At 38.1% G+C, this 124,242-nt stretch overlaps 5 protein-coding genes across 7 annotated transcripts in view; 4 read left to right on the top strand and 1 right to left on the bottom strand.

Moving 5' to 3' along the window:
* Nucleotides 1-13,587: 13,587 nt before the first annotated feature.
* LOC145781678 (ephrin type-B receptor 1-B-like) lies at nucleotides 13,588-33,121 on the top strand. The gene is made up of 20 exons (XM_082593353.1): nucleotides 13,588-13,597; nucleotides 13,996-14,096; nucleotides 14,418-14,547; nucleotides 19,287-19,471; nucleotides 20,370-20,627; nucleotides 21,418-21,608; nucleotides 22,437-22,666; nucleotides 22,904-22,999; nucleotides 23,357-23,652; nucleotides 23,840-24,007; nucleotides 24,796-24,964; nucleotides 25,158-25,291; nucleotides 25,625-25,769; nucleotides 27,553-27,705; nucleotides 28,137-28,210; nucleotides 28,465-28,715; nucleotides 29,037-29,226; nucleotides 29,406-29,537; nucleotides 29,989-30,140; nucleotides 30,309-33,121. Exons 1-20 carry the CDS (start codon nucleotides 13,588-13,590, stop codon nucleotides 30,724-30,726), a joined length of 3,483 nt encoding a protein of 1,160 aa, XP_082449479.1. The 3' UTR covers nucleotides 30,727-33,121.
* Nucleotides 33,122-36,715: 3,594 nt separating this feature from the next.
* Nucleotides 36,716-48,805, top strand: LOC145782022 (lisH domain-containing protein ARMC9-like). The gene is made up of 18 exons (XM_082593752.1): nucleotides 36,716-36,893; nucleotides 37,061-37,231; nucleotides 37,408-37,465; nucleotides 41,221-41,318; nucleotides 41,835-41,927; nucleotides 42,257-42,382; nucleotides 42,913-43,130; nucleotides 43,662-43,793; nucleotides 43,881-44,077; nucleotides 44,163-44,339; nucleotides 44,423-44,574; nucleotides 44,863-44,993; nucleotides 45,162-45,297; nucleotides 45,499-45,624; nucleotides 45,951-46,142; nucleotides 46,425-46,555; nucleotides 46,790-46,942; nucleotides 47,260-48,805. Exons 1-18 carry the CDS (start codon nucleotides 36,717-36,719, stop codon nucleotides 47,480-47,482), a joined length of 2,691 nt encoding a protein of 896 aa, XP_082449878.1. The 5' UTR covers nucleotide 36,716; the 3' UTR covers nucleotides 47,483-48,805.
* A 5,622-nt stretch (nucleotides 48,806-54,427) lies between these two features.
* LOC145781936 (U2 snRNP-associated SURP motif-containing protein-like) lies at nucleotides 54,428-68,558 on the top strand. Of its 2 annotated transcripts, XM_082593634.1 has the most exons (21): nucleotides 54,428-54,577; nucleotides 55,005-55,218; nucleotides 58,697-58,818; nucleotides 58,954-59,179; nucleotides 59,802-59,944; nucleotides 60,224-60,329; nucleotides 60,938-61,152; nucleotides 61,598-61,641; nucleotides 62,262-62,366; nucleotides 62,587-62,653; nucleotides 63,366-63,571; nucleotides 63,893-64,135; nucleotides 64,804-65,023; nucleotides 65,305-65,470; nucleotides 65,867-66,048; nucleotides 66,236-66,301; nucleotides 66,420-66,530; nucleotides 66,857-66,918; nucleotides 67,207-67,319; nucleotides 67,806-67,905; nucleotides 68,189-68,558. In XM_082593634.1, the coding sequence occupies exons 1-21, from the start codon at nucleotides 54,572-54,574 to the stop codon at nucleotides 68,322-68,324; spliced, it is 2,853 nt and encodes a 950-aa protein (XP_082449760.1). In that variant the 5' UTR covers nucleotides 54,428-54,571; the 3' UTR covers nucleotides 68,325-68,558. The 2 variants fall into 2 exon arrangements, with proteins under 2 accessions (XP_082449760.1, XP_082449761.1); XM_082593635.1 differs by lacking the exons at nucleotides 54,428-54,577; nucleotides 58,697-58,818 and having other exon boundaries at nucleotides 55,051-55,218; nucleotides 68,189-68,557.
* Nucleotides 68,559-83,804: 15,246 nt separating this feature from the next.
* Nucleotides 83,805-101,445, top strand: LOC145782585 (kinesin-like protein KIF2A). Of its 2 annotated transcripts, XM_082594398.1 has the most exons (20): nucleotides 83,805-83,910; nucleotides 85,025-85,119; nucleotides 85,295-85,393; nucleotides 85,841-85,891; nucleotides 87,236-87,500; nucleotides 87,680-87,836; nucleotides 88,259-88,409; nucleotides 89,665-89,862; nucleotides 90,385-90,451; nucleotides 90,632-90,723; nucleotides 91,043-91,185; nucleotides 91,682-91,806; nucleotides 92,350-92,438; nucleotides 92,711-92,889; nucleotides 93,599-93,885; nucleotides 94,060-94,185; nucleotides 94,924-95,075; nucleotides 95,329-95,433; nucleotides 95,941-96,085; nucleotides 98,801-101,445. In XM_082594398.1, exons 1-20 carry the CDS (start codon nucleotides 83,850-83,852, stop codon nucleotides 98,884-98,886), a joined length of 2,673 nt encoding a protein of 890 aa, XP_082450524.1. In that variant the 5' UTR covers nucleotides 83,805-83,849; the 3' UTR covers nucleotides 98,887-101,445. The 2 variants fall into 2 exon arrangements, with proteins under 2 accessions (XP_082450524.1, XP_082450525.1); XM_082594399.1 differs by lacking the exons at nucleotides 85,841-85,891; nucleotides 93,599-93,885; nucleotides 94,060-94,185 and having other exon boundaries at nucleotides 94,922-95,075.
* Nucleotides 101,446-121,270: 19,825 nt separating this feature from the next.
* LOC145782536 (uncharacterized) overlaps nucleotides 121,271-124,242 on the bottom strand; it is a 3,639-nt gene continuing 667 nt past the window's right edge. The window contains exons 2-3 of the mRNA XM_082594340.1: nucleotides 123,321-123,486; nucleotides 121,271-121,954 (exon numbers count right to left, since the gene is read on the bottom strand). Coding sequence (XP_082450466.1) covers nucleotides 121,813-121,954; nucleotides 123,321-123,486 — 308 coding nt within the window. The 3' untranslated portion in view covers nucleotides 121,271-121,812. The remainder of the gene's footprint in view (nucleotides 121,955-123,320; nucleotides 123,487-124,242) is intronic.

Below are 124,242 nucleotides of genomic sequence, written 5' to 3'. Positions count from 1 at the left end.
TGAGCTATTGAAATGAACTCTTGATCGTAATTTAAGAAAGGTTATATTAGACTTTCTGGAGTATTTGTTAACTATAATTCTATTCTATTTAGTCGTGATATAATGCTTAGGCGTATCACCTTGTAAATGCATTCTGGAAAAAGGGTTGTCAACAACCGGTAAATATGATTTTCATTTTATCCATAGTTTGTCTCATTTGTTAACCAGCTGTACATCTCTTATGAAATTTAACATACCAAACGTATGATGTCTATATTGTTGTAACTGTTTATTATTATTATACGTTTTCGTATTCGTAAAGTCACGGTTATTTTCCCCAGAGAAAAACCGCGACCTGACGAGGACAAATTGAGTGCTTCGAAGACAATTGCGCGTTTTTCCAACATAGAACAATCATCCCAGCTTGTTGGTGGTATGCGAGCAGACAAATTCGAGTGGAATCACCTCAGTGTAGATCGGGTGTTTTAACATCAGTCAACCCGCACTGCTATACGATCTTACAGCCTCTACAAGTAGCCTATGAGAAACTGCCAGAATTAAGCTCTGCAAGAAGCCTTCCCAGTCCGAGGATAAAGATTCAATCAATCCGAAAAAATGACCGAAAAAGAAACACTCTTCTGAAACGTCTATTCAAAAAGTGTATTTTTGTAAAATTAGCCCGCGGCTATCGAAAATAAGGTGCAACGCGATTGTTCCAGACAATTGTTCACCTAATCAAACGTCATATAAAAACCGTTCAAGTCTACTGAATATTACGTCATGGAAATTCCTAAAACATGAGCCAAAATTGCACCATCGTTCGTAAGACTTGTGTCAAACCGGTTTAAACCTGTTTCAGTTTGAAACCTGTTTAAACATGAAATATTGCGTCACGAACTGCTGACGTGCCTTTGAGTTATCACAAATTTTTCTGATTCATTCTCGAAGTTGTTTGTTGGAAGTCGGTCGCACATTTAACTGGTTTATTTGGTGCTTGCTACCTGGACAAATTCTCCGTCTTTTAACCAAGTAATCTGTATCGTAGTGACAGTTTTTAGAGGTGTAAGGCGTTGCATCTCGATTTCGATAGCCGCGGGCTAATTTTACAGGAATACACTTATTGAATAGACGTTTCAAGGAGTGTTTCTTTTTCGGTCACTACATGCAGACAAACGGATCCGGGAACTTTATGTTACAATTTTCCCACGAAGAGATTATGGTTTACCGCTGTGACCATAAAAAATAAAAGACGAGTTCTTGTTAGCTGGTAGGCCAAGAAGCACTAGAAGCACACAAAAAATAAAAGACGATTTTTGTTAGCTGGTAGGCCAAGAAGCACTTGAAGACATAAAAATAAACGACGTGTTTGTTGTCAGCTAGTGCAGAAGAACTACTTAGAAGTACAAGAAATAATAAAAGAAGATTTGTTGGTTGGTAGTCTACACTCTTACAGAAGCAAAGAAAAGTAAAGACATTTCTTCTCAGTTTGGTACTGAAGAAAAATAACTTTGACATTCATTGGCAAGAAAGAAGATTAAAAGACAATCCATCTGTGCTTGTAGATTCAAGTGGAAGAATCCAAGCAAGTTTTGTGGACTTTAGGACTTCATACCCGTACAGCTACGGTATCGTGCATTTAAATTCTTTTTTGTATTTTTTCGGTCTTTGCAGTTAAGTTTTTTATAACTACTGTAGCCTAATAATTTTGTGTGTTTGTGTAACTTAATTTTTTTAATTGTTAATTTAGCCCCAACATTTAATATGTCTACACTCGGTGGCGACAGGGACTCGACCGCCGTAGACTCGACTGAGTTTAAGCCTGATGATGTTCTTTGCGGTCGGGCAGGCCATTCTGGGGAGGGACCCAGTAACGATGAGGTTAAGTCAGTTCGAGAGGCCCGGCATCTTAAAAGGGATATTTTGACTGAAATTGGGGAACTTTCTGTAGCCCTAGGTTCTTTGAGTGATAAGCAGGAACTGTTAATTTTTAGATCTAAGTTATCTACTTTAGAAGAGGAATTACGGCATTTCCATGCTCTTTTGAGTAAAATTGTTAACTCTGCAATCTTGGCAGAACTTCGTGATAGGGTAGATCCCGAATTTAACTCGTTAAAAAATAACTTTGAACAAAAAGAAAGTGAGTTCTCAGATATGTTGGATGCTGACATACATCCTTAGGATAGCGCCTCAAATGTAAGCACTAGGATGTCTAGGACTTCGTCTCGGATAGTGGCACAAATTAACCTGCAGCTAAGACGAGAAGAGCTCCAGATACAAGCTGAGGCCGAAGCGAGAGCTGCTGAGGCTGCCGCGAGAGCTGAGGCCATACGAACTGAGGCTGCCGCGAGAGCTGAGGCCGAAGCGAGAGCTGCTGAGGCTGCCGCGAGAGCTGAGGCCATTCGAGCTGAGGCTGCCGCGAGAGCTGAGGCCGAAGCGAGAGCAGCTGAGGCCGCCGCGAGAGCTGCTGAGTTCGCACTCAAAGACGCTCAGTTGAGGGCTGAACAACGTAAAGAGGTAGTTTTAGCTGAATATCGATCAGAGGTGGGCTCTCGGCGTAGCTCTAAGAAGGGCTCTTCTAGGCATTCCAGAAATGAACATCAATCGCAGTTTAATTTACATAACCTTTTCCAAACGCCCGTTCAACCTGTGAGTGGACCAGGGCAATCCACACGTTTTCCAGCTGTTTCAGGAGGTCTCGGGGCCGCGGCTAAGGGTCTTCCGAATGCTGTAGAGCCAAGGTCTGCGAATTACAACCGAACTCCTCCCCCAAAGCGTACAGGTCACGGGGCCGCCATTAGTAGTAATGCTTTGCCCCCTTCACAGTTTTCTGCGCCGCTAGGTTTTGATCGCCGAGCTACACGTAATTTGGGTGGTTGTGAGAGGCGTATCGCGTCTCCTGATTTTAACGTGTGTGAGGATCGTGATCGGGCTGTGCACGTGACTGAGCCCACTCAGCCCCTTAAGGGATATAGTTTGTCTTCTCCCGCTAAATCGAGTTCTCAACAGCAGGATTGCTTTTTTGAATACCAAAATAGTAGGACGTTTTTCGATAAGGCGGCCTTGATTGGTTACGATGGTAATAATATGCCATTTATCTTCTTTAAAAATCGTGTTACGGCCTTAATGGCAGCTTCGCCCTTTAAGAGGACTTGTTTGACTTTGTTACAAGCAGCTTGTGTTAGAACAGCTGCGCAAACGATTGCTAATTTGGTTTCTGACACCCCTGGCTTGTCAGAGGAAGACAGGATAGAAATGTCGTTAGCTCGCTTGTCCCAGCGTTTTGGGGTTCGTGGAGGTCTTTTTGCAGAACCAGAAATTAGAAAGTATCGCTATGGTAGCAAATTGACTTCTATCTCTTCCAGTGATTTGAAAGAGTTTAAAGATGAATTGTCGCAGTGTTTGCTTTACGCGCAAGCTTATGGTCAGCGTGATAAATTAGAAGGACGTTTTGTTTTGGATTTGGATAAGCGACTCCCGTTTGACGCTAAGCAGCGTTATCTTGACTTTTTAGGTGATCAGTATGGTGGCACTGATGAGCCTACCTTTTAGAGTTTGTTTGAATTTGTAGTACTGGAGGAAACGCGCAAGTCGACTGATTTTAGCATTATGCTAATGGGCGATTCTGGTGAGTCGCAGCAATTTAAAAAGTTTGGCAAAGGAAAATTGCCTTCATGTCCGGTTAGGCAGACGTCCGTAAAACCCCATGATGATGTGATGTCAGGGAGTTCGCAGTACTCGACTGTTGTTGGCGCACCGCGCGGTGGTGAGGCTAGACGTAAAGACCTGCCGGCATGCATTTGTTGTTCGTCACGTGGTCAAGTTGAATATCATTTTTTGTCTAATTGTAAAGAATTTTTGCGCTTGACACCTAAAGATCGGAGAGATGTCATTGTGAAAGCTGGCAAATGCTTGAATTGTTTGCGCCAGCATATGGTTAGGGATTGCGTTCATGCAAATAACTGTCGTAAGTGTGGGCCTAACAACGATAGGAAACACTATTTTCTTCTGCATGATTTTTATGTGACGTCACGTGATTCTCTGGATTCTGTTGGGAAAGATGATGCTCGTGCCAGAGTTCCTGTGCGTAATGTTAAGATTGGAAATGTTAAAGCAGCTTTTAACCGCGTTACTGCTGCTCGTGTTTTGAATCCAATGACTGGCAAATCGAAGTTGGTGTATTGTCAGCATGATCCTGGTTCGCAGTTGACGTTTGTTTCGAGTGATTTGGTGTGTGAACTTGATCTTAAACCGTACGATAAAGCGTCGTTTAAAATGGATACCCTGGCTGGTCAGAAACCTACTTGTGCTGACCTTGTCAAACTCAACATCCAGTCGTTAGAGACAGATGAACTGTTTTGTGATATAACTTCGGTGGTTAACCCAGCTTGGGCTGACGATGTTAAAACTTTACCGCATAAACAGGATTTAAATGGTTTCCGTCATTTTCATGACGTGAATATGTTTCATTTGAATGATTGTAGTACTGTAGATGTACTGATTGGCAACGACAACGCTTATTTGATGTGTGCAAAAGAAGAGCGTGTTGGTGAACATCGTAGTGAACCGCATGCTTTACTCACTCCTCTCGGTTGGTTGGCTTGTGGTGGTAAGTCACCCTTGGATGAAAGCGTTGCTAACGTGTGCAGAGTGCAGACGTCTTCAGAGTCGGATGTCATCTCTGGCTTTCAGCGTAAAATTGAGTCTCGTGATATGGAAATAGCAGACCTGAATAAAGTCATTCAGGATTTGACCTTGCAAAATGAAACCTGTGAATTGTCTCGCAATGACATTTTGGCTAGAGAACTTGTTGAACCGAATATTGAGTTGAAAGATGGTCGATTTGAGATACCTGTTCCGTTGAAGGAAGATATTGATCTACCTAACAATTTTGTGTTGGCGTCAGATAGAGCTGCTGCTTTAAGGAAGAAGGCTTTAAAACAACCTGAACTTTGTGATTTCCTTACTGACACCATGAAAGATCTTAAATCTAATGGCTATATTGAGCGTGCTGGTGAAGCAGAAAATTTAAAAGGATTTCAGTGGCATTTACCATACTTTGTAACGTCACAATTAAAAAAGCTTATTGTTTACGATGGCAAGTCTGAATTTCGAGGAACTTGTGTTAATGATGTAGTGTTTTCGTGTCCTGACTTGTTAAACCCTCTGGTAGATGTCTTGGCTATATTTCGGCTTGGTAGATTTGGTCTCATGGCTGATGTGACTAAATGCTTCTTTCAAATAAAGTTACCCGAGTTGATAGAATCAGCTGAATTTCACAACGCCGTGAGACAGAGAGAGATAATCTGGGAATTTATATCTCCGTATGCTCCGGCGCAAGGTGGCGCCTGGGAGGCAATGGTTAAACAATTTAAAATTGCATTTTTTCACATTTTGGACTCTTCAATTCGTAAGCCCAATTTTATTGAATTGCTTACGTACACCAGCAGTGCTGTTCGGATCGTGAACGAACGCCCTTTGGTACCTTTGAGTGACGACCCTAGGGATTTTACTGTCATCACCCCTGCCTCACTTTTGACCCTATACTTAGACCCATACTGTGCTGTTGGGCAGCCACACGATCGTGACCAACTAAGGAGGGATTATCGGTTCAATTTGTCACTTTCTCAGCAGTTTTGGAGTAAATGGATCGATTTTTACTTGCCAGGGCTTCAGGGCCGGAAAAAATGGCTAAAATTGACCGAGAATTTGGAGCCTGGTCAACTTGTAGTGGTGGGTTCTCTCCAAGACATTAGTAAACATGGGAAGTATCAACTTGGGAGGGTGCATGAGGTGGTTCCACAAATTAGGAAAGGGAAGCCTGTGGTTCGTAGAGCCAAAGTTGCCGTCTGCAACTATGATGAGAGTACGGGGAAAGTGAAAGTAGACTATGTGTTGAGGGATATTTCGTGCCTCGCCCCCGTAAAGAACACCTAAGTGTTAAGGTTTGAGCCTGGTTTTGTCTGCGGTGGCCGACACTTGTCTGAGCCCAGAACAGTCGGTTATTATCGCAACCATTGTATATAGCGTCATTTTTTGCGTGTACCTACTACCTATGGTACCAATTTCATGTATCGTCGTGTTTATTCTTATTGCTGTTCACTCTTTGCATGCCCTTTGTATTTGCGTATTAACTTAAACGTGAGTGATTCAAACAATTTGTGTATCATGTGTTTTTATTCATTGGCTCACAATTGTCGTCAATTCTTTTTTAGTTATGCCATGTCAGACTGTCATAACTAGGGGCCGCTATGTTCCAGACAATTGTTCACCTAATCAAACGTCATATAAAAACCGTTCAAGTCTACTGAATATTACGTCATGGAAATTCCTAAAACATGAGCCAAAATTGCACCATCGTTCGTAAGACTTGTGTCAAACCGGTTTAAACCTGTTTCAGTTTGAAACCTGTTTAAACATGAAATATTGCGTCACGAACTGCTCTCGTGCCTTTGAGTTATCACAAATTTTTCTGATTCATTCTCGAAGTTGTTTGTTGGAAGTCGGTCGCACATTTAACTGGTTTATTTGGTGCTTGCTACCTGGACAAATTCTCCGTCTTTTAACCAAGTAATCTGTATCGTAGTGACAGTTTTTAGAGGTGTAAGGCGTTGCATCTCGATTTCGATAGCCGCGGGCTAATTTTACAGGAATACACTTATTGAATAGACGTTTCAAGGAGTGTTTCTTTTTCGGTCACTACATGCAGACAAACGGATCCGGGAACTTTATGTTACAATTTTCCCACGAAGAGATTATGGTTTACCGCTGTGACCAGCGATACACCACTAAAAACCTGTCACTACAATCCAAACTACTTAGATAAAGACGGAATTTTCGTCCAGCTGACAAGCACTAAGCAAACAGTTAAATATGCTACCAACTTTCAAACAACCATTTTACGAATGACCAGAATACATTGCAATATCTCAAACTCACGTACGCAGTTACTGTGACGTCATAGTGAAACGTTGTGAAGTAATTCTCAACAGGTGTGATATAACAAGTCTTACGAACGATGGTGCAATCTTGGCTCATTTTTAGGAAAAATTCCATGACGTAATACGCTAAGATTCAGTAGACCTGAATGGTTTTATATGACGTTTGATTTGGTGAACCATTGTCGGGAACACAATCAACAATCGGAAACTTCATTCTGTCAATCTCGGTAATCGGCCATACGTCAAAAGCCTCTACAACTACAAGTATGCGATACTACCAGGAATAACCTATCAAGGCTTTGTCAGTCTGAGGATAAAGATTCAAAACCAACTAATTAACTAATCGTAAAAATCTTTATGCAAAAGTTAAGTTAAGATCCTGGACATGACTTTTTGGCTATTGCACACTTGCACTGTTTTTAGTGGAAGAACAATTGAATGTTAATTTGTTAAAAATCTATTTTTATTTTAACCTTCTAGCTTCTCCACCTAACTATCATACCGGTACTGTATTAGCTGTGTTGTACATGTAACGGTGTGATTTTTTTACTTTGTTATGTAAATTTTGTTATTCTCAATACTTTTCTAACACTTCTGTATTTTTAGAAGAAATGGTGTAATTTGGAGGTTAACTGGCATCGTGAGTCGTGAGCAAACTGGCAACACTGATTTGAAGAATTGCTCTCCAATCTCCATTCACCATTAGCGGCAACTGGTAAACTCAACGAGATGGAATAAATCAGTTCAGTTTGTTTTTATTTCTTACCATCACAACGAAAAAACTAGAAGGTAGAAGCGACAAAAAGCGGACGTTATAACGTGCATGATCCCAGAGCAGGACAATTAGTTAAAAATATGGCACGGTCGCAACATAGGCGTAGCCAGGGGGGGGGGGCGAAAGAGGCCATGCCCCCCCCAAATTTTCAAAGTTTGGATTCCAAAGTTGAGCCCTTTGTTGAAAATATAATAAAATTTAAAGAAGTTTATAACGTTTTCCAAGACATCTGGCTGTTAACACCCCAAGGACTTGTTTTAGACACACAGAAAGACACCAATAAATTTTGCAAATTGTAAATCGCGCAAAATTTACTCGATTTACGTTTCTTTTAACTAATTTGTGGAAGCAATCTCAGAATGGCTTACTCTGTTGGGTTTTTGTGTAGCTGAGTTTTTGGTGTTCTCTAATTTTAGCCGCAGTTTTTGCCCGTTCGTGTGTAAGAGCTACCTTTAATAAGTTAATAGCCCTAGCTGTTTATCTGCTAATAAATTTCATACAAATATTACCCTAAAAGTGTTTCCAGAAAGCGCTATAATCCATTATTTAAGTGTACGTAATTTTGCAAAAATTTTCCGGAGGAGCATGCCTCCGGACCCCCTAGAATACGCGTGCCTTCGCCACGCTCTAACTCCCACCAGTTTCATTGCTTCCCCTTGCTCAAGCCACCAGGATACGCCATTGCACATCAGGTAGCGATGTCTTAAATCAAACACTTTGTCGTTCTCTTCAATTCAGCAAATATTTGGCCCCCCCCAAATTTTTTTCCTGGCTACGCCACTGGGTCGCAACATCTCAATTGTTCGGTAAGAACATTTCAACAATCAAAAACTTCACTCTTCCAATCTCGGTAACCGGTCCTGCGTCAAAAGCATCTTGAAGTATGCGAAACAACCAGGAATATCAAGGCTTTGTCAAGCGAGTATAAAGATTTTAAACTGACCAACCTAATTTAAAAAATCTGGCAACCTTGAGTGGAACTCCAGTCAATCCTTGTGAATGGGAATGGGTTGCTCAAGCCCTCACCCCTAAAGAAAAATATGCTGTTGTAATTAAGATACGTATTTGTTAACTTAATTTGCTTACTAATTTGCCAATCAGATTCTATAGTAAGGTAGTATGATAATTGATAAGGTACGTATCGTACTTACACAATGACATACAATTCACAATCCAAGAGAAAAGCATAAGTACATCAGTGTTAAACTGTTTAATGTGATTAGCCAAGAGAAGTGAAAGACCATTGGGTGATCCAGTCAGCTGCTTCCATTTTGAATTATATACTTATTTATACAGTCATCTGATATTACTGTACTTACAAGTAACCTACCAATAAGAATCCATGAATCATCTATTACTTTTAAGTTTGGTCAAATAATCCAAAAACTGGCCGAATTTTATATAAATCACAACATGGAAACATTTTTCAGAATCGTATCTTAACTACGGCAAATGGAGTAAGTTACCTAAGTCAATTGTTGCAGCACTTTGTTTAGACCAGGGCTTCCCAAACTTTTTTGCTCGCGACCCCTTTTAATCTCCTAGAACTTTTCGTGACCCTTCATGGTTAAAATGATAAATAGTGCGAAATATAGCCTATATTTGTGATACTGATGATAAGGTTTTCAAATGAAAACTTGAAACAAGCTAACGGTACTCACTGACTGTTACTTTACAGTTTACATGCAGCCTACTGGATACAAAACAAAGAACCAAACAGAACCAAAACAAAGAAACAAAACAAAGAACAAAGAACATTCAGATGGATATGAGTGTGATGGATGCGACCATTTTTTTGCTACAAAGCAAGTCCAGCCGTGGCTCAATTGGCTAATGCTGGTCCCAAGGCGGTTTGAATGTTGCTTAGTTTTGATGGTGTCTGTTCATCAACGTTACATACGCTGACAAATTGTTGTCATAGGCTTCAGCTTGTGTCTGAGCATTGGTTTTATTTCCAGTCGGATGTGGCTTTGGAGGCCTACTCTACAGTGGAAAGATTGACTTATTACTAGCAAGTTGTTCCCACTATTCTAGATCAATGTTTGCTGGGTAGAGGGAGACTTTACCTGATCTTTGTAAGTGCGTCATTGCCCATTGGTGAGACGATCCTGCCAACAAGTACCCAGCATTTGCCTCAGTTTCCTCTGCTGGAAATTTTCAAGACAAGTATGTCAAAACAAACGACAGGAGTGCGGTTAGGCCTACTGAGCTGAATCAGGTCAAGGTAGATATTCCGCTCTAACGTTAAGCCAAAAAGTGCGAAGGTTTTTTGCATAAAATTTATAAATTTCCACAAAATTCAAGTCAGAAGATAGATCAGTTATATCTTTCTGAGAGAAGTGCTCGGTAGGTTAGCTACTTTGTTTTTGCGTTGCAAATAGGTTTTGGATTCAGTATAATTTGGTATTGTCCAATTCTGGAAAAAAATACTTCTGAAACTGTCAAAAGATTTGACAAACGTTTATAACCAAAGTCTTAATAACATTTGATTTCACATCATTGTTAACCAAAAACTTTTCAGTAAATGAGAACATTTCAAATGAATCATTTTCAACTTCTTGTTTCCAGATGTTTAATGTGTTGAAGAATGCTTTAAGTTTAGATTTCAATGTAAAACAAATGTAAAAACATAGATGTTTTCTCTATGGAGGGACAAATTAAATTCATTCAGTTTTTTTAAGAAAATCTGATCAATAGCTTAATTTCAAGAACCAGATGTCGTTGCGAAAATGGTGGGCAAAGTCTGCATTTTTTTTGTTAAAAAAATCATGACTTCAGTTTTAAACACTAATAACCTTTTTAGCTTCAACTTTTAAAAGTCATCTTACTTCACATTGCAATAAAGGGGTTTTGAATTCCGATTCCGTTTTACCACACCAATTTGCGAAAATACGCGTACTGGGTGCGTTAGTCTCAACTTGTTTGATTACAGTTAATAACTTGCACAGAAGTGTTAATATGCAGTACTTTGAGTAAAATTGGCACACTCTGTGCGACCCCTGAAGTTTGTTACGCGACCCCCAGTTTGGGAAGCCCTGGTCTGGACTATTTCAAAGCAAGATTAAATTACCTTTAGAGAATAAATTGACCCACTTGGGTAGCCATAATATTTTGCAAATACTGGTCTCATCCGCTAAATTCAATATAAACTTAAATGTTAGTTACATCTTGTAGCATGTATTCATTATGAATTTTGTATAGTCTACCTATCTGTGCTATGAAGGTTGTGCTCTGTCCTATATGATGTGTTCCAGGTACTTTTTCTATGCTGTTTTCTTTGTTGCACTGATTGTGTAACTATAATTTATCTTGTGGTGTTCTACTCTGCTGTGTATGCATGGCTCCGGTTTTCTAATCTGTTTTCTTCATTGCATCATTGTGCAACTGCAGTGTATCTTGTGTTTCTTTTCTGTTTTTGTATGGTGGTATGCCTTGTGACATATTCTGTTATATTTTTGTTGTTGTTTTAATACAGTATTTTTTAATTGTATCATAAAAGGTAAAAAACATTACTGTGCTTGCAACACCACCAATATTATTAAGTCATATCAAATTACCTTGAGTCCAAACGAATTATTCTCTCAGGTTCTGTTAAGTTTGTAGCCCACCCACAGCAAGCCTACCTACTTTTAAATTGTGCTGTTTTTCAGCATATGATTTGGTTGCTTCTATGCAGAACTGTAGTAGGCCCAGTTTAAACTTCTTGTAAGTGTTCCAATTCATCCTAAATATTCTTTACTCTCCTATTTTATTTTTGACCTGCCCTGACTTCTAAATGATTTAATGTGACTGATAGGTTATTTAATCAGGTAACTGCAGACATAACTTACAGGATACTCCATGTAAGTTTTGGGTAATTTGTCATGATTTACCGGCGCTTAGACTTACTTATGGGTGATTGGGTAATTCATGAGACCACACCACCACACTTTAGTAATTTCAATCTTTTTTGCTCCCTAGCTCATTTCCCACTATTTTGAACAGCATTGTCCCTTTTACTTTTTCTTATATAATATATGTTGAGTTACATTATAAGGTGTTTGTTTTGTTTGTCGTATCCAGGCTTACACCCGGTGGTTGAAGATTTAGATTAAGTAGACGGGAAGGCAAGGAAGCCAATCTTCGTGTCCACCTTCAGGCATGCCTTTTAGTGTCCTGCCACAGACACAACCGCATGCTCTAGAGCGGTGTCGAACCGGCACCCTTTCGATTGCCGTTCCAGTGTTCTCATCACTAGGCTATGCAGCTGACTTATAAGGTGTTGAATACTTGTATCAATTGTTGTGTTACAAAAATAGATAATTCCCAAATTTAATGTCATAACCAGGTGTATTCTTTACACTTTTTACAATATATTTCATCATGCATGTACACTTGTACAGTATGTCATTACTCAGTATCTTTTGAAATCAGCAAAATCTTGTCTGTGATATATATTTCAAATATGCTTCATAACTTCTTAATATCACAATAAAGGTTCAAAATGTTATGATTGTGTAGTTAGTTGCAAACCTTCTTGATCCAAAAAAAAATTATGACATCTTGTATCCGTGAAGTAATAAAACGTATTTTTATATATCATATCAGCAGTTTAACATTATAGCAAGATCTGACTTAGAATGGACATCACGTTTTTTATATCATTGACCTGGAACCAATATGGATTTAAATTTTTTATTTACACTTAAAATTGTGCTATGTTTTGGTTGTACTGCTGTATTTGGATATGAAGGTAAGCAGAGTTGTCGATATAGACTTGTCATATGATTTGCTCGATTTTATTTCATGATATCAATTACTGTTAGAGAATACCTATACCAATATTTCTGCCAACATCACTATTTGGTCGATACATAAATTTTTACTGATACCTAAGTGTTGCAAAAGTATGGTACCGCACGTTTTTGCTATTACATCATAGCAGCAACAATAAAGAATCAGACAAATCATTATGAATTTGGCAAAAGGTTTAAGTAAATCACTCCAGAACAATGAGTCTCAAAGATTGCTAGTGTAGAATGCATTGTTAATAACACAGCAACAGTTCACCTGCTTAATTTTTATTATTAGAGATTGATTTCACGATACTGTTAGCAGTCTAATGACGTTGAATTTCAGGGTTTGCTTTGCAAAAAAAAGGATTTGTGCCATTCAAAATTTATACCACGTCTGCAAATGTTGAATCAATGTAAAAAAGAATGACTTTTTTAGCTGGACTACTTTTTCATATCACCCTAATGCTACATGAACAGGACATCTTGTCGCAGCCGACCTGTTGCTGGACAACTAACCACGACCGACCTGTCGCAAGGACATCGCACCACTAGATGACGTGACACGAATTCCGTACTAATCCGATTAACGCTTATCATAACATGCTCATGGCTTGTTTGGCTCGAACCTTGGACATCTCTTTTAGAAAACAGCCACAGAGTAATCTTTAAATTTCTAACTCCAATACAGGTTGATTGCTGATGTTTTTTATATTGCATTATTGATAAAAAATATTGAACAAACATATATGCCTCCTCTGAATCTAAATGCACCAATGATGAGAAATAAAAAGTTTGGTGAGAAATAAAAAGTTTACAGGACACAGCTTGCAATTGAGTAAATATTCAACCGCTGCTTTTATCAGTCAATTGAATCCTTACCTTTGTGGAATGAAAACAACTAAACTAACTGTCGCCAAGGATATGCACAGTTTATGAGCATGCTATGATAAGGAAGCGCTAATCAGCTTAGTAAGGAATTCACGTCAAGTTGTCTAATGGTGAGATGTGGTGATATGTCCTTGTAACAGGTCAGCCATAGTCACTTGTCCAGTGACAGGTCGATCATGACGTCTTGTACTCGATGTTATTACTTAAAAATGAACAAATTTGTGTAAAAAATATGGGTGCTGGTATACAAGTCCTCCTCCCCCCTTGGGACTCATGACAAAGAGGAATTGACCAAAACATGTGGATTGAAGTGTGTGAACAGTAAAGCAAAGGTAAAGTAGTTTCACCCTATATGTTTGGTCGAGTCCTATCTCTGTCATGAGTTACCAAGGGGGGAGGGGCAGGGCTTGTATACCAGCTCCAAAATATGCAATGGTAGATGGAAGTTTTAGCAAATTTCTTTTGCTAAACCTTTTCAGTATTGACAAATTAGTGATATTATCAGCCAAATTTTGTCATACTGATACTCCAAAATCAAATTGTGGTACAAATGATTCATTTTGCGTAGTGTTTGGAACAGGTAGTAGTAATAAAACAGTACTTTTGTTGTCTGTAAACTATAACTTTATTTTATTTTCAGTCAATCTATTGAACACTGCCACAGCAACCTCTAATCTTAAAGGGTGGCTAGTCAAAACTTACATCAATGGAGCTGCTTCTGGGAATTCTTCAAACTATGGAGTATGTTATCTGATCTAAATAAATAAATTTCATTTTTTTTCTACCAATATGTAATCTCTGGAAGTAAGAAGTCACTACGTAACTCAGGCCTGCACAACATAAGGCCCACTGGCCCGATGCGACCCGCAAATGCATTTTGCAACCCAGAAAAGCATTTCAAACTCAATCAACAACTGGAGTCTGTCTGTCCTCTACATACATATATTTTGTGTGCAGAGTATGTACGATAGAATGCACCAATCATGAATTATTATGATTAAAGTCTAGTCACCAATCCGTTACTTAAACAACACTTTTTAAAATCAGGATATTGAGTTTCAGTGGGAAGAATTGAGTTTAAACATTCGGATGAACAAAATAGCTCGTGGATTCCAAGTATGTCCTAAAGAGCGACAAAGTTCACAATCTACTGTACAAAGCTGGTTGCGTACCCCACTGTTGAATGTGGCAGGTTGGTTGTGGATACAGAAGTTCTGAATCAACTATATAATCAACCTAAAAATGAAATTGACAAAAACTATTTTTCATGACTTAATTTTGTATGAAAGTTTCAACCCATCATAGTTTATTTTGTGTGCAAATGCAAAATCACTCTTTTTACAAGTTGTAGGCTACCAGTCAGTGTGTGCCTTAAGTTTGACTCCAAACCTTAGCCTAATTATTCGCTATGTGCCACTTCAACAGAGACTCCATCAACTCCCAATACAAATTTTTATGAAAGTAAGCCAAGTCTGTGTTTTGGATTTTTTTTTAATACATCTTTACGTTGTCTATAAATCTATAAAGTCAGCATATCAGGTCCTTTTTTATTTCAGTAATACTGAGCAATAGTATATATATCATTTGTGTACTTAATGATTTAACTTATATATTTTTTTATATATGTAGATTGTAGTATGTACACTTGTACAGTCATAGGCGCCGACTTTTCAAAAAATCTTGGGGGGCGAGAAAGGTGATGACGTCATAACCGTAACGCTATTTTCCCAATTAAAATATTCTTTGATTAAGCTTACTGTTTTGTTTATATTCACCTAGGTCGCAAACCGAATTTATTAGAACCGCTGCTTGAAACGATTAGTTTTACGCAACGCATGCAGTAGTCAGTACGCCTAGTCGTAAAAATTTTGATATCGTTAGCTCATAATTGGAACAGTTGGAAAACAAGCCGATTCATTTCCTTTTCGTGTGAGTGAATAACAACGATCAAGACATTAAAGTTATTGAAATAAAACGCAAAAAAATCATCATCTCAAGCAGATTGGAAACCCGCTATCAGTTTTATTAACCTCGTTTTGCAAATTAAGCCTACTCAAAGCGTTAACAACGGCGAAGTGTTTTCTCTTCTGTTTTTTATCGAAAGTCTTTACAGTCTTTTATTGAATACCGGTAGTGCAGGAGTGTATATAGATGCATAGGCGCCGACTTTTGAAAAAACCTTGGGGGGCGAAAAAGGTGATGACGTCATAACCATAACGCTTTTTTCTTAATTAAAATAGTCTTTTGATTAAGCTTACTGTCTTGTTTATACTAACACCTAGGTCGGAAGCGAATTTATTAGAACCACTGCTTGAAACGATTAGTTTTACGCATGCAGTAGCTTGCGCCTAGTAAAAAATTTTGATACTGTTAGCTCATAATTGGAACAGTTGGAAAACAAGCCGATTCATTTCAAGCGGAGTGGGAACCCGCTATCGGTTTTATTGACTTCGTTTTGCTAATTACTTACCTTCAAAGCGTTAACAACGACGAAGTGTTTTCTCTTCTGTTTTTTATCGAATACCTTATATACTCGAGTATAAGTCGACATGTTCACAAGTGATTTTCACCTCAAAATAACAGGGTCAACTTATACATGGGACAAGCTGATGTCTCCAGCTCGGCAGTTTTCAAAATGAACGCATTTTTACTGCGGCAAAATCATTGCCGACGTAGATTACAGAGTTTAAAATGGCGTCGGCGAAGTAAAAGTTTTGAATACGTTTATTTGCAGTGATTCAAACTTAATTTTCAAATTTAATGATTTTTTGTCAATTCTGAACTTTATGCACTTGTTGAGCAATATGCAAAGCTCACGAGACAAAACAGCGGAAGGAGCTCTTTTAAGAGATCGATTGTTTTATTTTTGCATGTAGGATATAATCGTTCTTATTACGCAACATTCCATGATCGTTGAAGTCGATGTCAAAGCTTAGCGGCCGCATAAAACAATGATTTCAGGTTAGCTAGGTCATAATAGCGGTAAGAGACGTCGTTAATGCAAGCAATATCTGCGACCAAGACCATTAAACACTTTTTCTTTTATCGGTTTTCGATTTAATTCTCACACATTGCGAACAAAACAATGCTTTCGGTTCTGTTGAATCATGATTGATCTCACAGCGGGAAGACCTTATTGAAAATAGCGCGTCTAATTTAGCTGGTTTACTTAATATTGCAGTGAGTAGTTACGTGACTATTCCAGCAGCGTAAGTTACTCTACCATCTACTTTGAAATTTCCTTACCTTATTATGAGAAAGTCATGCGATCAGCTGCTGTTTTGCGGGCAAGAGCAACGTAGGCTATTTTTCTCTTTCGGCATTCTTTAAGTCCATTTAAATGATCTAACTCTCTTTCGCGAAGTGGTTTATCTTTGAAACACCACTTGTAATAACCATTTTTGTTGCCCCTTAACCATAAGTTTACGGGGGGCGCCGCCCCCCGGCCCCCCCGGAAGTCGGCACGTATGTATAGATGAGTGTATATTGATGAGTGCATGAGATGTAGCCTATATATTTTCACAATATATATACAGGGTGGTCCACAAAAATGTGACATATTTTGTTTATCTGTCATTTCCATCAAAATTAATTCTACCTCTTGATTTTCTGGTTAGTTATAGAGTACAGCTATAAGTTTTATGTGTAGCAGTATGGAGCCGGGATATCAATTTTCAGTGGCTGAGCGGACAATAATCATTGAACATTACTTTTCGACAAAATCTGTAATCTTGACCCAGAGACATTTTCGTCATGACTTTCCTGGAAGGAAAACACCGTCTCGGAATACTATCAAACGCTTGTTGGAGAAGTTGAGAGACACTGGCAGTGTGACTAACAACAATAAGAACCATAGTGGTCCACCTTCCACCGCAAGAACCCCCGAAAAAGTTCACGATGTTCGAACTCGTGTGGAGAAGTCTCCACGGAAATCCACCAGAAGACTTTCTCAGGAAGTGGGGATTTCAAGATCTTCTGTCAATAGAATTATTCATGCTGACTTGCAACTTTTCCCATACAAAATTCAGCTTCTTCAGACTCAAAGTCAAGCCAACAAGGATGAACGATTTGAATTTGGTCAGCAAATCAGTGAACGGATTGAAAACAATCCCGGTCTTTTGGATGTGCTTCTCTTTAGCGACGAGGCCCACTTCCATTTGAGTGGCCATGTGAACAAACAAAATATGAGATTTTGGGCAGAAGCACAGCCTCATGCGCATGTGCAAGCACCCTTGAGTGTAACAAAAGTCACAGTTTAGTGTGCAATAGGACGTAATGGCATTTTTGGTCCCTACTTTTTTGAGGACGACGAGGGATGCCAGGTGACTGTTAACACTGAACGTTACATCAAATTGCTCAGACGACAATTCATTCCAGCAGTAAGGAGGAGAAGGGGGGCCGACTTGAATACAGCTGTATGCCAGCAAGACGGTGCCCCACCGCATTGTTCCAATCGTACCCTTGAGTATCTGCATCAATACTTTCCTGGGGATCGATTGATTTCAAGGAGGACCAACAACCCCTGGCCGTCATATTCACCTGATCTTAACCCTCCTGACTACTTCCTCTGGGGATATCTGAAGGATAGAGTCTACCAGGACAATCCTGATACCATTGACAGACTGAAGGAAAACATTAGAAGAGAAATTAGAAGAATTCCAATGGACATGTTAGGGAGAGTAATGGACAATTTCAATGTGAGAGTGGCAGTGATGATTCAGCAGCGAGGAGCTTGGATCAAACATATTATCAAATATTGAAATAACTCAGAAACCGGTTCGTTTTTTCAAAAGTGCTTTTGAGGGCAAAAACTTACAGCTATGACCCATCTCCTGCTGAAAGGATTTTGAAAAATCTTCAGATTTGTAGAAATTATGAACAAACGAAATGTGTCACATTTTTGTGGACCACCTTGTATATCCATCAATACAGTGCTTATTGAAGCAAAACACGGATGACAGATTTGAAAAGTTTTCTTTAAGCTGTATTCACGTAATTGTTCGTTGTGTCTTAGTTTCAACTCGATAAAATTTGCTAAAATCGATTTCATGTTTGAAGTCACTAAAAATCTAACGGACGTTTGGATAACTCGTGAAATGAGAATAAACATTCAACCTCGTATTCGCTTTTGCGCTACCACGCGTTTTGACTTTGAAGTTGCTCCTCACGCGCGGGAAGATCAGCAGTGTGTGACTGTGAGCGTGCGTGCCGTGCTTATCTCAGTAGTAATTCATGTTCCAGAGAAGGCCATGCGATCAACTGCTGCTTTGCAGGCAAGGGCAACGTAGGCTGTTTTTCGCTTTTGGCATTCTTTAAGTCCATTTAAATGATCTAAATCTCTTTCGCGAAGTATTTTATCTATGAAACACCACTTGTAATAACCATTTTTGTTGCCACTCAACCATAAATTTACGGGGGGAGCCGCCCCCCTCCCCCCGAAAGTCGGCGCGTATGTGTACAGTTGTACACTGTGTACAGTACATTACGGTACTAAGTATTAGCACTGAAGGAATTTGACATTAGAATTTCAAGTCTGGTGACTGGTATGTCACATTTAAATTGTTTTTTTTCTTCTTATACACAACTCAACTGACATAAATAATGGCAAGAGTTGCCTAAAATAGATATTGTTCTGAAGTTTTCATTGCCATTTATTGGTTAAAACGGTTAAAACAAATTCTCCTACGAACAAATTTCGCTCCACGTTTTAGTTGTGAATATTATTTATTCTTTTTCTCTTAGTTTATCTTTTTAACTCTTTCAGGGTCATTGTAGCAACTTTTAATCGTTGCAGACACAGCCTTGCCACAGTATACAATAACTGTCAAAATCTAAACTTTTTTGAAAAAACGTTTTCTGTAAACGTTTTCTGACATTGTCTTAAGGCTTAAGCAATGAATTTTTCTTTTATACTTTGTTTTGTATTTTTAGGTGTATCACGAATGTATATCGAGTTTCAATTTTGGATGAGAGAATGTTCTGATTTAAAAGACACATTCTGCAGAGAAACATTTAAAGTGTATTATCGGCTCATAAACAGAAGAACAAGTTCACGTGCAGATGGCCAACTGTTGAATGAAACATTCTACTCAACCATTGATACTGTGGCAGCAGAGGTATTTGATGTTTAGTTTCATGTGTTAATCATTTGAATGCTATTTTAACACGCCATTTGCCAGTTGTGATTGCCTTGGCAGCAAATCAGTCCTTTTTGCATTGTTTCAACGTTTTCAGTCATTTGTAGACTTTTAAGTCAATGTGAAAAAGCATTGGTTTGCTGGCTTAAGAGTTATCAGCAAGGCTGGGTATTCTCTCGTTGCAGCACAGAGAACAATTACGTTTTGCTGGTCCCAGCGATATGGCTTCCACGTGAGCGTGAGATTTTCTGATAGCGTATACAATATACATACAGCACATACAATATGAATGTATCAGTAGTTTTTTAATGGTAAATAAAAAAACAAAGCTTATTTTTCTTTCGACAATTGGCTTCCGATATATCGTAAATTGCACGTGACATTTTTTGCCTTTTTGGCTAATATTGTCTGGCATTTAAACCAGAATTGTGAATTGGTTGACTGTTTGCAAAAAGTTTATAAATCATCAACTTGGCAACTCGAAAATGATGAATTGCAAACGTCAAATAACGCTTTTCTGCTGACTTTTTATATTTTACTTTTCTGTGAACCTTATGTGTTCCATCATGAAAGGTTTAAATCGTTTTCCAGAGTGTGGTGTCCCAGACAACAAAATCCGTCATTTTTACATTAATTCAACGTCTGCAGACATTGAATCAATGCAAAAGGATTTGATTGACGGTCTGCAACGACATCAGTCAGCAAGGGCAGGTGCTCAAGGATACTGAAGTTTTGATTTGTTCAAAAAAACAACAGCAATGAAGAAAAGCAATCAATTGGAATCTGCAGCACGAACTGCTAAAAAATCACTCCCAAGTCTATCACCGAATTCTTTTTAAGTCACCAACTTAAATAGATCTCCACCTTTCTGTTGCAGTCACGTTTTCATCCAAACGCCAATCCAGAAGATTTAGAAGTTAACACTGAAGTTGTAAGTCTTAAATTGAAAGGCGACCTCGCCTACTCCTCAGCTACGCCTCTCAATGATCACGTTTATATTGCAATTGTTGACGAAGGAGCATGCATGTCTCTGACATCTGTTCGGATTTACTATAATGTCTGTCCACAAATAGTCGCTCATCTAGCCCAGTTTCCAAAAACGTTTGCTGGCCCTCGCAAAACATCTTTAATTGAGGTAAGGAAAATTTTGTGCTAGTTGTGCCTACCTCGCCAGTCGCCACCCACAATATGTGAATCTTGTGATGAACGGGCATAGCCTTTTTTTAAAAGTTACTGTCTTGCAAGTGTTCATTTACGTTTTAATCGTTTCAACACTGTCTTCTTGGTAAAGCGGCGAAAGCAACGCATATCTGCGATGGATGAATGGATACAGTTACAAGTTACAGTGTAAACCACATCATGGCCACCTGGAGTTGCGGCCTGATTTGTCACATTTTGCAGATTTTGGTTACCGCTACTGCTTGTGTCTGACAGCAATTTTTAATTTTTTTTTTACTTTTTGCCAACTCATAATCATATAAAACCTTTTTGTTGCCTTCTGGAAGCAGTACAAAATGTGAAAAAGTGAGTTGAAAACGCTCATTCAGACTTTTATAAAGCGTTAACAGTCTGACTGAAATTTTCAAAATCAAATTGTCTTTGTTTTTCAACGCCTGATTATGTTAAAACCCATTGTGTTGCCTGGAGAAAACGATAAAGAAAACGCTAAAATATAATTTTTCTATTGAGACAGTCACCAAAAGTTGGAAAATTCTGCAAAATGTGACAAATCAGGTCCAATCTCTAGTTAGCCATCACCACAAATTTGATTGATTTGAAGGTTTCGCAATTCGCATCAGATATAAGCTGATAAGTGGCAAATTGTCTGTCTTTTCAATTGAACAATTTGCTGCCTAACCGCATATTTAAGTATTTTTATTGTTGTGTACGTTTACAATAACTTCAAGGTTTGGTTATTGTGCTAGGTCTCAGGAAAGTGTGTTGAAAATTCCGTGCTCGTATCCTCTCATTCTGCGTCAGAGGATTCTTCGCCACTTTTTCATTGTTCAAGCTCCGGTGTGTGGCAAGTCAGGACCAGGTTCTGTCAGTGCAACCCCGGTTACGAGCCTGATGATATGCATTTCTCATGCAATCAATGCCCTTTCAATACTTCCAAGTTAGTATTTCATGTTGTAGCTTAATTCCTAGACAGCAAATCAGTTGTTTTTTTACATTGATTCTAACGTCTGAAGACGTGTAATCAACGTAAAAAACGACTGATTTGCTGTCTGGGTTATTAAGATTTGGATTGCAAGTTTCGGCAACAGCCGGATTGTGTTTGCTAAACAGACCACTTTTCAAGTAGCGCTCCTTGATGTTTCTTTTGACACTTTTTGGCAAATAAACAAAACAGTTAAGAAACGTTTTGACTCAAACGTTGTTGAATTGTATTGTTTTATCCGAGATTGTTAACAATAATCTTATTGTTGCCGTTAAGTAGCACTCGAAAGATTGCTGCTCAGCCCCTATCAAAACCACGTGACTATGTTTGAAACACTTCATACCATGCCTGAATGCGGACACAAAGATCGACTTCCTTGCCTTTCCGTTTACTGTTGATGGAGTTTTACGCCATCAAAGTTAGGTCCACTTCATTTCAACGACGAACTCCTGAAGAGTTGAACGAAAAGCTTCTCCTATCTATGTTCCACCCTCTCTTCACCATCTTCAAGTTTTATACCATCATCTACATCTTTGAAAGAGTTTTCGAACTAATTGTATTCATGAGTGATCTGAGATATTTATCGTGTCCTAACTTCATAAAATGTTAAACTACTGCATTTTCCTGGCGGTTGCGTTAGAAATGCCACAGTGTGAATGTCACAACATGCAACGAATCAACGCAGTGACTCTCACAAAGCTTAAGAATCATTCGTCTGCATGTAGGGATGCGGTGGCATAATTCCATTCGAAGAGATTTGGTTAAGAAAAAAAATGTTTGTAGGTCATACCATGGAAATGAAAAATGTACACCATGCCCACCTAATTCCTTCACGACAGAACGCGGCGCTCTGTACTGCCAATGCTTGGCCAATGGGAACCAGTTACTCACGTCGCGACGAATCAGCAATCCCAAAAGTCTGGCCTTACAGAGTGACGAATGTGAATTTTGTTCAAGCGTTCCTTCTTCGCCAACCCGGCTATCTCTAGCCACAAACCTACTTCGTGCTCCAGGTGACGATTAAGTTGAGTTAAATAGCATTTGTTGTTTCGTAAGAAAGTGTTTTCGATTAAATTTAGCATTCCAAAACGGTAGTTAGTTAAGTACGTCACACAAGGCTATCTTTTAGCATTCTTAATTTAATTCCCATTCACCCAGATTTTAATTGCCTTTCTTTGACACGGTCTTTTATTCTCGATGTTAAAGTCATTATATTGCATCAAGCCACCAACATCATGTTCTTATGTTAGATTCTGTTGAGTTGAACTGGAAACCCCCTCGAGATTCAGGACGGTGCAGCAAGACAACCTACTGTGTTGTTTGCGTGAAGTGCCCCATGCATGATGGTATGGAAACGCGTTCATAAGTATTCATATAATAAATTTGATACAAATGTCAGAGTCTTTGGACCTATTTTTGTTTTTGTATCAATTCGCAACAAAACGATGGCCTGAAATGAATTTGAAAGTGAACAATTTGTAAGGGAATTTTCATGTTTCAAAAATGCCATAAATGTTTTGCTATGCACGATATTAGCAATTTATCGCATTTTGTCTTGAAGCCAAACCAGTACTTCTGCAAGATATTGAGTTAATGAGTTAAGATAGATATGAAAAATGTATCAAGTTATGCAGATGCAGTTTTACATTCATTCTTATTACAGAAGTAACTTCGTGTTTTATTCTGTACGTTTTTCTAACCAGAACAACCAGCAAGTGCGCACAGCAACAGAAAATGTGACGTGGATTCAACAAACCGCACCTTTTCCCAGCAAAATTGCCAAGAACTCGCTTATTTTCCGAGCAAGTGCGACAATGGGAAGCTCTATGTCACTGTGCGAAACTTTCGCGAGAAAACTCGCTACAAGTTCATGGTGGTAGCCATGAACGGCGTCACCACCAAACAATATTCTCAAGTCTTTGAAGCGTTGAAATCATCTGAAGCAAGAGTGGAAAACGAACGTAATTTTTCGTCTTACCATCTCTCACTAAATCAACAGGTTGGTGGGATATTTCGGTTTATTTTTAGAAGTTCTATTTTTTAGTTTTTACAGATTTTATTAAAACTGCTTCTTCATCAGAGACTTGAACTTCGCTACCCAACTTTCATTGTTCCTTAATTTACGCCAGCTTTTGCAATCTTATATATCTCCGCCGGTTTTCGTTTATATCAAAAGAACATTTTAGTTGGACGACCTGATCACTTTAAGCGGCGCTTCCATTGTATTCTCCCCATCACTTGGTCCATTGCCATCCATGATATCTCACCTCCGAGTTCTCACCAAGAACGAATCGTCTGTCATCATCACATGGCACCCTCCTGTCTTCATCAATGGGGAACTTCAAGGATACGAAGTGAGTATTAAGTAAAATATTTGAAATAGATTTTCAAAATGTGTTAATTTGTTTTTCTTACGTAACTTCTGCTTGACGTCATCAAATTGCTGGTTTATTTCACTTCTTTCAGTCAACGAAATATTGTACTTTGAGATTTTTCTATACTTTTTTGGGACCGTTTCTCGAGTTGCGTGACCACTGTGGTCATGTACAAAAGACCCGCTCTTGTTAAAATGGCGAAAGCCTGTTGTTGACGTGTGTTGGACTGTTGGTACTATGCTGAAGACGTGTACACTGTACAGGAGCCCGGGTTTTGGAGTATTTAGGAGCCTAGTTTCGGTTGTATGCAGGAGTCGGATTGGTGCCAGAGTCGGATTTTTTGCCAGTTGATACTTCTAGCGTACACATATTTACGCTGTACTTGGCACAGTCGTTATTTTTGTGTACTGGTTTTATTTTCCAAGCAGTAGCTGTTTCATTTAAAAATATCCTTTTCTTTTCATGACAGGGGATAGGGAAGGTACAAGTGTTTCAGTATAAAAAAATCTGGAAAGTGGTTTATGCTTTGCGTTCGTAGTGGAGTTTGGGGTCAATATTTCCAAAATATTCGGAGCGGGAGTAGATTTGGAGTCGCAGACTTCGGAGTCGAAGTGAAGCCAGAGTCCAGAAAACCCGACTCCGTACACCTCTCCCACGCTGTGGTTACATCCCAGCCAGCAAATCAGTCCCTTTTTACATTGATTGAACTACAGGCTTGCCAAGAGACTTAATTAGCTACCCGGGATACCTGTAGTGAATGTTTTCAGGTAAAATGGTCTTCCGTAAACCGATCGAGCAACACAGAACATGACATCTCAATGACTTTGCACAACACGTCTACCTCAGTCATGAAAGTTGTTGGAACAAAAGCGGTGTTGGCCGGACTTCATCCAAGCTCGCGCTATGAGATTGCTGTGCGGGCGCAAAACTCTGTCGGTTTGTACCCCGCTTACTTCATTCTTCTTGTATTTAAATAATTGTTATACATTTGTAACTCGACGAAACCGACGCTGTTATGTTCCGTATCTTCTGCAACGTCATTCCCCTACACACCATATATGGAAGTTGTTAACTGAAACGATCGCATGGGCCTTTAAAACGTTTGTTAAACGCCAGTGTCATTCCTTAGGCATGGGAAATTATAGCTCGCCGTTGTTTGTGACCATTGTCCGTGAAGCTGCGCCAGTCACCAGTACACCATCGCCCGTGGTCATCTACAATTCAGTTTACCTAGTTGCCATCACAGCTGCTGTTGTAATTTTAGTAAGTTCACATTTTCTTTTTGATTGCCATTTCAAATGTTGATTTGCGTTGAATGTTTTTGTTGTTGTTAAGTTCCAATGTTTCTCTGTCGATGTGCATTGTGCAGTGTTAAATTGATCAATATGACACGATTTATATTTGGGCTGAGCTTCGCAATTCATTAAATCCCAATTTGGTAGTTCTCTCTGAAGGTTGTTGTCAGGCTGTCCGCAATCACAGCATCAAAACGACTACCTAGTAGAATTACAAGCATTTTGAAGTATTATTACAGCAGTTCTAAATCGTACAATGTACATTATAAACTGAAACGGTTGGTTTGTCGTGCTTTTGCAGTTCGTCATAGCCATAGCCGTGATGTTCCGATGCTTGAGCAAAAAGAACAAGTTTATTGCGGCAGTGTTCACCAGAGCCCAATCGAGTGGCAGCTTAACAGACAACCCAGAAGCAGAACTCCCAACTGAATACACTGATGTCTCAAGTAATTATTGCGATATAATGAAATACCTTGCTGAAAGACGGATGCCGTATTGCTGATGTTAAGCATAAGAAAACCTATGTATCAGTTATTGTAGCAATGGTCAGCTGCAGTGACAAGTTTTTGTAAGCCTTGACTGCCAAATGTGTAACTTGCTTTGAATTTTAGCAATTAACACGCCTACTTTCAACTGTATGGCTTTGATTGTATGTTAATTTCTATATTGTTTCCGACCTGCAAATACTTAATCTTTCCTCTTTAAAGACGTTATCACCCAGACAGCAAATCAACCGTTTTTACATTGATTCAACGTCTGCAGGCGTTGAGTAATGTAAAAGATGGTTGATTTGCTGCCTAAGCGTTCACTTCCATAACTATGTTGCATCAAATGTTGCTCTTTTGAAAAATCATGTGATGTCATAATCATCGGCGGATAAGAATAATTGGCATCGGTTACATTGGTATCTTTTGTCTTATATAATTTTTGTATTGATGACGATCCACGTTGACGCAAGCACGACCTACTAGAACACGGCCAAATATGTTGCTATTTGAGAAAATTTCTAAGAGTCTGAATTGTTACAATCATAGCTATGACAACCCTGTTATCTTCCCATTTCCAGAAGTAAGTGAAATAAGCAATATTTGCACCTAGACATGTGTTTGGCTTGTTTAACCGGAGATTAGGTATGTACCTTGAGCATAACTTACACATTAATAATGTAATATGTAAGACTTTTCAACTGCACCCTGGAGGTAGTATGGTTTGGTGTATCGCTTTTGGTGCAATTCCATGTTCCATTTAAAATATCAAGGATTTTTTGTGGATTGTATGTTGTAAACCAGGGGTCATCAAACTTTTTTCTCTGAGGGCCGGATTGCTGCGAGATTGACAGCTGCGGGCCGGATGCAAATTGCGAAAAGATATACAACTATTTAGAATTGACTTGAATTGAGCACAGTAAATAACAAAGTCAGCGGTGGAATAGCAAAGTTGTGATGAAAATCGAAAGGTGGCTGGAAAAGGGATCCCCTGCTGTGATACACTGCAGGGCATCGTGCTCTTAAAAAACATTACATCTTTCCAAATTTGGCCTAGGCTGTCCCCATTTGTGGTGGCCTTATGATAAAAACAGAACACCAATATGTAGGCTGCCTGGTGGAAAACTGTACAAATTCAACATAGGCCTACAACAACGAACTATTAAAACGAACAATTTTAACAAAAAACTTTTTCACTTTTTTCCTTAGCAGTTGTACTGCAGCTGTTATTTCCGCAGCACGCGGCGGGCCGGATGAAATCAGTTCACGGGCCGGTTCCGGCCCGCGGGCCGTAGTTTGGTGACCTCTGTTGTAAACTGTTCATTTGACGTGCCAATTTAAACTTTAGTTCGTTTTGTTTTTCTCCAAGGTTAATTTTGCAAGTAAAATATGGCTATTGGCGAAATATCCTGCTTAACAAAAAACCTAAGGACTGTATGTTGAGTACCTCCAGGATGCAGTTAGAAAGTCTTACATATTTTACGTTATTATTACATAAATTGTATGCTTAACAAGTTAACATACATATCTAATCTCCGTCAAAACAAGCCAAACATATGTCTAGGTGCAAATATTGCTTATTTTACTTACTTCTGGAAATGGGAAAATGACAGGTTTGTCATAGCTATGATTCAGACTCTTAGAACTCAGACTCTTCGAAATTTTCTCAAATAGCAACATATTTGGCCGTGTTCTGACGCAAGGCATTCGACGAACCGTGACGCTTACGTTCTCACGTTTTCAGGCGCAGATCAAAGGACCTACGTCGATCCTTTTTCCTTGGGCGCGCTGTTGCCTTCCTTCCGATGTGAAACAAAGCCAAGCCACATAACGGCCGACGATGTGATCGGGACGGGAGAGTTTGGAGAAGTTTATCAAGGAACATTGATCAAAGAAGGTCGGTAGAGGAATATAACGCAAAGCGAACTGATTTTCTGTCACACAATTATTGTGGTTTTATTGTCATAAATTCTACCATTCTTATTTTGTTAGTAAAAAGGCAATGTTTTTATTTGTCTATGAAATCTGTCAAGTCTTTCGAGTATGGTGTAATGTCAGTGGCGGATTCAAGGGGGGGCGATTGGGGTGGTCGCCCCCTTAAAACACAGAAAAGTAACTTTATTTACGATGTATTTGCAAGGTCGGATTAATATAGACCTACCCACACATCATTGTGTTTTGTTGAAATAGCTCAACAACCCCTAAGATTACTTACTCGATCCGCCCCTGCATACTGTAGCATCATAAACTTTGCTGTCGATCGATCCAGTTATGACTTAAATTATGGTGAAGATATTTAAATAGATGTAAATAAATTTCTTTTGATAGATTGCCATGGCAACCGACATGTCATCGACGTAGCTGTCAAACAACTTCACGCTCAATGTCAACCCCATGAGCAGGTAAGTTCAAGCTTGTTGTGTCAATCTATTGTATAATATGTTGCATTGTTGCTGTTTGAAATTTATAATAATTCTTGAATAACCAACCCAGACAGCAAAATCCGCCATTTTTACATTGATTCAACGTCTGCAGACGAATTTTGCTGTCTGGAAAGTACTAGAAAGTTTCTGCTAGAAAGCGGAAGATCCTGTTATTGGCGCGATGTTAAAACTGTGTAAAAACGGGTTCTTACACATAATTACTTTCCTACTAGCTCGATTTTCTTCGAGAAGCTATGGCGCTTGAGACATTCCAGCATCCGAATATTATCAAGTTGGAAGCGGTTGTAACCGCCTCGCGCCCGTATATGATTGTGACGGAACTCATGAAGCACGGCTGCCTTGGAGCGTTCTTGCGCAACCACCAAGAAGCCGGCTTGGCTTTTCCAGCAATTGTCTTGGTTCGAATGTTGCGGGGCGTAGCACGCGGAATGGCTTACTTGAGTCAACTTACTTACATTCACAGGTCAATTGTTAATTATTGCAGTAAATACGCTGGATAAACTGTAAGAAATGTTGTTTCGATGTCAACAGGCTGCTTGGGCTTCTCCACTTGCGCTTTGTAAATTGGCAGCTTTTCTTAAAGTCTTTTTGTTTCAGTTGCTAGTGAGAAAATCATTTAACTGAAACTCTACAGAGCTTTTCTCAAATAACCTGGCATTAAATATTTAAAGATATCCATTCAGCCAAGCATTTTAAATCACAAACTACCTCACATTTTTTTCTACGCTTTACCAACTTTTCATCAACGTTTGCTGTTTTCAAAACGTTCCAAATTTCATTCCAGAGATTTAGCTGCAAGGAATGTGCTCATTAACGAGGAATTGGTTTGCAAAGTCGCTGATTTCGGTTTGACTCGAAAACTTGAAGAGAACGGAAACGAGAACGGCCCGAGCAGAACGTACACAACGCAGGGCGGCAAGATAGCCATCCGATGGGCAGCCCCTGAGGCCATCGCATACAGAGCGTACTCTCAGGTTGGTTTGATGAATGTCAGTTCTACAGTAAAATAGATGTCTTTTGTGGTCAATTTCTTTCTGTGAAGGCTTCAGATGAAAGAGTGTATTACGAGCCACATAGCAAACTTTTTTTTTTAGTTTTTGATGGTTTTTCGATGTCGATCTTTTTAATACTTTCGTTAATTTTTGTATCTCAGTCCTCCGATATATGGAGTTTTGGTGTCTTTACCTGGGAGGTCACAACTTACGGTGAAAAGCCATATTGGAATCTCACCAACCAACAAATCCTTCAAGCTCTGAATGAAGGTTTCAGGTTGCCAGCGCCAGAGGTAACATTAATTTGATTGCGTTATCACTTGTGACTTGCATGTCATAGTTTTCGATTAAATATACTGTAGAGGTAAGTTTTTATACAGTAACACTCCATGCAGTGTGCTTGATTTGGACATGCTTTCTTTGTTATTTTATAAATGTTTGTGAAATGTTTTTAATCGCAGTGGAAAAGACGCATTTTTAAAAATTTTCTAACTGACATTTTACGTACTACGGAAATGCTCATCTTCAGAATAAAAATTTCTTTGTGGTTTCTTTTTTAAGGATACGTATTATTTTGGTTAGCAAAATGTCATTAAAGCGTCTATCACAGTGTTGAAACTTCAGTTTTGACCATACTTTTATATCATTAGGTATCTATTGCTAGAAAATTGTTCCTAATTAGTTACCAAAGTTCTCTGTATGCCTGCCATCTATGCCTCTCTGCAAGTCTTGTTTCATTGACAGGATTGCCCTTCCGTCTTGCACCAGCTCATGCTCGATTGCTGGCATTCTGACCGACATACCAGACCCACTTTCGTACAAGTCGTATCAAGGCTTGATGATATTATTAACAATGTAGAAGTTTTAAATACCCTGGCAAGTCCTGCTAGCACTGGGTAAGGATGTGTATGACTTTGACGTGGTTTTCTTTATAATCTTGACTTTTGATTTTTTTTTAGTTTTTGACCAACTTATTCAAATTTTAGCCAATATTTTACTAAAATATCTAAATTGGTTTCAAGTGTTTGTTTTTTTTGCAATTTATTGATGTGTTTCCTTCTTAGAGCCGAGGAGATGTTTTTTGCTGAAACTCCTCCACAATCTCCTGGTCCTCTTCCAATTGTTCCGGATTCGCAAGCTCATCACAATTACGCCACCTGCCGAATTGCTTCCGATGACAAACGAAGTCTTACGAGCTTAATTTCCAAAGACTCATCATCGGCAGCATCTCTCAGTGTCTTCAGGAAAAGCATCCATGACTCTCTCGGAGAAGATTTGTCTCTTTGCGAAGTGATGTCTTTGCCATGCGCTGATTCCCAGGACAAATCTTCCGAGTCCACACCGATGCTGGATCTCTCTTCCGATAATCTTCATTGTCCCATTTCTTCATCATCGCCAACACTTAAGCTCACTAACGGCAATTGCTTCCTTAAATTACCAAATAACGACAACGGACCTGTGACGTTTGTAAACGAAACGTAACGTGACTGTTATTTTTTTAACCGCCGTTAGGTGGCGCCAAGCAGCCTTACGCAATTACGAGCAAAACCAGCAAGTGTACGGTGTAATCACCTCAATAGTTTTTTTTCTTTGGATAGTAACGAATTTTCTGCAGCATAGACTATTTTGTATACTTGAGAACTGTTTTTGACCAAGTACAGTAGGTTATTCCAAAGTTGTGAGGCTGGAAAAAGCTTTTTGAAAATGTTGTCCAAGCCTTATTCCTAGAATTTGCAATTACTACATGAGTTGCGACGATGTTTATCAAATTATTTCATAAGAATAAGCATATGCTTTTATACCAGTTTGACATTTTCTTACTTTACTCACATGTACCGCACGAACAAATTTAATTAAAAGAAATTTTCCTTTGATTACCAAAGAAGGTCACGGACTTTTCAACGACAATCCTTCTTACCAACCGTGTTTTTATTCAGAAACCCCAGATGAGCTAAAGTTCACTGACTCTACAGCCTTGCCGCGCGCTTTTAAAATCAAATGTCGCTTGTGGACACAGACTATCTTCATACGATTTCTTATTTTCTCACCTCAACGCAATCTAGGCTTACGATAAGCTTTTTTCTGCAAGTGCTCTACAATGCAAGCTGTCGAACGTGGTGTGCTACATTTTTTCGTTACTCTTCAATTGTGTACGTATCCGATTTGTTCAGACTAGGCGCACACACACATTGTTTTTCCAATTAACCTATTTACTGTTTTGTCTCCATGTGGCTTTCTTGAGACCAGCACACCAGTCTTTGTTGCACATTCATGAAATCGACGTTTCACACACTAAATGAAATCCTTTGCCACTTCGTTAGCTTGTTTTGAGTTGATACTGTTTGAATAATTAATATTTTTCCACAAGTGACTTCGATCAACTGCATTGCGGTACAAAAACGATAATGCTTGAATTCGTTGTGTGTTTTTTTAATTTGGGGATCTGTACTTTTAATATCCTTTTTTATGTAGACGTTTTATAAGCTGAAGGTCACGTGTGTCCCAGATAGGGTTTGATTGCTGTATGTATGTTGCCCTTACGCAATTCATATACTTACTCTTCTATAAGATACTTTTAACATTTAGGTTCATTGCATTTATTTAATTTGTTGCGCTATGTGTTCTTATGAAATCGGTACTGGTTCACACATCTCAGACAACAAATTTATCGTTTTTTTAAATGTAAGAAACGATTTGTTGTCTGGGGCTATTGTGTTTGAGCAATACATTTCGGGTCACGAACTTAGTCATTTTACGTTGAATTTTTGCGTCTACTGACGTTGACTTGATGTAACAAAAACAACTGACTTGCTGATTGGGTTATGTTTGTAAGCCAGTTTACAATTTCTGATTCATTAATATAAAAAAAATTTCCTGGTCTTCGCTTTCATTCTATTGATTTGTAAAAAGTCGTGACTGTGTGGGATCAATTTCCTCTTGTTTGTACCAAATCAAGATTAAAATTGTATTTTTCCCCGTTGAATGAATCCAGCGAGATCCTAAAAACCTCAAAATGGCGTGTATTTTTGGTCGCTGAATTAAATTTTGACAAAAACGGTGCTTTCGTGGAGTGTTCTAAACTGTCGATTCCTTACATAACGTTTTCATAACTTTCTTTACGAGCTTGTTCAAAAGCCGCTTTCCTGCCAAAACAAGTTCTACACCAGCATATGAAAAAAGCACATAATTTGTTACTGATCTTTTATGGGTCGCTCATGCTTTTCATTTTTAATTGTAGTGACGCAATACGTAGTTGTTCTTCGCTGTAACGAATATTTCAACTTTCGTTGAAGGTCAAAAACTACATTGTCGTCTTTCAATCATAAGTGATTTTACCAATCAAATTATCTTGTTAGTTGAAGCTTAACAGGGCTTGAACAATTAACAGATAACCGAGCATTGTGTGTTTTGTGTCTTGTTGCTTTTTTTGTAACTTAAAAACATTTTTCTGTGCTAACCCAAACAGCAAAATCCGTCATTTTTACATTAATTCAACGTCTACAGACGTTGAATCAATGTAAAAATGGCAGATTTGTCTGTCTGGAAAGTTATGTGTTCTGTCGATATTGCAACTTCATATTAGGGTAACTTGGTTCTTTGTATTGAAAATATTTTAGCACTTACAATCTTGTTTTATATCATGTTTACTTGAAAACTAAACGCGTCCCGATGGGTAAAGACGGTCAATTTTATAAACGCTCTTTGCATCGACGACCTTTCTGTCGTATGGCAACATGAGAGCCCACCAGTTTAAAGTCTTAGTACCGGTAATCGCTTTTTTTATCTAAACTTTACTTACATCTGGCTTGATGCGTTTTACTTTCACAGCATGATGTCTTTATGTGCGAATATGATTGTGGTACGGTTGAATAAAATACTTCCTACTTCTGAACGATAGCCTATAGTTTTATCCTGTTGTTGTCGAATAGTTTTACCGTACGGTAGCGCATGAAGGGAAAGTGACTTCAACCACATTTCACGAGTCAAGGTAGCCTAATGGAAATAAATTGTTTGAGTACCATCTTTATAACTATTGCCATGAGCTAGAAAGCAAAATTTAGTTCAAGTAACATTTTAAGATGTAATTCACAACAGTTGCAAGTTTTTAACATAGGCAAACTGTGCCGACGTTAATGATTCTGAAGTAGACTGAAACGAAACTGCAAGAGTTCAAGCTATAGTCAGTGGCCCTTGGGTCTTGATTATTGACCTTTAAGAAATATGGTTTCAAAGTTTCCAATCAATTCTTTTTTTTTTCTTTCTGACCACAATAGCGAAAAATAGGCTAAATGTCAAGATCGTAGAGCAGCCGACGGGACAACCAAACGGTCTTTTGCTGCTCCTGGCTGACCAGATTGAATTGTTCAACACTGACTAACTTCAGCATTTCTTTATGTTTGTGATGTAGGTTTAATGTGTCGGCTAGCCTACTATTATAGAAGCTGATTGGCAAATATAGTTAGCCTGTTTCTCCTCTCTAGAAATGCTTTGAAGCGACAAAATGCGAACGTTAAAACGTGCTTGAAACATGACGACATTTTAACAATTTCATCCGGTCTCAAAACCACAGTATCAAGTTATGGATGTCTCTGTTCTGAATGCTACATTTCCTTGGTGACTGTTTTTTATCCCACTTGGCCTTCTCATTATGTGCAATAGCGAGTTTGGAGGGTGAGATCACACGAAAGCGACAAAAACTATTTTTTGATTCAAAATTTTTGTTGTCTTGCTCGATCAAATTGATTAAGGAAATCTTTATCTTCGCACCGAGAAGCAAAGATTCTCGCCTACACACACCCCGAGAGTCGAATCAGTGGCGCTTGATCTTTGTAAAGCCAGGCGCTAAACCAGCTGAGCTGTGGGAGCAAGTGCAGTTTATCTCAAATCAACAGCATATTAAGAGAAAAGGAAGTTGGTGACTTGGTTTAAATGTGACCTAACATCTTAAAGGGATAGTAAAGGAAAAACCTGACTTGGCGATTTTCCACGTTCTTTGTGTTTAGCATGCTACCATAAAACGATTTTCAATAAAATTTTGCCCCATTGCGGTCTGATCAGCATTCCGCACCCGCTTTTGTCAGAGCTTTCAAAGCGAGATTGGGCCTGAGCAACGAAGCGTGCGACTGTACAGTCTACGTAACAAAAGACTAGCAATCAACCGATCACGCAATAATTGTTACTGCGGGCGATTTGACTGTAGGCTATGTATGTACTTCAAAACAGCACATTTCAACATCAAAACAGCAGACAGTTTGCTCAAAACATCAGATGTGGTAACGTGGCTTTTGTTATTGCTGTCTTTTATTACGTATTCTCGAGCAGTGTTTGCACGTTTTGGTCATTTTGAAAAAAATGAAAATAAATGAAACACTGGACTTTGGGCCTTGCCAGTGCCATTGAAAACATTTTTTTTTCGGTAGCCTAATTGTTTTTGAAATGTATTCTTGAATGTTCAGTTTATTCATGTTAATGCTTAATTCCGGTTTGAAATTTTCATTTAGTATGCCTTTAAAGATGTTTTGTAGATGTAGCCTACACTACTGCAATCATTTAGTTTTGCATAATAATTAATAAAGTTCAAGTCAAATATTTTGTTAGTTTTAGTCAGTAAGCAGTGCTTTTGGTTATATGCTTTTGCCGGTAATATTTATGCTTCACCGCCGTGATATTTTATTTGCAACCCCTCCGTAATTTTAAATAAATATCTTAACTTGTCAACACTTTCAACATTGGTCGCTGTTGGCAAAAAATACAAACATTGTTGCTGATAAAACTTAAATTTTGGTGGGCTGGTACGGTAGTGTGATTGTAGGAAGATTGAGTTGACAGCGTAGCGTTGTCCTTGTCGGCCTGTTGCATGCAACTTGTATGTATGTTGTATTTTATCATTACTTTGCTTTATCTAAACCGATTCAGTTCAGTTTATTTTTTGTTTTGTTGGCGAAAAAGAAAGACACAAAAAGCAAAAACACAAATAATTCGTGCATTGAGTATGGCAGCACAACAAGGATGGCAGCGAAAGACCAAAAGGTCACCAAAGTCAGCTGCCATCCAAACATTTAAACAAAAGACCCAAAATTAAGAACATTAACACATATGGTATATAGTATATAGCACAATACCACCACTTTAATTTGTAAAAATTAACAATACATTAACAATGGAATAACACAGGGCAACATAAAAAAAAACATTGTGTAGAGAAATAAGCGGATGATACGTTTCAGGAGTGATCATTGTACAAATTTTTTAATAAACATTTATATTTAAATTTAAAAACATTGTAAGACTTTTCTTTTATTTCTTTTGATAGCCTACTTGATTCCATAGTTTCACTCCATTAAAACATAGCATCTTCTTACCAGAGTTTGACGTTGTAGAAGGCAAATATAAATCATTTTTTTGGTTCTGATGGGTTTTATGATGGTGAATTTCATTTACAAAAATAAAGCAGCCAGCAAAGGCCCTATTGTAGACTCCCATAGCCTATAACACAACTGTTGAATTTTTGCTTTTCCATTTTGATTTATAATTATTGACTTTCTGTTTTTTTTTACATACTCTGTATTCTTATTTTTTATAATAAAAATAATCAGTGGCGTAGCCAGGGGGGGTTGGGGGTTACAACCCCCCCCCCCCTTTGGCACGCGTGTGAAGTCACGATATTGAGAATGGTGCTTTCAGTCTCTATGTCTGTAAAACAACGTTTGCCTAATTTTAAACAAAACTGCATTAAAAGAGCAAGTTTTTCCAATACCAAACATTCAAATATCTCAGCCAGGAATTAGCAACAAGAAAACACAGAGACTTAGCCTTATCACCGAAAAATGTCCAACAAAACATGATCTTATCCTTTTGCTATGCCACCGGACAGCACCATTTTACAGTACGGTAATATTCATACTCAAATTTTTGTTGAAAATGCTCTCAGAATGCACCAAATTCAAAGCAATTTTTCAAAATTTTCTGGGGGAGGCCTCCTAGACCCCCGACGCTGGGTGTCGCCTATGGCGAAGACGACGGCAAGCTTTGCCCGCCGGCCGTCAAACCCCCCCCCCCCCTTTCAAAATTACTGGTTACGCTACTGACAATAATGACTGTCTGCTTTGCAAACCAATGCAATGAATCAATCCATTAACTGTTTATTTATCAGAAACAAAACACAAAAGTGACATAAAACAATAAAATATAGGTTCAATGTTTAAGTTTTGTTATTGATAGGTACACAATGAAACGGCCAAGCGATATACTAGCTAGTTGCCACTGGAAAAGAATAATTTGGGTTGTGAAGCTAATCAACAATGTAACCAAATCGGTTATTCTGGGCTGTATAAAAATACACATTATTGTCATACTGTATATAATGCACACTTTTATCCTGTAACTGTCTTACAAATATGATGACATTAGTTGAGTATGTAGCTTACTTGATTATGATGGATGTTACTTGTATGTATGACTTTAGATTTAGCATGGCTTCTGATTTACCATTACACGAAAATGAAATAAATGTATTAATTAAAGAATATTTGAACTTTTCTGGACTTGACAAAACTCAATATGCACTCCAGCTTGAGTGTACTGAAAAAGGAAAAGCTATCCCCCCAGGAAATGAAGTTCAAAGAGATGGATCAAAACTGGCTGCTCAGGTAATTTATTTTGAAGTAATTGATTTGGTGAGGATCTCATAAAGCCATTTAAAAAATTTTGATTTGTTTTAAAATTGTTAACAACCATTTTTTGAAATTGCAAAAACTTATTGTAACATTGTAAACCCAATACAACCTGTTTCAATAACCAACTGTTTTACTTTCAGAACAACATTCTTTTAGAGTTCGACAATGCAAACTTTAGTGCATTTTGGGCCCTGTGGGAAAAAAACGTTCCCGGGGAAATTCGGATGAATGACCACACTTGTCAACGACTTGAATTTTACATACATATCCATTTTGCTGTATATCCAATTCGTGTTGGATCTGTTTCTGCTGTAAGGATTTTTTAACACACTTTAATTTTTCAATAAGTGCTCCAGAAGATTTGTTCATCATTGCAGTTGTATATATATTATTGAAAAGATAGGTATGATATAGTATTGCTTATTATCATATTTGATTAATTGCAGTAAACTTTAATGTTATGTATAATTAATTAATTATATTACAGAACAGAAGTTTTTTGGAACAAGCTATGACTCAATTTAAAAAATTCTTAGAAACAAAAGGTATGGAACAATATTTGCATAAACTTATTAAGAATCACAACTTTAAGGTTGTTAAAGATTCTAATATCTGCAAAAGCAGTGTTTGTAAGATGCGTTACACATGTAAAACAACCTTTTAACTGATTTTTCTGGTCTGCACTTTGTAGGTCCTTCCAAAAAAAAGTAAACTAGAACCCTTGGTTGTTAAGTATATTACACGTTGATTACAACATTCAATGTCTATATTTGTGTTTCTGTAGCGCACCCAACATGGGGCTAAGGGGGCTCAAGCCCCCCCAAACCCGCCACCAAAAGTCAAGTTTTTGTATGTTCCCTATTTATACCTTTTGCTTACAGGTTAGATATGAATAAGACACAACAATACAACAGGGCTGATCATTAAACAATATATTTTACATATTTACAAATAGTTTTAACACTAGAACGTTTTTGACTTAACTTTAGCCCTCATCAGAAACCTAAAAATATTTGTAAAAATACAATAATTTTCAAGTATTAGGAAAAGGCAACTATGTGAATAACTACAAAAAAATTTGCACCACAGGGAACATGATACCTACATCAAGTAAATGTTGAGGAAAATAGACGCGCCTCCAGCAAATAAGTTAATTTTTTGTTTAAATTTGGGTTGTAGCTTTTGATTAACACTGCTTCCTTAATAAAATTAATTTGCGTTCTTCTGGTGACTATTTAGTCACCAGAAGAACGCAAATTAATTTTATTACCAAATGCCTGGTGAACAGTCTCTCTCTGTTTTTACTGCTTCCTTAATTTTGATGTAAAATTTGCCTTTGCGTAAAATTTTAATTGAGTCAGCAGAGAATTTTTGGTCGGTACAAAAAGAACACTCCATGATATGGTCTTTGATGGCACTTTTAAAGTTCAGATGCTCTTGTTGTCAAATTTCTGGTGTACATACTGATGTACCGTAGCCTACGTCAATGCTGAATCACACAGACATGTAAAACTGTATACGAAATTTGAGCAGAAAGACGAAGGCGTCTAGGACTTCAGTTGAAAATACAAACTAATTTTGAATGTTTTGTAAGTAGGAAAAACGACCACATCAAATTTGATGTTTACAAAATTAGTGTTTTGTTTCAAACTGTTGTCGTGCTAGTTGTTGTTTTCGCACTTATTTGTATTGGCAAACAGAAAGCTAATTCTATTTTGTCATACATGAGGAAAAAGTCAAGATCTATAGAAGACTGCGAGAGACGTAGGAATGTAGGAATTGTAGGATGCTGATGGTGCTAGTAACATGGGGTTCACTAGGCCAAGTTGTAATCTGATTGAGAGAACAAATCCTGATGTATCGGCAACCGGTGGGTTGTGGGCCGTGAGTGCCTTAAATATTAATCAAAGGGATGTGTATTGGCCTATTGTCACTGTCACTCAGGGCAGGGTTGGCTGATTTAAATCAAATGATTTAAATCATTGATTTAAATCATGATTTAAATCAAACAATAAAAATCAAAAAAATCAATTAAAAAAATCAAATGATTTTTTATTTGCTAAAATAAAAATAAATATATACATCAACAAACGTTTTACTGCTTCTTTGTAATACAAAAGTTATATTTAAATACATAAGGCTATAGGCTATGCATGTTTTGAAAGGCAACTTAGTTTACTTGGCAGTTCACACTTGGGACTTGTATACCAGCTCCAACATAGTATATTAGGCTAGAGCTTTTTAGGTAAAAAAAAATACAATCAACGATTCAGAAAAATGATCTGTGACTTAGTAAGGATGGTACTATCATAATATATCTGTGATGTTAAGGACAATAACGTTAGTAGGTGGGAATAATTGCACATGGCCAGGGTGACTGCTCTTGTCATTTATGAGAAAGGATGAGCCTTGGTCTGAAGTTGCAGCAATGTAATAGCTCAAAGTATAGCTGTGATTTAAGATACTGATAATTAAGTATAATACGGAGTTTCAGTTGTGCATTTCAACTCAGACAAAAAATTGTTTCAGCATTTTAATACAAAAGAGGGTAAGCTGCACTATTCTGCATTGAGGCTCAGGGTTTTCAAATGTGAGAGTTTGAGCTAAAAGACACGGCACAGATTAATTTTTATTAGACCTTTTTTAAAATGCCTGTCCAGGTTAAAAACCGTTTTAAAAGATTGGTACTTTTTAGATCATAGAAGTATTTTGCAAAATGTGTTTCTTTCTTTTTTCAAAAACATGTTACCATTCCACAGCTATTGATATTTTGTAGAGCCATAAACTTTAGCGCAAATTTTTCCTTTTTATTCAACACAGATGTTGTCATGCAATGTGACGTCACGATGGGAGTTTTGCGCTCAAACGTAAGGAAAGATCTTAGTGTAGTGAGATGACAGTCTGAGACTCACCTCAATTTCGATATGCACAATTGTGATTTAGTATAAAGCAACATATCACACCTACTTAAAAATATGTGCAATAGACAGGCTAGCCTACAATATGATAACAAAAATGATTAAACACTTGCAAAGCAAAGCCTTTCAATCAATCAAGGGGTTAAAAATGATTCTGCTATCTTACTAAAATGATCTCTTCCCCCAAGTAGACTCGACGCTTTTTTATTTAAAAAAAATCAAAAAAATTTGATTTAAATCAAAAAAATCCGATTTAAATCAAAAAAATCCGATTTTTTTGATTTTTTTAAAAAAAATCATGATTTTTTCCAACCCTGACTCAGGGGCATATCCTCAATGGAAGCAAGGGAAGCATTGCTTCCCCTACCAAAATTGAAAAAAAAGATAATATTTTTTAGTAAAACAATTTCGTAATTTCTTTACCTGAATAATGAATATGAATTAGAACAGTTTCTAACTCATGTCCCCATCTAGGTTTTAATTTTAAAAAAGTTGGAAGCTTACAGAAGCAGAAATTCGTACCGCATCCATCCATTGCTCTCGTTTTTGCTATACGAAGAAACAAAGGAAAAAGCAGAGCGAAGTTTACGCGATTTACGTTTCTTTCAACTAATCTGTGGAAGCAATCTCAGAGTTGCTTCCTGTTGGGTATTATTCCGGTGCGTAATGAGAAAATCTAAGCTTTAGGGTTATATCTGCCTCGCAAGGAAAAGTTTGAGCCTAATGTTAGATTTACACTGTTATCCTGGCTACTACAGCAGTAGGTAGCTGTAACTGAGCAGTTAAGCTGAATTTTTGGTGTTCTCTAATTTGAGCCGCAGTTTTTGCTCATTCGTGTAAGAGCTACCTTTCATTTTAAGTTAATAGCTGTTTATCTGCTAATAAATTTCATACAAATATTACCCTAAAAATGTTTCCAGAAAGCACTATAATCCATCATTTGAGTGTAATTTTGCAAAAAATTTCCGGAGGGTATGCCCCGGACCCCCCTAGAATATGCGTGCCTTCGGCACGCCTTTTCTCCCACGACTTTTATTGCTTCCCTTGCTCAACCCACAGGGATACGCCACTATTGTCGCAAATCACTCAGCCGACATTTCTGAATTAGCCCTCTCCCCTTAAACTTTTTTCTGGGTGCGCTACTGTTGTGTTTATGTTTTTATCAGCTAAATTGATAAAGTACTCAGCAGAAAAGTGATTATGTTTAGGTGTATAAATTTTGCTCATGTCAATATTTGTGTAATGAGATGGCAAATAATAAAAGTTAACGTACATTCGTACAATGTACATGGTGGTAACTAAACTTTTGTCACAAGTGTTTAAAACATTTCGTTTTAAAAATGACAATCTGATTAAAGCAATCAACCATTTGATTTGAACAGGTTCTGATCTGAGCCAAACCACCGAATTTCTACCATTTTATGCACTGCCTTTTGTACCCAATCCTTTGCAACATCCATCATTCAAAGAACTATTTTCTGTAAGATAATAACCGTACTGTGATTTCATTTAGAAGGTGCCGTTAACAATAGCACCTTTTAAAACAGAGTGCTTTCCTAGCCGTCTCTAACCTTCACACCCTTGCAACAAGTGTGAACAGTCGGGTACCCCCATCAATATTAGATTAAGTGTATTTAGTCCTAATGAAGTTGTTTTGTAATGGACATTTGGCTTTTGACTATAATGAAAAGTTGAGCACTTCACAATTATCTTCTTCATTAGGTTCCCGCATGGAAAGTTGCTTAAAAAAATGAGGTTAGATCAATAAGTTGATGAGTGCAGTGCGAAGCTGCATACCAGCAACTGTCGAGAATCAACATTTTATAAAAAAAAAAAACTTATACAGTATTGGCTAGTAACTCATTTATTGTCCTTTTTTTGGGTGGAGTAACTCAATTCATCAATTGAATCATTCTTGCTAAGAGGATTGACTTCAATGGTTTGCTATGTTTCTTTGCATTAATGTTTATATAACTTTCTTTGCACTTAATTTCAGACTTACTGGGTTCCTGATCTGCGAGCTAGAGTTGATAGGTTTTTGAGTGCTGCCCTATCTGCCACAGAACCGCCTCTACTAATCACTTTGTTTGTATCCTTACTTTTATTGTTTAAGCTCATTGCATTAAAAAGTACAAATAAAGTTTGCATTGTGAAGTACCTTATCTTGCCCCCCCCCCCCCCGATGAAAATGTTATTTACCAATATATTTTTTTATTTAAATTTATTAGCAAATTTAACTACTGTACTAATTTATTACTATATATTTGAAAAAATCTGATGATTAATCATGAATAGAATGCCCAAGGTTTTTTTGCAACGATGCATATCTTGCTTTTATAATTCGATTTCGTATCTTTTGATGGTTTCAATCGCTTTTTTCTCCTTTTTTGCATTAGTTTCCTCAATAAAACTATTCAGAAAAACAAAGGTAGGTTGTCTGTTGCTGAAGACGCTTCTGAACAAGCTACAAAGTCTCTTCAGTTGCATCTAATACAAGCAGAGAAAAGATGCAGTGCTTATATGAAACGGTTTAACAAGCTTCAGGTACTGTGTAGTATCATTAATACTCTTTTGACATTATTTGCATTCAGTGTGATCAATGCCAAGCATTCAAGCGACTGTAACGAGGTTCATCATTGCTGTTGATCACTTTGTTGGCACTTGGTTGTCAGAGCATGGCTTTTAGGCACAGACACGTTGACATGGAGCCATGATGTTTTAGATGTAGCGATGGTGCCCATCACTGTGACATACAAGTCGCGGACCCCATGATTGCCTTGTCCTTGGCGCTTAATCAGCAGCAGCAGCAGTCTTGGCAGCAGCCAATCTTTTTATGAAGATTTTTGATTGATATTATTTTTCAACCAACTGTAATGTAAAATAATAATCAAAAAAGAAACCATTTGCCTATATTATTTATCGCTATTTCTTACCTCTGTAAAAACATAACAACTACAAACATGACAATCAAGAGTCAAGACCAATAAACTCAACATTTTTGGTGATTTTTCAATGTTTGCTGTGAATGTAAATTGATTCGTTTGATCGCTGAGCACCGGTTTGTGTCTGTGCAGGCTGATTATCACACCCTGATAGGCATCACTGCTGAACTGGTTGATTCACTGGAGCAGACCGTGCATGGAAAGATGGTCACTGTTGAATATTTGCAACGAGTGTGTGCTCGCTTGTTCAGCACTAGATCGGTCGGCGCTAGCCTCAACGCAGCCAGCTTGGACTTCACACGACCAGGCACAGCTTCTTCAATTCTCCGTGCTTCCATTGTCCCAGACAAGTCAGTAAACGCTAAAATTTTACATAAACAATAATCTAGCTTGGATATTAACGTTGGCGCTGATGTCTCGCAACTTCTGTTCCAGCTTTTCGGTGGTAAGAAGAATAGTAAATTGCACTAAGAGCCAAAGGCTAGGATGCGACCATACGATTTAACATATAAAGTATATCAATCTGGCCGGTTTTACAATTGTTTTTTCTGTGAGGTTGCGAAATATCCCGCATTCTTTAAGAATTTGTTTATCAGCTGTTAATTTACTGTGCCAGTAGCAAGGCCATAATGGCTATACTGTGCCGATCTAAGTTTCTGTGTTATTTGTTAACACATCTAGCTAATGAATATTGATTTGGTCGGCTCAAAGTCAGGATTGTATAAATGCATGGTGGAGTTCTTGTCTTGAAATAAGCGAAACAGTTTTATTTTTACAGCTCATAACATCATTGTAGCACGTTTGAGATAGATAAGACTGAAAAATATATCGTTTTATTATAATCAAAATTAATTGTGCACAACAATTTCTATACATTTCAGTTTTTATCAAGAAAGAGAAGAGCCCGGATTCCTTCCTCCTTTGAACTACAACAAGATTAAATCTCACTTACAAAATGGATCAGATCGAACGAAAGCCTTCTTGTTGCAAGCTCTTCGGTGGAGACTGACCAGGTAGCCTACAAATTGTTATGAATAACGCACGAGACAGCACCATAAAGCCTTTATCATGACAACTGACACCATTACTTTCGCAAACAGATCAACCCCGGGCGTCCAACGAGATACCATGCTGCATTCGTATATCGACCACGATATGTTCCAATGCAACCCTGAATCTGCTGCGTCAGGAAGTCCATATAACAGTTTTCAAATGCTGCGATTGTTTGAATCGAACGACACTGCGGTCCGGCAGTACGTAGCGAGGCTATACAACGCGCTGACTTCTCTACAGCAAGGTGATATTAGTTACATTGTTTTTGTATTTGTAATCAAAGTTGCTTTTTCTCTGAAATGATAACTGAAAATTTTCAACCACCACAGGACGAGCATATCTATGCACCAACCCAACCAGTGTGGGAAACCTACAGAAGTATCTATGGCGAGGTCGCGATATGGATCAAGGGAGCGGCGCTATTGACCACGTGTTTGAAGAGCATTTGTTAGGTTGCCTGCAGAAGCTCAGTCTTCGGCGGCCACTACAGACCGTCATGATTCAAGGTGACGGTGTTATCTGATATCCTTGTCTTGGCATTTGTTCAATGATCGTCGACATAGAAATGACTTTGACTTTTGTTTTCCAGGCGATTTAATCCGGTGGCTGACTACCATTCTATCGGAACATGAGACATTATCTGACTACATGCTGGAATATGCTGTCGCTTTGCTCATGAACTTGTGCTTGAGGTCAAGTGGAAAGCGTAAATGCGGAGATGATGCGGCTCTTGTTTTAAAAGTGGGTACTTGCGGTTGATGTTAAAATGGAAAGAAACACTGGAATAGGCTTTTTGCCCTCTCTTCTGCTTGATCTATACATTCAAAATAACTAGGCATAATTCTGCATATAAAAACAGACAACAGGCTTTGAAATGTGGGTACCGTACAAACTTTGTTCTTGAATCTTTTCCAGCTCTCGAAAGTTGCCTTTTTTGCACCGTTTCTATGTCTACCAACGTTAAAACTATGTAAAACGGTCAACTTTTGTTACTTGGCTAATCTTCGATGTTAAACCTTGTGTGGCCAGGTGCTCAGTGACTTGCTGACGCATGAGAATGTTGAGATACGTCCTTATGTCAATGGAGCCCTATACAGCGTACTGAGCAATCCCATAGTGAGGGAAGAAGCCCATGCGATGGGACTTGAATCTATTATAAGGTTAGTGATATCACCCAGACAATAACATACCTTGATTTTGCATTGATTCAGCGTCTGCAGACGTTGAATCAATGTAAAAACGAGGATTCTGTTGTCTGGGAATGTGACTTGTGACTTTATAAAACAATCCTGGCCGTTTTCTTCAACTTTGTTCAATTTCACCGCCAGAGATTCCATGGAAGGGGAACAAGACGAATTCAAACGACAATTGGAATTTATCATAAAACAATTAAACAAAGATGATGAAGATCCGAACGAGATGTTGAATGATTCAGACGACGAGGGTGATGAAGATGATGATGAGGTGGACATCCGAAAACTCATTTACTTAAAAACGCTTTTTTCTTTTTACATGTGGACTTTTTATTCCTCATTTTAGCGTTTGAGCATGGCATCTCTTAGATATTTAACAAAATCAAATACTCTATCCAGTCTTTTTTTGTCATTTATATATTTAAAATAACGTTGAAACGATGTTTGTGTTTTTTTATACTGTGTCTTGCAGGACCAAGATGCTATGGAGGCAGACTTGGATAAAGATGAAGTTATACAGCCAAGACCTAATGAACTGAGTGGAGAGCAACTGCTCTGCAATGAATATCTCGATGCGATGGCCAATGCACAAACGAAAGTAAGAAAAGTTCACTTATTTCAAGTTGTTGTTGTTGTCCAGTTTTAATCCGATGATGTCCCCGTTACCGAGGGTGGCCGGATTCACCTCCAAGTGCCGCAGTCGCCTTCACACCCTGCCTCCACATCGATCTGTCTAACGCGTCCTCTCTTGTTAAGCCCACCTTGCTGCTTGCGATACCGCCATAAGAAAGTTAAATATAAGAAAGCTTTTTATATTGTTGTAGGACACAATTACACCACTTTTGTAGTAAAAACATAGTGGGGAAAATATTTCGGTTATTCTTAACATTTTGGTTTAAAGTTTTACGTTGTTTTTGCTTGCAGGTGTCTAAAAATCCCATCTATGATTCTCTTGTCCTTGATGCTGGCATTCCTACCCGTCCGACAACGCCCGGTTATCAGCGAGGGGCTGTGTCCCATCGGGAAGGCATACACACTCCGAGGAACGTTGCGTCTGAAATATCCGGGGCTCATAATCACGCAATAATGGACTTGCACGCGTCACATTCTAATACCGTGAGTATTACGTCTGATGTCTATTGCATGCCGTCTATAATGGTGTCTGCTCCTAGGGATTTTTGCTCGAAGCGAAATTCTTTACTTAGAAATATCTTCAGAAACGTAATCGAGACAAAAATTTTTACTTTGAAGCGAAATATTTTTATACCGAACACTTGTCAGCCTGAATAATTGACACGTGTTTGATGTGCGTTTTGTTTTTGTTTCGAAGAAGTCCAGACAATAAACTCAAATCTTAATCCACTTCAGCACAATAAGTTGATTGATTGAAACGTTTAGGCCAATGCACAAAGTGGGACTAGGCCAGGTTCCAACGAAGGGTCAAGGCCCCCCACAAGATCAGGTTCACGGGGCCAGAATGGACAGCGCTCCAGCAGGCCTGGCTCGTCGGACAGCAATGTCAAAGCAAGGTAGCAAACTTCGGCACAATTCTAGTCTATCATCACCAATTGTTTTTTATATTATATTAGTTATTTTCGTATTTTGCTTCAATATGATTTTTTGCTATCTGATTGGCTTGCCGTTTTGTTTTCTTCAACACTTTTTTCAGGTTATTTAGGATTATACACTTTTTTATGTTTTGTTAAACATCAGTTGTTATCAACAGAACGGATAATACATTTTGACATCTGGTTTCGTTACAGCCTCAACTCTGCAAGGTCCATTCGCTCTCGTCAATTACCAATCGATCAAGAAGCCTCCATTTTGATGTCGCAACTGACTGGAGTGGAACGACATCTGTCTCTCCCGATGCAAAGCAACCTGACCTTGCCACAAGGCAAAGAAGAGTCAAAAGAGTAAGTAACTAAGTATTTTTTATTAATTAATGAGATAAGTTTTTGAGTTCCAAATACTCACTTGACCCTTTATACCGCTACACTGAAACTGCCTGCTTTCGAAGCCCTAAAAAAACGCCCATGCTAACTTGCTATGGGTAACTTGCTAACGGTCTAACTTGCTAACTATAAAAACAAGCTTGATAATTATTCTTTAATGTCATGTTTTTTGACCAATCACCAATCTAAAAATGCAATGAATGACGACAAGATGTTATATAAGATCCACCGGTATCAAGTTACCTTGAAAAATTCAAACTGAACTTTTGTCTTCACAGAGGAAAAGAATTCATGTCAGCATTCAGCAGTCGACCACGTATCACCCGGACCCCAGATACCAGTGGAAGGTTACCCTTGTCCAGCAGAGCACCCCCACCCAACCCTACGTACTCCATAGGAGAGCCCACCTCCCGTCCCTCCTCGGGTCAGTCGTGGAGAAGCTCAAGGGGTAGCTTGGGCTCGACGAGTGAGGGTAGATTGAAACGAACTGGTCGCAATTGAAACGCTTCTTTTTGGCTGGTTGAAACAGCAGCAGTTCACCTTCGAATTCATTCCACGTAGTGTGCACGTGCTTGCCAATCTCAACTGTTCAGAAGGTTTATTTATCTCCGGAAATTGAAATTGTTTCATGATGACTCTATTAATTTCAAGACAACAACAGGCCGCAGCCGCACTCAATGCAGTCGTTCACCAAACCTGAAAATGCCTTCAAATTTCAAACAACGTTTACTTTTTTTTAAGCTTTAAGCTAAATTTTATGAATTTTGCAAACGTTAAGGGACATCGTCTTTGTTTCGAAGTTTATCTATGTTGCTTGTACTGTATTTCAGAATTGGTTCCTTTAGAATTCAATCCCATTGTTTATGTAGTGTGTGAATATATGGTGTATAATAATCATTTGCATTGTGTATTGATGTAAGTAGAGTGAAATGCTAGTTTTACTAGGCTATTACTGTACCTACAGTAGTAGGCTACCCCCATTTGCAGATGCCATGTATTATCGTATAAATGAGGCGTTTATCAAAGGGAAACGTTTAAATTACATCGAATGCATTTCACAACGCAAGCAATTTACACGATCTTTATTTTTGTCGATTTTTTTACTCATTTGTTTTATTGCGAGCTATGTTTACTGTGCACCTTTAGCGTAGCGCAGTGGGCTCCCTTCACACTTTTTTTTAGATTTTTAACAATGGTTAAGACACTTACACTTTGTTAGAAATTTTTTAAACTATAACCTACCACAAGTAGAACTATTTTGTAGAAATTTTTACTTCATATAGCCTAAAAGTGTTCACTGTAGTCACTTGGTGAATTGTTATTTCGATTTCATTTCCAATATGATTTGTCAATAATGCAATCCGGTGCTTGTTAGGCTATTAGTTATGAAATGGGAGCAGCAAGGCAAAAGTTAATTAAAGTTAAGCGATTAATTGACGCTGTATAGCACAGTATGAAGTTGTAGCCTAATAATGTATGAAACACGTCTCCAGGACAGACTTTTTCATCGACTTGTTTGAGGACCTTTCCACAGTCTAATGAAATGATGGTGCTCATCAACTAAGTTATTTGGGCTAGATTTTCATAAGCCTGAGGGCTTCAGAAAAAAAATCAACTAACTTAGTCGTAGGTGGAAGTTTTGGTGTTCACGATGAAGCCAAGCTAAACATGTGAACTGTGATTTTATGTTAGCTTTCGTGTAAACTTAGGCTATCGTATTTCCTAAATCGGAAAGAAAGCAATTTTCTGCGCCCCCATTATTTGGGTTTTATGGCTATGCCATTAGAAAAGGAAATAGCCTAAAATAAAAACAAATTAAAGTGTTAGCCTACTTGGCCACTCAAGGAACTGATGATATTGGTTGATTGATTTATTATTCGCAGACTGGGAAAGCTTTTTTGAGAGCTTAATCCTGGCATTTTCGCATAGCCTACTTATAAATGGTCTGAACCACTGACGTACGGTAGGCCCGAACATCGAGATTGACAGAGCAAGTTTCCGATTGTTGAAGTGTTGTTGGCGGAGGATTATTCCATTTACTTGGTGCCGCTGAATGGAAAGTATTCTTTAACGTGCGTTGCTCAAGCGCACACCCCGAGAGTCGAACCAGCACCGCTTTATCTTGAAGATTCTTTATTCGCGCAGTCACCCGCTGATCAACTGAATTTCACTAGACTTGAAAACTGGATTTAGAATCTGCAAAATACATTCCGCCCTCGGCTTTCTGGACTACGTGGAGCAGGAACCGGTCCGGAAAATAAAAAATCTGGATAGCACAACTGCAATTGCTTGTTGAAGTAATAAAACTGCGGAAGCTGTGCTCTCAAGCAGAGGTGTACAGAAACCAGTTTCAGACCTGACCCAGATCTTATTGTTTTTCACCGGAACGGATGTCTCAGTCTGAGTGCTAGAATATTTACTAGGACTGAAGCCAGCCGGTTTATACAGAAAACTGTCGTATCTTTAAAGCGTCTACCAAGTACCGGTCAAAACACTCCATCTGGTGCAGCGACCTGCAGATTCGCCCCGATAGCTCAGTTGGTTAGCGCGTGACTTCTGGAACGAAGAAGCTTCAAGATCAAGCGGCGCTGGTTCGACTAGGGATATGGGTTCGACTCTCGGGGTGTGCGCTTGAGCAACGCGTGTTAAGGACTGCTCTCCATTCAGCGGCAAAGCGGCATCTAATGGATGAAATAGTTCCCCGGCAACAAGACTTCAACAATCGGAAACTTCACTCTGTCAATCTCGGTGACCGGGCCTGCGTCAGTGATTCAAAGCCTCTAAAAGTATGCGAAACTGCCAGGATTAAGCTCTGCAAGAAGCTTTTCCAATCCGAGGATAAAGATTCAATCAATTAATTACAAATACGCAACCCGGAGAAAGTTTTGAACTATTGCGGTTGTGGCAACACTGAAATCAATTGTAAGATCACAAATCACAATACGTAACTTAGTTTTTCCAAATTTAATCATTAAATAGGTGGTTTTGCTAACTAATTTGCTTGTTGCATGTTTACTGCAATATGTGTTGAAAAATGTTTAATGTTACAGAGATAAACATGATAAGTTGATTTCCATAACATATCACTTACGATGCTCCGTAGATTTTTAAAATTATCGTTTTAATTTATTTTTTTGAAACAATGAAATACCGGTAGAATAGTTTTTTTCAAACTGCCTGGAACTTCTAACCAGACGGCCACTGGTCCCAGTACTGCAGGGATTTTTTTCCAAATTTTGTACTTGATCTATTTATAAAATAGTTGCTGCTTGTTGGATATCTTGTGTTACTCTGATGGATGAAGCATTTGTAAATTAATCACAATTTTTATAATATCGTACATAGAGGGATACTGATTTTCCGATACAAGCAAGACTGCCTATCAAGCTAGTTTTTAAATTAGTTTGTTGCTCAGATGGCTTGAGATTTTGACTTATATGATATGCAGAGGTAAGTGGAAACCAGGCAAAAAGCAATTATTGTCGGCTATACAAATTGAAAAACTTCACATTAACCATGAGCTCATCCCTTTTGACTACCGAGTGTATAATATTGAAGGGAGAATTGGAATTTTGGGAGGTTAAGCCCAATAATCAATTATCTAGGCTGAGTTTTAGATAGCCTATTGTATCCTACGTTTGAATGTTTGATTCTTTAAAATTTTCATCAACTAATTTTGATTATACAGGCCATGAATTAATCCTCACATTGAGGGCATGGCCTGTCTGCAGTGTTGTACGTTGACGCCGTCAATTTGACGGCGTCATTTGACGGCGTCAACTTTTTGTTGACGCTGAGGCTAGCGCCGTCAATTTATTTTTCAGTTGACGGAAGTGATAGCGCCGTCAACTATTTTGCCGATTTTAAGCGTCAAGCGCTATGCGTCATTTTTTATTTTCATGGAAAAAAATGAAAAATCTCGTTTCACAATTAGAGTTTCACCTATGGTTTCACAATGTATTCTGGCCAGCGCGACTCATCCGAATTACCGGCTTTTGCGTTGGTTGGAATGGCTCCCTGGAATAGGGGAGAGAGGGGCTAAAAGTCACACGGGTAAGTTGTCACAAGCCTGAGTTTAGCGCACCCAGTGTAATAAACTTCTTTCTGGCGTCATAAAAAGCGAGTACTACTTCCCTGGTTACACGTTGAGATCGGCCATGTTGGTTTAAGCAACAGAAGTGAACAAAATCTAGACAACAACCTGTAGTGATTTTCTGCTTCTTGCAAAGACGAATTGCCCAAGGTAGGTATTTTGATACAACTTAAACGTTTCTGAATATATGCGGAATCTTTTTGTTTCTGTTAGTAGTGACTAATGTCAGTAATATATGGATGAACTTATCGTTTAAAATGCTGAAGCATGTTGACCAAAATTTGGAATTTAAAAACTAAAGATGCTTTGAGGTAAGTTGTCACATTGTGTGACAACTTACCCCGAGGTTCAATACTAATACTTCATTAACCATCTTGTTTCAATCAGAGTGTATTTCTGTAAATTCTGTCATAAATAAGCTAAACCTACTGTATTACCAATAATTCTTGTTTCTTTCTCATATAAAACCAATACCGGTAGCTTATATTTTTGCAGATGCGGAACTACCAAAGGAAAACTGAACGTGGACGGTATTCGAAAGACGCGATGGAGGCTGCTGCAGAAGCGGTTGTGAATGGTGGCCTGAGCATCAGAAAATCTGCTAGCAACAATGATGTTAACTACAAAACATTAAGTCGTTGTATTCCAATCTAAACCACAAGTCAAGCCTTGTTTGAAGACACACATGTGCCTTCTTCAGGCTCCGCCTCATCTACTCAAATCTTAATTCCTCCACAAACTCTACGACCATTTGGGCACCTCAAAGCAAAGAAGAAAAGCTCCAGGAAAAGGGAGAAGAGAAAATCTGAGATATACACAGACTCATCTGTTATGAAAAGGATGGCAGAAGAAAAGAACAGCAAAAGAAAAGGGAAGAAAACAGCCGCTAAAAGAGTGATAAAGTTTCAAAAGAAGACCAAGACTCCAGCACCAGAATCATCAAATGAGGACAATGAAAGCTTAGACGAAACAACCTTGTGCGATGATACCACCGATGAAGACTCAGATGATGAAAGTTGTGTCCAGACACCACTTAGTCTTGATAACATAGATATGGACGACCACATTGTTGTGAAATTCGAAAGTGATCGAGCCACACAATATTACGTTGAAAAAGGTTTAGACTTCACCAAAGATCAGATTAAATCAAACTTCATGCGGAAAAAATGCCTTGATAAATTTGGAAACATGCAGTTTCATTTTCCTGAAAATCCTGATACTTACCTTCATCCACTATAGGATGTTGTCTTCAAGCTTCCAATTCCACTTTGTGGACAAACAAAACGAGAAGCAAACTTGTTTAGCTTTCACTGCTCTCAAATATCTGAGTACAATGTGCATTGTGCAGTAGTTTTGGACTCCACACAAAAGCCAATTTTAAAAGTAACAACAAATACCATACTTGTAAAGTGAATACTATGTATAATTGGCTTTTTAATGGAGCCTATCTGTACTATCTTATTAATTCCATTGTACTGCATCCTAAATAAACTTTACGCGTTACAAACTGCATGTGACAATTTACCCCAAGGTTTGTGACAACTAACCCGGAGGCGGGGGAAAAAGTCTCACCTCAGTGCTCATTCAAAATGTCGAAAATTTTTGATAAAGAATATAGTTATCTGGAATATTATATGTACTTCAAGTACTCGAAGTGCGACACTAAACCTTAGTTTGTAAATGTTTATGAAATTCCCACCCAGGGCGTGTAGATGGTTCAATTAGTAAATTTTGTGACTTCTTGCCCCTCCTTCCCCTACACGCGGAAGAAGTTCGCCAAATGGTGATCAGTCTAGGGCCATTTTTATTTTGACCTAAAAAAAAAATTTTTTGACTTTATTTTTATCAAATTTTGACTTTATTTTGACCTAACGAAATTGCTTATTTGTAAAGGTCACATTTCTTCCTTGAATTGATACCAGTTACTCAAACATAATATTTTGTCGATTTCAGACCCAAACGTAATATTTTGTCGAAAAGTCAAGGTTTTTATGGATTATAAAAAGTGCGTCGTGTTTTTCGGCGATAGGAAAATCTCCACAAATCTGTCTAACTTTTGCTGAAGACGATTTAGCTTGGCTATTCCTAAAATCCAAACTGTTGATTTTCGAAAAGACTACGTTTGTGAAGATGGAGCTTTTTATAAAAAATATTTAAATACGTAACAATGAATAAACAATGGGCAATTTGCGATAAAAGGTACTGCTGATCCGTCAGCATTGTGACATATTTCCTGCTTTCATGGGTTAATATGGTTTAATTGTGTCGCAGTTCCTGATTTGCAATGCTTCCACGAGGATTTTGACAACAATTACTATCAAGAAACACAAAAAGTTTGTCAAAAGCCATAATTTGACAAATTTTGACTTTATTGAAAATTTTGACTTTATTGTCAATTTTGACTTTATTTTGACCTATAAACTTCTTAGAAACAGTCCCCTAGGTGCTAAAAATAACTTTATTCTTGGATTCGTGGATAGACGAGGTCCTTAAAAATTTTTGACTTTATTGACTTTTGCGGGCCCTAGTGATCACCCATGTATTGAGAACGAGAGATCAGAGACAGAAAGCGAAAAATCCATGATCGGCTTCGCGGAACGTTGAAGATACTTTATTTCAAGAGCTTTATGCCTCTGAAAAGAGCGATGTTGGTGCAGTGAACCTGGTTAAAAGATTTATACATGCTAAACTATCACAGCACGTTAGGAACAGTGATACCTTTCCGAGGAAACGTTTTCAATTTATTTTTGAAATACAACACACCAATACCAACCAGCGCTGCTGTGGAACGCATGTTTTCACTTGGAAAGGACAATAGCCTAGGCTATGCGTCCCAAACGCAGCAAATTGTCAGACAAACGTTTTGAAATGCTTGCTTTTTCTGTAAGGAAATAACTAATAGGCTAAGCAGCTAATTACAATACAGTCTCAAAACATAATATCTGCTCTTTATTTTTAGCTATTGTTAGCCTAAACTTGGTTGAAATATTTCCGTTTTATGAGACGCTGGCAAAAAATAGCGCTAGAAATTAGCGCTGACGCTGACGCCGTCAATTTCTTTAAGAGCTTACGCAGTACTTTACGCCGTAAAGTTTTTAGGCAATTCGCGCTGACGCTGACGCCGTCAATTTATTTCAATGACGCGTACAACACTGCCTGTCTGTCAGAGAGAAGTTTGTTATTTCCTTGTTAGAGGTCTGATTTATGTTGATAAAGCGTAATACGATACATTTATATATACATGTTAAAAGTTATGAAGTCAATGCAACCTACTGTTCCTTGATGCACTCAGCAATCGGACCAAATTGATTTGCACAAACATGAAATCTTTTTTTTTGTTTAGGAAAGTGAGGTTTGTGTAAATTTATAATACCTTGATACGGAAGGGTAACTTAGTCTGCTGTATTGATTGATGTTTAATATATGCCAGTTAGCATTCCATTGGTGACATCTACTTTCAAGCTGAAAGAGTGGATGCACATTGCACACGTTTAGTGATGAAGGTACCGTAACTCATGATGATTCATAACTTTTGATGTTACTTTTTATTTATTAACAAAGAGCTTACTGTTGTGAGTCTAACTCTTAAGTACATATGTGTCCCTTTAGATCGAGAATGCCTTTTTTCAAAGTATACCATGGCAGTTTTACATGTACAGTATTTGTAGAGATCTTGAATCACTCGTTCAGATCCAATGGTCCATGTTATCGAAGTTCATAGTATGACATTGTGCTTGTTGTTATAAATTATTTAGTCCACTGGTGTCACCAAATCAAGATCAGTCCTTGAAGTAGGTTGCACTATCTGCTCAAGCTATATCAGTTACGGTACATCATTGTAATTTGAAAACCATGATTATGCCCATGCTTGTTTCAAATGAGTTCTTATGTTTTTAAAGTTTATTAATACGGCTATACAATTTTTTTCAGTCAATTACAGAGAACAAGCTGAAAGCTTTCAGCATTGGCCGAATGAACGTGACTAAGAATGTTCTTTCAAAACGAGATAAAGAGGATTTAAAAAAGAAGGAAGAAGAGCAAAAAACAGCTCAAGTATATAAAGACTTTGTTGCTACGTTTGAAGGATCGAAATCTAATATAAAAACATTTGTGAGAGGAGATGTCATCAATCCTGATGCAAAAAGTATGTATTTTATTGTTGTTTTAAGATAAAACAATGGAATAATGTATATACCACGTTTTTATTCAATTAAATGTCAGGTAATGTTTTTTTTGTTATTATTGCAATCAAATCCTCACACTTTGTCAGAACGATTCTGTGCCCCATATCCATGCCATCAGCCAGTGCAGATCCCTGCATGTGCTTGATGTCAGTTGTACCTGAAAAATCTGTTTAAAATTTGAAACTATTCAGGCAATGTAAATTCATCAATATTTTAACTAGTGTTGCCTGAAGTGAATGCTTATTATGCTGAAGAGATAATGTGACGTGTGTGTGTTACTTGCATGATAAAGTATTCTTGTTAAAAAGATTTTTGTAATGGTATATACATTAAATAAATACAGACAAAATCGGAATTGTATGACCCATTTGCCAGACGTTTTCATACGATTATCCAATTGATGCGTTTAACCAATTTGCTCAAGAAAAATGCTTTATTGTGAAGACGTTATTGTTGAGAATCTGTGTGTGCAAACTCGATTGCATTGGGTATTACAACTGTGTGGCTTCATCCTATTCCTACAAGTGTTTGCAAGTCTGATTAAACTCCTAAGTAAGAGTTTATCAGTCCTTTGTCAGGAAACACAGTGCATTTCCAGTGATCCGTTGTAGAATCGAAGAGGCAATCTGCCTCCTTTTATCTTTAACTGCAATGACTCTGTGATGTCACAGTGCAAAGTTTGACCGCCTGTGTCTTCCTTTCACGAGTGCTATTTTTAGATCTGTTGTGTGATTATTCCTTTTGTCTGTTCTTTCACCTTAACAAACTCCAGTGCAAAGATTAGATCTTTGTGGCGCAATGTCTTGGACATGAGATCACAGCACGGGATTACAGTTTCTTGTTTTTTTATTTTCTGTTTTTCATTTCGGTGAATGTTTGTTGCCTGACTTATTTCCTTTGCTTACAAACATTTGGACAAAGACAATGATACAATTAAATGAATGAAGTATGCAAACGACAAGGATATCCTAGTACATTTATCCAATATATTCCTTTACGAGGGATACATTAAACCGATGGTTTTACTCAACATTTAATAGAACTTGGTCTGGGAGTGGGATTTCAGATTTTGATACAATAAAATGATAGATATATACATTAAGCAGTATTATGTGCGCTTAACTGGTGTCGTCTGTATACTGTATATATTTGAATTCTAGGAAACCATAAATTTATCTTAAATGATAAAACTGACAGGTATGCTAACCCTTTGACTAGGCTGGTTTGACGCTTTGCCTCATACACCATCAACCAGTTTGATACCATTATCACTTCAATAGGCTTTAGTAGCATTGCTTGGAGAACTTTACTGGTACAATATAAGAAATATGCACGACGGTACTGTATTAAGTCATAGAAATAAACATGTACAGTATATATGTGAACAAGAAAAGTTACAACTTTTTAGTGTCTGAATTTTTTTTGTTATCTTGTAGTTCTTAACAATTCTAGAAAATGAATTTTTAAAGAGCAAAATAAACAAAAATTGTGATTATTAAAGAGCAGGCTTCCTACCAGACTTCTGTTTAAGTGCTTGACAAGTTCCTTCAACCATGTAACACTTTATCTGGATCAGCAACCTACTGTGACTACGCATTACGCAATGACAATAATAATGCTCTTACTGCAGTAACATTTTTAAGCACGGCAGCCTTCATTTTAAGTTTACTAAACAGTGTGTAACTGCTGTTTGATTTGATGATCATGTTGGTTGCAGTTTCTTCTGATGCCACTTATGGTAAGTGCTGAGGTAATAGCTTTGATTAACAACGCAGACAAATTACTTCCAAAGAGAGATGTGTTATCAATGGACATGATGCAGTGATGTACAACATCAGTCATCAAAGAAATCTTTTCAGATATTATTTACATTTTGTATGTTAACCTTTTGTTGATCATTCTTCTGCAGCGTTTTCGTTTGCTCATGAGCTAAAAATGTGGGGTCTACTATTCGGCGAGTGCCCTATTCGGCGAGAGCCCTTTTCGGCGAGTTCCCTATTCGGCGAGTTCCCTATTCGGCGATTTTTTGAATTTTTTTTTAAATTATTGGGTACCGTAGCCTAATTATCATTGCCGCTTTTACATCGTTTTAACGTTGCTAAACGTTGAAATAAGACCCTAACTCCTAACCCAACCCTAACCCTTATTTCTAACCTCTAACCCTTATTTCTAACCTCTAACCCTAATCCCCAACCCTAAAACGGCAATGATAATTAGGCTACGGTACTCAATAATTTAAAAAAAATTTCAAAAAATCGCCGAATAGGGAACTTGCCGAAAAGAGCTCTCGCCGAATAGGGCACTCGCCGAATCGGACTAGTCGAATTGGACTCGTCGAAACGAGCCATTCCGAAAAATGTGATACCTGCACAGTGCACACTGCACAGATTCTAATGTACTGCAGTTACAAGAGTCTGACAGCACGTATGTACTTGCACCATCACACAAAGTTTGCTGAAAAAAAAAATCAACAAAGAAAGATGTCATAGAAGTTCTGTTTTTTCAGCTTAGTATCATAAGTATTGGCTGCTCAATAATAAAATGTGAAGTGATTCGTTTTTTTTTTTTTTTATCTAATGTTCAGAAGAAAAAAATTACCAACTTTACTTAACTATGAACAGTCAGTTAAAAAAATCAGTGACTGCTACATTAGAAACACGAGGCCTTGATCTTCAAGAATCACTTACAAATTATTCTTTTCATTTTATACCAACATATATTGACACTGTTGTAGCAACAGAACAAACGGAATTTAATAATAATCGAAAGGCATTACTAGGCAATGACTAGAGATTCTTTGTATTCAGCATAGCAGCTGCCTTGACCTATAATTGCAAGCAACAATAGAAATATTTTGTGATCACCAGTAATCACTAGAATTTTTTTTGCAACATTCTATCTTCATTTTTCTGTCCAATGTATACTTTTTGTTTTATTGGTTGCTAATATTGATTCACAACCGTGTGTGACATATGCTTCAAATGTTTGTTTTAAAACTTCAAAAATTTTTGTACCAACTTTTTTTGTATATACTGCTTGTGCTAATCAGTTTGATACGTTTGAAACCAGCGATACAGCAGCAGTTCATTGAAATGCTTTCACTTTGTCGGCAGCCGTGGTCGAGTGGTTAGCGCGTTAGGCTCGCAGTCGAGAGCCTGCATGTTCGACTCCAGCCACCCGCACTTACTGTTGTTTCTCTGGGCAAGAAACTTTACGATAATTGCCTCTACCTAGTGATCGATTTCGAGTAATGGGTAGTACCAAATTTAAGTCATAAGTAGAGTAGACAACCGGAAACAGACATTGCCGTCGGCTGCAGCGTGGGTCAGGTGTACATCGGAAGGCATACACCGATGCATAGCGCTCAAGTCCGCTTTCCCGCAATGCAGGATAAAGATAACAAACAAACTTCTTAATTGTATGATTTGTATGCTGAAGGTGATACCAAAAAAGGGAAGTTGTATAAGCCAAAGTCGCAATTTATTGATCCCGAACCAGATTTAAAACCCAATCTTCCTCTTACACCCAAGCCCACAAAGCCTGATCGGCCAACATTAAAGGTTTGTTTTGGTCTGGAATCTTCAATATTTGTTACAACAAACACAAATTTGTTTTTGTTAATATTTTGTGACGCTGTTTCACTTCCTATCTACTATCCTACACTCCATATTATTGACATTATCACTGCATTGTAGAAAAAAGATGATAAGAAAAAGAGCAACTTGGAACTGTTTAAGGAAGAGCTTGCAGTAATGCAGCAAGAGCGTGAAATGCGGCATGCTGTTAAGCGAGGTCGAACTTTGCTGCCTTTACCTCTACCACGAAGTCCAGATAGGGACACGGGTGGAGGGAGGCGAGGTCGGCCATCTCGTTTTGAGGTTATTGATGAACGGACTATTTCGAGATCAGCCAGTGCTTCATGTAAGTTAATAACCTTTCTTGTGTAACTGTTGCAAGGTTTACTTATATGTATATTGCACATAGCAAGCAAACAATTGTTACGGAATGCAGTTTTTTTTCACGGAATGGCCCGATTTGGTGCCTCCGATATAAAAGCGCCGTTTTGAAGACGACTGTTTGGGTGCAGACGTTCTTGAAAATTCAGTTTCAATTTTACTGCTGTTTATCCATTTGGATTCTATTTGAATAAGAACTTCTGATGATCCGTATAGGTGAAACAGGCTCTTAAGGATTCAAATAGTAATAACTATATTTGATTTAATTCGCTCTGCTTTGCCTTTTTGCTTAGCATTGAACACTTTTTGTAGGATTATATAATAGTTTTCATTGTTTTAATTTATTTTCTCAGTACTTGTAACAAAGTAAAAATTACAAAAATTGTAAAAAGTTTAGAATGTTAAACAATATATATATTCCTTTGTGGCACAGTGAATCAGTGATATTATCTGAAGTGAATACAGAGTCTGTTGTGTATTGGTGTTAAAATGTTTGTAGCAGAAAATTGTTCTGTACATTGATTATTAAATTCTATGCAGTATGTATATACAACTTATTTTTAACCATGTATGCTTTACAAAAACAGTGCTAGACGACCTTGTTGCTAAGTCTCATGAGAACGGCGACCCCATGACGACAAATTTGTTCTTAGGAAATGTTAATCCTAAACTGGATGAGCAAAAACTTTGTGAGCTATTTGGAAAGTATGGGCCTTTGGCCAGTGTCAAGGTGCATTTTGTGTTCCAATATGCCTAGTATTGTTTTGTTTGCTAATATTTGTGCGTTATTTATTTCTTAAGCATGACAGTTTTTCGTTTCACGGCCGAAAACTTTGAAAGGTAATAACTTCTAGCTGTTTTTGTTAACAGTTGATACTGTTGTTCTTGACACCCACACAGCAAATCAACATTGAACGTATGCAGACGTTAAATCAATGTAAAAATGATTGATTTGTTGTCTGGATAGATTTCATTGTTGGCGTTTGCTTTTAACCTTCGGAACTTTTAGGTTATGTGGCCAAGAACTGACGATGAACGATCTCGAGAACGAAATTGTGCTTTTGTAGCTTTCATGACGAGAAAAGATGCCGATAGAGCATTGCGTCATTTACAGGGTGAGAATGCTCCCACAATTTCAGCCACTATCATGTGGAGTTCAGAAACAGTAAAAGTTTAAATTTGAATAAAAACTTCAGTGTATGGGCATTTGAAATTTTATGCGTTTATCAAATGAATCTTCATTTTAAGACATGTATTTGATCAATTTCATTGAATTATCAAATCTTGGTTGATGGCAATGAGCAATCTACGTCGGCTGTATACTGTATAGACGAGTGGTGAGAACCTTGGTACGGTACTCGAAAGAGTGCCGGTTTGATACCGCACAAGAGCATGCGACTGTGTTTTTGGCAGGGTACTTAAAAGCATGCCTGAAAGTGAACACGAAGATTGGCTTCCTTGCCTTTCCGTCCTCTTAATCTAAGTGTTCAACCACCTGGCGTATGCCTGGATACGACAACCTACATTGAAACGAAGTCTTCAAATCAGTTTTGTCGACCTTCCATGTCTAAACTTCTGTGTTAGAAAAACAAATAATTTTCAGCTTGGTGTAGAACAAATTTTGTTTCCATGGAATAATTTTAATATTTATCTCACATGGTGCATTTTTGGTTATACATTTTATTTACTTTTTAATAACGTTTGTTGAACTTTGAAATTCCAGGCAGGGACATTGATGGTTATGAGATGAAATTGGGATGGGGGAAGACGGTTCCTATACCTCCTCATCCTGTTTATGTCCCTCCATCTCTTCTGGAGAAGACTATGCCTCCTCCACCCTCGGGATTACCTTTTAACGCTCAGCCATTTGATAAGAGGAAAATTTCCAAAGCTCCTGGCGTTCCTCCAGACTTTGTTGATCAAAGAGACTTTGAAGATGTAAGAATGGTTGTGTGTCCTGTAAATATGAGTTGTTTCATAAATAGGAGAAAATATGGGATGTTCTACATCGAGTTAGCGCCATAGGTGTTATGTAAAATAGTATGGTTTGATCATTTTTCAGTACTGTCTATTGTATTTGTACGAATGAAAAGTACACGCCAGCACACAGTCTGAAACGTCTTTTGGAGTATTTGTGCGTTACATTTATTAAAAAAACACACCGCTTATATTGAGGTAATTTTAGTGCACATTTTTATGACGTAGCTATAGGCTTGAACTACTTTCAGATTAAATTCTAAAGTAAAGTTCATAGTTTAAACTTGGTTTGTAATGCTGCTTTTTGTTGTTTGTTCACTTTATCAACATTGGCATACTTTCAAATTATGTGCCGGCCTTCGTGTTGTCGTCCGCTGCTGTCGTCAACTCCAACTCTCAACTAAAGACTTTGAAAAATTCAATCGTTCGTGTGGTAGTTCCCACGGAAAGGTACCATCGCAAAACCACAAGTGTTTGTTCTATTTTCTAGGCTTTAGCGTAGTTTTAGTACCACTTCTAGCTTTTGAAACAATCTTAAATTCGTGCATATCGATACTTCGATAGTGATCATGTGACCGCGGTTTTATGTTACAAACTCTCTTCAGTTATTTGTTAAGACTCGATATCTTCTTACTCGTGTCATTCCTAACATTGGGTAGGTTGTGATTGATCGCACTGCTGTCTCCCCAATCACAACTTTGCTGATGTTACCAAGGCATGCATACCAAATGGAGTATTATATCACATCCCATTTGCAAATGGAAATGCATTATGGTAAAATGTTTTATCCTCTGCATTATTAACTGATGAACCATCCATCTGGTTTTCGCACAAATCATTGCTTATAAAGTAATTACCCCCAGACTTTGGCCGCCAGATGTGTGACTTATTGCCTGTCGGCATTTGAATGTTTTGCCACGAAGCTCTAGAAATCTTTCCAAGGTCACTTTATACAGTAAAAAAAGTCCGCATCATAATCCATGTCTGCCAAACTTAATTCTAAATACTGCTTTGTCATCTTTTTTTTATAATTCTTTGCCTTGTTTCCTCGCCAACCCCATTCGTTCCAGGAACCTGTTGTGTTTGATCCATCGGATGATTGAGTTTGTGGCACGGGAAGGTCCACTCTTTGAAGCAATGATCATGAGCAGGGAAGTGAATAACCCGATGTTCAGGTACGTTTTGCTCAGTCGAACGCTTTTGGTTTTAAAACTGTAACTTTCTGGTATACAGAATGCTGTGATATGCAGCGAACTCTGTTGACCTGCCAGATTCATGGCTGTTGATTCACGTTGACGAAAAAGTTTTGACTTAAACTTTTTTATGAAAGGGCATTTTGTTTCTGTTTTTTTAAGTGGTAGTGTCTGAAGATTGATGACTTGCTTTATTTTTTAGGTTTCTTTTCGACAACAAAAGTCCGTCTCATATATATTACAGATGGCGACTTTACACCACTCTTTTTGTAAGTGAGGTTTGGTAGGAACTTCATGATATTTCATTGAAAGGATCATTTCATAACACTACTTCGATGATCGGCAATGTTCTATGGCATACCAGCTTGTAAATACTAGTTTGTTTACATTAGTTTGACGTCTGCAGACGTCTGATGTGATATTTAACGTCTGTAGGCGTTGAATCAACATAAAAAGATCGATTTCATGAACTGAAATTACTTGGGAGTAAAGATATGACGCTTAATACGAAAACATTAATTTCGTTTTTTTTTTTTTTTGAAAATATGTTAGTTGCAATATAGTGTTTTAAGTGCTGACCAGGACCTGATCTCCACAACTTCAGGAAAAAGCCAATATTTTCGATATTGATTAATTGCCTTCTAGCTTGCAGCAATATTTTGCAAGTTTGCCGGCGAAGTAAAAACCATTGTCCACGCTATTCGTTGCATTTTTTAGGCATCTACTAACTTACTTATTGAAAACACAAGCTTGCTTAGATCGATGAACTTTTTAGTGTTTGTAACTGCCGTTTGTAACTGCCCAAATTACCATTTAATGCGTTATGTTTATGAAAGGTAGTGTTTGAACCAATACGATAAAAACAGTGTTTTTGACCACTGTAAACCTAAATCATTGAATGAGTAAGGTGAGTGAGCTAGTCCGTATCAGATGACGTCATTTTTTAGATGTCGTTCATCGAAGCTTTTTCTTCTATTTCAGGGTGAAAGCCCCACGAACTACACACAAAGGGATTTCCGGATTTTTAAGAACGGTTCTATGTGGCGACCTCCAGTGGTGAATCCGTACTCAGCCGGACTCGAAGAAACCGACTCCGAAGATGATCTTCCAATGATCGGTTCCGATGGCGAGGATATCCCTATAAAGCCGGAAGAACCGGATAAAATTAAGGGAGAACTCGCGGAAGAGTGGGTCCATTTTCTTGCTTACTTTATTGAAGGCAATGCGTCACGCGTTGTGTAGGATACCGCTTTTTGCTTGCATGCATAAGATTGCTATATCACGAAAGTGTAAATCAAAATTCTACAAGAGAAAAACCGCGCAGTTATTTAATGATTTACTGTATCACGGTTTATTCCTATGTTGATTCGGAGCTTGATTCAAGATTTTCGATCGTTAGCAATGTTTCAAAACTTTAAACAATAATTCGTCATCGATTTGTTAAAATGATCCGACCTGCTCTGCATGTTCAACTTTATCTTTATATGAAAGTGATTTTCGATTTGAAGGGAAAGAGATTCTTTAGAAGATATTCTGAGAGGTCTTCTTCCGCGGCAAATCCTCATCGGTGAAGCCATGGTCTTCTGCCTTGACCATGCCGACTGCGCTGAGGAGATAGTGGAATGCATTGTTGAAAGTTTATCCATACTCGAAACGCCACTCTCGAAAAAGATCGCCAGATTGTTTCTCATATCAGATGTCCTGCATAATTGTTCAGCAAAAATAGCTAATGCGTCGTTCTTCAGAAAACAGTAAGTCTTTTTTCATTGTTTCAGAGAAAATTAATCTATCCCGTTTCAAACTAGCTGGCCAATGGCTGGAAAATAGACTAAAGTGGAGCAAAAAACAAAGGTCTGGTTGAGGCAAAAAGAACCTCATTACAACCCAAATTTGTGGTGTTTTCTGGAGTATTTTTTGTAGAGGTTGAACTATGGCTGGTTCAATGGATTCATCGAAGAAATCTATTTTAAGACAAAAAGTATATGTTAGTTTTTACATATTATGTAGCTCACATATGGTATTAAAAAACTGTTATAACTTTATTGTTACGTGGTTGTTCATAAAAATTTAAGTTCTGTTTTCAGTTAGACAATGTGACTCTTAACCACTAGCCATAGTGTAACAAATGTAAAGTTGTTATGTTGCACATTTTGGCGGTCTGTTAAGTCTTGAGAGGGTGTATGTGTATACCTGTAAATACATTGCTTTTCAGAAAAATTATAACAGTCGAAATATTGAACTTGCACTGAAAAAGAATTTTGCAAAGCTTTACATCGGGTCGGCTTTAGGCGTTTTGTGATTCCTTGAAAGAGGTTCATGACTTTGAAAAAGTTGAAAACCACTGCCCCAGACGAATATGTCACCAAAATATGAAGTATGTATCATTCGGCCAACGTTACCTTTCGCCTTATTTTTGTAGCTTTCAATCAAGACTGGAACAGGTGATGCGCCATCTTTACGCTTGCCATCAAGCCATAAGCAGCCGTCTCCGAGCGGAACAGTTCAAGCAGAAAGTGTTGGCCTGCTTTCGAGCCTGGGATGACTGGGCGATCTATCCCGATAAGTTCCTCATTCATTGCCAGAACACGTTTCTTGGTCTGGTGGGCGAGGATGACGTTGAGGTCGCAGCCAAAGACGAAGTATGCTCATTCAAGCTAATCAGCTGATTGAAAACGTTGCAACTTCAAATTTTTAAGCCCGCTGCTTAACTAGTGTTAATCTATTGGTTCTTTTAACTCAGGCAATTCCCAAGAGCTATGAACAACTCATCTAGCAAAGTTAGTCTTTTACATTGATTCAGCGTCTGAACGTTGAATTGACGTTAAAATAGACGTTAAATTTGACGTTAGAATTGACGGCTTAGAATAGCCTGTTGAATTTAGAATAAGTTGCTATCGCCTCATCTTGCTATCGCCTGTAGAGTGTGACTCCCGCTGTGCAAGTTGAAGACATCGATGGAGCAGCATTGGATGAAGAAATTCCCGATCCATCGGTCGCAGATCTGGACGGTGCTCCGTTAGAACCCGATCAAGGCCCGGGAATCGATGGAATGCCACTCGATGGTGATCCGCTTGATGGCGTCCCACGTAAGTTTCGCCTTTTCCTAAATGAAACGAAAAAAGAGCTCAAAACAAAAAATATTTCGCTCTAACAGGCTTTTTTTGCTGTAAAAAGTTTCGTTTCATTATAAATGTTTTCATGGCCAAAACGCAAATGTTTCTTGTACTACTTAGTGTTCTGCATTGTTTTGTATCTCCCCGTTCTATTTCTACGCCATTGTCGGATTCATTACTTTTGTTTTGCACACACCGCCTCAAACGAATAAAGCGATGTAGTCGAGTAATGGGAAGCAGGAACAGGCAATCAATTGCTGCAAAACGTTTAGTCAACAAAATAAATATTGTTGTCTTATACATTGCTTCAACGTCACATATCCAACGATAGACAACCATTACAAGTTTCCAATCTACCTTTTGTTTTAGTTGCAAAACCGGAACCAACGCCAGCTCCAACACAGCAGCCCCGCTTTGTTCAGTCCAAATGGGAGACCGTTGATCCTGAAGATGTGGAGGCTCAGGCCATGACCACTTCCAAATGGGAGCAGCTTGAGAGCTCTAATGTGGATGGAGAGCCGCTTCCTGACGAAGACGACGCCAACATAGCGGTAGTGATCCATTGTAGTTTGGAAACATAACCAAATGTCGTAATGTCGTCGCCAAAAAGCAACAAACAGTTGAACAATAGTTTTTCACGATTATTGGCTCAGTGTAGGTTTTGTTGGTTGCAGTAAATTTTGATGTATTTTTGGAGATCTAAACTTTTCGCTTTGCCGTGACTCGATACATTGACAGGGAGAAACCCTAAAAGAAGAGCTAAAAGTCAACGAAGCGAAGCGGGCACGACTTCGGGAGATTGAGGTGAGTCAGCTAGTTTCAATTCTCTCCTCTACGAGTCCACGTTGTTGGAAGGTCATGCTGCTCGAGCAACACTTATCTATCAGCCAACCTTTACAACATATTTGGCGTCACTTTGCAGGTGAAGGTAGTGAAGTTTCAGGATGAATTGGAGTCTGGTCTTCGGGAGAGACACAGATCGCTTTCTATTTCGAATCAAGTGGAACAATATCGACAGAAACTGTTGGAAAGGGTAAATGCTTCTCAAAAACTTCACTTCACAAACTACTTTAAAGCTGCTGTTGCTTCGTGATAACTCTTTGGCAACTCTTTACTACCATAGTGGTTCACGATTTTCAATCGTTTAACATTATTTACGAATGTTACTTAGAAACACCAGCACCCTTGGTTAAGAAACGTTGTCCTAAGAATTTATGACAAACACTTGAATGGTTGTATGTTTTTCGAAAGTCGTTATTCAAATAAAAAGAATCTGAATCTGTTATTGGAATTATATAGAGACTAACCAAGTCTACGGTTTATAGTTATGTGGTCAATTACATCAACGCTTTACTGCAGGCAGAAGAAAAAGAACGGAGGTCTATGAGAGATTCAGAGAAAAAGAGAGACATGAAAAGAAGGTTTGGTGTAAACCTGTTTCATTTTTTTACAGTGTCAGAGAGATGATTAAAAACGTGTTCTTCTGTTTTGAAAGTAATACTCATTTTGCAATAGCCCAACAGCCAGTCAACTGCTTTTAAAGAAGCGTCCTATGAACAACCGTTTTTCTCACCTCGCTAGAGCTTTACATTTATTCAATAACCCATCACGTGTTTGTTCTCGCAGCGTGATTGAAGCGGAGTGTGTCTTCTAGCAAAACAACTACAATCTGTAAGCAAACTTAGATTTCTTGCATTTTATGCTCGCAGCATTTACCGGGTGCATAGTTCCAGCAGCGACAATTCACGTTCAAGCGCTGAACGTTCGAAGAAAAGGCGTCGAAAGAAAGGCAAAGATAATTCGGACACGCCCTCTCGTCATGGTAATGTACTTTATTCTCCTGGTTAGAAAGCTGATGCGATTCAAAAATGATTTCTTCTGCTCAGTAGCATCAACAAAGAACGCAGAAACTGAAAAGTTGTGATAAGTTTCACATTTCTGTCGAAAGTAATTGCACGTTCTTGTCTGTCAAGCCTTTTTTGAATTTAATTCTGAAAAACTTAGTAAGTTTTTGGCAGATGATCATCTGACGGTTAAGCAAATTGTTAGAGTATTTCAGTCTGTTCATGTGGTGTGCAGTAGTGTTACTCTACTGAATCGGTTATGTAGTGTTCCTCTGTCCAATGTGCACAGAGTAAGACTTAACAGGAGCAAGCTCCGAATTTTACAAAGGAAATTCTATCTTACATCTTTTTCGAAAAGCATGTAACATCACAAGCTCTTTAGAATTCCGGCTAATTTTGAAAGGCCGTTTCAAGTCCTTATAACAACTTTAAAAAACACTGCCCACTCCCAAAATACATTACAGCTGGTGCTCTTGTGTCGTACGAAAGCGATGACTCGAGTGACTCGTCGAGAAAACGCCGCTCCCACTTGTCAAAGAAAAGAAAGTCTCGAGCTGCCTCAAGGTTTGTTGTTTTGATTGGGTAACTTGGTATTTGTTAAACATCACATATGAGACCATGAGGGCGATTTTAACACCACACAATGATGTCAAGGTCTACAGTACATTACTCCGACCTTGCAAGAACATCGCAAATAAAGTTAATTTTCTGAGTTTTAAAAGGGAAGAGGGGGCGATCGGCGCCACTGTATGAGACTACAACGCCACTGCATGAGACCACAACGCCATAAGCGATTGATTTGTCACTAGTGAACCGTAGACACTTAGACAGTATTTTGATCGCGCAGGTCTCGTTCTCGCTCGAGGGATCGATCTGGTCGGAAAGTATCTCCTCATGAGCGAAGGCGTTCTTTGAAAAGTCCCAAAACATCAGGGCGATCGAAGTCAAGAGAGAAAAAAAAGAAGAAAAAGGGTCGACACTGACTAATCCAATCAAGTGGCAAAAGCACCTAGCTTTTAACTGTTTGCAAACCGTTTTGGGATACATATTCTAATGGCTTGGAAAACTTCATTTTTTTAATGAAAAGTGACGAGATTTTGGGATGATGCATGCAGTTGTGACGTGACACTTTGTTCAGACACAAAGACAATCGTTTTGACGGAAATGTAATAAATTTCTGCATAATAATGTTAAGTAGGCTATTGGATTGATTGAAGCGAAAGTTATGAACATTGGTGTCAACTAAGCTTACTACAGTAGCTGCAGCACTCCCGACGAATCCGATGTCAAGTTCCAAAACTTTTGATGCAGTTAACGCACAACAGAATTATTACTACCGGTATTTCTTTTTTGTAAATGTTTGGCAGCACCCCAATAGCTCTGTTGGTTAAGCGCCTGACTTTAAGATAGACCGGCGCTGGTTCGACTCTCGGGGTGTTCACGTGAGCATTGAGCAACGCACTCAATCTACAGTACAAGTGGCAAGCTTGCTTGACACACTTCCCTGCTTTGGCGTAGGGACCGTTCAAATATTACGTAACGCTATCGAGGGGGAGGGGGTTTATGAAAAGCGTTACGTTAGCGTCACATCGGGGGGGTTCAAGCAAAACGTTACGTAACGCTTACGAGTACGGTAGTTTATTTGTGCTGGCTGGTATCGTCGTTTGGATACTAAATTAAGCTGAAATCATATCCAACAGCACCTATTCAGCACCAACAAAATCTCTATCAAGTATCAACTATGGTACTGTAATTCCATACAGGTTCTAAGTCAGTGGTTCCCAACCTTTTTGTTGTCACGGACCCCTTTAGACAAATTATTATTAATTCTGCCGACCCCTACCTAAATTTTGCCTGAAACTCAATTAACATACTAGGTAATAATTATGCTACTCAACTACTGTAGGCTACTGTGTCATATTGCATTGCCGCTATGACTCCTGCGGCAAATATAAGGTAAAACAGTTGCTCAAATAAGAAAATGAATGAATTGTTCAAGAAATGTCAATCAATCATTTTATTTTTCGTCATTAACGCGTCCGGGACGAAAAAGATACTAACTACAAAAACCGATATAAACCTACCAGCACGTTAACGAACGGGAAAAGGTGGCAAAACCTTGAAAAGTTTAAAACGTGCCTGAATGAAAAATTATGTAGCCTAGACTACCGGTAGTAGGCTATATATCAGTAGTTAGCACAGCCACAAAACCAAAAAAACATAGCAAAAAATAAAACAGAGAGAAGCACACATGTAGAAATGAATGACAGCCCAATGAAAAGTGTTGTGGATTGAATTTGCCAGTTCCAATATTGGTGTGGATGAGCAGTCATAATAATAGGGGAGACTGGGGATAAGTGGGACAAAATTTTAAGGGTTCAGAAAAACGCAAATTACGATTTTTTGCTTCGCGAGATTTTATTACTAGCGCTTGTATTTTGTGGAGTTTAATGCCCTTCATCTATTATGGGTTGCATGAAATCATAGGTTAAAAGAAAAATGAATGGTTTGAATTTGAAAGCAGTGAGTCAAATGGGTATATTTGGGACACGTGCAGGATAACTGGGACACAGTGTTAGGAGAAGTGGGACACCTTGGGGTAAAATGGGCAGTACAAAAAATGCACACAAATTTTGCTGTTGAAGCTTGTCTTTTAGTTTTATTACAATAATAACAAACTCAAATAACGAAAATGATGTTAACAGTCAGCACTCAGCACACTATAGAAATGCAATGTTTTAAACATGTTGGTGAAAAAATATCTTTGATCTTTTAGCGAATATCATTATCAAGATCTCCAAACTTGACGGCAAATATTATGCTGTCCTTGGTATGAAGTAGCCTATTGTTTCTTTCTAAGATGACTTTGAAAGAATGGAGAAACATAATAATACCAAGTGGAGAAACAGTGTGGTAGTCAAGGACTTGCGGATGAACAAATTTGTTGTTGAATTTACTAGTTTTCCTTAAAAAGTTAACCATCACCTCTTCATCTTCACTAGATGTTTCCTCAACTTGAGCCACATAGAATACAGGATTGAGAGCCTTCTCAATTTTAAATTCTGCAAGATCATATGATCCCACTTGCAAGGCATTCGGATCCACACCTCCTAAATAAATGGGATCTAAAGATTCATTTTCACATTTCTCAAGCTCGTCATCTTCGCTATCCGCCATGATCATCACAACGTCGTCATCATCTGAGCTTTCATCACCAGCGATGTGTTTCTTCTTTTGCAGACGTTTAGACTAAGCGGCACTGCAAAGTTAGACTTTTTCTAGTGTCTTTTCTCAAGATCTAACCCTACGATGAGAACTAGCACTACTATCGGAGAGAACTGGGACAGCCTGTCCCAGTTCTCCCGCATAATGTTTTTACGCCATTTTATAGTTCTACCATTTTTCTTGCAAAAAGATGACTTCTTTACTACCATCAATGCAAGCTGATACCTGAAGCAACACAGCCAATTCACTAAAACAAATAGGCTATACCTTTCTAATTCGAGCACTATTACAAAATAATGCCAAGCCTAAAAATTAACTTTTTCCACTCAAAAACTACTTACAGCGACTGAAGTTGAATAGCTGCTACAACAATGGTCTCAACTGCACACAAGTGAAAGGAAACTGATGTTTACGTGAACACGTGATCGTTAGCATGACTGGATGTAAAACGCGGGAAATATTGCAGGTGTCCCAGTTGTAACGCGTCCCAATTATACCCACTCTCCCACTAATAATAGTAGGATGGACAAAGAAAAGCGGACATAAAAGAAACCCATCCTCAGGCAAAAGCCCGTTTCGATGTGGCCCAGGAGAGCAGGTTTTGAGCTCTTTCTATGGTCAGACCGCACATCACACAGTAGCCTAAGACGATTGAGGTTTGATAGCCAGTTTAAGTTATTGTTTCTTGTTCTGGTGGGTGATGGAATGGATGAGCTGGTAGATGATGGTGTTCTGATGGTATCGATGAAGCTCCCATCCCCTTTTGCAATATGTCAGCAGTATTTGAATATTAAGGTGACCCAAAGTGTCATGCCGAAACTTTTTCAACGTAAGCAAATTTAATGAGAGGGCTGTTGTTGCCTTTCCTGAACTAAACGACTGAACTGTGGTTGAGTTTTTGACAATGCAACACGCATGTCATTTTCAACGTCCAGGCGATTTCGATGTTTAGTTTTTATTGTAACAAGAGCTGAGAATCCTGCCTCGCAAAGGTAAGATGTACGGTACCGGTAGTAGCCTAGATGTATTGTGGTAGATGTAGTTTAACGTCAATGTACACACTGTAGGCAGCAGCATAGATTTATTTTAATGCATACCCGTACAGTTTATTCTTGCGGGCTTGAGTTTGACACATTTGCGTTTAAGGAGAGAAATGAAAGTAAAAAGATTCCTTTTCGTTTTCATCAAGGTAATCACGGACCCCCAAATGCTTTCTCACGGACCCCCAAGGAGTCCGCGAACCCCAGGTTGGGAACCACTGTTCTAAGTAGGGTTGCCAGAGGTTAATATAAAAAAGAGCCCAAGCTTATGCAAAAAGTAGCCCAATTTTTCGGGGGGTTTTAAAATGGAGCCCAAGCAAAGAGATAGGCTATAAAGGCTAATATACAAAATTATTCCGGAGCGCTTGATCATCAGTCCCAAATTTTAAGTGTTTTTCCAGTTCTTCACATCTTTCAAACAGATTGGCAACCATGCATTCACCCGATAGCTCAGTTGGTTAGCGCATAGCGCGTGACTTCAAGAACGAAGAAGCTTCAAGATCAAGCGGCACTGGTTCGACTCTCGAGGTGTGCGCTTGAGCAACTCATTTTCAGCACTGCTCTCCATTCAGTGGCACCTAATGGATGGAATAATTCCCCGACGACAACACTCCAACAATCGACAACTTCACTCTGTCAATCTCGGTGACTGGGCCTGCGTCAGTAATTTAAAGCCTCTACAAGTATGCGAAACTGCCAGGATTAAGCTATTCAAGAAGCTTTCCCAGTCCGAGGATAAAGATTCAATCAACTGTTTGTTAAAATAATTACAAACAGGTACCGGTATCTAAACACAAAAAAAGGCCTTCACTAGCCTTTTTTTCTCATCTTTCTACATTTGTAAAAACTTTATTAAGGTGTTGCGACCATGCCATAACTGATTGTCCTGCTTTGGCATCATGCACGTTATAGCGTCTGTGTTTTGTTGCTTCTACCTTTTTTTCTAGACCCCTGCTATGTTTGACATACATTGTTTTTCGTTGCGATGGTCAGAAATAAAAACAAATCTGAATTTCTGAACTGATACTGATGTCCACTGCATTTTCATGAAAACCTGGATCACTTAAGTTGCCAGGATTGCCAGATATTAAAGCCTAAACATGAACATTTTTGAAAATCGGCATCTTCATACCAAATTGGTAACCCTGCTTGACCGAGGCCTCCAAAAATGCTCCTCCTCAATGAAATAACTACGAATTAGGCAAAAATCTTAAACATGATACAATTTTTACATAAAAAGTTATATTATACTTTTAAAAAAAGTAGCCCAATTGGGCGCCATCCGAAAAAGCGCGTCCAACGCGAATTTTTGGCGCCTTACCTTTTTTTTAAAATTGTGATTATTTTTGTATTGTAATACTGTTACTGAAAATGTTTTTACTCGTAGCCTTGAACTATTTATTGGCTTGAACTTTTCTTGGTTGCACTGAAGTTTAAACGCCCTTGCTACAAGAGTTTATTGATTTCAAAAGTTTTTCCTATTTTTAATCACCCGGAATAAAGTTTATATTTGAATAAAACCACAGGACTTCACTTAAGGATCGCAGCAGCACATGATTTTTTTTTTCTTTCATTAATATTACTGAACATCAGCCTATCTTGTTTCAACGTAATTTGCCGATGCTTGACATTTGTCACATTAAGAACTGGGAAGCAGCTGACTCGATGACTGATATAGTCTTTCGCTGCTTCCTGTCTGTTGTGGTATTTAGATAGCTATGGTACTATTTTATTCGTATTGTTTATAATTGTACCGTACTATTGTCGCAACAGACGAAATAAAAGGTTTCTCTCTCTCTCTCTCTCTCTCTGGAGAAATCAAAAGTAGCCCAATTGGGCGTAAAAGCGCCCAATCTGGCAACCCTAGTTCTAAGTGCTTAAAACATCGCATTGCGAAATTGAAAGGCAGCATTCTTACATCACAAAGCTTCCAATATATAGAAACATGAAGCATTGATGACCCCATTCGAAGATGCTTAGCTTTCCTTGCGGTTTCATTTGCGCTTTTGTGATGTTTCTTTCAATACATAACCAAACAATGAAAAGTTTGAATCGAAACATTTTGGACGGTGGGCTACTAAACGTTTTCAGTAGGTACATAACGTTTTAATTCCAAAAAAAAATATAGCTGAAATTTCATGTCTCAAACGTAAGCTTTAGGTGCATACAAACCAAGATATTTTATCAGCACTTGTTTCCACGTCATAATTTTGATATAAACTGGCAAAACGGGCTTTGTAATGGAAAAGCGTCACATGGGGGAGAGGGGGGTTGACAAAAACGTTACGTTGGCGTCACATGGGGGAGGGGGGTCAAAAATTCGGAAAAACAGCGTTACGTAATATTTGAACGCTCCCGTACTGAAAAGCAGTGAATTGAAGAGGAAAAATTAAATTAAGCTTATAAGGTATTTACCTGAAGGTATGAAACAGCTGCAATGAGTTGGTTGAATTCACAAGTCATTAATGCGCGCAAGTTTTCTTCGGCGCCATAAGCATATAGGTCCAGTTGCGCAGGCAAAAAAGAAATTGGGGGGGGGAGCAAATATTTGATGAATTAAAGAGAACGACAAAGTGTTTGATTTAAGACATCGTCACCTGATGTGCAGTGACGTATCCTGGTGGGTTGAGCAAGGGAAGCAATAAAACTGGGGGGGGGGGGGTGGGGTTAGAGCGTGCCGAAGGCACGCGTATTCTAGGGGGTCCTGGGGCATGCTACCCGGAAAGTTTTTGAAAAATTACACCTAAATATTGGTTTATAGCGCTTTCGGGAAACACTTTTAGGGTAATTTTTGTATGAAAATTTTTAACAGATAAACAGCTATTAATTTAGTAAAGGTAGCTATTACACACGAATGGGCAAAAACTGCGGCTAAAATTAGAAAACACCAAAAACTCAGCTACACAAAAACCCAACAGAGTAAGATTCTGAAATTGCTTCCACAGATTAGTTAGAAGAAGCGTAAACTTTGCGCGATTTACGATTTTCAAAGTTTCTTGATGTCTTTCTGTGTGTCTAAAACAAGTCCTGGGGAGGTGTTAATAGCCAGATGTCTTGGAAAACGATATAAATTTCTACAAATTTTATTATATTTTCAACCAAGAGCTCAACTTCGGAATCCAAACTTTGAAAATTTGGGGGGCCCATGGCCTCTTTCGCCCCCCTGGATACGCCAATGTGTAGGTCTACGGAGAACAGCCTACAAAAGGATTGTTCAAAAAGAGTAACGTACCGTTGATTCAACCAGAACATACACTTCTATTTTCTTGTAAATTTTTAGAGCGGAATATGAAGAATAGGAAACAATATTTTGAAAAAAAATTACAAATAAAAATGTTACCGTATCATTTATCGTTTTGTATTCTCGAAGTCGGCCTTTGTTTCAACGACTCCGGACGCGCCAAAATCTCTCCGACTCCACAAACTTGGTTTTATACTTCTACGTTTAGTTTTCTACAGCTCATAGGCTAACCAAAATAGTAGCGTTCACTGGTGCTGCACCTTGAAGTTTTATTATTCAGCAGTTTATTTCGCCGTCAGATTCGCGTTGTCTAGGCCTGCATGGGTCACTGGAAGCTATTTAAGAAAGTAAGGTCGATTTTTATCGCCAGTGGCCTCAGATTACAATTTTGAGTTCATTATAAATGCCCCCTGTCATCACTTAACAGCTTTTTATAGGCTGGGATTTCATACACCAGAAATCAATCATTTTATTTTTCGTCATTAACCGTCCGGGACGACCTAGCATAAGTTATTTTTCGATCTGTGTTTCTCGATAAGCCGATTTGATTTGCTAAAAGTTCATGAGCTTATAATTTTGATACACGCTGTCAATAGGCTACGAACCTATGGTGCATTTTCACAATCGAAAATAAAGTGAAAGGACTGTTATAATTTGCAAAATTGGTGTGAACGGTCGATCGTTAGACCACTCGGCATGCAACAACTCAGCAAGTAGCGTACATTTCAGCTACCGCCGAGTCAGCAAATGAGATTTAGGCTACTTGCTTAACTGATCCCTAAACTGAACTTTCTAACTTCTGACATGCCAAGTTTCGGCTTGTTCATCATTTGCTACTTTTAGTCACTTGCTGAATGGCTGAAATGTTAGGCCTACTAGTTTAGTTGTCACTTGCTCAACTGCCATTTGCAGAGGCGCCGGAACAATTTTTGACTGGATTTTTGAAAGCTTAGACCTTAGGCTAATCCTGGCAGTTTTGCATCGCCTACTTGCAGAAGCTTTAAACCACTGAACCACGCCCAGTCACCGAGTTTGGCGTAGTGAACAGTGCTTCCACTTCTGACAATTGATAAATCCTTTTCAGTTTCCTTTTTTATCCTGAAAAATCCCTTTTTTATCAGTCAAAAATCCTTCAAAATATCCTTCATAGAGGAGGTTATTTTTGACGCTATTTAAGTTAAAAGAGGTGCCAATACAACTTTAAAGTTACGGTATTTTATTCTCACCTAAAACGTTTTAACCTGAAAGAACAGAAAATCAGTGAATTGAAGAAGTGGTACGGTATTCAAATCGCTACAAAAAGCAACACCTTGCAAGCAGTAGCATGGCTGATTTAGTTGACAAACCCAATCTATTAGAAGTGACAGAACAGTAGGCTACACAAAAGCAGCACATATTTTACAATAACATGGCTATATTTTGATTCTTATGTAGCCTAATTGTGTTTCTTTTTCTCGACTCGTATTAGAAAGACAAATAAAACATCTTTCTCTCTCTTTATTTCCTTTGTTCACTGTCCATCCAAAAAACTGCTTGTCAGTTAGTCGGTTCTGTGACATTTAAGCCTACCACCTGGAGTTTTGGACATCATTTAATACCAATTACCACTCTCATTTTTCCCACCCGGACTCCTAACCTATCCCTAACACCAAAATATATAAAGCAAATGTGTCCTAGGCGCGTCTGAAATTCAATTTTTGGGTCATAAAATAACCCCAGACGGCATTTATCCACTGTGGGAGAACATTGATGCTATAAACAAGTTTCCCTTACCGAAATCCATCAAACAACTTCGAGGTTACTTAGGATTGATCAATTATTATCATGCCCACATACCTAAATTAGCGGAATGCCTTGCTCCATTGACAAAATTTTTAACGAAACAGTTCAGTAAAATCAGAAAAATTTCATGGGATGCCGTATCTATTAAAGCATTCCAAGACAGCAAGCGCATCGCTGCTGATGCTACCAAGCTCAATTACCCTCAAGCGGAGGCACGACTGATTTTACAAACTGATGCGAGCGATTTTGCTATTGGGAGTTGTCTTTTTCAAGACATCAACGGTGAGCTACAACCACTTGCTTACCACTCTAAAAAATTCGATTTGTGTCAAACTAAAAAACCCACCTTTGACAAAGAGTTATTTGCTATATTCGATTCCGTAAAAAATTTCAGACATTATTTGGAACTTCGTGACGTCACCATTTTCACCGATCATAAGCCACTTGTTGCACGTTTTCATTCCCAGCACCAATCTTTGATCCCACGCCGAGCACGTCAATTATCGTTCATCAGCGAGTTTATCAATGACTTACGGCACATCGACGGCAAAAACAACAGTGTGGCAGACACCCTATCTCGTATAGAAATCAACAATGTACAGTACGTACCAGGGTTTGATTATGCTGAGATGGCAAATGCTCAGCGCCACGACGCTGAGGTTATCAAGTTGCTCAATAGTAGTGACTCGTCTCTTCAAATAGAAGAGTTTCCACTACATAATTCTAACGTAACTTTACTGTGTGATACGTCAACAACCGCCATTCGCCCTATTGTACCTGTATCATTTCGTGAGACTGTTTTTAACCATTTTCATTCATTATCACATGGTGGTAAAATGTCTACCCTCAAACAACTTCAACAAAAAGTTGTTTGGCCAGGAATGAAGAAGCAAGTTAAAGAATGGGTCAAATCTTGCCCACAATGTCAGAAAGGTAAGGTATGGCGACATTCTCATCCTGCACCACAAAAGTTTGATCTTCCTACAAATCGCTTTCATAACATATCTGTAAACATTGTTGGGCCACTACCTGAGTCAGATCATAATCGCTAGTTGTTTACCGTTATAGATCGATATACATGTTATTTCACTGCTTATCCCATGCCAAATGTCACTGCAGAGACTGTTTGCCACGCATTTTTGAATAGCTGGGTCCAATATTTTGGATCGCCTGTTTCAGTGCTTTCTGACAGAGGCAGCGTCTTTTTATCTAAGAAATGGCGAGATCTTATGACAATGTTAAATACCAAGCATCAAACTACTTGTTCTTATCGCCCTCAATGCAACGGTTTGGTCGAGCGTTTTCACCGCGTGCAAAAAGATTCATTGCGTATGCAAAACCACCCAGAAAAGTGGTCAGAAAATTTACCAATCACGTCGGTGTCACCAATGTGGTTACCGGTACTTTTATTTTAAGTATGAGAATGTGGTTACGTTTTATTTAGGCCTATTTTATTATTTAAGGTTTTATGTTTGTTTATAAGTTGAATTAATATTAAGGCTGTCTGACTGCCTAATAAATATTCTATCTAACTTATCTAATTTAGCTATCTGACTCCATGACCTAATTTCCACACAATTGTTATTCGAATTATAATTTTAAGTTATCAGAAGGTGTTCATATAGGCTAATATTGTAGGTTATGGCAAAATGAATTTAAACATTGTAGAATAACGAAACAAAAGGGTACGGATTTTCACATTACAACAGGCGTCCAACTTGTTACATACGTTTTCTTTACTGAGCTCAGTTTGAGCTGGTCTGACTGCATTGAGCTCTTGCCAAATGCGAACAAATCATTTTATTCTATCAGTTCCCGTTTTCTTATTCACTTCGGGAGCAGATTACATGGAAAATTACAGAAACACTAGGAATTAAATTTAGGTTAAACTAGTTCACTATAGTAAAAGGCAGGAAAACTTACATGATGAAATAATGGATCGCTACATCAGTAACGTCTTCACAATCATCTGAGATTGATAAAAAAACTTCAGGATACTTGGCCTATTCATGATACTGACTCCGTCTGACTGTGTACACTATACGGTAGCTCAATTGGTTAGCGCGTCACTTCTGGAACGAAGAAGCTTCAAGATCAAGCGGCGCTGGTTCGACTCTCAGGGCGTGCACTTGAGCAACGCACGTTAAGGACTGCTCTCCATTCAGTGGCGTCTAATGGATGGAATAATTCCCGGCAACAAGACTTCAACAATCGGAAACTTTACTCTACCAATCTCGGTGACCGGGCCTGCGTCAGTGATTCCAAGCCTCTACAAGTACAGTATGCGAAACTGCCAGGATTAAGCTATTCAAGAAGCTTTCCCAGTCAGAGGATAAAGATTCAATCAATCAATACATGTCGTATAGGCTACACAGCCTAGCTAGCTCTTTATTATTATGACCATAACAGGTTAGCATAGGCTATAACTAACTTTTCTAAACGGGAAGGATACCACTAGCCTAAGCTTATCATACCCAACTGTACGTCGATGCTCAGTGAACTTTGTCATTGCTACTTAAGTTCAGCCGTAGATCAACGGACTAGGCTACCTAATTTCAACTAAAAGAATTGAGAACTAACTCATTCACTGCACTTACGTCCAATTCCCAAAATGGCAAGAATAGATAATGATAGAAATCAAGTGACGGAAAAGTGAGAATGGGAAAGAGAGTGAGAGGGGGTTCAGGATGGCCAGTGGCAACGGAAACCAACTGATCATCCTTATTCCAGTCGTTTTTTAGAACTTTTGAACGGAAATATTAATAATATTTTCTTTAAAGTTGCTAAATCAACAATTCCCTTTTTAAGACAAAATTTCCTTGTAAAATTGTTAAAAATCCTTAAAAAATCCTTCCGATCTTCATTTCCTTTTTTTATCCTTCGAAGCGTTGAAAAATCCCGATTTCGTGATAAAATCCTTCAAAGCGGAAGCACTGGTAGTGAAGTTTCCAATAGCTGAAGAGATGTTGTCTTTGAATTATTCCATCCACTAGATGCCGCTAATGGAGAGCTAAAATGAAGTCTGGCGCTTAACCAACTGAGCTATTGGGGCAGATTTAGGTTACAATTTCAATTTTTTGTTTTTTTTGATTAAAAAAAATATTTCAACTACGACAATAAACATGAATTACTTTAAATTTACAAATATTTACAACACAAGCGTTCTTTTTGTGTCAATGAAAAATAAAGTTGAATTGAAATTAAACCCCAATCATATTTGTGAAATTGTTTTGCCAGCTAGTGGACAAAATTCAAATGACTGATTTCTTAATATTTTTTGTTATCAGGTTTCACTTGTAATGTACCGTACCGTAAGCTAAAATATGATGAATTGTCATTTATCAAGTCTAGACTAGTCAAGTGAGATGAAACACCACTGGGACACATGAATGTAGTTATTCATAAGACTTGGCGTATTTTTAGATACTTTGCATTTATTTTTACCAAGATACCGGTAGTATCGTACGGTATCCTATATTTTATGTGTATTGTTTGTTGATGGCCTTCTGCCAACAGTGGCATGACCGGTTGTGAGGATGTTTGTTGATATGAAAATAAAGATAATCAAGACGAAAAAACATAATGTTAGCCTGTGGCATGTTTTTAGATCTGTTTCTTAAAAAAAATAGGCTGACTGTTTCACTCAGCAGGCAAGTGCTGTTTCAGTAAATGCTTCATGTTTCAGAGCAACAAGGCTTGTTTTCTTTTCAAAACTATTTGTGTGTTTTGGTGAATGCCTAGCCTACTAGTTGAAAAATACATAACGTAGAATACCATCTACAAAGTGCAGAAAATACCTACGCAGTATTAAAAGAGGTGTCAATTTGACATCATTTAAAAGTATTTGACTAATTTTCTAAGATGGTACATACCGTACCCATACTCAATAAAAGCAGTTGACTTGATTGTTTTGTCTCAACTTCCAGCATGTTCATTGTGTTGCATACGGTATCTAATGGCATTGTAGCTTACTGTCTGTTGTTTCAATCGATACAAAATGACTGAACATGACGAAAAATAAAAGGCAGTGGCTATTTGACCGGCGCCGGTCTTTGAATTTAAAACACTATTTGACCGGTCATGACGTCACTATACAGTCACTTTTTTCTCTTTCAAAGCAAAAGACAAGAAGCGCGTATATAAGTTCTAAATTAGACAATTTTATTCAACTCGATCCGTGGCGTGTGCGATACTTCGCTGGCTCCTATTCAAGAGGAAATGAGTTCGATACTACCCGGAAGCGTTTTTTTTTTTAACTAAATTTTGACCCGAAGTGCATTTTTGTAGTCAATTTTTAATTTGAGTTGCATTACATTTACATACCATTACCATTTTTTTAAAAGAAGCATTATATATAACTAACTTGCTGAGAGCAAAAATGTAATGCTTCGTTCAGCAAAGACGGTTACATCAATCAATCAATCATTTTATTTTTCGTCATTAATGCGTCCGGGACGAAAAAGATACTAACTAGAAAAATCAATATAGACCTACCAGCACGTTAATGAACGGGAAAAGGTGGCAAAACCTTGAAAGGTTTAAAACGTGCCTGAATGAAAAATTATGTAGTAGGCTATATACAGGGCCTGATTAAGGCTCACGGGGGCACAGCTAAGTTTAGGGGCCCCTAAAGCCGGTCCTAGCCCCTATTGGCAATCGCTTTCAATGCAGAGCAGCAGTGCTCAACTTTTGCCTAGCATAGCCAGTAACTTCGCCAAAGCGTACCGATTCGGAATCGTTGTTCTATTTAGTAATCGTTACACAATTTGAAATCGTTTCTCAAAAATAACAACTGTGCACACACTGGCACAACAACTTTCACTACCTACGCCTACGGTACTAATGTAAAAAAATTGGGGGCCTCTAAAACCCGGGGCCTGAGGCCTGTGCCTCGAGTGCCTCATGGTTAATTGGGCCCTGGCTATATATCAGTAGTTAGCACGGCCACAAACGGAAAATTACCCAGAGAAATTCTCAAATTCAAGCAAATTAAAAAAACTTTAACTTTATTACTCACATTTGAAAAGACATAAAAAATTGGGCTGTAGGCAACTCAAATTAAAAATTGACTACAAAAATGCACTTCGGGTCAAAATTTAATCAAATAAAAAGAAAAAAGAACGCTTCCGGGTAGTATCGCACTCATTCCCTCTAGAATAGAAGCCAGCGAAGTATCGCACGTGCCACGGATCGAGTTGAATAAAATTGTCTAATTTAGAACTTATATACGCGCATCTCGTCTTTTGCTATGAAAGAGAAAAAAAAAAGTGCCTGTATAGTGACGTCATGACCGGTCAAATAGTGTTTCAGATTCAAAGACCGGCGCCGGTCAAATAGCCACTGCCAAAATAAAATGATCATCATCAACCAATTTTGATTATACTGGCCATGAATTGTTAAGGGTGTTTTTTATGTGGAAGGTGTGGCTAGGGATGCACAATACAGAATACCTGGCTATTCTAGAATATTCTAGAATACTTAATTTCGAATCCAGAATTTCAAATCTATTCTGAAATTACGCGGCAATTTTTTCCAAATAATATTGAACAAAAAGCAAAAATAATTGTACATTATTTTGAATTGTATTAGTATCACATGTCAAACAGAGTATAACATATATGATAAATCAATCATACGATGCATCATCAAGCATCATTATACGGTCACACGGAAACGCACTGCGTGTCTGCAGTTCTGATCACTGCACGGACCCTATGAAGAAAGAAAAAAGGCGCTTGGAACAAACAGTCCATAAAGAAAAAAGTCGACGCGCAAGACGGAAAATATCAACTTTACATTTGTTTAACATCGCACGCTGTTCATTTAACAAATTTATTTTCGAATCCTGATATCCGAAAAGAAACTGCAAATGCGATTCGAATACATTGAGATTCGAATCTCTAAGATTTGATATTCTGTATTGTGCATCCCTAGGTGTGGCCTGTCTGTTGAGGGCGAAGTCTTGCTCTCCACACCTCACAATCTGATGGGTTGGCAGAGTCCATGTTTAGGGCTAAAAGGTCATGCTTAACAAGTACTTCCCAAGAAAGTTTTGGTCTACCTCGACCCCACTGTGCTGCAATGTTGACACATCTCACCTGAGAAATTCAGCTAATTCTGCGCTCAACGTCCCCAAGCCATCTCATTCTGCCCAATTAGAGGACTTCACCGACGTCTCTTATTTTAAGCCTGGATAAAAGAGTTTCAAATTGATGTTGTCTTCAGGCTTGACCAGGCAGGTTCATTGTACCATTGCTCTGCCATTAATCATTTTAGTGGCTTGATGGACAGATGGTGCTGGCTAGTGTTGCCCACGTTTCTGAGCCATAGAGCATGATACTCCTCACACAGCTAGAGTAAACTTGACCTCTGATTGCAGCAGCAAGTTGCTTGCTTGTAAGGATAGGAAGTTGTCTAAACTTTTTCTTGGCTGACTTGCAATACGTTGTAGGTGCAAGTTTACAACCCTTCCAGAAAACATGGTATTTTCAAGGTAGCAAAAGTCAGCTACCACGTCAAGTAAGCCGCCTTCAACCTCAACCTCGCTTACTGGCTTGTCGTCTATGGGTCTTGCTTCGTCCTTACAGTGTGGAGGTGGGCATAGGTAATGTAAGTCCGCTCTAAGTGGGCCTTTTATTTCGTAACTACAATTCTCGTGGACCCATTGAAAGCAATTGGTGCAGAAGATAGAGTTTCTTCCAATTCCACGTAGGCATACCGAGCAAGGATGCTTTCCTGATCTTCTCAGTGAGTTCATGTTGAGACCACAAATCATTAAGTATTTGTTCTTTTCCATGTTTTGTCTGCTTGTTATTTCTAAATTAGCATGTGAATGTGTTTGCTTTCGAAAGTTTAGCCTACTTTTGTTTACCCAGGTTGGAATTGTTACTTTAAATTTTGATTATTTTCCATTTCTATATCCAATTGGCTCCAAAAATTTGAATATATATATTTTTTGTCTGTTTTAAAGTATTACAGTATATCATAAATATTCCACAGCCAACTAATTGTTGTGTTTTTAAACAATTTTTTTTCCTTTTTTGTTACGACTGTACTTTTAGGTTGTTCTTTGAAAACTTTTTGTTTGATTTCTTATCTTCAAGGACAGTCAAAAATAACAATTTTCAGATAAATTTAGTATCATTCTGTCATTTGTAAATTCAAAATTGTATTACAGTGTAGATAGTTTTCATCCTAATTTATAATTTTGAGTGAACATAATGAATATCGATTTTGGTGCATTGGATAAAGGAACAAGTGTTCACATTCGAAGAAGCAATGGTAATGAATGAAGAAATATTATTTTATATTTTGGAAAGCTGCAAAATTTATGTTTTTAAACTTTTTTTTACAGTGTATGGGTAATGGGTATGCCATCAGTAAGCTAAAGGTTAGTCCAGATGTACAAAATTAAGTAACACCTGTTCAGACTGCTTCATTCAACCAGCATACTTTTTACTTAAACAGCTCACCAGCTGGGAAGAGCTCCAGTATGACACTTAAAAAGGCACAAGTTTGATCCTGTTCAGGAGCATGTGAACACTTCAATGGCATGCCTGAAGGTGGACACAAAAATAAAAATCGGCTTTCTGGACTTTTTATGTAATTAAGCTAAATCTTTAATCACCTGGCATATGCCTGAATAGTAAATATGACAAAAAACTCAACCACACTACACTTCGATAAAAAGTATGTTATCTTTTTCAAATTGTGGTGTTGAGAAATAAGCTCCAAACCTTTTCAATAGCTTTACTATTGATCTTCTTCCAAATCAATACATATCCTAATAGAGTACATTATATGGAGACCACATAGAGTAAAAGGTCTGCATTACTTGCATGACAAGACAAAAGATAGGTAGGCCACTTTTTAGTATTCTCTTCTTGTAGCCTCAAGTTATTTCTCGGTTTTCAGTGCTGACATTTATTTTGTCTATTATAATTTACATATTTACTGAAACTACTCATTTTTCTAACAAGTTAACTGTATGGTAATTAAAATAATGTAAAAAAAACATTGAGCAATTTTTATTTCACCTAGCAAGATATTCCACTATCATATGAAATCACATCGTCAGACCACTGAGCATGCGACATCTCAGCAATAAGTACATTTCAGCTACTACCAAGTCAGCAAATAAGAATTAACTTTGGATTTGCTTGGTCATAGCTTATCAAACTCATTTTGCTAACTTCTGACATTCCAAGTTTCGACTTGTTCAGTTTCATCAATCATCATTTCCCAATTTTAACTACTTGCTGCCTTGCTGAAATATTGCCAGCTCAGTTGTCACTTGCTCAGTAGGAGACTCATGAAATCATTTTGTCAACATTTTTCCAGCTTTATTCCATGCAAGCGACACTCACTTTTCTCTGAAGTTAAATTTCTTCCACAGGTCGAGTGCACAAAGCCATAGTGACACAGCTGCAGCCAAGCTCTGCAAGTGTAACAGTTGAATGGTTTGAAGATGATGAAACAAAAGGAAAAGAGGTAGATCAATCACATGTCTGACCTGTGCATCGCTTTAGTTTATTCATTATTGCACTTATTAAATCGTATTTGCTATTTTTTAATGCATTTTAAATTTTTGTCAAACCTAATTTTTTTTAAATACCAAGTTTCACACAAATCTAATGTGTCACTGTAACGTTTTTTTAAACATCAGGTGATGCTGGAAATGATATTCGAGTTAAATCCTGAACTTGCACCATCTAGCACAAAACAGACCATACCTCCACCAAGACCCGGACGGCCCCAATCCAGGGTAAGTTGATGATTGCAATCATAGTGAAGAATAAAGTTTTGTTTTCATTTGAAAGTTTTGTCCTAGTTTATTGATGTAAAATGACATTTTATGCTGATAAAACAAAAACTTAGTGCGATTAGTTTTTATGATAGAATTGACAAGATTTTGTATTATCAGCAACATACACCAACAGTAATTGAGCATCGATTGCATGTTGAATTGTTGTTGTCTAGTAAAATACTTAAGTATTGCAGTAGGTCACCAGTATTCTATGTAGCCACGTGTGCTTGTTGGATATAAAAGCTACCTGAAATAGTCACTTGGCATCTTTTTCATTCACCATGAATTTCTGTTATTAGTGCTAATGCTTTATGTATTTCACCTTATGTAGATAAGACATTATTATTACTTAGGCTAGTATTTTCGCAGTTATGCCTAAAATTGCATTTTATACACACAATTTAGGGTAGACAGATGAAAGAATATCGCTCATTTCGAAAATCCAAGGGATCTAAGGTTTATGCTGCACGTCAAAATGATGCTTTGATTGTGTTTGAAAATTAAAGTGTGATGGTTTGCGCCTTGCGGCGAGTCTAATTAGCTTTACTGGCTTATCAATTGAATACGTGAATTCAAAAAGGGCCCAATTATATTTTTTTCAAATTTTACTTTTTATGTTTTTCCGATTCCTTTCTGTGTTTTCTAAATTATACCTGTAAAAACTGTCAATTGTTTCAAGCCTACTTGAAACAATTGAGCAACTTTTCCATAGTTTTTCCTCAGAATCTTCACCGATCGTGATATTTTCAGGCATAATACATCTTACCAGTATATGTAAGCTGAGTAAGCATATAATCATCATTAAAATTCCACCGCAAAACTAAATTTACCAAAATAATTAAAACGGGTTTCATTTGTCTCAAAAACACCTTCGTCCTTCATGGGTATTGGGCCCTTCTTGAATTCACTTATTCAATTACAACAGAGATATTTTTGCATTCCCACATTGGAAGACTTTTTTCTCATTTTTGAAAGTTATGTAATTGGTGGTGGCATAGTGTTGTTGATTTATTGTCATTCATCATTTGTTCTTGTTCATTCGCTTCAATTACAATGATTCTGAGAATTTCCATTCAAGAAATTTAGAGAATTTAATTTTATCATACAGTGTGAAGTACTGTGAACAGTCAGTTTGGTGGATTTTTCTTACTCCTATGTGAAAGTAGTTTCTGTTAATGTGACTTCTAGAGAGAGTTTGCTTTTTTTGTACCCACGAAAAATAAGACAAAGGAACCGAATCGAGCTGAGCAATGAGCATATTAATTAGTACATATCACACATTTACTAATCGAATGCTTTCGACTTTTCGTAAGCTACCAAATCTTTTCATCCACTCAAAAGTTTTGAATCATATACTTCGATTGTTGTTTTAGTCTTTGTGTCAAAGACTATCTCATAATCTACAGCTGTAATTGCAAAATGCAAATACAATGAAAGCTCACTTTTTTAACTACGTTCTGATCCGATGTTTTTGCACATGATTGATTATGTATTGGCTATTGAACTGATGAATATCAATAATTACGAAAGCTTAAATTTGTTGTCTTCACATCAACTTCTAACGATTACAGCTTGAAACAGCGTGTTCAATAATTAATGTAATTAAAGGCCTGAAATGTCCTCTTTTTGCAATGGTGTGTTTCTTTTGGTTAGCATGACTAAGCGGAGTGGGATGTAAAAAAATTTAATGTTAATAATATAAATAAATAATAATGAAATATATAATAAATATTAAATAACATAATATAAATAATAAGTAAGTAATTGTAAAAAATTATTTAACTATTAAATCGCTTGTAGAAAACGGACGCTCGGGCTGGCGGGAACCGTCGCACAATGCTCCCGAAACCAGGACCAGCGTTACAAGTTGCTCAGCAAAAAGAAAACAGAAGCCCTTCTCCTGGATTTCAGCCTAGGAAAAGCGTGAAACAGGATGCACAAAACCCTGCCCCCTCACGACAAAGCATAGTCTCTACCTCTTCAAAGAACTGCGATGATAGTAAAATAAGCAACAGCATCGTCAATGGCAATGTCCCGGCAATGCCACCACCCAAAGCGCCTCCTCGTAAGCAAACTTTTTTTCGGAGAAAATTCAATCTCATATTTCTGGTTCTACTTTCGGTTCTAGATTCAGCCGGTTTGCGCGAACCGCTGTGTCTTAATGTGTATTTAAAATTAAAGCACGAGTTTTTGTACTTGTTTGCCAACTTGTTTCACGTTTCCTTCCGCCTACTCCTCCAACAGGCGGCCGCAAGTCGAACGTGGTGGATGAAGTTGAAAAGTTGAGACGCAACAGAGAGGAGCGACGCGCCGCACAGGTTGTTGAGCGTGAACGTCGCCAGCAATACTACGATCCCAACAACGCCAACTGGGAGTTTGCGATTATGATAAAAGAATTTAGGTGTGTACAAGTTTTCATCGGTCAATTGCTCCATTTAAAATTCTTAATTTTTCTGGAAAAAAAAACGAATTTGTTTTATCAATTTCCTGGACCATATGGTTGTCAACACTAACAGAAATGAGGCTGAGAAATACAAAGCAATAAAAAGTACTGCAGTGAAAAAGCGTTGTTTACATACGGTTTGGCCTAGAATATAGACCATGAAAAATTTTGTATCAGGTCAGAACTTCGCAAATTTTTTAGCTGTTTTTTTTTTACTATTTTTAACACCAGTTGTAAAGGTTTAAACGCATTTAATGCAACCAATCACCGAACTGTAAATGAAATTTCAATGCAGACTTACTGCAGTGTATTTCGGCTTGTCGCAAATCTGTCCACGAAAATACTGCTGTCATAATAAACCACGTATCTACATATCACAGAGCTACGTTAGAAATGAAGCCATTGACAGCCGCAGACCCAGTAGCAGATCACCGAATTTGCGTTTGCGTGCGAAAGAGACCTCTCAACAAGAAAGAATTCAATCGGAAAGAGATTGACGTTACGACAATACCAAGTAAAAACGTTGTTATGGTACGTCACAACCCGTTGTATTGTTAATGTACTTTGCAACCTTCTGTAAACGTAGTAAAAGTTTTACAACAGTGCCAAGTTTGCTTGTGCGTTTACCGTTCACGTTATGCGATACTTCGGTGTATGTAGTGAATGCTAAACGCGTTTTTTTATGCTTGGACACTCAATTAAGTATCTAAATAGACAGGCTGTTGCATTGCGCATAGCTCACTGCTCCGGCAGTTTGAGCACTTTGGCAAGATGGGTGAAAGTATCCAAATGTGGTTCCTTGCGTACCACAACTGGAAAATTCACCAAGCTGCATTACTTATATAAAATGTTCCTGTCTAGTGTACTATTTACTGCACTGAGGAGACCTTAAGGTTGAAACAGTGGCGTCCTGTCTGCAGTTAAATAGACACATATGGCACTGTATGTGGTGCTTAACTGCTTAAGTGTTTAAGCCTAAAAGTTATGCCCTTTTATGCGAGTGTGCATTTGCTACAAATGCGGACACAGTTAGATATTATGGATTTTAAATCAGTCGTTTTTCTTCGCGTAAAGATGTTAACTATTGAAAAGGTTGTGAAGAAAGGGGCGTTCTTCCCGGCTATCAGCACAAGGCTGAGCGCTCACTAGTACAGCGAGCAGCTGCGATTCGCCAACCATAACGGTGTAGCTTCCACGCTAGCCATTCAGACCATCCAATCAACAATATGTTTCTCGGCAGCCGATTTGTAGCAAGAATTGACAGCGATAGACACGTGTTTCGCCCATGAGGCTGGGCTCATCAGTATCGCACCGTATTCTGCCACAAATTTATTCGACCACCGCTTTACCAGTCAGTTTAACTCTTATCTTTGTGGAAACAAAGAAAGAGCCAACAAAACCAGCAGGCGCCAGGGCAGAGGACATTGTGAATTCTTGCTACAAATCGGCTGCCGAGAAACATATTGAAAAGGTATTGCTCTGATTCTGGTGTGTCACTCTGAGGATGCCATTGTGCACGAAACGTCAGTAAAGTTGAATTGAAGTTTTGCATTTTATGAATAATGTTTATTTCATCCGATGAGCACTGCAAATAAAGTTCATCATGATCATTCCCAACCAGCAAATCAGTCTTTTTTACATTGATTACAAAAGTTGAATTAATGTAAAAAGACTGATTTGTTGGGCTGAGTATCAGAATTGATATATTACGGAATATTAGCGTATCAGAATTGATATATTACGTGGCATGCTTAATATTTTCCTTGTTTTTTTTGTGTATCATCAGATCAGCGAACCGAAATCTAAAGTCGATATGACAAAGTATCTTGAAAATCAAAACTTTCGCTTTGATTATGCATTCGATGACACGTGCACCAATGAGATGGTGTACTGGTACACCGCCCGCCCTCTTGTTGAGTGCATATTTGATGGGGGTATGGCCACTTGTTTTGCTTATGGACAAACTGGAAGTGGAAAAACACACGTAAGCCTCCGTGATTGTGTATCTGCCTAAGAATTTTTAGCACTCCTCGGTTACAAATCAGTATAATGTATTAGTTTTGAAAATATCCAACCCATTATATTTTAACAGTACAGTACAATGGACTACAGCAAATTTGCATTAGAATTGCTGCTGTTGTATTATATAATTGCTAGCCGTTTAATAGACTTGTTCGATTTTTTCGTCCAACTCATTTTTTGTGCTGCATAATTCTAAAAAGTGTTTTCGCACGTGCTAGCAGAAGATACTGTTACTTTTACGAAAAGAACTTTTATTTAACGCTTAATAATGTTAAAATATACGGTGTTTGTGTAGATGCCACTATGTGCAAATGAAGGGATGAATGCAAATTAGCATTTCTGCTATTTTTTTCTAGCATTGCTGCCTAAGATTGAAGTTTCACAACTCCGCAAATCCGCATGGCTGCCCAATTTCCATGCATCATTAAGGATTAGCTCTATCGTAACGTAATTTTTTAGATGATTACTGTTGCATTTCTTACAGACAATGGGTGGTGATTTTACCGCTGGACGACAGCAAGACACACGAAAAGGAATATACGCACTTGCAGGTAACATGAGAGGCCTGGCAAGCTCAACACTTCAACTCCATCACGCTTTATTGTGATGTTTGTGACGTATTCTGTGGCTGTGTACCAACAAAGAAAATCAATATCTTTCGGATTTGTTTCAGTGACGTACAAGTAATCTTTTTTGCTGTTTGTTGAATTCATTTTTACGTTGTGTTGCAGCTCAAGACGTGTTCCATCATCTGCACAAGAAAGCCTACCGGCATCTGAATCTGGAAGTGTACGCAACTTTTTTTGAAATCTACAGTGGAAAGGTTCGAGAATTTTTCTTCAAAAGTTATCATCAATGTGAATGTTATGGCACAAACTCTTGACAGTCTGAAAGATTGTAAAGCTACAAAAGCAGTGCTTCTTATGCAAGCGATATATGTTTACACATTTCGACTGGAAAAAATCTCATTACTAGAAAGATTATGTTTAGAAATGTTTTTTGTTATTGAATAAACCTAGATGTACGTCTGCTTCGACATGCCAATGCTCAGGAAATAGCCATTGAATTTGTAGGTGCTAACATAATATAAGGTTTATTCGCAGCACTACAATGTAATGCATTTCACCTTTTACCCGTCGTAGGTTTTTGATTTGTTGAACAAGAAGTGTCGTCTGCGTGTCCTGGAGGATGGAAGACAGCAGGTCCAGGTGGTCGGACTCCAAGAGAGGCGGGTTTCAACAATTGATGAAGTCTTACAACTCATCGCCGAAGGAACAAGATGCAGGTTAGCTTCAAGAATTTCGTTAATGTTACATTGCCAGTCGCTGGAGATGAAGTATCACTGAAGCAAAGTGTAGAATAACTTAGATTGTTGAAAAGTACAGATCTAACCCGTTTTCTCTTTAAGGAAGTCTTTTTAAAGTATAAACTCATCAGCTAAAAAAAAAACAAATGGCGTCTTTCGTACGACTTCCATTATTGACGGCGCAAAGGTTGATAAAATCGTATCGTATTTAATGTGTGGAGATAAAAGTACTATAGTTGGAAACGTGTCCAGTATGCTCACACTTTCAAGACACTCTGTGTTGTGGCAGAGTAGAAAAACAAAAAATTAACTTGGATTTGTCAATTACACTGCCATCACTAATTACCATCAATGACTACTGTTCTGATTATTATGATTATTTCTATAAATTTACGTTACCAAGGCAAGGTGTAGTCAACAGCTGCTCGGTTTTCGGGATGCACATAAACAACTTGTTGGCTTTTTTGATTTACAGAACTTCTGGGGTCACGTCGGCTAACCAGCACTCCTCAAGATCACACGCGGTCTTCCAGATCCTCCTGCGTCGCAGCGGACCTCGCCGGATGCTTCACGGAAAATTTTCTCTCATTGATCTGGCTGGTAAAACCGATTGTCGTTATTCTAACTAAGCCAGTCCTTTTTTGTATTGATGCAACGTCTGTAGAGGTAGAATCAATGTAACCTAACTCGGCGTTACTGGGTGAAGAGGCACTGAAGTGATTTCTCTTACAGTACCCAATCTAGGAAAAAAATTGCCATTTTTACGTTGATTCAACGTAGTTAGGTGTGGAAGCGACTTAAAATACCAAGTTTTGCTGGTTGGATAAGTGCAAACCTAGCGTTTGCAGTAAGATAGCCATGTATTTCACACCACACGTTAAAAAATGATATTACCGTAATGTCCAGTTGTACACCTGGTTAGCAATTTCAACATATTTAACATCTCGGTGACTTTATATTACTTTGCGTGATGACTTCAATGACATACTTTTCAATCAAAGACCATTAAAGGAACATGCCAAACTATTTTTATTGTTAAAAATGCTTAAACAAACTACATATCGCACCCCAACACCAAGCTGTGGCTACTGTAGTTAATATTATTATCATATTCGTTGAATAGTTTTATGATTACCATATCAGGCAACGAAAGAGGGGCCGACACTACGAGCGCCGACAGACAAACTCGAGTGGAAGGCTCAGAAATTAACAAGAGTTTGCTCGCACTAAAGGTTTGGCACCCATCTCTATTATCCATTGTTTGGTTATATTGAACAGCAACTGTTCTTTCCTGAGCAGTGCGGATGACAGTTTTCCTTATATCCATTTCAATTAGAATTAAATTTCTTGAAAAAATTGGACACTGTTTCTCAAAAAAGCGTAATATTGAGAGTATTTAAGAAACGTGTTTAAACGAAATCTCTTAGTCCAAAGACAAACAGCTTGTCTATGAAAATTTTCGACGACACCCGATCTCTGTTGTGACAAACCTCGATGTTTGAAGGAATGCATCCGAGCAATGAGCCACAACAAGCAACATCTTCCCTTTCGAGCGAGCAAGCTCACGCAAGTTCTTCGTGATTCTTTCATCGGTGAACGTTCACGGACATGCATGATTGCCACCATATCACCAGGCATTACGTCATGTGAACACACGCTCAACACCCTTCGTTATGCAGACAGGTATGTTTTAGTTGGATTTAATTTTATTATGATATCTTATCTCAAGCTTCCACTGTAATAAAATGTAGATTGATTTGTTGATGAGAAAAACGAAAGTGATCGACTTCCGGATTTGCTATCAAGAATCTGCGCAAGCGTTTTGATACAGCCGCTTGGTCTCGTTGATCCGGGACCTGTAGCCTCCGGTTTACTGGTCATTTCATCCCGCTATTTTCCGACGCCCCACACAGCCGACTTTATTATGGTGAAATTCCGTGTCTGTATTTTGTAGAACTCTGGTGATGCCGAGACACAGTTGCAGCAGCACGATTGCCTGTACTCGGGCCAGACTAGTGCTTTGTGTTTTTGTATTAATTCTTCGCTTTCCCAGTAAACATGATTTCCCATACTTCATCAAAGGTCGTTATTGCTGCCTTATCATCAAGCAATGCTTTCAATATCGTATTTCTTGACTTTGTTTCAATTTTTTCATACCACTAAATTTACCTTGCATTGTGTTAGCAAATCGTATTCTTTGATTATGTATAATTTGTATGTATAATGCATATTATTCATTCTTTGATTTTAACGAATTTTGCAATCATCTTTTCTTTCACCATCTATGGAAACCGGTAACTATGCTTTTTGCAATGTTTTGGTTATATGTCCGTACTTCGTACTGTAATGTTGTTGTGATGTCATACGAACCAACTGCAACGCCGCCTGGTAGAGTGAAAGAATTCTCGGTCAGCGAGACCGTCAAAGAAGCGCGTGTCGTCCCGAAGGACGCTCTGCTTTCCGTCAAGAAAGCCGCACGGACGATGAAGCGAGCGCAGTCTGAGAGCCGCGCCACGAGCAGAACAAGCCGCTCCAGCCAGCCACAACCTTCCGCTGTATTGCACAGGAAAATTCAAGAAGCTGACAGTCTGAGCTCAACTTCAACTTTCATTCAAAAGAACCTCGCACCGAGCCACAGCGACACCTGCCTTTCGAACTACAGCGGCAATGAAGAAGACAGTAAGAACTTTAAAACCCCAAACCAGCAAGCGCAACATTTTTCTATGAACGTTACGTCGCCAGACGTTAACACAATAGGAAAATGTTGGATTTTACTTGTTGGGCTCATTTCCCTCCTATACCAACGTCATTTCAACGGTATATCAATACTACACAATTGGTGGACTTTTTTAGGTGAAATGATATCGGCTGCTGTGGACAGTTACGCCAATCTGAGAGGCGCTTACAGTCTTCAAGCGGATCTTGATATTTTGACCGAGCTTTCAAGCGAGGACGCAACATACGATGGGTGCCATTCATGCTCAGTTGTTGTGTGCGCATGTTTGCATGGAAACTTGTTTCTTTCAACCCAGCCAGCAAATCAGCCATTTTTCACATTAATTCAACGTCTGCAGACGTTGAATCAATGTAAAAATGGCTGACTTGCTGGATGGGAAGCAGACATGTCATGGATAATGAGATAGGCCTGTGCAAAAGTGGACCATTCTGCTTTGAGTCTACAGTATCTTCTTGGGATACCAAGAGAAAGCGTTTTTTCGTTGTGATCATTACAGACAGCAAATCAGTCGTCTTTGCATTGATTCAACGTCTATAGACGTTTTTCAAAAAACGTTTGATTTGTTGTTTGGATTCATTGTTGTCGCCAATGCTGCAATGCCATTCCATGTTGCTGGCTGTCGTTTGTTGTCCCTGTGCTATACTGTGGTACTTCTTGTATGTCTTGTATCGTACGAAAAATTGTCAGCTATGCTTATTCGAACTCTTGTTTCCCATGATGCGCTTATGAAGGTTGCTCACGATGACGAGGTGCAGCCAAGCGTAACCTAGCAGGAGAAGTTTTATTTTCTAAGTTTGCAATGAAGCTCACGTGTGCACTGGATTTGAACTGCATTTTTTGCCTTACCAATTGGAAATTTAAAGCTCGTAAAACGATTCTGCTACAATAAACTATGTCCGATATTTTATTAGAAAAGGTAAGTCAGTGCTTAGTTCGCTTTTTGACCACTGATGTCATCATTGCTTCATGTTTTTGCAGAGTGAAAGAGCTCGCTATCGACGACAGTGGTGACGAACCTTTTAAAAAACGTCCGGCAGGTGGCGAGCAACTTGATAAAATTGAGGAATCTCCGAAGAAATTAGGCCTCCACTCACCCAACAACAGTGACCTAGCTCTTATTAGCTCGTTGTGTGTAAGTGCTTGGTCAATGAATTAGTTCTACTTTACGTTGATTTCACGTCTGCAGACACAAAACAAACGGAACAACCAGATTAGATAGCGATTTCTTTGTTATCTTGCTATTGTTTTCCTTTCTTGATTTTCATACAGCAAAATCCATCATTTTTACATTGATTTAACGTCTGCAGGCGTTGAAACAATATGACAGATTTTGCTGTCTGGGATTAACTTTTTGACATCACTGACGTTGCGTCATCATTGCGCAGGAGAACGAAGTGTCACGTGAAATGCTTGAAATGCACCAGACCGTGTCGACGTTGCAGGAGATTGAAGAAGAAACCGTTGAATGTCATCGCAACTATCTGCAAGGGGTTAGTTTTGCACATTCTGCAGCAACTTTTATGGTTAATTTTGTTATTGTTTATTTTGCTAACATTACGCAGCGCTATGTGAATGCGTAATACACAGTACACACTTTTCTTGCTGCCGTTTCAATGGAATTATTAGGCATTTCTTGTACATTCGTTTTAATGCGGTTTTTCCGCTCGCTAAGTGATCACATCGATTTCTCAAACGGGTCACTATTGTCCACATCCCCCCTCTAAACCAACTCCAACATATTTTCACGCATGGCTAGCGGTATTTTTCCATCAAAACCTCTGTCATCTTCTGTCCTCACCACATAAAGATACGCTTAATTAGCAAGTCAGTCTTTTTTACATTGGTTCAACATCTGCTGACGCAGTGAAAAAGATTCAACGTCTGCAGTAAAAAAAAATACTGACTTGCTGGCTTGGTAATTTGTCTTGAACTCATTTCAAACCAGCACTGCAGACTATACTAGTTTTTTCGCGAGACTTTCAACTCGTTTCGTCCAGGTGACTGCGTCTGTGGCGGCTTCAGCCAACCTCTTCAACATGACCGAAGATGTTGATTTCGACCCTGAGGCTTATGTCGCCAAACTAAAGGAACAACTCCTGACCGCCGACGAGGAATATCTCAGATTGCGACAAGACTTACAAGGTAAACGGATGTAAATACTTTAAAAAAGTGAGCTTTTAGACCAAGAACCCAGACACCAAAGTTAGTTATTTTTACATTAATTCAACGTCTGCAAACGTTGAATCAATGTAAAAATGACTGATTTTGCTATCTGAGTAAGGACAGTAAAGAGGGGTTTATTGATACGGTCTCTGTTTTTGACACTGCTCTGCATTTGAACTTGTAGAGGCCACCATACGTATAGTTATTAGGGTGTTTCAAAATTTCACCACTTTTAAATTTCAAAACGAGTACCTTTTTTTCTGATGGAGTTTTGGCCGCTGATTACGAATCTGGCATTATTTTTTCATTATGACGTCATCTTGAGGGTGCCCCACGCGATTTTTCGCGTTTTTTCAATATCTTGAAAACTACTTGGGCTAGACGTATGGAATTTGTATCAAATGATGCAGAATATACGATTTCCTATCTATACTTACGAGAGTTTAAAGTCGTATCTGCTTCAGAAAAAAAGTAATTTGAGAAAAACACCTTTTTATTGTTTTTATATCCATATCGATAATCTTCGAGCTATATGACAATTACAATTTTGATTTTCGATTTTTTAGACGACATGAGTGAAATATATTTCATTAACATGAAATAAGCATTCCAATGTGTGCATGCCTCGACCATGCCGTTCCATGAAGAAATCGGCCAGGCACTTATTTATACCAGATTTTTTCCCTGTGTTTAATGCAGTAGTATCTGACATAACTGAATATATTTTACTTAAAGTATCCTCACAAATTTGCTCGGTAACACAGTTAAAAATGGTCTGAGAAGTTACCGAAATTCCTTCCAAAAAAGTTTTCACAGCTATAACTTTTTCACACTTGACTCCTGTATCCACAAATTGTCCCAAAAAGATGTACCTGTCCATTTTGTTTATGATTATTCCATCATAGCATAATTGAATTGCTTTAGCATGTTTCAGCTCTTACTCACATTGATTTAAAGCTTCAAGTCGACACTGCTCGCGCTTTCGAAGTACAGTTGTTGGCGAAGCAGAAATATTTTTTTCTCCAACAGTTGATCGCTGCAGATCGGATTGTTGGCGAATCGACACTAAACGACGGTCTGCTTTAACACAGTCACTGGTACTGATCGAAAATGAACGTTTTTTAAGGTAAGCTTTTCCTCCTGCAAGATGCTTGGGAGCAGGTTGGTAATCCAGGTCGAAATAGGTTGACGTGTCCCTAACATTATCACTCGTCTCTGCTTCCAAAACATCATCGTTGCTCTCATTAGAATTTATATTTAAATCGAACTGGCGCGGTCTCAACGAATTGAACAAAACTTTAGAATTGGATAGGCCTCCGTTTATTGTAGCTCTTAATTTACTGGATGTGGGGTTCTCAATATCATCTTCCGCCGTGGTGCGTCGCTTGAGCTTGATTACACTCTGCAGCTTGTGTATATTAAACAGTGCATCTTTGGATGAAGATAAAATCATTCTTCTAACGGATCTTTGATCTTTCAGAAACATAATTTCTTTTTCTGGAACTCTGTGGTCAAAACTGCAACTACAAATCAGCTTACCTTTATACGTTTGAAATATATCTGGTATTTCACACCGGCACTTGGTTATATCAAAGAGCTGGTCGAGCCAGCCATCGCTGATTGAAATAAGTTTCAATTTCTTGGCACGTTTTCTTGCCACAGCAAGCTTGTGAATAAGTTGCTTCAGTTTTGTATGGATACTTCTCAACTCGATAGCAGGCAAGCTGGCTCTTCCCCACAATTGAACTGTCATTCATAACTACATCTTTGATATCATTGAATCCTGGAGTTTTCTTCAAAAATTTAGTGTCTGTATCCATTAAAAGCTGCTGAATATAATGATAGTGCTCTATAACTTCTCCACACGTTGGTAATGTATTTCCAAGTAACTTTTTCGAGACTATCAGAGACTTAACCTCAACCATGCCATATCCCTGCTTATACTGCATTTAAAACTGACCAACTAAATTCAAATTGGAAATTGTTTTTATCCCTTAAGACCCGTATTGTCAACAAACAATTATCATCGTTGATTTACAAACAATTACCATTGTTATTACCAATTACCGAATTGACGTCACAATGTATTGTCATATAGCTCGAAGATTATAGATATGGAATGGATGTAAAAACAATAAAAAAGTGTTTTTCTCAAATAACTTTTTTTCTGAAGCAGATACGACTTTAAACACTCTTAAGTAGAGATAGGAAATTGTATATTCTGCATCATTTGATACAAATTCCATACGTCTAGTCCAAGTAGTTTTCGAGATATTGAAAAAACGCGAAAAATCGCGTGGGGCACCCTCAAGATGACGTCATAATGAAAAAATAATGCCAGATTCGTAATCAGCGGCCAAAACTCCATCAGAAAAAAAGGTACTCGTTTTGAAATTTAAAAGTGGTGAAATTTTGAAACACCCTAATAGTTATGTGTAATGTTGCCTGTTTTACCACTAACAACAATACGCAAAAGTTCCAGTCGGTCTCCTTCACTATCTGGTCTAGTCTATTTAGTTCACTGTCTAGTCTAGTCTATTTAGTTCACTATCTTGGCTTCAAAATTTTATGTTTTTTCAGGACTAGTTATTGAAAGCAGTTTTTCGTTGACCTACTGGATTTATATTTAACGATTTGATAACAGCAAACTTTGTATGAGGCGTGGGGCTATTTTCCGCTGCATTTTTTTCACAGATAAGTTAGATGTGTTTGAACGGGCTCTTGCTGAGGAGGAAGCTGCATCTAGGAATATGAAGAATAAGAAACAAGCCAAGTCTTAATATCACCTGGACAACTTACCCTGATATCAACTACATTTTAGCCGCAACAAATCTTTGGTCATCCAATCATTTGTTTCAAGGTCGCCTTTTTGTTAAACGTTTGCGCGTCAATGTTTTGTTCAAATGCTCGACCGGTTTTCAGAATTCAATCTGCGTCGTAATTTTTGTGCCATTTTTATTTGTTCATGTGTTCACTTCATGAATTAGTTTTTTTGCGTTCCGTTTTGGATTCTTTACCTCGTGCTTTGTGGTGCTGTCGTTCCCAATTGTGGCACCGAATCTTTTGATAGAACTCTTCCTTCGCAACGTTTAAATCTTTGTGTTTGGGACAGTCTCACTGACATCAGTACATAACTGAAGCAAACAGGTCACAAGACTTTAACAGGTGTGTGGAGAATGCTGTTAGTTAGTGTGAACTACAACTGAAAAGTTGGTAGAAGTTTTCTAATTCAGGTGTACCCATATGCCATGAATTGCATTGGTTCTTCATTTTTAGCCACCATTTTTTTTTGCACGAGTCTGTTTGTTATTTTTTGACCCAGCACACAACAGTAAAACCCATCCGAAGGCTCACCATGCCTAGGTTAAAAGATGAAAGTGGCATTTTTCGGCCAAGCCTTCAAATTTTTGAATTTGTTAAAAATTGTAGCACTCCTGTCATCTTCACAATAAATTCGGTTTGTTATCTAGTTCCAATTAGCATACCTTGGAAATATGCGGACATTACATGGAAGAGTACTCGCTTTTAGCTTTCAGTCAGAAATGAGTTCAGTTCATGATTCACTTCGTTTAAGAAGTTGTCGACTCATTGGCTTTGTAGGGTTAACTAGAATGCGAGAAGTGATTTTGTTGACAAGTAAGCTTTTCCTTAAAGCGAATGTTATTTAATGGCATGGACAAAGAAATTGTCGCTTTGAACATATCCTTACTGGTACGTTTTCGTCGATGTTTCCCCTTTGATAATGCAGCAGAAGCTTGGTCACATTTCTTCAATAAACTTTGATGACGTTGTCAACTGGTCATCAATTGATGACGCTTGACTGAACGTTTCAGCTTTGTTCAGTTGTCGCTTCCTCATTTTTCGACTTTTCATTCTTTCGTATTCGGCATAGGTGTGATGGGTGAAACTATTAACATTCTTGATGACGTCATTAACCCAAACACCCCTTGGCAATTTCAGTCAAACTTGTGTTAAAAAATCCAGTAGTTTTTCATTTACAAAACGTCTTCCAAAGTCGATTATGATGAATTTGTTGACTTGACCACGCCCACCAAAAGACCATGCTTGCAAAATTGAAGCGTTTTTTCGTTGAATCGTCGTTTCCGAACGGTTTTGTCAAAGGAACAGTGCTTATTTGTCCAACATTAAAAGACGTTGATCTGATGCAAGTATAACCTCATATATCAACCGAGCGTTGATGAATGATACTCTGTCCCTTGGTTTAACATTTTTGTCAACTTTTCAAAAACGTGATGTGACTTCGTGCAAAAATTGGTTTATTTTCGCTATCCATGACAGTTAATCAATCGCTTTTTACATTGATTCAACGTTTGCAGATGTTGAATCAATATAAAAAAAACGATTGCCTTGTTGTCTGGGTACGTGTGACAGTGCTGAGTAGCTTATCTGCATTATGAACAACAAACACAGTGATTGAATACTCACTCTAGTCCTGGTATATTTAGAACAAGCAACTTGGGTTTAATATCAACCCTTCACACGTTGCTTTCACCTCAACCTACTTGAAATAGAAACAACTAAATATTGATTGATAGAATTTTATTTTTATGCGCGGTCTTTATGCCATGAAGCTTTGCATTCGAACAGTTGCTTTTTGTGTAAGTTTAGGATCTTTTTTTTTGTACATTGCATTGGAATGTTTAAGTGTTGCCCTGATTCGCAGACATCTGATATCAAAACTTCAATTCGAGAAAAACATCGTCAATCTTCGTCATTAGGAAAGGAAATTTATCGACCACCAAGATAGTTTGAAAGCAATTGTTGACTACTTTTCCGCAGAAGATGTTTCATATCTTTCGCAGCTTTAGACGTGATGTAGCATTGGCGCTGTGTCCATGTTGTGTTTGGGAATCAACGTTTATGTTCTTAGCCGGCAAATCAACCCTTTATACATTGATTCAACGTCTGCAGACGTTGAATCAATGTAAAAAAGGACTGATTTGCAAGCTGTGTTATTGTCTTCAATTTCAAAGTTGCAGCATCCTATATTCCCTGCCTGATCGTTACGTTTTTGCGTGTTCAAAGCGTTGAAACGACGTAAAAACAACATTGCTTTACTTTTGTTCGGTGGTACTTCATCAGCAAGCAAGCTGTCTCTTTGTATTTGTATGTTTGCCCCAAAAGATCTCTTGCTTTCTGGGCAATGTATCGCCTTGTTAACCCTTATTGAAAAATCAGGCCTTTTTTATGTTAATTCAGCGTCTGCAGACCTTGAATCAATGTAAACAAAACTGATTTTATCGTTGGGAATCACTCTACTGTGACGCATGTTATACCTTTTTTCTAAGTAGACAATATCAACGTTTGTCCGCATTGTGTTATTGGCCGCTTTTCATTCTTTCATACCAACAACTAGCATGCATAGAAACCGTCTCTTGTACTGCCAGGCACGGCCATCGAGAAGATAATTTGGCCCCGGTCGCCGGTATCCTACCAATGAGATTTTCAGACTCGACTGTAAGTCAAGACCCTTCTAAGAAAAACATACTATATGCAAAGAAAAGCTTTTTTTTTCACGTTTACTAGCTCTTGTGAAAGTTACGGGCTCCTAAAATCACCCCTGATCCAAAAGTACCCTCCTGTTAACGCTACCGCAGCCAGGATTTATCTGCAAATCCTATCACTTACTCGCTGGAAAGATGAAAAAAAATCATTTTTTTAATGTTGTTTCAACGTCTGCAGACATTGGAAGAAGGACTTTGCTAACGATGTCAATAGGTTAACGCTTGGTTAGGGAGCTCAGTTTTTATCACTTTTTATTAATGGGATAGTTTAAAACCAGAGTCTGGAGGTAGGATTGACATCAAAGTGCAGTGGTACATACCTGTATATAATGATATTGCATTGGTAGCTGCTACCCAGCTAGCAAATGAGTATCTACGTTTTGAGTTTTTTAAAATCATGTTAAAATGAAGTGTTTCTGGTGATTGGTTTCTGTAGCAGTTTATAAAATTGCTTGTTTTTTCACCTTTAATGTTCTTTTTATTCAAATCAAGTGTTTAAAGGAAAAGTGGTTTGCTCAAGAAAATTTTACTGAAGTCTATGTCTGGCCCGCACCCCAAACAGGAAAGAATCGACACTTCCAACAAGCATTGGCTGCGCACGACGTGTGCCATTCATAATTAGCCTTATTTGCCATGAGATTGTGTCAAAAACAGTGATTGATGATGTTTGGATTGTCATTAAAACAACAATCTCATCAACTTTGATTAACAGACGTTTACAAATTAGCCATCTCCAGTGAGCCTAAACAAGTCAACGGTCATACGGTATTTTTGGATATAGTGTAAAAAATATTTTTAACAATGCATTGAAAGCGTCGTTTAATGCCAGCGTTATGTTCTGACATATTCGAATGCCCTCTGTGCATTCGGAAACATGTTTTTACTTCAAAACCTTAAATCTCCTTCCAACAGGCTCTCGATTATGCGTAGGGCACAATAGGATACTTGGTCTGTTCTCTATTGACAGTTTGAGTATTCAACTGGCTTTGTGGTATGGTAGCCTGCTATAGGCCTACCCTACTTGGTCAAGATTGAAAACACATCAACCAAAACCTGAGGTTGCGAAAGTTATTGTTAATCGCATTTTTTACCTAGAGACAGGGGGCGATCGCTCCTCTGAAACACAAGAAAGTAGCTTTATTTACGGTGTAGGCTATTTGCAAGGTCGGATTAACGTGGACCTACCTACACATCATTGTGTTTTTTTGAAATCACCCCCTCCTATTGCTACTCCTTGGATCCACTCCTGCCCAGAGATGAAGTTAACAGTAGATCCGGTCCAAAGTTTACCGTGTCTAGTTTAGTAACTCGACCATTTTCTGTTTTGCATAATTGGCACGGACTGTGTCTTGTCATTAAAGATTTAGATGCAACGTTTCAACGAAGGTTGACATTCTGATGGGGAATCTTGATGCCAGATCGGCTTGACAATTCACGCATTTCCGTTCGCTCTTTTGCTAAAGATATAAAGACGCTGTGTCTGTAAATAACTCAATTCACAAACCATTGTCGACGCGAAAACGAACACATAACGGATAAAATTGTTTTGCTGAACGATCAGTAGTGGCCTAACTTTAGGTGTTGTGCAAATGTGGTTCAAAGAAATCTCCTGTCCACATTCTGCATACAACGTCGTATTTTGTTACAAAAACACTGCTCCAGTCCAGATTTTATATTGCCAAGAAAGAGCAGCAGTTTTCTCTTTCCTGTCAACCACACCTCCGGTAATCGGTTATCTCCGATCCGCGGCCTGTTACCAGAGACGTAACTGACAGAGAACAGGGGACGACCTAGGTTTCCTGACAAGCTAAATGTGTAAATTGAATCCTTTTTGCTTATACTAGGCTATACTTTCTAGAAAAATATGTGGCCAGAGAATCCTTTTCGCTACATCCTCTCAGCAGCAACAAAAAGTTGAATTTACACCACCGCTTGGAGCCCACGGGTGCTGCGCTTTCAAAACTGCACATAAGGTAAATGAAAGATCCGTAATAATAGAGACAAATAATATATTTTACAAATAAAAATGCAAAATTGACAACCAAAAACAACACTACGGTCTGCATTAAGTATGCAGCATTGTGAGTGCGGACTGTTATTGAAACTGCATGGATAGGAATGGACCACCATATCCTATGTAACTACAAACATCTTTTTTTTAAATTTTATACTATATTGCTAACCATTTTATGTTTGTCGCTATTGTGCCAAGTAGGGTAAATTTAGGATGTTTGGCCAATTACTTTGCGCATTAATAAATGAAAACATCGAATAAAGATCTACTTTTACTGAAAAGTAGGCTACAATAGCTGTAAATCAAATTTGAAGCTTTTATTTATCAGCATTGCACAAATGTTGAAATCCACATAGGAATGCAGATTTTTTTAAATTGAGTCTCATCCAACTAGCAGAATTCGTCCTTTTTACAAGTTAGATCATTGCAAAAATGACAGATTTTGCTGGATGGCTTTTACGACGTTTGCGGTAATTAGTCGGCTTCTTCAGTTTTATTCTCTTCTGCTGAAGTATTTTCTTTTGTTTCTTCTTGTTGTTCTTCATCTTGTTCTTGTTTCTCCTCTTCTTGTTGATCTGGTGTCTGTTCTTCAACTTTAGGCGTTTCTTCACCACCGTCTTCTACAGGTTTTCCGTTCGCTTCTTGCTGTTCCGGTTTATTTTCTTCCTGATTCTGTTCTTCCTGTTTTTGTTCTTTTGCTACTTCTTCTTTAGCTGCATCTTTTCCACATACTGAACCCATTGTGATAATTTGTAATGTAATTCAAGACGATGCAGCAACAACAAAGGTTTGATCGGATTAGTTTAACGTTGGAAAATACACCAAGTGTGTGTTGCAGGCTATTCAGTAAAAGTTGTTTTCTCGCTTAAAATATTAACATACAAGCCTGAAGTGTATTCAGAGTAATTGCAAGTAAAATTTAAATATCAAACGAACAGATAAGTAAACTACTCATTGTGTAAGCCTGATTTTAGCAATCCAACTTAGGGGTCACTAAACTACTATCTGCAGGCCGAATCCTACTCCCGACATCGGCTGATGTATGACAAAACGTATAAAGCACGAGGCCTTGTGAAAGCAATTTTTATTATAAATAACTGACCTATCATAGGAAGTTGAAAAAAATTCCTCAATCAAGGCTACAATCGAGCTGATCTCCAGCCCAGCGTTTCTAAATTGCGGCCTAAAGTTTGGTCGCCAAGCCACTTAAGGGTCGCAAAAGATTTGATGATTCTAAAATGAATTCTCGGATTTAATTTTGAATTGCAAGTAGTAAAAAGTAAGGCTATCCGGCCTGATCTCATCAATCTTTTAGTTATCCAGCCAGCCATGAAAAAGTTTGGTAACCCCTGGTCTAGATTCTAGTCTAGAACATCGTCTTGTAAACAGCCTTGACTTTAACATAATATTAAAAAGAATTTGGTTAAGTAGCCGTTACATTATCAACTGACCAGTTCACCAGACACTACAAGTTTTCCACTGACTACACGCCCTCTTTCCAGACTATCGACTTTCTGTTCTTGATGTAGGCTACTGTAATTCTAAGATCAAACGCAAACATACAGTTGTAGGAATGATGCTTAAAATCTTGACGCAGCAACTGTGCTGCGGTGCGTTCAAAATCTTTCTGAGCCGATCAATCTGCAAGCTGTCAAACTCATTATTATTGATGATCCTGAACAGCAAGCTTTCAGAGCTTAAAATGCTGTCAAAATCATGAAATGTTACAAGACAACTTACTGTGTGCTTAACGTGCAGCGTGCGCAAAACGCCAGCTAACCTATTCGACATCTTATGCAGGCTACGCAATTTTATCTCGCTCTGTGCTACTTATGAGAATTTGCAGTTCATCATGAAAGTTTAATTGGTGTTTACTGCTTTTTGAATCTACTTTATTGTTTTATGGTGGTGTGCTAATGCCTCCTTGTCATTGCTTGCGGTTCTTACAACGCGAAGTTTGGATGACGTATTTTCTGTTAAATTAGCGTTTTTGAATGTTAAAGTTTTGTGAGAGTGTCAAATATATTGTCGAATAAGAAAAATGTCGATGTCAGCAAAATGAAAACCGATTCCAAATGATATGATCACAGTAGCAAGCACGTTGGAGTTCATACAAATAGCCTACTGATCCATTGTATTTTCGTCATAGCAAAGCAATGCCCTCTCTGAGGCTGCTTTCTGTAAGATGCCCATTCGCCTACAAATCTATGATTTTTTGTATGTTGCTTTAAGTTCAGCAGACTTCGACAAGTCACTGCATGCTTTTAACTTCAATGAACTAAAATCATAGACAACTCGGATTTCCAAATAGAAGCCAAATATATTTTTTGGTAGCCTCAGTAGATTTCATACAGGAACTTTTTTAAAAGTATTCATATTTTGTATAACGTAAGTAGACCTTCAACTTTCGTCTTTGCAAATATTTTTTGATATACGGTACCATTAGTTGGCTTAAATTTCGTGTAGGTCTACTCTATTTTCAAAACGATGTAGCCTCGGCCTACTTTCATTTCGACTTTAGCCTGCTTTTACACTTTTCAAGCTCAAACATTTTAAGACTGAACGTTTGTTCCTCCTCTGTTAGTTACTTCTTAAAAGTTTTTGCAATTATGCAATCCTATGACAAAAAACAGGTTTTATTTAATGTTGTCTGATCCGTTAAGTTTTAAAAACTTTCTTTTTACATTTTCAAAATCTAAACCGGCCAAAATTTTTGTTAAAATCAATTAATTGAATTCGCAAGTAAAACGGCATATCGATTGAAAGGCGACACACAACCGGCAAATTTTGAAATGTATACGTAGAATTAGCATCGCAAGACTGCTCAAATTCACTTTACAAGTGAAATCTTTAGATGTTTGCTAACGTTTGTTGGTAATAAATGATCAAATCACTACACAATTTGTAAAGATAGTATCTTCCTGAAGCTGCAGTAGCCTACTACAAAACTTGTAGAAAATTGTGTGAAAAAAAGATAGAAAAACCAGTCCATTTAGCCAAAATCTGTTCTACTTATAAAATATTCATTACTTTATGACACAACCGGAGGCACGCATGCATCAACTAAAAGCATCCTCCTATATTTACGTTATTTCACCATTTCAATACGTTGTCCGGTGCGTTTTTAAATTTGAGAAAAGAAATTCAAAAATTCTTTGAAAATAAACTGGCTCAGAAAGCTTTCAAAACTTTGTTCCAGCTATTCACCTAGCAAACTCCTTTGGAGAAGCAGATGTTGAATTCTTCGTATGTCTCACAGAAGCCTACCAGTGGTTAAGTAGTTTAATGCGAAACACACTTTATAAATGGTTAAAGTGAAACTCTCGTGATCTTTAACTTATGATTAGCCTACATTGATCTTAGCTGACCGCGCTCCAGAGACAATATTATTACGCACAAAAAATAACTTTCACGTTTATGCATGAACTTCTAACTAACTAATATGGTGGCTGTGGGTAAAAGCAAATCAGCAGCGGTTTAGAGCGCTTATAGCTTAGCTTAAGGAATTGTTAATTTTTACCGTTGTTACATTCCCTCAACTGAGTAGGCTACAAAACGATAAACAGTAAAAATTTTGTTTGCAATTTATTTTCAAAATATTGTTTCTTTTGTTCTCTGTATTGCGCTCTAAAACATTACCAGAAAATAGAAGTGTTTGGTCTTGTCAGTTTTTTGTGAAAGTCTCCGTTTCAATTTTGGTCACAACGTGAAATTATTTTTTTTAAAAATGAAAAAATACAACGACTGAAAAAAATCTGACTCAAAAAAATCTGGCAACACTGTAGCCGAAGTCAAACTCAGAGTCGATCAGATGTAAATTGAAAAGTCGGAGTCGTTTATTTTTCACCCGACTCCACAGCTCTGGTATATTCTCTCCTGGAAACAATTACTTTATGTTGTAAAATACCAGGGCTGCGGAGACGGGAGAAAAGTATAAGACTCTTCGTTGTATGACTGGCCGACTCTGACTTCGGATACGCCAAAATCCCCCCGACTTCACTACTCCGACTCTACAGCCTTGGTTGTAACCTGCCACTGACAGATAGACTCCTTAATAGAGGAGAGGAATAGGACTGACAAGAGAAAAATTGTTTAACAGTAGCCTGAACTACCAACGTCTAGAATCTAGATCAGAGGTGACGAACCTGCGGCCCGTCAAAGAATTTTGTGCGGCCCGCAAAACAATTTGACAATAGCTCATGCATTAAAGACAAAAGACATCTCAAAGCTGTTTTATGCCTTCGCTGGTACACCTTTCCTTTGTGTCATTGCATTATTCAGCGGCAACGCCTTTGCGCAAAATCTGTAAAGTTTGATCATGTGATATCGGTATGAAAATGAAATATGAAAGATGAAAATCTTAGTAGCCTATGCAGTTAAGAGTTGCCACATCGTCTGTTCGACCTAATATTGATTGATTGGTTTTGAATCTTTATCCTCGGACTGACAAAGTCTTGATTGGTTATTCCTGGTAGTTTCGCATACTTGTAGAGGCTCTTGACGCAGGGCCGGTTACCGAGATTGGCAGAGTGAAGTTTTCCGATTGTCAAAGTGTTGTTGCCAAGGAATTATTCCATTCACTAGGTGCCGCTGAATGGAGAGCAGTCCTGAAATGCGTTGCTCAAGCGCATCCCTCCGATAGTCGAACCAGCGCCGCGTGATCTTGAGCCGGACGCGTAATCACTGAGCTATCGGTGCGGACATTGAACGCTTAGTCAAGCACAAAACTTTCCAAAAATTCCACTAAGCAAAAAAATTCAATGCTTCAATGTTATTTTTTAATATTTTATGCTTCAATGCTGCATCAGATAGCTTCAGCTGCATGATTTGCATGGGCTTTTGTTTGTTGTTTGAAAAATAAATTTCACTAATTGATTTGTTGTTTCGGAGCATAATGGTCGAAACATTTAGTCAACTTGAGCAAAAAAGATAGAGCCAAAAAAAGAAGAAATTCTACTCTTATAAAAGCAAACGCTTCGAAAATTAAACTGTCTTCATTATCAGTGCAAGTACTGTTGCTCTATCTATTTTGCTCAAATTGATTTGTTTTTATGTTTTACTGTTGTATGTTTCGATTCTGCGTAAGATAATTTCAACTGTGAGGGTTTTATTACTTTCATCTGCCGTTTGTTACTTTTCATGAATAATATCTTGAGTCGCTTCTAAAAGATTTCATAGTAGGCTACGATTAAAAAGTTGTGTGGCCCGATATCTTATGTGTAATTGACAAACTGGCCCGCGACCGCAAAAAGGTTCGTCACCCCTGATCTAGATGGTGCTGAGACTGCTGAGTTTGTTGCTGTGAGCCATGTAGAACAAAAGGAAACCCCAGCATTGCACATTCATTGGCATAACGTCACATCCTAAAAAGGCAAACATAGCTGGCGTGGACCTATACGCCACATTTATGATGCAAAATATACACACAGCAGAACGTAGTTATAATGAACTTGCAAAGGTATTGCGCGCTATTGATGTGTTACAGTAATTCATTTTCATAAAAATAGTAGCCTATAAGTCCTATTCGTACTTCATTACCATTTTGCTAGACTGTGGTAGGCATCTCAAATTCGTCAATAAAAGTTTAAACACACTGACTTAGATTATGTGCAATAAAAAGGCCTGGCTTTTTTATAGCTCTGCCAGTTGGTCTAGGCCTAATCGTTAATCTTGCCTTGGCTAGCGTGGCCGTTAGTTATCTCAACCGCCTTCTTCGTTTGAACCTATCTTTTTGTCACTCCAAGGGTCGGAATGCTCTACCTTTTTCCATCCATCAGCGACGGTGACTCGGGCATTGCAATTAGACAAAAACAAAATAAATAAATAAACGTCAAAAACTTGATCTAAAGTTGTCATAAAAAAATTTAATTGTATTTTTTCATCAGTCTAATTTAGCTTATTCAGATTTTTCTCGCAAGCTATAGCTACTTTACAATAAATCGCTTTCTCTTTTGCTTGCCTACTCTACTGTACAGTCTACTCTACACTACAGCATGCATTGTACTTATTTTTGTTGTTGTTGTGAAAACAGTCTTTATTAAAGCTGGCACAAGTATAATTGAAATTAAGTGCAATAATCATCTTTTTTTCATGTTGTCTTTGCAAAAACAAATATATTTTGCATTACAGCGTCACCAAGTGTTAAATAAGGCTGTGGTTCATTATTATCTTATTGATATGGCTGCATATTTGTATATTTTTCTTTAATTTATTTCGTTGATTTATGTCATTGGAAACTTACAAAGGTTAACGCTGAAACTAAGGCTTATACTGTAATTTAGCTATAAGCAGTGCCTGCAGTATTTTTAAACGATGACTAAACTTATTGCGAGTGTTTTTACAAGCAAACTCTTTTTCTGGACGTTATCGTGCGAACTACAAGAGCATTGAAAACATTTGTAGCCTAAGCACACATGAAGTATAAAAACAAGAGTTTCATTCAAAGTTTTTAATCGGCCTAAAGGCAAACTGCAATAATAATTCATCAAGATTAGAACTAAATAGTTTTATTGCCAATGCCAATATGTCTTTACTCTCTACTGTTGACATATTTAGTCTAAAAAAAAGCAATAGTGAAATACTGTAAAGAGTTCAAGAGGCAACAAGATAATAACAGTCTAAATAAAGTGTAGCTACATTCTTCAACATTTTGCTCCTAAAGGTTGGTGCTTTTTGAACAAAATTGTAGCCTACTGGTGTTTAGAAAAAACGGTTGTCTCTCAGTTCAAATAGAGTAGGCTACGGTAGTTTAATGTTAACTTTTTTAATCAACAACAACTTTTCGAAAATTGTGGCGTTATACCTTACACTCAGTATCACACTCCATCAATCTTTTCCGTTCAGCTTTTCTGAACAGCAGAGCAAGAGATGAAGCAAGAAAAGATTAATAATCAGCATCGTCATTCAGTCGTCAGGTATTGTTGGTCAAAACTGGTTTAAACTGATCAATTTAGTTTAATGAACATTTAGTTTTAGGTATTGTGGAAAAAATAACCTACACGAGTACACGTATGACCTAAAGTCCTACTGTATGTTTTCAAAGCCACCAACAACAGAATTACAATGCTTACGCTACTTACACTTTAGCAACTACACTGAGTCTGATGCTGTGATGTTGTGTTTGAATAATTTGCTTGGATTCGCATAACAAAGAATTTCAACTTTTTCTTTCCAAAAGGAAGTTATTCGGATGTGACGCGGATGGTTTTATATTTGAAGCGGTGAACTACAATTTTCACGTTGTAGCCTAATCTACCAATGGCGTGTGTTAGAAAGTTAATGTGTTTGTACTTTTCTATTGCGGTAGGGTATATCGTCAAACTGAATCATATCACAACAGCCAACCAAGTTTGTCCGAGTGCTCACTTTGGCACGCCACTGTGTTCAAACCGATGGATTTAGCCTTATTTTGATGGCTATTGTGTTGTATATTTAATCCAGGTAATTGTCACTGAGTCAAAATTTCATAAAGCAAGAAATCAAGCCATACTGGTTAAAATAAATTGGATCTGTTTGCATGGTCTTATTCTTAAATATGTGGTATGGATAGAGCAATTTAAAATAGCCTACGCGTCATTAGATTACCACATCTGTAGGCTACATTTTGTTAACAAATGGCTAAAAAAATTTAATTCAGAGCCTCATTTTCTAGAAAAGTCTCAAATTTGTTAGACTTTCTCAATCTTTAAGTTAGCCTAGCAGTCATTTTACCTTAGGGTTGTTCTGTTGTGGATTTTGGAATTCCGGGTTTGGATCGGATATTAAACTGTAGGCTATATACGCTACTAATCTACTATCAACAATCAGTAGCGCCGCCACACTTTCAACAATGAGGGGGCAAAATATTGACAGTGCAAGAGAGTTGCGTAGTCAGGAATTTTGAAAGGAGGTGTGTTGACGGGCGGCGGGCGAAGCCCGATGGCGTGTTCGCCGAAGGCGACACTTAGCAGCTGGGGGACTCCCCCAGAAAATTTAAAAAAATTACTTTCAGTTTGGTGCATTCTGAGAGCATTTTCAACAAAATTGTGGGTATGAATATTCCTGTAAATGGTGCTGTCCGGTGGCATAGAAAAAGGATAAGATCATGTTTTCTTCGGCATTTTTCGGAAGTAAAGCTAAGTCTCTATGTTTTCTTGTTGCTAATTCCAGGCTGAGATATTTGAATGTTTGGTATTAGCAAAACTCGCTCTTTTAATGCAGTTTCGTTCAAAATTAGGCAAACTTTGTTTTAGAGACATAGGTTGATTGCTTCTTTTTTTTGCGAGATTATTACAGTTTTATTATTTATCAGTTTTCTCCTTGATTGATCCAAAAAGCAATCTTTTTCCGGTAAGTCACTAGCTTTTATGCTTTAAAGTCAACCCAAAGTTTAGAAAATGTAACGTCATACTTTATTTCTGATATATTCAAATTTTGTATAACGAATAACTGTTTAGACGTTAATCTAGATCAGTGGTTCCCAACCTGGGGTTTGCGGACCCCTTGGGGGTCCGTGAGAAAGCATTTGGGGGTCCGTGATTACCTTGATGAATTTTAACAGCAAAAACTTTACCAGCAAGTCTCAAAGAAATTCTGACGAATTGCGTGAAAGTCGTTAATTTCATCAATAGCAAAGCTGTAAACCACCATACTTTTAAAGCGCTCTGTCAAGAAGTAGGGTCAGATTACGAAGTAGGCTACTTTTGTATCATTTCTGAGGTACGTTGGTTATCTAGAGGAGATCTTTAAAAACGAATGCAGCAGCTAAAAAATGAGGTATCAACTCTTCTGAAAGCAAAAGAAAGTCCCCTCTCAAAATTGTTTGGGAGTAAAACTTTTCTATACGGCATGGCCTACTTAGCCGATATTTTCGGTCATATTAACAATGTTAATCGTGGCATTCAAGGACCAGGTGTGACAATAATTGATGCAGCTGAAAAACTGAAAGCGTTTTTAGCTAAATTGCCGGTTTGAAAACACAGATTGGAAGCAGGTAATTACGCTAACTTTCCAATGTTAGAAGATCTTGATGGATGAAACTCAAAGAAAAGATACTGTTGTGATCTCTATGAGAAAAAAATTTTGCGCACAGTTAGAAACCCTTCAAATCTCATTTCAACGTTATATTAATTTAGAACACCTGCCGAACTAAGTTGAAACATGGATTCGAAATCCTTTTCTTTTTGACTTGAACAACATTAGTGATGACGATCTCAGTAAAGATGACCTAATTAATTTGAGATCAAAAGAGTTATTACGCATTGAATTTCATTCAAAAACTGTGGAAGAATTTTGGTGCTCACAACTACAAACCTACCCATTCTTGGCAAATCAAGCGATTATTGTTGTTACCATTCAGAACCACTTAATTACCTATGCGAGGCAGGATTCTCAGCTCTTGTTACAATAAAAACAACATCGAAATCGCCTGGACAGTGGACGTTGAAGATGACATGCGTGTTGCATTGTCAAAAACTCAATCACAGTTCAGTCGTTTAGTTCAGGAAAGGCGCCACCTAACGGAGTGGAAGGTCTGCGCGTCATGGATGATGAAACTAAAGACTGGCTGCTCTCTAGCAGCCTTCCAGTGTAGTCCGGGAACATCGTGAATCTGGGGTGGTAAAAGGATAGACCCTCGGCCCCAGAAGCTCAGACGACGACGACGACGACGACGAACAACAGCGCTCTCATTAAATTTGCTTATACGTTGAAAAAGTTTCGCATGGCACTTTTGGTCAGGCAAAATTTAGGTAGGGGTCCGCAGAATTAATAATTTGTCTAAAGGGGTACGTGACAACAAAAAGGTTGGAAACCACTGATCTAGATCGAACAAGCGATCTCAGCAGTTACAGATGGCTTGCATTCTTGCACAGTTTGACGTGAAATAACATCATAGGCTAAAGCTTTTCTTGCAAACAATGTATTAACATCCGTAAGTTCAATTTAAAAGGTTGAAACCCCCAAAAGATAAAATTCAAAATAAATCACAGTTTGATTCCGTATGGGACTTGCAACTGCCATAGCTAGCGAAGTTCTGCGTAGCTTTTTTCCAGACTGAAAAACCATTTTTTACAAATGCACTTTCTGATTATCCAACAGTCTGTTAGTTAAATATGCGGCTATGCCTCATGATTTTGACTAGTCTGTTAGTTGACAGAGAAACTATCAAATACTGTACTGAAACGCTGTGAAAACGTTTTTCCATGCTTGGAAAATACAGATGTCAAAACATAGTAGATATATCAAACGCAGAGGCGGTTACATGCGTATTGCGTAGCGTATGACATTGTGAGAATTGAGGCTAATAAAAGTTAATGGAATAAATATACTGTGACGGCCACCGGGCGTAGTTCAACTGCAATAAATACTCAGCCGGTGTTAAATGAGTTTTTATTCTTAATATTTTTTCTTCCTATCCACGAAGATTTCATCAGGAAAATGCACAATATCAAATGATAAGTTTAAAACACAACATTAAAGAACAATTTTTATATTTCTTATTAAGATGCCAAAAATGCAGTATGACGGAACAATACAGTTAAAGTCAAGATGTTTCTACGTTTATTAGACGTAAAAACAAGCTTCACTGAAAGTAAAAATAATTAATCAATTAAAACGCCAACCCCATCCAGCTAAATCCATCCTACAACGTTAAAAATGCACAATCTTGCTCGCCGGTGTAGCGGTCCAAGAGTTACTGCATGCCAAAAGTTACAAGAGTTGCCAAATATTTCATTTAAATTTTATTTAATTTTGTTTTGAAAAATAATTGAATTTTTAACCTCTCAAAAGGTCAGATTAATAATTATAAGTATTTTGTAATGTTAACTGAAAAGCTTGCATTAGTTTGAGAGCAATGAATTCATTACACTTAGTTGAAACAATTTTCGCTTTTCTATCGATTGTGAAAACGCCGGGCAGCGCTGGTAACTTTTGGACTGACAGTAACTTCCAGACTGCAACGCCGCAGAAGCAGTCCAAAAGTTACTGCTATTGTAAGTGGGTGTGCTTTTTCGAAATTCTTTTGGGAAAACTTGTAAATGGTCTGAAACTTCACTTGGTCAGTAGATTAAACCCTCTGCAAGTATGCGAAAGATGAATCCCAAGGATAAATATTCTTACCACGAAACCATAATTCTAGACTTTAAGTTTCGTACCACGTGTTTTCGATGGGAGTCCAACGGAAATTCATTGGAATCTCAAAGTGTTCAACACTTTCGTAAAAGCTAAAGCCTTCCCCTCGTGTGAGGTTGTGATAGCCTACTCACTGAAGGTTGATTGCGTTTTGACTACCGGTTGGCCTACATTTAGCCTAAGTTACTTTATATTTCTTCAAAACGGTAGCCATGAAAAACCAGACCAAAAATAGGCTCAGTGCTTCATTCACTGGAAAACTTTGGTTTTAACTTTCATGAAATAGGCCTACATAAAATATAGTCAAAGACTATGTTCGTCAACTACAACTCAAGACCAGCGGCTAACAAGTCAGCAGGCCCGTAGCCAGCCGGGGGCCAGGGGGGGCCTCGCCCCCCCTGGCAAAATCCCAACATTCTTGAGCAACAGCTGCAATTATAATGATTTTGCCCATTTTCCCGTTGCACAGCTCCAACTGGCCCAATTAACTACAATTGTTTTGTTTAGTTAACAGCTATGATGATTAAACAATTTCGCCCCCCCCCCCCTAACTCCTCCTTTGGCAACCTCAACAGGTTCAATTCAACCAAGGCCAACACGTGTTAGGTTGGTAAACAAATTGTCAGAAACTGTGTAAAATAAAAATGTTTTGGGAAAGAATGATAACCTAACAAAGAGGGAATGGATTTCCAGCAGGCCTACAAACCGGTACAAATTAGGCTATACTTAATTCTTACCATTCTTAAATACTTACCATACTTAATTTATACTTAATTCATACCCATTACTTACCATACTTAATTCTAAGGGTCAGTGATAACCAATCTGTGCAGTGATAAACCAAATTTGTGCAGTTAAGCAGTGTTTATTTTTTTTCTTCAATCCAATCAGTGTAAATAAATTTTGTTTCTAGTTTTCTGATCTGTGAAGTGTTCAACCTTGCAGCAGATATTGCTACATTTGAATCTAGCACTGCCGTTTGTGAGTGTGGATTCTCAGTGTTAACAAGGGCTGACGCTCCCACTAGACGGAGCATGTTACAACCAAGACAGGCAAACTTAGTGCTTATGGCCTTTGAACATTCTGTATCGAAATCTATCGATTTAGACTTGTTTGTGAGACGGCTTGCATCCAAACATCCGCGACTGCAATTGCAATAGACTAGCTCACGGTTGTATAGGCGGAATGTAATCATATGTATCAAAATCCTCGGCACTAGCTTCTTCGAGCCAGTTAAAGTTTTTGCTCGTAACAAGTACCGCTATTTATACAACAAGTCAACAATTGCTTTGTTATGTTGGTCATTGTAATATGGTTGCCGTGATAAGAGACCAGTGTTGGTCTTAACCAGTGGCGTAGCCAAAGGGGGGGGGGGGTTACAACCCCCCCCCTTTTGGCACGCGTGTGACGTCACGATATTGAGAATGATGCTTTCAGTCTCTTTATGCTTGAGCATGATGCTTTCAGTCTAAAAAAATTTGCCTAATTTTAAACAAAACTGCATTAAAAGAGCGAGTTGTGCCAATACCTAACATTCAAACATCTCAGCCAGGAATTAGCAACAAGAAAACATAGAGACTTAGCTTTATTTCCGAAAAATGCTGAAGAAAACATGATCTTATCCTTTTGCTATGCCACCTGACAGCACCATTTTACAGGAATATTCATACCCACATTTTTGTTGAAAATGCTCTTAGAATGCACCAAATTCAAAGTAATTTTTCAAAATTTTCTGGGGGAGCCCCCCAGACCCCCCCGTCGCTGGGTGTCGTCTTAGGCGAACACGCCGTCGGGCTTCGCCCGCCGGTCGTCAAAACCTCTCCTTTCAAAATTCCTGGCTACGCTACTGGTCTTAACACTAAACTGACATATTGCAATTTTTGTGGATACCGGTGTTTAAGAGGTTAAAATGCCAAAATCATTCAAATTTTTTCGGCCCCCCCTAACGAAAAGTTGGCCCCCCCTTGCTCTGCGGTCTGGCTACGGCCCTGCAAGTCAGCCTTCAAATGCAAACTTTGCACGATATATTAAGGCCTGTATAGCTTATTAAATGCCACCGATTCACGTATAGCCACGATTTAAACTTTGAAATGTTTGCAGCGATGATCAATTAAATTATTTGTTTCAACAGAGCCATAGCCTACAACGAGTCAATAAAACACTCATAATACTACATTGTGAATCGTAAGTTGCATTATAGCACAATCAAGATGACAGCAAAAGACTATAGGCTATCATCTAGTCAATCACCTCCCCATGCAAATTTAGCCTATTTGCCAACTCACGTAAGGCACGGACACAACTTCAAATGGTATAATACAAACAAATCAGGTTAAAATGATAGCCTACGTAAATTGTTAGGTTACAAATTCAAATTTCATTCCAAAACAGCAACAACTTCTGGTACAAAACTCATCTTTTAACTTTCATCTTATTTTCGCTTCATTCCCAATTACGTTTCTGCTGTAAATCATGTTGTTAAGATGCGATAGTGGATAAGTCTTCAAGTTCAACATGTTTCCAATGTTGAAATCATTTATACAAATCTGCTGCAAGCGTCAAATCTGAAAACTCTGTTTTAGTAACTTCTGGACTGGCAGTAACTTTCAGACTGCGTATACGCGGTCCAGAAGTTACGGTAACTTTCAGACCGCAGTAACTCCTGGACCGTTACACCGGGACGCAAGTGTTCCAATTTAAAGGCAATGAGCAACGCAATATCCTCAGAAATAAAAGAATGAGAAAAGAACTTTACTACAAGTGAAACGTATTTTAACGTCCAATAAACATAGGAACATATTGACTTTAGTTGCATTATTTCTTCATACTGCATTTTTTGCATATTAATAGCCTACGTATATAATATAATTTTTCGCTCATTTTGTGTTTTAAACTTTATCGTCATTATATTGCGCATGAAATCTTCGTGGCTAGGATAAAGTAACATTAAGAATAAAAAATCATTTAAAACCGGTGGAGCATAATTGCAGTTTAATAGAATAAACTTTAACTAGTATTAGCAGGACTATAACATACCAAGCTGTTAAAAACTCGACAGGGAAAGCAAAATGTGGCATCCTTAGCTTCTGAATACTCCAGCCAGAGATAGTCATCAAACCACTGGTTTACTGTATTACTTCAGTAGACTTCGTTGAGTTAAATCTACATTGTATCCTTGAAACATTGAATGACCCACTGGCCACTGCTGTATGCACTGCCACCACTCAAGAACCAAGCAAGAGCCAATTTGCTGAACAGCCGGTAACAATTGTTACGTGACAGGCAGCAGGCGAAGTACGTGAATAGAATCACAAAATCGTAATAACAACAGCAGCAAGAAGAGCAAGTTTGAAATAAAAGAGAAAGCTTTTACCCCCCCCCCCCCTCCCTCCCTCTTGCAACTTAAGTTGACTTCTGGTTGAAATCCAAATATTTAAAAAAAATAATAACAATATAACAATAATATAAAAAAATAAAAAGATGATGCCCAAAACATTGGGGGGGGGGGGGCAGCTGCCCCGCCTGCCCCCCCCTCTGCCGGCGCCACTGCCAACAATATTTTGAAAGCTTGCCTAGCTTTACAGTAGGTTACTGTCAAGTAAAGGTGTTCAGACCAGAAGAGTTTAACTGATATTGGCTGGTGATAAACAATAATTGAACTGGATGAGGTTTAGATATGACTTTTTAAGTTTTTTCAACCAGTTTGGTGCCGAAACAAAATGATGTAGGCTACTTTGATATGTTTGTTTAATTGAATCTTTATCTTCGGACTGGGAAAGCTTCTTTGAGACCTTGATCCTGGCAGTTTCGCATAGTTGTAGGCTAGAGCAGGGTTGTCCAAAGCCTGGCCCGCGGGCCGCATGCGGCCCGCGACCTCCTTCAATGCGGCCCGCCGCCTCTTCTAGAAAACTTTTAAAAATTACCGTATATCCTCGCATATAAGCCGACCCTAGAAAAACAACCTTAAAATGGTAAATTTATAAAAATCCGCATATAAGTGACATAACAACCAAGTATGATACCCTGATACCCTGATTGAAGACTTCAACAAGCGATTTCAAGATTTCCGGCACCTTGAGAAAAACTTCAATGTATTCAATGCTCCGCTGACTATAACTATATCAGAAGCCGATGACGATTTGCAGCTTGAATTGTGTGACTTGCAAAGTGACCAGTTTTTATTAAGCAAAGCTACACTGCCAATCACTCAATTTTGGCCTCTTCTTTCTGAAGAGCATTATCCTAATTTACGCCGTTTTGGATTGCACTTGCTGTCAATGTTTGGCAGTACCTACCTTTGTGAAGCAGCATTTTCCGCAATGAAGTCGATTAAATCCAAAGAGAGGAATCTACTTAAACAAACATCTCTCGAAGCCTGCCTTCGTTTAGCCTTAACCTCAGTTGACATTTGTTTGTTTGTTTGTTTGTTTGTTTATCTTTATCCTGCATTGCGGGAAAGCGGACTTGAGCGCTATGCATCGGTGTACGCCTTCCGACGTACACCTGACCCACGCTGCAGCCGACGGCAATGTTTGTTTCCGGTTGTCTACTCTACTTATGACTTAAATTTGGTACTACCTATTACTCGAAATCGATCACTAGGTAGAGGCAATTATCGTAAAGTTTCTTGCCCAGAGAAACAACAGCAAGTGCGGGTGGCTGGAGTCGAACATGCAGGCTCTCGACTGCGAGCCCAACGCGCTTACACTCGGCCACCATTGACACAAAGGAGCTGGCTTCCAAAATACAGGCACACCCATCTCACTGAATTTTAAGTAAACTGTACCGTTTTACGTACTTCCTTCAATATTTTTTACGAATAAATTTATGGTTTATTCTTAATCATACTTGTCAGTTATTTTTAAGGTTTCCTGGTCTACTGACGTTGCTTAAAATTTCCAAAACTCTCTTATTCGTAGTATTCACATCTTAGCTTCTTTAATCTATTCCCCAATATGTTTTTATGATAAATATAAAGATTCATTTACACATGTACGTGTTTTACTTTACATCTGGTACGGTGAGACAGTGTATAAGAGGAAAAATGTCAACTGCGGCCCGCGATCTAATTTCCTTGCCGAATGCGTCCCGCGTCCCATAAAGTTTGGACAACCCTGAGAGGCTTTGAACCACAACACAGGCCGGTCACCGTAATTGACAGAATGAAGTTTCCGATTGTTCAAGTGTTGTTGCCGGGGAATTATTCCCTCAATAAGATGCCGCTGGATGGAAGAGCAGTCATTAACGTGCGTTGCTTGAGCGCACACCCTAAGAATCTAATCAGCGCCGCTTGATATTTAAGCTTCTTCGTTCACAAAGTCACGGGCTAATTTTTTTCAAAAAGTTATGTGCTGAAACAAATTAGCGTACTTTGATGAAATGGAGAGTATTAGGACATACTGTCCCATCCTTTCATTTTTTCTGTGTTCACAACTCCCTTCTCTACAAGTTCATTATATTTTGGTTTGTGCTTTGCGGTAACGGTGTAAGCTTTGATTTCAGAAGTGCGAAGTCTTACTTAAGTTCTGAATTATCTTTCTTCCACTAAATGTCCGAAGAGATAAGAAAAATGACTGTTTTTTGTAAAAGGGAACAAAGGTTTACTTGACTCTTTTCCAATCATCGGGGCTGAGTAAATAAGGTTCTCATTACACTTGGTTTTTGGCACGAAGAAGAGTGAGGTGGCCAGTTCCTTTCTCTCGGCCCCTTTTCCTTCAGCAACTACGCCCCCCAATTTATTGCTGAGTGGAGGTGAGCGGCGTTTTCCAACAAGCTTAAGCTGAGAGTCGAATCAGGATTGCGTTGGAAAGTGAGCGCCTTAGCAAGAAAGCTTTTTAGGGTGTTAGTTTTACATAAAACAAAGTAAGCCTACTTTACAACCAATACATTTCTGTAAAAAAACTTTTTAAAGCAAAAGGTGTTAGGCTTTATATTTTTATTTCAAAATGGCTAAGGTAAAACAAAATCTAAATTGCCAAAAATGTACTGAGTCTCAATATCTTTCTGAAACAGCAAAGGCCTAGATCCAAGATTCTTAATAATTTTATTTACATTTTATTGTTTTGTTGCCTTGTTTTGACAACGTTTTTGAAAGACTGCATACCGTTTAGCTCACTTCCAGAATATTTTTAGCAGTACTAGCCTAACTAAGACACGGGTCTTGTGAAGAAAGGGGCGTTCTTCCTGGCTATCAGCACAAAGCTCGTCGTCGTCGTCTTCGTCGTCGTCGTCGACGAGGGTCGACAAGGCTGAGCACTCACTAGTACAGCGAGCAGTTGCGATTCGCTAACCATAATGGTATAGCTTCCACGCTAGCCATTCAGACACGCTAGCCATTCAGACACGCTAGCCATTCAGACACGTGTCTATCGCTGTCAATTCTTGCTACAAATCGACTGCCGAGAAACATAAGACACGTGTGTTAAAGGTTAGGATTAGGGTTGGCCTACGCTAGTGGGCCGGCGCAACTCAGACAGCAATTGCAACACAACAATACTGCATTAAATCTTATTGTATTTGGAAAGAAAGAATACATTTAGGCCTAAAACATTAAAATTAATAAATGGGTTTTCTAATAAAATGACTGCAATTAGAAAAATCCTGGAGTTAGAATATTTGTAGACGAGGAAACGTTCAGTCATCACTATTCTCACAAGCACATAGCCTACCAGCGTAAGGAGGATCACTAAAAATCTTTCTGACCTGAAGTCAAAGTGAAGACCTTTTCCAAATTGAGAGGAACAAAATCAACATACATTAAGTGATTTAGACTTGTGATTTCAACAGCACAAAACATTGTATTTGTATTTACTAGCTCAAATTCAAACGTTTTAGGATTCACGTGGCTATTTTAATACAATAGAAACAATAGATGTTTATGAAAAAGCAATATTTTTCAGATTTATTACCGGTATGCTACTTACAACTTTTTTAATCTGCTGCTAATCCTTGTTTGTTTCAAAGGGGTTTATTTATGCAATTAGGCCTACGGTGTAAGCTATAAGTGTTTTTGCATTCAAGCAGCAAAAAATTATCATTACGTGTTCAGTTTAGAATTAGATACAACAAAACACGTGGCGTTTGAAAGCTTCCGTCCCAGTTTGAAGACCCCATACGGGAAGACCTCCAACACTGCTGTGAAGTATCCCAGGTCTGTGGGGTCTATTCCCAACTTGAACCCATTCGTTGCGAGAATCACTATAACAAATATTTGATCGTTATTTAAGGAAAAGGCGGTCTCCTACTTGAATCTAAGCTTCAGGGATGAAACTATAACGCTCCCACACGACCTGCTAGAATACGGCCAAATTTGTTGCTATTTTGAGGAAATTTCTAAAAGTCTGAATTGTTAGAATCATAGCTATGACAAACCTGTCATCTTTCTATTTCCAGAAGTAAGTAAAATAAGCAATATCTGCATATAGACATATGTTTGGCTTGTTTAACCGAAGATTATTTATGTACGTTGAGCACAGTTCACACAATAATAATGTAATATGTGAGACTTTCTAACTACACCCAGGAGGTATAGTATCGTTTGGTGTGTCGCTTTTAGTGCAATTGCATGTTCCATTTAAAATATCAAAGATTTTTTGTGGATTTTATGTTGTAAGCTGTTTATTTGATGTGCCAATTTAAATTTTAGTTTGTTTTGTTTTTTGCTAAATTTATTTTTGCAAGTAAAATATGGCTATTGGCGAAAGATCTTGCTATACAAAAAACCTAACGACTGTATGATGAGACTACCTCCAGGATGCAGTTGGAACATATTTTACATTATTATTGCATAAATTGTGCTTAACGTACATATCTAATCTCCGGCAAAACAAGCCAAAAATATGTCTACATGCAAATATTGCTTATTTTACATACTTCTGTAAGTGGGAAAATGACAGGTTTGTCATGGCTATGATTGTTACAATTAAAACTTTTAAAAAATTTTCTTAATAGCAACACATTTCGCCGTGTTTTAGTAGTCCATGGCTCCCATTATTCTAAGCTATCGACACTCATGAGAAACGAGAGTCGGAAGACCGTTGGTCAGTTCCTTCTCTTAGTCACTTTTTCTTCAGCAACCATACGCATCACTACTTTATTACGCCCCTAGGTGGAGACGTGAGCAATATTTTTCAACAACCAATTTAAATCTGAAATTGAATCAAAATCTCTTTACTGAAAAGCAAGCTTCTTATTCTTGGCACCGCATAGGAGGGTGACGTTAATTTTCCGCATTACAAAAACATTTTGCCCATTTGTAAATAGAAAAGACAAACTATTTGCTAACAAACTCAACGCTATATAAAACCGAAGCAGAAAAACGAAACCAAAGTTGACTACCGGTACAAATTTCTTTAGAATTGTTTTCGAAGTGTTTTTTTTTAAACGCTTATAGGCCCATACCTTCACTATCGATGAGTATTATTGTGATAATAGCTAATTTTATTTACAACCATAACTATTAGCAATGGCTTTACTAGCAGTATTAATAATTGAGATAGTAGGCTACCTTAGGTTGGTCAGCTACAGAGTTCAGAGAAAAAAAAATAAAAACTTAAAATCAAACCTGACTGGAACCCAGAAGTCGCCATTTTGGACTCCAATGATAGCAGGAACATCACCCCTTGGAAAGATCTGCGCTCGAGAGCACAGTTTCAAATTCCTGCGTTCACAATACGTTTTGGAAAGTGGCCACGAAATTTCACGTGGTGAAAGTTGAAAGTGCTGAATAGCTGCAAATTAGAATTTTCAGACATTAACTAAATCATTATCAATGCAGTAGGCCTACGTACACAAACAACTTTCTGAGCGCTGAACAGATGCCGAGACCACAATGTTAAATAAAATTTAACTGTTGGAATTTCATTTTTATAATTACAATAAAACCAAAAAAAAAAAAAACTTCATTGGTTCAAACCAGTAGAGAGTTATGGCACCTGTCAGTCCTAAGAACTCAGTTTTCAAAATTAGCCTATTATCGGAATTGGTAAAACAATTCCCAGTATTTTTCATTTTTTTCTGCAAAAGTGATGTCCCAAGTTGCAGAGCAACGACTTTAACTACAGGAAGGCAAGCAGCCTGCAGTTTTGTTGACGAAGTCCTGCAGTAAGTGGTCTTGAAACTAAAATAGTTGTTATTTGTCAGACATTCTCTTTTCTTTGTATTTATGACCAAACAAAAAAAGTTACCGCTCGCTATCTTGTCTTGTGACCACACTCCTGCATAGTTTATCATAGAATGTTAACACCCTTTGTGTTTGTTTTTCAGTTGTGTTCATACATTAACTCAGTGCAGATTGTAATTTCAGTCATTTATTAACATTTCACGAATATCAGTTGTTTTGTTTAGATAAATTAAGTTATTTTTCTGACAAGGCAGAAAGTTTTGCCGAAAACGTTCGAATTTATGTTGGCTAGTTATCTTTTATTTTATGTATTGTTTTTGAATTATGGAATTCAATTCTATCAAGTTGCTGTCAATCATCTGTC

The sequence above is a fragment of the Aplidium turbinatum genome, chromosome 13, assembly GCF_918807975.1.
Source record: "Aplidium turbinatum chromosome 13, kaAplTurb1.1, whole genome shotgun sequence".
NCBI lineage: Eukaryota > Metazoa > Chordata > Ascidiacea > Aplousobranchia > Polyclinidae > Aplidium > Aplidium turbinatum.
This window is presented reverse-complemented; position numbering and strand designations above follow the sequence as displayed.

Coding starts and splice junctions, on each gene's coding strand:
- LOC145781678 (XM_082593353.1), top strand. Junction 14,548..19,286: donor CCCACTGTTGAATGTGGCAG/GTTGGTTGTGGA, acceptor TTGTATTTTTAG/GTGTATCACGAATGTATATC. Junction 24,965..25,157: donor GCGGGCGCAAAACTCTGTCG/GTTTGTACCCCG, acceptor GTCATTCCTTAG/GCATGGGAAATTATAGCTCG.
- LOC145782022 (XM_082593752.1), top strand. CDS start 36,717: ATGGCTTCTGATTTACCATTACACGAAAATGAAATAAATGTATTAATT. Junction 43,131..43,661: donor GCTTCCATTGTCCCAGACAA/GTCAGTAAACGC, acceptor TATACATTTCAG/TTTTTATCAAGAAAGAGAAG. Junction 46,556..46,789: donor GACAGCAATGTCAAAGCAAG/GTAGCAAACTTC, acceptor GTTTCGTTACAG/CCTCAACTCTGCAAGGTCCA.
- LOC145781936 (XM_082593634.1), top strand. Junction 58,819..58,953: donor CTGATCGGCCAACATTAAAG/GTTTGTTTTGGT, acceptor ACTGCATTGTAG/AAAAAAGATGATAAGAAAAA. Junction 59,180..59,801: donor GAGATCAGCCAGTGCTTCAT/GTAAGTTAATAA, acceptor TTACAAAAACAG/TGCTAGACGACCTTGTTGCT.
- LOC145782585 (XM_082594398.1), top strand. CDS start 83,850: ATGAATATCGATTTTGGTGCATTGGATAAAGGAACAAGTGTTCACATT. Junction 89,863..90,384: donor CTGGAAGTGGAAAAACACAC/GTAAGCCTCCGT, acceptor CATTTCTTACAG/ACAATGGGTGGTGATTTTAC. Junction 90,724..91,042: donor TTGAAATCTACAGTGGAAAG/GTTCGAGAATTT, acceptor TACCCGTCGTAG/GTTTTTGATTTGTTGAACAA.